The 126,189-nt window shown below is 42.8% G+C and overlaps 4 protein-coding genes across 7 annotated transcripts; 3 read left to right on the forward strand and 1 right to left on the reverse strand.

The window, feature by feature from the left end:
- Nucleotides 1-31,944: 31,944 nt before the first annotated feature.
- Nucleotides 31,945-34,148, reverse strand: foxq2 (forkhead box Q2). The gene is made up of 2 exons (XM_020499646.2): nucleotides 33,501-34,148; nucleotides 31,945-32,580 (listed from the first exon to the last, which is right to left on the reverse strand). Exons 1-2 carry the CDS (start codon nucleotides 33,933-33,935, stop codon nucleotides 32,206-32,208), a joined length of 810 nt encoding a protein of 269 aa, XP_020355235.1. The 5' UTR covers nucleotides 33,936-34,148; the 3' UTR covers nucleotides 31,945-32,205.
- A 13,223-nt stretch (nucleotides 34,149-47,371) lies between these two features.
- Nucleotides 47,372-78,440, forward strand: LOC109902504 (E3 SUMO-protein ligase PIAS4-A-like). The gene is made up of 11 exons (XM_020498904.2): nucleotides 47,372-47,541; nucleotides 54,175-54,553; nucleotides 57,521-57,605; nucleotides 57,715-57,756; nucleotides 59,749-59,839; nucleotides 59,953-60,081; nucleotides 60,295-60,400; nucleotides 60,490-60,563; nucleotides 60,759-60,919; nucleotides 73,110-73,255; nucleotides 74,568-78,440. Exons 1-11 carry the CDS (start codon nucleotides 47,515-47,517, stop codon nucleotides 74,819-74,821), a joined length of 1,494 nt encoding a protein of 497 aa, XP_020354493.1. The 5' UTR covers nucleotides 47,372-47,514; the 3' UTR covers nucleotides 74,822-78,440.
- A 251-nt stretch (nucleotides 78,441-78,691) lies between these two features.
- Nucleotides 78,692-89,376, forward strand: map2k2a (mitogen-activated protein kinase kinase 2a). 3 transcript variants are annotated; one of them, XM_020498903.2, is made up of 12 exons: nucleotides 78,692-78,989; nucleotides 79,201-79,364; nucleotides 79,634-79,844; nucleotides 83,344-83,490; nucleotides 83,837-83,914; nucleotides 84,579-84,630; nucleotides 86,327-86,451; nucleotides 86,657-86,876; nucleotides 87,054-87,118; nucleotides 87,235-87,296; nucleotides 87,630-87,675; nucleotides 88,063-89,376. In XM_020498903.2, exons 2-12 carry the CDS (start codon nucleotides 79,276-79,278, stop codon nucleotides 88,171-88,173), a joined length of 1,206 nt encoding a protein of 401 aa, XP_020354492.1. In that variant the 5' UTR covers nucleotides 78,692-78,989; nucleotides 79,201-79,275; the 3' UTR covers nucleotides 88,174-89,376. The 3 variants fall into 3 exon arrangements, with proteins under 3 accessions (XP_020354492.1, XP_031641990.1, XP_031641991.1); XM_031786130.1 differs by having other exon boundaries at nucleotides 78,692-79,364; nucleotides 88,063-89,371; XM_031786131.1 differs by having other exon boundaries at nucleotides 78,702-79,364; nucleotides 83,837-86,451.
- Nucleotides 89,377-90,671: 1,295 nt separating this feature from the next.
- Nucleotides 90,672-119,849, forward strand: LOC109902502 (zinc finger and BTB domain-containing protein 7A). Of its 2 annotated transcripts, none has more exons than XM_031786133.1 (4): nucleotides 90,672-91,090; nucleotides 104,351-104,887; nucleotides 105,571-106,493; nucleotides 112,482-119,849. In XM_031786133.1, exons 2-4 carry the CDS (start codon nucleotides 104,429-104,431, stop codon nucleotides 112,888-112,890), a joined length of 1,791 nt encoding a protein of 596 aa, XP_031641993.1. In that variant the 5' UTR covers nucleotides 90,672-91,090; nucleotides 104,351-104,428; the 3' UTR covers nucleotides 112,891-119,849. The 2 variants fall into 2 exon arrangements, with proteins under 2 accessions (XP_031641993.1, XP_031641994.1); XM_031786134.1 differs by lacking the exon at nucleotides 90,672-91,090 and adding an exon at nucleotides 91,213-92,239.
- Nucleotides 119,850-126,189: the final 6,340 nt, after the last annotated feature.

Here is a 126,189-nt window from a genome sequence, read left to right on the forward strand (position 1 = left end):
CATGCTTTCAGTTCATCTAATTTATTTTCCAGTGATTGAACGTTAGCTAGCAGGACGGAAGGCAAGGGCAGATTAGCCACTCGCCGCCTGATCCTCACAATGCAACCTGATCTCTTTCTGCAAAGTCTCAGTTTCCTTCTCCAGTGAATAACGGGGATCTGGGCCTGGTCGGGTGTCTGTATTATATCCCTCCCGTCCGACTCATTGAAAAATAACTCTTTGTTCGGTTTGAGGTGAGCAATCGCAGTTCTGATGTCCTGAAGCTCTTTTCGGTCGAACTGTAATCGATGGTAGCAGCGACATTATGTACAAAACAAGTTACGAACAATGGGAAAAAAATATCACAATATCATGGTTGGTTGAGTGCTGATAAGACGGCAGCCTTCCACTCCAGCGCCATCACCTCCCCAGTCAGCCTATTGTGTGTATTGACATTCATATTTCACTGTACATCTTTACCTAAGGATTGGGGATCAAATAAATGGGGTATCAATCTACTCAATACCCAATATATTTTTTCCCAATGTCCTCCTCATTTATCAGACTCCAAAACATCCACGCAGTATTGTTTTTCCTCTGGAATAGTGTTCAATACAAATAGGTTGACAGTAAATGTGGCTCAATTCACAGTTGTTTCAGAGTCCTGCAATAAGAGCTACGACGCTGATGTTCTCTGGGTGTCACTGAGTAGACTGACACCATGTCATTGATACACAATCCATAGGCAAGGCTGTACAGTGAAATAAGTATGCCCCCAATGCAATTCTAAAGTATAATACATCCAGTGTGATTTCAACAGATTTTTGCCAAATTAACAAATTGTTGCCTTTTGTTGATTTTATATAACTACATACCAACCTTGTTTAGCATGATATAGTCAATTATGGCATAATTCTACTATTTGTTTTCATTTGCATCACTGTCAATGACATACTTTTATTTTGAAGGCTAACCGCAGAGTCCACTATTGTGGCTAATTCTTACTGTGTCTAGCTACACATAGATGGGTCCGACCACCATTAATCAAATAAGAACTGTCTTATAAATTAGGGTTATTTTAGATGATGACACCTAGCTAAACTGAGCAAAAAAAGAAATGTCCTCTTAATGTCAACTGCGTTTATTTTCAGCACACTTAACATGTGTAAATATTTGTATGAACATAATAAGATTCAATAACGGAGACATAAACTGAACAAGTTCCACAGACATGTGACTAACAGAAATTGAATAATGTGTCCCTGACCAAAGGGGGGGGGGGGGGTCAAATCGAAAGTAACAGTCAGTATCTGGTGTGGCCACCAGCTGCATTAAGTACTGCTGTGCATCTCCTCCTCATGGACTGCACCAGATTTGCCAGTTATTGCTGTGAGATGTTACCCCACTCTTCCACCAAGGCACCTGCAAGTTCCTGGATATTTCTGGGAGGAATGGCCCTAGCCCTCACCCTCCGATCCAACAGGTCCCAGCCGTGCTCAATGGGATTGAGATCCGGGCTCTTCGCTGGCCATGGCAGAACACTGGCATTCCTATCTTGTAGGAAATCACGCACAGAACGAGCAGTATGGCTGGTGGCATTGTCATGCTGGAGGGTTATGTCAGGATGAGCCCGCAGGAAGGGTACCACATGAGGGAGGAGGATGTCTTCCCTGTAACGCATAGAGTTAAGATTGCCTGCAATGACAATAAGCTCAGTCCAATGATGCTGTGACACACCACCCCAGACCATGACGGACCCTCTACCTCCAAATCGATCCCGCTCCAGATTACATGTCTCGGTGTAAAGCTTATTCCTTTAACTATAAACGCAAATCCGAACATCACCCCTGGTGAGACAGAACCTCGACTCATCAGTGAAGAGCACTTTTTGCCAGTCCTGGCAAAAAGCGACGGTGGGTTTGTGCCCATAGGTGACGTTGTTGCCGGTGATGTCTGGTGAGGACCTGCCTTACAACAGGCCTACAAGTCAGTCTTTCTCAGCCTATTGTGGACAGTCTGAGCCCTGATGGAGGGATTGTGTGTTCCTGGTGTAACTCGGGCAGTTGTTGTCACCTTGTTGTGCTGTGCTCACTTGAACAGGAAGGTGACGCGGCGGTCCTTTGTTGGCAAATTTGATCATCAAACACTGTCATCAAAGTCTGGCATTCTCTGGATTTTTGTTGAGACAATGGTGGGGTCAAACTGTAGACCCTAGTTCCTACATTTGAATATAAAAAATGATTTTATCAAACAAAACTATGCTACATTTTATATATTTAAAAATATTTTTTATCTCTCTCATTTTATACCCTCAGGAAGACAATCAGAGCAAGATGAATGACGTACGTTATTATACCTTCAGAGGTGAATGTATCAAACCAGTTGCTGTGATAAAAATGTTCTGTTGTTGTGCCCTTTCCTCAAACAATAGCATGGTATTTTTTTCACTGTAATAGCTACTGTGAATTGGACAATGCAGTTAGAATAACAAGAATTGAAGCTTTCTGACAATATAAGACATGTCTATGTCCTGGAAAGTTGGCTTTTACTTACATCATTCTAGTCACATTAGCGCACGTTAGCAACAACCATCCCGGTTTAGGGACACTGATCCCATAGATGTTAATTCATCTTAGACTTGGGACCACCCAGCCACAGCCATTCCACTGAATAGCAGGCTAATGATTGCTTTGCAATGCTTGCAGTTGGCCACTAATTCCTTCCAAACCACTCATTGTTGACTTTGCAATTTCCAACTTGTTGTGTAATGTTTATGTCCAATGGCCGATGAGCACCGATACATTTTATCTATAATTTATTTTCATATGACAAGGATTAAAAAGGATTTGCCAGTATATTGTCGGACTTGACTCATGATGATGACTGCTAGTTTGATCATTTTGAAAGTATGATGTTGACATGATCAGTCCAATCAAAGCTACTGTAGATGTAATGTGATTTGACATAATTTTATCTGTGGCCAATGACCTTGAGCCTTCTTGGATGGGCACTTCTAATGTAACTCTATGGCAGCACCCAAGGGGCTAGAATTTTCGAGGTCTACCCTTAGACTTGGCGGTGACGTAGTGTCCCCATGAGTGACAGAACACTGAGCCAATAACGGCGCAATGCTCCACCACCACAGAAGGCGCTGAACTAGGTTGAAACACCTACATTTTGGAGCTGCCTTACTCAAGAAAACAAAAAAGAGACCATGTTTGTATGCGGCTTTATTAACTCAATGATATATATAATTCGGTACATTTGTAACGGCTCTCGTTTGTAGAAGGAGACCAAGGCGCAGCGTTGTAGGCGTACATCGTGTTTTTATTGATGACACCAAAAAATAACAAAGACAAAAAACAAAAGCAAACAGTTCTGTCAGGTACAGACACAAAAAAGAAAACAAGATCCCATAAAACCCAAAAGGAAAATGACAACTTATACATGATCCCCAATCATAGACACCGATAGACAGCTGCCTCTGATTGGGAACCACACACACACACACACACACACGGCCAAAAACAAAGAAATTGAAAACATAGACTTTCCCACCTGAGTCACACCCTGACCTAACCAAACATAGAGAATAAAAAGGATATCTAAGGTCAGGGCGTGACAACATTGTTCGCAAACTGATATGTGACACGTATTAATGTCAAAATAACATGCAAAATAGGCAAGCCCCCTTCCAAAAAGCTATTTTTAATTTGTATATATTTTTTGCTAAAAATGTGGGGCTCTGCCCCACCTGCCCTGAATGACGGGTCACCACTGACTGTATGCATCGTAAAGTAATGTAACAGAAACAGTATTGAGCACCAATCCAGCTACTCACTGTGTGAATAACAGCAGTGTAATAGATTTGTAATTTGAGTTTCCAATGGAAACTGAACAAAAATAGAAACGCAACATGTACAGTGTTTCATGAGTTGCTATTAAAAGATCCCAGAAATGTTCCATACGCACAAAAAGCTTATTTCTTTAAAATGTTGTGCACAAATTTGTTTAAATCCCTGTTAGTGAGAATTTCTTCTTTGCCAAGACAATCCATCCACCTGAGAGGTGTGGTACATCAAGAAGCTGAATAAACAGCATGATCATTACACAGGTGCACCTTGTGCTTGGGACAATAAACGGCCACTCTAAAATGAGCAGTTTTGTCACACAACACAATGCCAGAGCCGTCTCAAGTTTTGAGGGAGCGTGCAATTGCCATGCTGACTTTAGGAATGTCCACCAGAGTTGAATTGTTAATTTCTTGGCAGTTTGCTGATGTCACCGTTGTGAACAGAGTGCCCCATGGTGGAGGTGGGGTTATAGTATGGGCAGGCATAAGTTACAGACAACGAACACAACTGCATTTAATCTATGGCAATTTGAATGTACAGAGATAACGTGATGAGATCCTGAGGCTCATATTTTTAAAGGTATCTGTGACCAACAGATGCATATCTGTATTCCCAGTCATGTGAAATCCATAGATTAGGGCCTAATATATTTATTTCAATTGACTGATTTCCTTATATGATCTATAAGTCATAAGATATTTGAAATTGCTGCATGTTGCGTTTATATTGTTGGTCAGTATAATATAGTTACTATCTGTACTGTAAAGTAGTGCAACAGAAAATCTATAGTGAACCCAGATGCACACTGTGCAATACCGCAGAGTAATATAGCTGAAAAGTATGTTTCCAAGGAAAACTAGGATCCACTTGAAACCAGAATAGTTACTGTCCTTACTGTAAAGTAGTCCAACAGAACTATAGTAAACCCAGCGACACACTGAAACTCTCAGTGTAATAGAGCTGAGATGTGTTTCTAAAGGAAACTAATATAGTTACTGTCTGTACTGTAAAATAGTGTAACAGAATACTGTATAGTAGTCGAGTTACTACTGACCTACAGTATCAGCCTCAAATCAAATCGAATCAAATCAAATATATGCCTTTGTCTCATACACTGTCTGGAGGAGATGTAAATGGATTGTGTACTGCCTGGCCGCGAAGGGGAATTGCTCTCTAACTCTGTTAAATATACGATATATGTTAAAATAATTTGTCTTGCTTTGTACATGTAGGTCGCCTGTAACTCATGCCACGTTCATAGCTATTTTTTGCTTCATACGCGGGGGTTCAGGTAGGCAGGGAAAGCTTGTTCATAACTTTGCGCTTAGTCCTGCAATGGTCACCTCTCACTTTGCATAGTTCGTTCACTGTGGAACACACAAGAGTCTAGGCAAGATTGCTGTACCCTGTGAGAGATGAAAGCGTGGTGCGCCTTGCGTCACCTTGCTTGCTCTCAGGAAAGTCCGCCAGAGCGAAACATACACAGAACTACACAGTCTCCCGATCTTGTGGGGTAGGCGCGGAGCCCGAAGGCAAAATAATGGTTCTGGTGATACCAGATAGATCAGGACAACCCGAATGGGGGACAGCAGTGCACTCAGATGGGCAGGCTAGCTAGCTGCCAAGCTATTTAATAGTTGCGGGTATACTTATGGGTACACTCTTAACATAGAGCTCTTACCAACCGAAGACTCTCTGGAATGAGCTGACGTATATTTAAAGTGGTCAATCGCAGCCGCAGCACTACCAAGTACGGGACTAATCTGAAATCATTACTCGGAATGTATTCTGCTGCGCGGAAGGATACCATATTGGAGTAATCCAATATAGTGCTATATAACAGCAATGGTGTATGATGTGCAGGTATCCACAATTCACCTAGTAACAGAGTTCCATATGACTAAAACAGTAGCTCAAAACACGTTCACAAAACATTCCACATGAATACTTCTGCGAGTAATACAGGACACGTCTGTATAAAGCAGCAGCCATAGAATAATTAATGACTCGCGCAAATTCTGGTTGAAAACAGAGAAACCTTAAAGGGGCAGCGCACCATTTTACTATGGCGCTATACTGTTATTATCAACTCCACTATGATATTACACAAGTAACACAGGGTTACACATGCGTAAAATGTGTGCGAGTCCATTCTAGTTTGTAGGCCCTATATGTCTTTCCTGTATACATGGCTGCGTTCACACAGGCAAACCAATTCTGATCTTTTTTTCCAGTAAGTGGTCTTTTGACCAATTAGATCAGCTCTGAAAATATCTGATGTAAAAAGATCTGATGTGACTAGTGAAAATACCAATTAGTGGAACAAATATCAGAATTGGGCTGCCTGTGTAAACACAGCATGTGTAGGCCTATATTTATAATAGTAGTTTGGGCTGTCGAGGACAGCATCATGAGATGGCATCTCTACATATACACAACACATGGAAATGTGAAGTCGTGTGTAACAGGCTTTATATAATGAAAACCTATGGTCTACAGCACACAGAAAATCCCCACCAAATTTAAGATATTCGTTTATATGACCCGTAGTGTGTGTGTGTGTGTGTGTGTGTGTGTGTGTGTGTGTGTGTGTGTGTGTGTGTGTGTGTGTGTGTGTGTGTGTGTGTGTGTGTGTGTGTGTGTGTGTGTGTGTGTGTGTGTGTTATAATAAGTAGGTCTATTGGCCCGCCTAAACTATTTTGACTTGTTTTGCAGATATTACGCCTGCTGTATTGAGGATATTATGTATTTATTTTGCATACACTTCAGGACGGACAAAAAATTATAGTTCTACCCAAGTTAGGCATGTACTTTAATTAAAGTAAATTACGATTAGGTGCTAGCCCTAGCTAACACCACTTTATGAGTCCCCTGATTGTAAAATAGTGCCTTGCTGCTCGCCAGTCGATGATGCCACCGGTGGCATCAGGGAAACAACAGTGTTCGCGTGGGTTAATGTCCCTCTATTGATCCCCGCAACCACTTTCATCGAAAATGAATTACTCGACCCTGCAGCGAATCCGTCAGCTCCGCGCAGTGGACCTTATTGGTCGGCTCTGTGATATATGTTAACTTTCGTCCTCCTTCGCTGGTAATTCACACGGGTGTAATACACATCGAAACTCAAGATTAAACGTTTTTACAGTGTATAGTTGTATAATTTTTATATCACCAAAATGTGATGTTAGGCTAGTGGTCGAAATAACCCTATCCAGTTTCTTGTTCGTTATACCTTCTCGTTTCAAATCGATGTTAAACTTAGTTGTTACTGTAGTTTTATTTTCAAAAGCTGTTGACAACACTGTGTTCTGGGCCATCAATAGTAGCTTATTTAACATAATGTTCGAATGATCGAAAGATCTTTTGGACACACACGCACACTTGGTTTTAATTAGTACATGTCCATATATTTTTCTTTGGTTAAATAATGTTAAATAATGTTGGCCAAGTTATTTCATGCACCTGCAGCTTATGTGCACAGTTCATATTTGCATACAAACGATGCCTCACCCCCCTCATTCTTCAAAATCTATATGTATTAGCCTAGAGCTTGGTTTTAATTTGTATTTTAATCTACGGTTTTCGAATGTCCAAATAAGCATATCCTATGGCAAATACAATATGAAATATTAACGTTGTCGATATATGCGGTGTGAGAGGGGCGATGCGCGAGGCCCAGACATTTATTTCTCATTATTAACAGCGGGTAGGTCGGTAGGGCTTCAGCACCACACTGGCATCGACTTTACTCAGCCACGCTGGTGCTGCTACCGCCTACATACTCCGGTTAATAACAGACTTACAGACGCAGACTGGTAGGAAATAAACAACTTTTATCCCCCTCTGTGAGATATAGTGCCTTACACTATTATTTTTTGTAGCACCTGTTGTTAAGTAGAACAGCCTTACCAAACGAGTTTCATCATCAAAAAATGTAAGGACTTATTCTCTGGCTCTCTGTTAGACCTTCACAAATATGATATATTTTAGTCTATACAATTTCAAAAACGTTTTACGTGACCTTTGAATTTACTATAATGTGTCGAGATTTTTGTTGTTAACATCTCCACCAGTTTTATTTTTGGAATAGACTAATACATTAATGCTAATATGAACACTTTTTAACGGATTTGATCGTCTTATTATTATTATTATATTAAGGACTAGGGATGATTGATTTCTGTATTCTCAAACGACAACATTTAGAGCACCTGTTTTTGTAATACCATGTTAAAATAATTAGTTAACAAAGTCTGCATGTCGTTTGGAAAAAATATTGGCATATAGTGTTTTTATACACAAATAAATAGTACGAAAATTAATATTGAAATAGGTTTTTGTTTCCTCAAAGAGATTTGAACATTTGTTTTCTTGCTTGTACTGTATTAGGCCTACATACAATTATTGACCACATTAGCTGTTTGAAACCAATGAAAGAGAATTCGTACAAGTCCTCACACAAACTCTATTTTTTCGAGTCTTTAAAAAAATCACTCGATATAGAGACAGACTAATCTTTTCATGGCTTCTTGAAAGACTCCATCGCTGATGGATCACGCTAATGTATTCTAAAGTATATTTACTTGGATCTGGCTATTGGCAATAGTTAAGTACCGGTGTTTAGTAATGTTGCATTGATCAGGCCTCTGAGCAAGTCAGCGGGATGGAGCACTCTGCAATGCCACAGAGCCTCAGACGCTAGGTGGCCTTGGGTGTGAGAAACTCAGAAACTCGGTTGTTTGACTAGCTCTACTTTAAGTAAGTCTGTGTGTGTCTATGAATCTTGGTGTGTGTGTGTGTGTGTATGTCTACCATCAATATGTGTCAATGATCTCGTATACACTGAACATTAGGAACACCGTTTAGGAGCACCCCCCCCCCCCCCCTTTCAGAACAGTCTCAATCAGTCGGTACATGGACTCTACAAGGTGTCGAAAGTGTTCCACGGGGATTCTGGCCATTGTTGACTCCAATCCTTCCCACAGTTGTGTCAAGTTGGCTGGATATTCTTTGGGTGGTGAACCATTATTGATACAAACACAGCAGCTTTGCAGTTCTTGACACAAACCAGTGCACCTGGACAGGGCCGGATTAAGAAATCATAGGCCCCAGGGCTTTGTTTTTTTAATATAGGATTTCCACACATGTGGAACATTTGTTAGCAGGATCAGGAAAACAATTGCCTTTTAAAAAATGGATTTCATGCGTTTCAACGTCAATTACATGCTATATGACATTAGCTGAATCTTTTTTTTAATACCACACAAATTACATTACAGAAATGAGTGGCTACTCTGACACTGACAAACTGAGATCAATCTGGTCTTGAATTCAAACAAACAATAGCCAGGTCAATGAAGCGACACACAGATTGTACAATATTAGTACGCAATGTATACAGTACCAGTCAACTTTGGACACACCTACTCATTCCAGGGTTGTTGTTTTTTTAAACTATTTTCTCCATTGTAGAATAATAGTGAAGACATCAAAACTATGAAATAACACATATGGAATCATGTAGAAACCAAAAAAGTGTTAAACAATTTATTTATTTATTTGAGATTCTTCAAAGTAGCCACCCTTTGCCTTGTTGACAACTTTGCACACTCTTGGCATTCTCTCAACCAGCTTCATGAGGTAGTTGCCTGGAATGCATTTCAATTAACAGGTGTACCTTGTTAAAAGTTCATTTGTGGAATTTCTTTCCTTCTTAATGGGTTTGAGCTAATCAGTTGTGTTGTGACAATGTAGTGGTGGTATACAGAAGATGGCCTTACTGGGTAAAATACCAAGTCCATATTATGGCAAGAACAACTCAAATAAGCAAAGAGAAACAACAGTCCATCATTACTTTAAGACATGAAGGTCAGTCAATCCGGAACATTTCAAGAATTTGGAAAGTTTCTTCAAGTGCAGTCGTAAAAACCATCAAGTGGTATGATGAAACTGGCTCTCATTAGGACCACCACAGGAATGGAAGACCCAGAGTTACCTCTGCTGCAGAGGATAAGTTCATTAGAGTTACCAGCCTCCGAAATTGCAGCCCAAATAAATGCTTCACAGAGCTGTCTTCAAGTAACAGACATATCTCAACATCAACTGTTCAGAAGAGACTGCGTGAATCAGGCCTTCATGGTCAAATTGCTGCAAGGAAACCAGTACTAAAGGACACCAATAACAAGAAGAGACTTGCTTGGACCAAGAAACATGAGCAATATTATTGAACCTTTATTTAACTAGGTAAGTCAGTTAAGAACAAATTCTTATTTACAATGACTGCCTATCAGGGAACAGTGGATTAACTGCCTTGTTCAGGGGCAGAACAACTGATTTTTACATTGTCAGCTTGGGGATTCAATCCTGCAACCTTTCGGTTACTGGCCCAATGCTCTACACATTAGGCTACCTGCCACCTTGTGAAAATCTGTCCTTTGGTCTGATGAGTCCAAATTTGAGATTTTTGGTTCCAACTGCCTTGTCTTTGTGAGACACAGAGTAGGTGAACGGATGATCTTCAAAAGTATGGTTCCCACCGTGAAGCATGGAGGAGGAGGTGTGATGGTGTGGGGGTGCTTTGCTGGTGACACTGTCTGTGATTTATTTAGAATTCAAGGCACACTTAACCAGCATGGGTACCACAGCATTCTGCAGCGATACGTCATCCCATCTGGTTTGCTCTTAGTGGGACTATCATTTTGTTTTTCAACAGGACAATGACAAAACACACCTCCAGGCTGTGTAAGGGCTATGTGACCAAGAAGGAGAGTGATGGAGGGCTGCATCAGATGACCTGGCCTCCACTACATGATTCCATGTGTTATTTCATAGTTTATTATCTTCACTATTATTCTACAATGTAGAAAATAGTAAAATAAAGAAAAACCCTTGAATGAGTAGGTGTGTCCAAACTTTGACGGGTATTGTATATTTATATACTACAGTCAGCTATTAAATACAATTTCAAATGGCACAGTGACTCACCTAATGATGAAGATGAAGCCATAGGCTACTCATGGTGATGGCAGATGTCTTGGCAATAACCTGTCTCAAGATGAGGTACTTTGAAAAACAGTGTTTCTGTTAAAAAAAAAAAGGGAGTTGTTAAGAATAGTTTTTTTTTATATTGGTTTCTATAGACATATTAGTCTTCTCTTTTCAGCTGTCGGCATTTGTTTTGCAAACAGTATGTTTTTCCCGTGATTGTATTTTGAAATTTGCAAAAGACAAGCCCACAACTAACCACATAAATGTAAGCCTAATCCATAGATGGCAGTTTCCATTCAAATCAGGACTGACAGACATTGCTAGTTTTCCCATGAGTTTAATAGTGAAATTGCCAGGGCATAAGGTTCCAAAACCCTTCTATGGATTATATGTCTATGGCCACAATGCAACAAGCTGTATATTTGGCTCGCATGCTGGCCAAATTGTGGACTTCCCGACCGTACGCAACCGGTAACTGCCAAAATAAAGGAAACATTTGAGTAAATGAGGGATACAAGTAGTATGTTAGGGTCTGCATTTTCCTGGCATGGTTTAGGTCCACTTGTAGAATCTATGCCAAGGCGCATTGAAGCTGTTCTGGCAGCTCATGGTGCTCAAGCACACTTTAAGACACTATGTTGGTGTTTCCTTTATTTTGTCAGTTACCTGTATGCGCTTGTGATAAAATGTAATTCACAGTTATTTTGGGGGGAATCTATTGACACTCTGATGTATTTAGAACATTGAGAGCGGAATCCTGTGGCTTCTGTGGTTAGATAAAACATTTGATATATATTTGTTTTGCCTCTTGGTCCCCTAATGGGCTTGAGCCCAGCCCCTAACTCACACAATTGACCAGTCACATGTATTTATTAGGCAGTTTATTTAGATTTTTTTATTAATAGTTACCCAATCAAGGCAGTTACCCATGTGTGCCCCCTATCTCTTCTACTCTCCCCATCTGGCAGTTAGCAGAGCATCAGCAGGCAGCAGCAGGAGAGCTGCATCCTGAATCATCCTGTCATTGGTGGTTGCAGTAAAACAATATATATACTGTATATACAGTTGAAGCCAGAAGATTACATACACTTATGTTGGAGTCAATAAAACTCGTTTTTCAACCACTCCACAAATTTCTTGTTAACTTAACAAACTATAGTTTTGGGAAGTTGGTAAGGACATCGACTTCGTGCATGACACAAGTAATTTTTCCAACAATTGTTAACAGACAGATTATTTCACTTATAATTCACCGCATCACATTTCCAGTAGGTCAGAGGTTTACATACACTAAGTTGACTGTGCCTTTAAACAGCTTTGAAAATTCCAGAAAAGGATGTCATGGCTTTAGAAGCTTCTGATAGGCTAATTGACATCATTTGAGTCAATTGGATGTGTACCTGTGGATGTATGTCAAGGCCTACCTTCAAACTCATTGCCTCTTTGCTTGACATCATGGGAAAATCTAAAGAAATAAGCCAATTTCCAAATGCCTGATTGTACCACATTCATCTGTACAAACAATAGTAGGCAAGTATAAACACCATGGGACCACACAGCCATCATGCCTCTCAGGAAGGAGACGCATTCTGTCTCCTAGAGACGAACGTACTTTGGTGCGAAAAGTGCAAATCAATACCAGAACAACAGCAAAGGACCTTGTGAAGATGCTGGAGGAAACAGGTACAAAAGTATCTATATCCACAGTCAAACGAGTCCTATATCGACATAACCTGAAAGGCCGCTCAGCAAGGCAGAAGCCACTGCTCAAAAACCGCCATAAAAAGCCAGACTACGGTTTGCAACTGCACATGGGGACAAAGATCATACGTTTTGGAGAAATGTCCTCTGGTCTGATGAAACTAAAAATAGAACTGTTTGGCCATAATGACCGTCATTATGTATGGAGGAAAAAGGGTGATGCTTGCAAGCCGAAGAACACCATCCCAACCGTGAAGCACGGGGGTGGCAGCATCATGTTGTGTTGGTGCTTGCTGTAGGAGGGCCTGGTGCACTTCACAAAATAGCCGGCATCATGAGGAAAGAAAATTACCTGGATATATTGAAGCAACATCTCAAAACATCAGTCAGAAAGTTAAAGCTTGGTTGCAAATGGGTCTTCCAAATGGACAATGACCTCAAGCATACTTCCAAAGTTGAGTCAAAATGGCTTAAGGACAACAAAGTCAAGGTATTGGAGTGGCCATCACAAAGCCCTGACCTCAATCCTATAGAAAATGTGTGGGCAGAACTGAAAAAGTGTGTGTGAGGAAGGAGGCCTACAAACCTGACTCCTGTGGAAACCTGTGGAAGACTACCTGAAATGTTTGACCCAAGTTAAACAATCTAAAGGCAATGCTACCAAATACTAATTGAGTGTATGTAAACTTCTGGGAATGCAATGAAAGAAGTAAAAGCTGAAGTAAATTATTCTCTCTACTATTATTCTGACATTTCACATTCTTAAAATAAAGTGGTGATCCTAACTGACCTAAGATAGGGAATGTTTACGAGGATTAAGTGTCAGGAATTGTGAAAAACTGAGTTTAAATGTATTTGGCTCAGGTGTACATGTATGTAAACTTCTGACTTCAACTCTCCTATCTATATTGTGTGTGTGTGTGTGTGTGTGTGTGTGTGTGTGTGTGTGTGTGTGTGTGTGTGTGTGTGTGTGTGTGTGTGTGTGTGTGTGTGTGTGTGTGTGTGTGTGTGTGTGTGTGTAATATATACTGGATACAGTTCCTTTATTTATATATATTTTTGTTGCCTCCTGGGCCCAAGGGCTTCAGCCCCGGTAAACCCCTGCATTAAGCCAGTCCTGCCCCTGGCATCTACTACCATACCCCTTTCAAAGGCACTTAAATATTATCTTGCCCATTCACCCTCTGAATGGCCACATACACAATCCATGTCTCAAGGCTTAAAAATCCTTCTTTAACCTTTTACTGCAGTTGGCTAAATCAGCGTTCTTGGTAGTTGTAAACAAATCTACTTTGAAACTAAAGTGTACACCTCACACACATGGTTATGGCCATTAAAAAGGAAGACACCTGTACCATGTCAGATATATAGTTGAAATGTTATATACATCACAGAAGACTGAAATATAACACAACTGTTTGACATAGAAACACAGGATTTTCGGCTGTTTAACATATATATATTTTGTATTAATTATGAAATTATGAAAAATAAAAACATTCCACCCATGAGGCCACTAGGTAATTTGACTGCAGGAAATAGATTCCCTGTCTCCTCTCCTTCCTCTACACTGATTGAAGTGGTTTTAACAAGTGACAAGTGACAAGTGACAAGGGATCATAGTTTTCTCCTGGATTCACCATGTTAGTCTATGTCATGGAAAGAGAAGGTGTTCTTAATGTTTCTTATACTCAGTGTTTGTGTAGCATTATGTCATGTGTCCTGATTCATAATAATTTATAATAGGCCTAGTTTATTTTAGTTGGCTATTTTGTATTATTTCAAACTGGCTATCTGTTTTGCATTTCTGTATTGTGCTGGAATGTCCTCATATATCTCAACGTGCGACAAAATGAAACACATTGACAACTGCTTCCCCGGATAACCATTCTCTTTTCGTCTCTCTCACTCTCTCTTTCAATTTTTTTGTCAATATATTCTTTTCACACATCGGCACATAGGCCTGTACCGACGCTAATGTTTTACCTTCAAAACAACGGGCCTGTCTCTCTGCAGGGACACTCAAGTAATCAATATTATAGGCTTATGTTTAATAATCTATATTGTCCATGCTCAAGTTTTTTTTAAAGTAATGTTGTTTTTTGCTTGTAAAATAATGTGGCTTAAAGGATCATATCTTGAAAATATTTAGTTTTTCTACATTTCTACCATTGTATAATAGTTGAATTTGTACATGTGTGAAAGCTCCACTTGCTCTCATTGAATTTCAGTTTTTGTAAAGTGTTTGCGTTCAGTTTGTTAAGAAATATTAGTGTGTTGTCATAAATGATTATTTAGGTACATTTGCGTTTGAAAGGGTCCTGCAATAGAGGATTTGCGGTGAACAATAGCACTGGCGCCATATAGCTCTATCCCGAATTCTGATCAATTGGCAGGCAGTATAGGGCCTAGAATGCTTAGGGACACTATGGTTGGTTTTACTCGAATGATGTAATTTGGATTTTACATGTATGCATCATTTACTTATATGACGTAGCCTAAGATATACACTAAGTAATGTAAGGTGACACAGTAAAAGTTTTCGGTTGCCCCAAAAACAATAAGAAAAGTAATGATTCTTTGCAGCTCTGAATCTATCGATAATCTATATATTTAGCCATGCCAGGGATGTTTATTGGCATCCTATTAATCAGCCTGATCAGAGAGGAGTTTCATTTTTAAGATGAATTGCTTAGAGGGAAAACATAAACATCCACTTAACAAATAAAACACAACCTGAAATAAAATATTTTATTTTGAAAACATTGTTTTTTGTATTAATACCTTGATTCGTATTAAATGGTAAATGATATAATGGCACATTTTTTAATAATAATAATATAGTTAATTTTATAATAACAAAAATAAGGCGTTATAACAGCATAATAAAACATGTGTACTCATTTCCTTTTGCCTAACACTGAAATGTATAAGGGGGTCGCTTATTACATCATGTAGATACGACATAAGCATAAATAGTAATACGCATATAGAAATAGCCTACATATAATGGTTTCATTGGCCCGAACGGAATACTTTTTAAATCATCAAAGTGTGTTAATCTGATTGTTGACTATTTCGAATTTGTGAAGGGCGTGTACGAGAAGGCTAAGCCTATAATAAGATGAACATGGATGTTATTTTCCAAATACAGTTGTGATATCCAGAATGTGTCTTACTGTTGACGAGTCTACTCACTACTTGTAATGACTGATCATGTAACCAATATTTAGCCGCATGTCGACACTTCAGATATGTTCTTCTTCTGCTATGTGAGCTATGCCAGCCGAATTAAAAAATATATAGCATTTTTTATATTTTTTGGTACTTTTACTATGCATGTGAGTGTGAGTCTGCTTGAGCCACTGAACATCGAACATGCATTTTTTGATTGCACTCCCACCAGTCGGGACTGTGGCTATAAGGGATATCAATCACATTGATTTGTGACAATACTTTAAAAAAAAAACAGACATTGTATCTAAATGTGGTTTTGTGTTTGATCTAAATGAAAACTCTTTTAAAATGTTTTTTTTGTGTGTGTGTGTATTTGTATTACGAAACCACAGCCCTGTTTGGATAGGCCTATAGCATGTCATCATCGACATCCTTATCTAGAGCATCGATCTTATTGGGTGGATTGATTGAATCATCCCAGGTCTAACTTAATTTCGCCCCTTTTTCTGATGAATAAACAAATACATAAAGTTGATGCTATGTTCCAACTATGTTACACCCCATTTCCCTGCACATGATAGGCAACATTTATATGATATCGGATTTGTCTGGATTGTGCAATTAATGTTGCATATTCTTTACTAAGGAAGGCAATGGCTTCTATGACCCCGTGGAGGAACCCATCATCTGTAATCTTATATTCTAGGTTGAAACTAAAACTCAAAATTACTGCATAACTCACAAATTAAACCATTTTGTAACATCTCGCTTTTTTATAAATCATCACCAAACCTAGGTGGTTTCGTATGAAAATGATGCCATTATTAAGCTGATAAGGAAATGAACTGGAGACTGCATCCAGTTTCTAACAATTTCCCAATGCACACTTTTGTTGTGTATAATGACGGTTATTATCTCACAGGGGGATAGTGACGACTGAGACCTTTGTTTGTTACCAATTAGACTTGAAATGTAATTACAGTTGCCATGTCTATCTCAGTCATAGTCAGCTGATAAGGTGCACCTCCCTCCTGATATGAATGTCCCTAGAGTATTCTCTCCATCCTTAAGTCCCCCTCATACCACACAGCCTTTTCACACTCTTAAAGGGCTCTATTCAATCTGTACCGCCATAGAAATGATAGAAATGTAAAGGTCATTTCAGATTGAGCCGACATATGCAGTGTTTACCGTGAATGCAGTCACTGCTAAAGTGGGAACATTGCCTTTAAAGTTGTAAAGTTGAACTTCTGCAATGCGGATTGAATAGAGCCCTAATTACTCTCTTATTTACCAGATCCTAAATACTTGCTGAATTTTATTGAATGAAGAGATTCCAAACTTGCACTTTATTTCTAAATATTATCCATAGGTTTTCTTTCTTTCACCTAAACACTTTATGAAATAAACAATATCAATGTTTAATAAGAGCAGTGACATCACAGACTGGATAGGATTTTTGTTGTTGATTCACAGTCTCATAAAATGGACAGAATATCACACTGTCAAAGTTGTCACTCATTATGTGTTTACTGTTCCCCTGTAATGTACAGTATAGGCTACATTTGGTACTGTTATGGCAGTTGTGTAAAGTTACACCTCTCATAACAGTCAAGCAAAATACTATAGAAGTACGGCTATTCCATGAAATAAATAAATTGGAAAGGTTATCCTAATATTCATCAATATCAACAAGCTCACCCATGTACAATAAGCTGTTAACCCCCCCACCCCCCATTCTAAAACTACCAACCTCCACACCCGATAGAGCACTGGTTGCTAAGCGACAGAGGGAGAGATAGATTGAGAAGGCATAGTCGATCAATTCTACAGAGAGTGAGAGCAGAGAGAGAGAGAGAGAGCGAGAGAGAGAGAGAGTGACCCAGAGAAAGAGGAGAGGGGGAGAGGAGAGAAAGGCAAAATGCAGAGTGATTGCAGTCATATTCCTGCTTTGAGTTGCAGAGAGGGGTTTGATATGATCCTTTGAAAAATATGGCTTTCTTAACAGTATCTTGCCTTGGCAAATAAATCCATCTCTAAAACTGTCCGCCTCTCAATCTCTTATCAAATATTCCACTTTCATACGTTTATCACTACAAATTATAATCTGTTCACCCTCCATATGTTGAATATTCACCAATTCATGAGAGAGTTTATAATTTTAAATGTTATACTCTCTGACTTTCTATCACACACACACACACACACACACACATGTGTTCTATCACACACACACACACACACACACACACACACACACACACACACACACACACACATTGCGCGCGCAATTACTCATGGCCAGCAGTAGCACATCTCCCCCAGTGTATGTGTGTCTGGGCAGAGCTTGGTGTTGAGCGCATCGACTGAGTATTGATCTCTCCACTCACCTCCCTGCAGTCAGCTCTTGTCCTACATAGCATGCCCTGTCTGATTTCTCCCTTAATGGCTTTTATCCAGCTCCAATCTTTATTTAAACTGAAAAGTAGGAATTAGCGCTCACTCCCATCCCACTCCCCCTTCCCCATCCTTTTCACCCTCCTCTCCAGGTAGTCAACACATCACTGAACCCCATTCCTCCTTTTCTGTCTTTCTCTTTCTGCCCATCCACATTTAACTTACTCCCCCCATCAACCCTGTTTGTCTTTCAGTGTGCTGGTAATGATTGTGGTGTCGTTTGTGTGTCTGTGTGACAGAGAAAGAGAGAGTAATAGCAACAGAAAGATCATATGAGTTTCAGTCATATAGTATCTGATATAACCAAAAATTAGCACCTAACTCATCAAACATCTCCTGAGAATCATCCTTTGCGTATGTGATTTGCTGATTTCTGATTTGCGCATAATACCAAATAAATATTCAAGCTTGATATATATGTACATGTAATTTCCATCCTAGTGTCACTGTCATTTCAGCCTGGGAATGGAAAGCATTTGTTCTCTGTAGAAGTCTTTGTTATTGATGGGCTTTCTTTATTGTGACTAGCTAAGCATTGGGTGCCTTGGGGAGGACCTGCTGCATGCCGTCACCCCACCATTCCATTCGGTTTGATTTGTTGTTCATAGAAGGAAGTGATTGCAGACTCTTATCTTGGCTGAGCAGAAAACAAGTCATACCAAATAAGACACGGCCGACTATCTGTGCTGGCACACACAATGGGGATTAATTGATCTCCTAATACCACCAATAAATCAATTCCTGCCTTCCCCTGGAGCTCATCTGTCCAATTGGAGGACTTATCGTTTGATCAACAGAGGCTCCCTGGCCAATAAGGAGGCAGGTGGGAGGGAGACTGACAGACAGCAGCATAGAGGTTAACCCTACTACGGCCAGGGGAGAGTCAATCAGAAAGCCATTGGCAGGAGAGTTGTTACTGAGCTGGATGGAATAGAGTGAGCGCTAAATACACAGAGCTACAGAGTGCCCTGTGTCCTGTACAGAGTGCCCCGTGTCCTGTCCTGTACAGAGTGCCCTGTGTCCTGTACAGAGTGCCCTGTGTCCTGTACAGAGTGCCCTGTGTCCTGTACAGAGTGCCCTGTGTCCTGTACAGAGTGCCCTGTGTCCTGTACAGAGTGCCCTGTGTCCTGTACAGAGTGCCCTGTGTCCTGTACAGAGTGCCCTGTGTCCTGTACAGAGTGCCCTGTGTCCTGTACAGAGTTCCCTGTGTCCTGTACAGAGTGCCCTGTGTAGTACTGGCAAAGTTGGAGTGGGAAACGACTGCATACGAAGCCATCTATGGTCAGAGAACAATATCTAGTTGACAAAATATTCAGATACATCTAATAGGAATTAATGTGTTTGTTGAGTCCATTGATATCACAAGGCACACGAGTTACTGGAAACATTTGACAACATCATCAAGTATCATATGGTCACCGTTTCTGCTGGCCCCGCCTAGATAGCCCACCCTCTCCTCCTCCCATGCAGCCAAGTCTCTGCTCGGGGCATCGGCCATTTTCTCACAGTCGCATCCTGTTATCTCCACCTTCGTTTGATTCATCTCCATTAGACTATCGCTTCCATCCTCACCATCACTCTCACTCTTCTTCACCTTCTTTTGTCTCTCTCCTCGCTCTCCTCCTCTCCCTTATAAGCCGACATGCTGTTTCTGCCTTTCCCACAAACATGTTTTCGTCTTACAGCTCATATAATAAGGGGCTAAAAATATGCCTTTTTTCTGGAGAGTATTGATTTTGCCCGTAGCATTGTCTATAGAGAGGGAGAGGAGAAAGAGAGAAGGAGAGTGGGAGGGGGAGATAAATGAACTAGCAGGAAAAAAGGGGAAAGGATTAGTCTGTGTCTGGTGATGCTCCCACCTTGTGTACGGCTGTACTTTAGCCTGTTGAAACATCGTGGCACTGTACATCACAACACAACAGTAATCCCACTAAGTTGGTTAAGTTTTTCACCATTGTACCGTCCAACAGCACAGGGAGTGAACATGTGCAATATGTATGCATGTATAAATATGTACCATTATAGCCTACTGTCTACATACATTTTGTGATATGAAAGAACATTTGACAGGACTTACAATGGCAAATGCTCACCAAATATGTTTTAGTGCTGTGAATGGCTGGCTCTTTTGGCACTTGTGTGTAATGGAAATGGAGAGAGCTGATCAATAGGCTATTGATCGTAGCTGGCCATAGTCAGGGGAATTGAGAGTGAAAATAGGAGGGAGTCGGGGTGGGGGCTGGCTGCAGGTTGAATTTTTTCAAATGCTCTATTTCAGAGATGACAAATAGTCTGTTTGAAACGAGGGGAGAATGGCAGAGCTGAAGCCTCTCCTTCCAGTATGCACTCTGTCTGAACAGAGATCAGACAGACTGGGTATCCCAGAAGTTGTCTCTTGGATCTGAGCTGAATCTACTACAAAGCAATGCAGGCTTTTAAGGCCACAGCAGCTTGTGTGTGGGGATCTCTGTTTAAAGGCTTTCAGATCCATCCAGCAGTGTTTTAAAGCACTGCCAGCACATATAGTCTAGGGATTTGTACTGCTGTCCAGGGTGCAAGAGTGCCTGGAACCCCAGGGGAAACAGACACACAGAACACATTGACCAGGTCCTATAACCGTACACCTGACACTGGAGGAGTGGATAGCAGAGGCACACCAACATTTTATAAAGGGGGCACTGATGATCTATTAATTTTTGTGTGGAAAGAAAGAGTATATCTTTACTATACAAATGGATTACATTGAGAGGGCATGTAGGCTATCTCCTCAGTTTCAGTGGGTATACTGGCTGTGGTGGACAGGACCAGCTGTTAACCCAGGTCCACAGGAGCCATTGGTAAGGCATTGGTAAGTGGTTAGAGCCCTGGTCTATAAGTAAGTCTCCCTGAGAGAGGCCCCATACCTCAGTAAAAAAGCAGCTGTAAATAATGTATTGAATGGAACCTTAAGGTCCAGAGGGAACAATGGATGTGCTTATTATTATTTCTGGTTGCCTATTTATGCAGTGAAGGTTCAGACTGATCGGTTTCCAGCTTCATTCTCCATTATAATTTCAGCAGTCTATCCAAATCCATATCCAGAGGTAGGGCCTATAAATATATGTAGTCTTATTTTTCCATTTTGCCCTCAGGTTTGCATACAATAAACCTGTGCGCCCACATGTTTCTTGCCCTGGTTGGGGTTCATGTGTGTGTGTGTTATCTAGACCGGTATCCGAGGCGGATACATGGGCCTAGGTGTGTGTGCCCTGTTAATGCGCAGAGCCATGATCCATTGATCTCTGTGCTGTGCAGGATGTCAAACATTTTAGCGCGGATCTTGTCCTTGTTAATGCCCTACACAAGCAGGCTGTTAATGCATTAAAAATAATTTCTCCCTATCTTTCCAAGCCTATTTCTGAGCCCTGCCCGGAGCAACACAAGAATATGCCTCCATTGTATCATATACCACTCCTGACCCCCCTCCTTCCACAAACTGTTTCTCCCTGTCCTTCCATCCTCTTTGTCTTAATCAATCTTTACGACACCCGGTTGCATCTACCTAATGTTTCCGGACTTTATTTGCATCCCCTTTCAAAAATTCTTAATTAAGCCCGTTCTGTGTGTTTACAGTTGGGAAAATTACAATCTGACAGGGCTAATAAAATAACATTTGAGAGAGGAGGTCAAGAAAAGCATAGAGGGACCATTCTCTATGACGCTTACCTACTCCATCTACCACTCCATCTCTACCACTCTTTATCTCCCTCCATCCCACTCCTCACCAGCTGTTTAGGGTGACCTAGAAGGTGAATCAAATCAATGTATTTATGAAGCCTTTTTTACATCAGCAGATGTCACAAAGAGCTTATACAGAAACCCAGCCTAAAACCACTAAACAGAAAGCAATGCAGATGTAGAAGCATGGAGAGAGGCCTACCATCATCTTTTCAGAGCAGAGTCCAACCACACGTGTCAGAGGTCAGAGGTCATGGCAGGAACAAATAAGGAGTGGTTTCCTCAGCAACCTGAAAAGAAAGCAATAGACCCCAAACGACGCAAGAGATATTCAAAGGGAGCGTTTGGGAAATGCAAAGGGACATATAAGAGGGCCCAGTTTCACACAACTTAGGTACATTTATTGGCCAAATGATTGGAATGGTACAACTTATTGGTAAAGAGTCTTACTTACTTTCAAATATTCTAGTGACCAACAAAAACTAAAATAAGTTAAATGAGTTTGAAGCACTTTTAAAGTGCATTATTTTCTTTTGTATGTATGTGCGTGAGCAACAGAGGAAAAGAGTGTGTGTATGTGCGCGTTTGAGATGTTTTATGTTGCTCGACACAGTCTGACAGGAGCAAAGCCCTGTAGAATTGAGCGTATTGTATTTCGCACTCCACTGGACATATACCTCACATTGGATGTGAGAGAAATCCATTGTGGTCTGTAAGAACCTTTCAGAGGGCCTCTGTGAACACACCCTCACCTCCTATATGTCAGCCACACACACAGGCAACCTACTGCAGTGTGATGTGTTTGACTCTCACAAGAGGGTGTGTGTGAACAGAGAGAGAGAGAGAGAGAGAGAGATAGAGAGCGGCTCTGAGTATGTGTCATAGGATCAGTGTGCGTGTGTGTGTGGAGTGTGTGTCTGAATGGCTGTCTTTAGTGAGTTAATCAGAGGAGAGGCCTGGAGAGTGTCAGGCAGCTCAGTTGAAGTGTCCTCAAGCCCTCTCACTGTGCGTTGACACCTCTTAACCTCAGTCTATCATCTATCACACTGACACGGCCTCTCCATTGACACTTGCCACCACCGTACAACGTACAGCCCTCTCCAAAGGCTGAGAGTCCACTACAGGAGTTGTTAGCGTAAGACAGTGTTCAGTAAAGCATGTGCATGGACTGTACAGGGCCTTCAGAAAGTATTCAGACCCCTTGACTTTTTCCACATTTTGTTACGTTACAGCCTTATTCTAAAATTGATTAAATATAAAAAATCTAATCAATCTACACACAATACCCCATAATGACAAAGTGAAAACAGGTTTTTAGAAATGTTTGCAAATTTATATTTAGAAATACCTTAAGACCCTTTGCTTTGAGACTCGAAATTGAGCTCAGGTGCATCCTGTTACCATTGATTATCCTTGAGATGTTTCTACAACTTGATTGGAGTCCACCTGTGGTATATTCAATTGATTGGACATGATTTGGAAAGGCACACATCTGTCTATATAAGGTCCCACAGTTGACAGTGCATTTCAGAGCAAAAACTAAGCCATGAGGTCCAAGGAATTGTCCTTAGCACTCCGAGACAGGATTGTGTCGAGGCACAGATCTGGGGAAGGGTACCAACAAATGTCTGCAGCATTGAAGGTCCCCAAGAACACAGTGGCCTTCTTAAATGGAAGAAGTTTGGAACCACCAAGACTCTTCCTAGACCTGACTGCCTGGTCAAACTGAGCAATCGGGGGAGAAGGGCCTTGGTCAGGGAGGTGACCAAGAACCCAATGGTCACTATGAAGGAGCTCTTAGAGTTCTTCTGTGGAGATGGGAGAACCTTCCAGAAGGACAACCATCTCTGCAGCACTCCACCAATCAGGCCTTTATGGTAGACTAGCCAGAAGGAAGCCACTCCTCAGTAAAAGGCACATGACAGCCCAATTGGAGTTTGCCAAAAGTCATCTAAAGACTCCCAGACCATGAGAAACAAGATTCTCTGGTCTGATGAATCCAATATTGAATTCTTTGGCCTGAATGCCAAGTGTCACATCTGGAGGAAACCTGCCACCATGCTTCACCTTAGGGATGCAGCATCATGCTGTGGGGATGTTTTTCAGCAGCAGGGACTGGGAGACTAGTCAGGATCAAGGCAAGGATTAACAGAGTAAAGTACAGAGAGATGAAAACCTTCTCCAGAGTGCTCAGGACCTCAGATTGTGGCGAAGGTTCACCTTCCAACAGGACAATGACCCTAAGCACACAGCCAAGACAATGCAGGAGTGCCTTTGGGACAAGTATCTGAATGTCCTTGAGTGGCCCAGCCAGAGACCGTACTCGAACCCAAAAATCTCTGCAGAGACCTGAAAATAACTGTGCAGCAATGCTCCCCATCAAACCTGACAGAGCTTGAGAGGATGTGCAGAGAAGAATGGGATAAACTCCCCAATTACAGGTGTGCCAAGCTTGTAGCATCATACCAAAGAAAACTCAAGGCTGTAATTGCTGCCAAAGGTGCTTCAACAAAGTACTGAGTAAAGGGTCTGAATACTTATGTAAATGTGATATTTCAGTTATTATTATATTTTTTTTTTTGCTAACATTTCTAGAAACCTGTTTTTGCTTTGTCATTATGGGGTGTTGTGTGTAGACTGATGAGGAATACATTTTAATGCATTTTAGAATAAGGCTGTAACGTAACAAAATGTGGAAAAAGTCAAGGGGTCTAAATACTTTCCGAAGGCTCTGTATTGTATCAGAACCCCCCAGGATATTACATTGTAATGAATTCAAAAAGATCAAAGAAAATTAGGAGACGCTGATTCGTTCTGTAAAAATATGGATTCTAAAAGATGAAAATGAAGTATAATGACTTTCAGCTCCCATGACCATTCTCTGCATGCCTGTCACCTTCACGCTTATTATTCATTTATTGTGCAAATGGATGGATGGATGGATAGATGGACAGATAGATGGATAAAAAGATGGATGGAAGGGCCAGTGATGAAGTGAAAAACAGCATCCATCTGTATTACCCCAGAAACAATGCAAATGTGTTTATTCAAATGTGTCCTTCTCCTGTACAGCTGCCCAACGGAAGAGAGAGGGGTGTCAGTACTGTCACTGGCCAGTGTAAGTGGGGTCAGGGGGTGACGGTCAGTGGAGGAAGGTGAAAGGTCACCGAGCAGTGGGTCTTGTTAAAATACCTTTTAGCCTCCTTCAGGGATGTTATGTAATGGCTCGGGGACTAGTTTGGCTTGCAGGGTGGGGGGGTGCTAGCTAGGAGAATGTACATGCACTTTGCTTGATGCATATTTATTACTCTTTTTTTATTTGGAATCAAAGTGAGTGCACAGAGGTCAAGAGGGTCAGGGTCAATGTTTATATATTTTTGGGGAAGTATTATTATCATTCCGTTTTACCTAAAGAGGATGTGTCTTTAAGTATCATACTTGAACCTTCTTGAACATTTTAATGTCATTGAATGTCATGAAAGGATGGTCTTCTTTCATCTTTATCTTTAATCTCGTTATAATAACCATATTCATTTTCATATGCTTTGCTCAATAGCCTTGTATCATGAGCGATGATATCCCCCTTTTACATCACAAATCTCCATCACTCTCTCCATATCATCATTGATCACTGCACATCCCCAGTCTCTCTCTCCCTCGGCTATCTTGCTCTTCACACCTCTAACCTCCCTCCATCCTCTAGCCTCACTGTAAAATTTGTCCTTATTCCCTGCTTCAGCAGGCTAACCGTGTGCTGTACCTTTTATCAGTCTAGAGCTGTTAAATTAATAAATTGATATTGACGAGCTATCAGCCGGGGGATAAATTATTTGGGAGCAGAAGGCCTGGGTCATATGACTTTTAGTACCCAGGATTCTGTAATTATTCCCTGCGAGTATGCTAGTGCATAACCCATCCCCCCATCCATACATTCACACATTGGTCTATAAACATCCACACGTACAGTGGATTACAGGGGGCTGTGGGGAATACTGATGATCATTATTTCTGTCATATTCATCATGTCATCTTACATGGTTTAGAGCTGAATATTGTGCATTACTATTGGTATTAGCCTATCAATACACTCACAGAATACATACAGTATGTGCATCGTTGTTCATACAGTATGTGCAATATATGTATGAGGATGTATAGAACCAAATGCAAATTGTACATTATTGAGCCCGTATTCTGCCTTAAGGGCAGAATACCTACAGAAACAAACATGTTGAAGCATGGAATGTTATTCAGCAGACGTTCCCATTATAAATGCCAAATTGGAGTTGATATCTAGGAGAAAGGTGACGACTGCAGATGAGGGGGCAGTGAGCATGTCAGAGTGCCAATCATGGAAGCGCTCTCATTGCCCTCTGGCCACCACTAACCTCTTGACCCTGGCCATGGCCTAAAGGTTAAGGGTCACCAACAAGAGGATCACTGCTGGCCTGGCTGGAGAACCATCACCATAGCAACCCTTTCCCTGGGGAGGAAGAAAGGGAAAGGGCACTGGACTGCTCTAACATCTACCATCTCCCCCAACCAGGGGCTCCATCACATCTGTGCTGCTTTTAGAGATTTCCGCTGCCCCTATGGCACACATTGGACTAGCAGAGAGTTGTATCCTTAGGCTTACAGTAGAAAAAGTAGACACAAGGCATCTAGTAAGTGACCATTATCATGATCTATTTCCAATCAAATGAGGATTGGGAGTGACACTCTCAAGCAATCTGATACTCTCCCAGAGAGAAAGGGCTGATCTCTTGAGATTCTCATCTGACAACAAATGGACATTTGTATCTTGTTCTGTGAAGTATTGTTTTACTTGTCTTACTAAGATGTCTTGTTATGTCACTTATATTGTATACCCAGAAAATGACATGCAAGTCTAAATACTGCGCATGTAGGATTTCAATATAGCCTAAGTGCGATGAATATGAGGCCCACTGAAACATTTGTTCCAAATGATCGAAACAACGTTGAGGTTTACTGGCATCTTGCGTCATCTAGAGGCGAAATATCATATTGCTCTTTACGCAGCGCGGCACAATCGGTCCTTCACCGTCTCTGCTCTCCTCCCGCAGAAAAAAATAATTCGGTCTGCCTCAGTCTCCCGGGAGCACCGGTCGATGCCTCGTCCTACCATATGTCTGAGCCCAGCTGCCAATCAACAGGTCAACGCGACCTCGGGGAGAGAGGGAGGGTTGTTGGGAGAGATCAAACAGTGTACCTCAGGGATGACAGATGCAGATGAAAAGAAAGGCAATAAAACATTGCTTCAAAGATGGCAACGGTGCACTGGGAAGCAAATTATTGTTAACAATAATGTATAGAATAGCGCCTTGCATTCATGATGATCGATTGACTATTATGGGGCCTTTGATGCTCAGGCAGCCTGGGCTATTATTCCTACGCCATAGAGATAGGGGTTATGGTGCCAGCATAATGCTGATGTCTAATCTACCTGTTTCTATCTATTCAACGGCTTTACAAAACGTTGTTTCGACCTTTTCCAAAGTATTTGTTGGTCTATAACTATTCAAGAGTCCTCAAAATTGCGTAATTCTGTGTAGAATTCGTTCTATAGTTTGTGCATAATACAGGTACATTTAAACCTTGACTAAATCTGGGTAATGTAAATGTTGACTAATTCAAATAATCTAACGGTTTTGACATGTTTATTGAAAGCATATGTTTATATTTTTGGCGGTGAAGTTGTGCTTCCTGTCTTATCAGTCACATCCACAGTTTGAATGTCCTTTTTGAAGCTCTGTGGAGTCAGACATCAACCAATGTTTTGTCAACATTCATCAATAATGTCTCTTGTCAATCCACAATCAATCCTGGAGACACTACGACAGAGCAGTAAAAACAGCTTTGGAATGCTATAATGTGGCCATAACATGGCCATACGTTTTCATCATCATCATCACAGCAGGACTCATCTTCTTACCTCACTCTCAGATTTGTTAATCAGGGGCAAATCGTGGGCAGTAATCCCAGGCCCCCTGCACCCTTCCGCCTATCCTATTAGATTAAGAAGATACAGCACACAACCTAACACGCCTCCCTCTGCCGTGGCCCGACAAGCTGCGGCTACACTGACAGCCTTGGTCAACTTAAACACATAACTTGTGGCCATAATGTGTTGAATGGAGACATTCTTTGGTAAACGGAAAAATCTGATGTTGATGGACGTTCACATATTCCTAGCATGTCTGGCATCTAGTTGTGTGCCGCAATGAGTTACGAAACAGCTGAAAGAATGACAATGAGAGAAATGCTTGAATGGAACATTGCATTCACCCTCAATTTGGGTGTACATCATTACTAACACTATAACAACTTGTCAACATGTCTTTTGTGTTGAGATTTTTTTTTAAATTGTTTAAAAAAAGGTGGTTCATCATACTGTAGCCCAGTGTGTGTGTGTGTGTGTGTGTGTGTGTGTGTGTGTGTGTGTGTGCGTGCGTGCGCTGTAATGGAAAACTGTAATATATATAGTAATTTTAAGTATTATTAACAGTAAAAAAAAACACTGAAACATTTACTGCATCATACTGTAAATTATAATACATTGTGGGAAAACTGCTGTATTTTGAATGCTACTGTAATTCCACCCCACAGAATACAGTACCGTACCAGACTGCCCAAACTATTTTGACCACTAGTGGGTGCATGGGATTGTTGTTTCTGGCGTATTGACATATTTTGAGGTGTGCCTTGTAAGAGAATATATTTGTTGCAGTGAGAATGCTCTAGCAATTTAACTCCTATGTGGTACAGTGCCCCATCAATTTAAATTGTATAGGGGACAGATTGGAGTGGCAGCAAGTCTTAAACCTTAAATGGTTAAGCATTTTGCCATATCTTTCTGGTCTGTTTCTCCTTTAGTCGCTGCCTGTTTGGAAACCATTTGTTAAGGCCTCTAGAAGTGCAAGTGATTAAAACACCAAATATTCATTAATATGCTGTAATGCATAAGCACTTTACCTACATTCTAAAAAGAAAAGGTTCCTGGAGTATCCTTTAGGGCTTCTTCAAATTGAAACTGTGGGGGAACCCCTATGAGTTCTTCGAAGAACCTTTTAAAACGTTTCTTCAAAGAACCCTTTTTCCTGGATCCTCAAATAACCTTTTGAATAACCTTTTTGGGGGAATTTTCAGTGCCAAGAACCCTAAGGTTCTTCTAAGAACTTTGAGGATCATAGAAGAACGCTTGTTGAACCCCTCATTTTTTGAGTGTAACAGCCAACCTGCTTGCACCAATCCCATATTATTACAAAAAAATACTGTGAAACACAAGCCTCTCCCCTCAATAAATGTAATTCATCCATTCATTAATTCATTCTGATTACGGTTGCATTTACTTTTACAGTATAATACAGTCAATACAATACAGTCAATACAATACAGTCACAGTACTTGCTTTGATACCATATTTCTATTACAGTAGGTGTACTTTAATATTAAATACAGAATTGTACTTGCCACCAAGCTGCCAGTATATTACTGTCAAATGAATGGTTACCCCTTTACAGTGTGTGTGTGTTTGTGTGATGGATGCAACCTGTTCAAAGCCTTGTTTCCTGCCAGCATGCAGAAAACATATGCAACAGAATTAAAGCCCTAAAGCTTGTGAATTGAAGAGGATTTAATACAGAGTGCAATTCATGGGAATTAAACAAATTAGTGGTCCAATTAGCTTGTCCACAATGAACAGAGAGATTTGGTGAACAAAAATTAATTAGATGGATTTGTCATCGCTCTAATAAACAGAGAAGAAAATGGGGTTTTGACATGTTTGTCTACTATATTTTTGTCTTTTCCCATAAATAAAGACATTCTCTTTTCTTTTTAGAATGTACTCTAATCTACCTTTCAGATGTATTGCCTTTATCCAAATTTCCAATAATTGGTAGGCAAAAACCGCACATGAATTGACATAAACAAGCAGTATAAAAAGTCGATCTCTGACCTAATCCACTCAACAACAAAAAACATGCTCAAGAATTGTGAATTTAAATGCCAACCTTTGGAAATTACATCTCAGTTTCCTATCGATGGAATAACTGACAGCTGATGATTGACTTTTCTTTTTTTTATGATAATCTTGTTGCATTCTCCAGATATAATTATCTGACCATGCTACTGCATATTTTAACACTTTTTGCCCTTTGATAAAGAAATATGGAGCCAGTTCTCTATACATTCTCAGACCGGTATAAAGATCAGTATTATTGTATACTGTATAATATACCTTTCACATTTCCAGTTGAACTGTTGTTTCTGATTGGTCCCCTTATATCTTTTACTTGTTGTTGCAAGTGAAGACTTTGACAATGGTCCCCTTTACACGCTCATACCTGCACCTTCACTTCTCCACGCCACCCACTCCCCCGACCCTTCTGCCACCTCCTCCCCCTTCCATTCCCTACCCTCCCTTCCCCCTCACCTCACCTCCTGCAGTGTCTCCTCACCACAGGAACGGTAACAGATTACACTGTGTGATAAGCTTCCTATTTTTTGAAACTCCTTGGGATCTCTGGGATTATCCGGGTGCTTATCCCCTGAGTCGACTTTGGGAAGCCTGCTTTAGTCTCTTAGGGCACAAGATTTGGCATCCCAGCATCTCTGACTAATTAGCATCTAAACTAGGCCGGGCTTCAGGAGTGGGCTCACTTTTAACACCCTGAATCCACACACAACTACACATTGGAACACACAGGAACACACAACCACAAAAATGCACACAGACACACAAAGGTAGAAGCACGCATGCACGTATTCAAGCATACACATGCACAGTTAATGAACTGTACCACCTGGAGTACCAAATGTCTTCTCAGAACAGTCATCTGTACAGTACTATGTCAGTACAGTCATCTGTACGGTACAATATTCTGTACATACTGTATAAGTTACTGTAAAGCAGGGGTTGGAACCAAAAAGATTTTTCAATCGTTTCATTCTGAACAGAACTATTCTTTTTTGTTGTTTCATTCCACTGTTCCGACCAGCGAAATAAAGTTCTGAACCAGTGTTTATCGTTCCCTTCTGTTCGTTTTCTTTACATTTAGCTCTAAATTACATTTCTTCACCAATCAGTGCGGATAGAGTAGCTTGCTGTAGAGTGGGTAAGCGATTGAATCTGTACACGAAAGTCGTTTAGAGCAAATTGTATTTTGCCGTAACAGCATAGTTTAATCATAATGAAAGACAAACACACACACTGTGCTACCAGTCACAGTGTAGGGCACGAGATGCAACTGAAATGTTGAGGGTGAGGATGGAGGAAGCTTCCCTGGACATTTTGTTATCTGAATTAGGCCCACAGAATTATACCTACGGAGGAGCAACTTCTATAGAGGAACTTCAAATGTCTTTGAACTTCCGAGTTGGTTTAAAGTTGGACCAGAGCAAGCGTTAGCTAGCTAGCTTGTGTGTGCAGAGCGGCACTAGAAATAAAAACACATCTTACCTTTTTGTAGTTAATAAATCCAATGTGAAGCGTGATAACTATAGCATCCTTAACTAGCATTGAAAAAGTCAACCTATTCTTCTCTAATTTAACATCTATCCCTAATTTCTGAATTACGCTAGTACCATTGTCAGTAGGCTTCAGTACCCTATGTTTCAGAGGGGAGGGGCAGGTAGCCTACACACACGCACACCTACTAGCAAAGATTTCTAGTTGTCAGACAGACGCTGGAATACGTTTCAGAGTGAAGGCTTTACGTAGGGGCTTTGTTGGCACTTTGTTTGTTGGGTGGGACTGGACAAAATGCCCAGAATGTTAGTAACCGGTTCCCATGCTTTTAAAATAACGGTTCTGTTCCAGAACAGTATAGATCACTTTTTTTCAGTTAGCGTTCTGTTCTTCAAATCATTTTGTTAGTTTCCGGGTTTTGGTCAACCAGTTCCAACCCTTGCTTTAAAGTACTTTATTTATAGATTTAAAATATTCTCATTCTGTGTAAGCATTTCTCATGTTTGACAGAAATCATTGACACATTGTTGGTTAGGTTTTTTTGTTTATTTATTTGAAATTGTTGAAGATATATAAAATAATGCAATATGTTCATCAATATATTTACAATTCTATTTCTTCATATACAGTACTCATCAAATACAATATACATAATATTACAGTACAAATCTGGTATATCACATTTCAAACAATAAATAGTGCAATATAGTACTTTGGTGTTTTGGTACTCTTATTTGTGTCAGCTAGCCACAGATTTCACAATCATACTCAATACATCTCTCTCAGCCACATGTCATACAAAGAGTAGTTCAACATCAAACATGCATCCAATTCTATGTGGTGCTATTGAACCGGAGTGTGGAGGGATGGGTGTCGTCTGGCATACTGGCTAGCCCAGCTCCAATACATCCTGGCTGAGAGGCAGGACAGAGGGTGGGCCATGGAGAGAGGGTGGGCTGGGGGGCAGCACCAGCACGGCACCCTCCTGGGCCTGTTGAGGGGGTAATAGGATGCGTGCAGGGCATACGGGAGCTGTCCTGTCACCCTGCGGATCCTGCGGCGAGCTCGGCGGCGATGGTAGTCCCCATTGGAGAAGTCTTGGAAGTTAGCGGGGTGGATGGCCCAGAAATGGCCTTTACCATTGTCACTCCGACCAGCCTTCACAAAGCATTCGTTCAGAGACAGGTTGTGTCTGACGCTGTTCCTCCAGTTCTTATCCTATAGGACAACAATAATGTTCACATATGAGACATGAAGAATAAAGGTGATTCATGAACTAAGTGTTGTATGTGGCCCTGGAACAGAAATGATCCAACATCATCCTTGTACTCAATTATTAGAAACCAAAAATGGCATTCCCTCATGGCTGAATCCCCCTTGCATTTATTTCATTGGTGCCAGGCCATGTAAAAGGGCCATAGTGACGTTTGGTTATGGTTGTTTGAGTTGACTGACAGACGAAACCACCACGTTCACCTTGTTTAATTCCCCTAATCCCATGAGGTAAACCTGTTGTTACACCTGTTAAAGAGCTAGTTTTAGTTCTTAACCCGTTGCGGCTATCAACAGAATTACCTGCAGCCTTTAGGTTACTCAGTTAGACCTTCCATGCAACAACATAATCAGCTGAGCCAGGTTCATGCATACAGTAATGCTACCCATTACTGTGCCAGATCACCCTTTTTCAACAGTTCACAATGGGAATATAGTGAAAAGAGAAAACGCCAGATATACTTTTTTCACGCTCTTTATTTTAAGATGCTGTCTTTTGACTACAGTGGAGGATGTGCGTAATGAATAGTACTTTAGGTTTTTGGAAACTTTCCACACACTAGTCATTTCTTGATCAGGTTTTTCTCATGAGTATCTAATGTTATGCAGTTAAATTGATTAGAATTACAGAATATTGCCAATACAGAGAGCTGGCAATGTAAATTCCAATTCAATTCAGTCTGTGTTTGAAGTGAATTGAAATAGAATTTCAAGAATCAAAAACAATCTGCTTTAAAAATAAATGGCACTCTTTTCAATTCCTGAATTGGAATGTATCTCCTGAATTGAAATTAAACTGATCCCAACCCTAGTTCAGACAAATATTCCACTTGGAATGAACCCTGAATTGAATCACTTGGACATACCTTGCTCTTGAAGTAGGGGTAGCTATCCATGATCCAGTGATAGATGTCACACAACAACAGCTTCTTCTCCTCTGATGCAAGTATGGCCATAGAGATAAGGGCGATGTAGGACTGGGTGGGCTTGCCCCGTGGACTGTCTGTAGTGGTCGCCTCTTGATCTTCTTTCACTTTAACCTCCTCCTCCTCTTCATCCTCCTCCTCTGACCCCTCTTCTCCTTCGGGCCCCTTCTCAGGGCTCCCAAGTTCGATACTTTCCCTCTCTGAGAGGATGTCAGGACTCCGCTCCTCCACTGGACTATGAGAGGTCTGCTCTGCTGGGGGACTCTTTGCCTCCTCTCTCATGCTCTTACTGTCCTTGTTGTATAGCAGGTAGTCTATGGTGAAGCGTAGTCCCAAGCGCTCCCGGCCAGTGTTGCAGCTGCTTCTGTCCTCCATGGGCCTTCTTGGACTTTTAAGGCAGTTGCTAACACTTTAAATGTAGATTACCTATTTCCACCACAATACAATCCTCAGATTCTTCACAGATGTTTTTGTTGCTCAGTTTCCCAGTGCTGGTCTATGACACTGCTGTGCATCAAGTAAGATGCCTCTCTTCAATGTACTTTGGGCTAAGTAAGTTAATGACTGCAGTCTCTTTGGTCACAAGATCAAGTTAGGACAATTAAATGGGATAGTCCCAATTTACCCTGATTGTTTGGTAACTCAACTCAATGTGATGCCAAAGCCTGTATAGGTTAAGGACAATCAAACGTGTTATACCACATTGATCTGATAGAAGAAGAAGAAAATGAAGAAATTTTTTTATTTATGCAGTGTTATTTCCTTCCTCAAATGTATCTTGTGAAAACTAGATCAGAATGGATCAGAGTTGTGATGGTACCACTATTTAAACGTCCGTAAATGTATCCCTCACAGTGAGGGGCAATAGAGACAGGAGAAGCAGAGGGAGGGGGTCTAATCAAGGCCGATTAATTTTATTAAACCACAGCAAATCTTTGTAATTATGGGAGATTAAACACTGATTTAGTACGACATGGTGTTCAGAGGGTGCTTCAGCAGCACCAAAAGGCATTTAAACAGCATTATCCCTACTTAAATGGGTTTGGACGGAGGATGCTCCGTATAGTGCACATTATCAGAGTTACTGTAAGAGATTCTGTTATAAAACAGTAATACATTTATCATAAATTAGGTACTACAATCAAAAAAAACATCCCTCCAGCATGATGCTGCCACCTCCATGCTTTACCGTAGGGATGGGGCAAGGTTTCCTCCAGAAGTGAAGCTTGGCATTCAGGCCTTGTTTTCATCAGACCAAAGACATGGGCTGTCATGTGCCTTTTATCCGAGGAGTGGCTTCCGACCAGCCACTCTACCATAAAGGCCTGATTGGTGGAGTGCTTCTGAGATGGTTGTCCTTCTGGAAGGTTCTCCCATCTCCACAGAGGAAATCTGGAGCTCTGTCAGAGAGACATCGGGTTCTTGGTTACCTCCCTGACCAAGGCCATTCTCCCCTGATTGCTCTGAATACTTATGTAAATAATGTATTTCTGTATTTTATTTGTTATAAATTAGCAAACCTTTCTAAAAACCTGTTTTCACTTTGTCATTAATGGGATTGATGAGGGAAAAATAATTTAATCCATTTTAGAATAAGGCTGTAACATAACAAAATGTGGAATACTTTCTAAATGCACTGTACAGGCTGAGACTGAGGAGAAGTTGCATGTATGTAATTATAGACAAGTTGAGTGACGAACAGCCAACCAAAATGTTGGAATTTATAAGCAGAAACGTATCTAAATCAGACAAAAGAAATCCTGCACCCCCTGTCAAAATAGTTTTTGGCATTTTCTATAGCCTGTTAACGGGTTAGGGTTGGGTGCTGGCATATATTATTCATATTTTTTTCAGGGGGGTGCTGCAGCACCATCAGCACCCCTAATTTCCACGGCTATGTGAAAAGATGTGGATTCGTTCATGCTTAAGTATAAAGGCTTAGATATGTCAGCATGTTGACACATACCCTTTCCAGAGTTAGAATATTCTACAAATACAGTGTCTTCAGAAAGTATTCATACCCCTTGACTTATTCCACATTTTGTTGTCTTACAGCCTGAATTCAAAATGGATGAAAATGTATTCTCAACCATCTACACACAATTACCCATAATGACAAAGTGAAAACATGTTTTTAGAAAAATGAAATAAATAAATATGTTATTTACATATTCACGCCCCTGAGTTAATACTTTGTAGAAACTCCTTTGGTAGCAGTTACAGAGTCTTTCTGGGTAAGTCTCTAATAGCTTTCCAGGCGTGGATTGTGCAACATTTGCCCGTTATTCTTTTCAAGATTCTTCAAGATCTTTCAAATTGGTTGTTGGCCATTAATAGAAAACCATTTTCAGATTTTGGAATTGATTTTCAGGTAGATTTAAGTCAAAACAGTAACTCGGCCACTCAGGAACATTCACTGTCTTCTTGGTAAGCAACTCCAGTGTAGATTTTGGCTTTGTGTTTTAGCATACCCATAAGATGTTGCAGCCATCATTATACTTGAAAGTATGGAGAGTGGTACTCAGTAATATGTTGTATTGGATTTTTCCTAAACATAACACTTTGTATTCAGGATTTTGCTTTACCACATTTTTTGTAATGTTACTTTAGTGCCTTGTTGCAAACAGGATGCCTGCATGTTTTGTATTAATTTTATTCTATACAGGACTCCTTCTTTTCACTCCGTGTCAATTTAAAAAAACATTTTTATTTCACCTTTATTTAACCACGTAGGCCGGTTGAGAACAAGTTCTCACAACTGTGACCTGGCCAAGATAAAGAAAAGCAGTGTGACAAAAACAACAACACAGAGTTACACATGGGACGAACAAACGTACAGTCAAAAACACAATAGAAAAATATAAGTAAGATTAGGGAGGTAAGGCAATAAATTGTCCACAGTGGCAAAATAATTACAATTTAGCATTAACACTGGAGTGATAGATGTGCAGATGATGATGTGCAAGTAGAGATACTGGGGTGCAAAAGAGCAAAAATAAACAACAATTTGTGGAATGAGGTAGTTGGGTGGGCTATTTACAGATGGGCTGTGTACAGGTGCAGTGATTGGTAAGCTGCTCTGACAGGTGATGCTTAAAGTTAGTGAGGGAGATATAAGTCTCCAGCTTCAGTGATTTTTGCAATTCGTGCCAGTCATTGGCAGCAGAGAACTGGAAGGAAAGGCGGCCAAATGAGGAGTTGGCTTTGGGTGTGACCAGTGAAATATACCTGCTGGAGTGCGTGCTACGGGTGGGTGTTGCTATGGTGACCAGTGAGCTGAGATAAGGCGGGGCTTTACCTAGAAAATACTTATATATGACCTGGAGCCAGTGGGTTTGGCGACGAATATGAAGCGAGGCCCAGCCAACAAGAGCATACAGGTCGCAGTGGTGAGTAGTATATGGGGCTTTGGTGACAAAACGGATGGCACCGTGATAATCAAATCAAATCAAAGTTTATTTGTCAAGTGCGCTGAATACAACAGGTAGACCTTACAGTGAAATGCTTACTTAAAGGCTCTAACCAATAGTGCAAAAAAGGTATTAGGTGAACAATAGGTAGGTAAAGAAATAAAACAACAGTAAAAAGACAGGCTATATACAGTAGCAAGGCTATAAAAGTAGCGAGGCTACATACAGACACCGGTTAGTCAGGCTGGTTGAGGTAGTATGTACATGTAGAGATGTTTAAAGTGACTATGCATATATGATAAACAGAGAGTAGCAGTAGCATAAAAGAGGTGTTGGTGGGTGGTGGGACACAATGCAGATAGCCTGGTTAGCCAATGTGCGGGAGCACTGGTTGGTCGGCCCAATTGAGGTAGTATGTACATGAATGCATATTTAAAGTGACTATGCATATATGATAACGACAACAGACCGCAGATAGTGTCCCACAAATTGGCCACGTTTCTACAGGTGAATGGCAGACAGCACATCAGGTCTGCACCGTGTCATCTATCTACCAACAAGCTGGCACAGAGGCTTGTACAGACCATGAAACATGCCTTAAAAGCATCTCAGGGTCAAGGGACACATCACCAATGTCTGCACAGCTTCCTGCTATCCTACAGGAACACGCCACATTCACACACCAAGGCTTCGCTTGCATCGCTTCTCCCGAAGAGAGAGCTACACACAAGCTTTGACCTACTCAAACCGTGGGAATGCAAAGGAGACAGTACGACGTTAACAGGAGAGCCAAGTCAAACGTTGTGAACTGAGAGCAAAGGACATTGCTTTTAATTTTGGAGAAACTGTCTTAGCTAGGAACTACCCCAGAGGACCAAAGTGGGTTCCTGCTACAGTCATTGCTCAGACTGGTTCTGTGTCCTACTGTACACTATCCAGACTGAAGAGGACGTCATCTGGAAAAGGCACACATATCAGTTACTGTTGAGTAAAGCCACACTGACAGAACCACCAGAGTGGTCCAGAACTGTTACTGGGTGACACCCTGACCCAGCAGTCATCACCTAGGGCAGTGTTCCCGAACTCCAGTCCTCGAGTACCCCGAACAGTACACATTTTCGCTGTAACCCTGGACAAACTCATCAAGGGCTTGATAATGGCGCCGGAGGAGATGGCTGCCGTTTTACCGTCCCCTAACCAATTGTGCTATTGTGTGTGTTTCTTTCACATTATTTGTAACTTAATTTGTACATAATGTTTCTGCCACCGTCTCTTATGACTGAAAAGAGCTTCTAGATATCAGGACAGCAATTGCTCACCTTGTACTGGAAGATCATTTTTTCTTTAACGAGTCGAACGCAAAGGATTTACTTCAGACACCCGACAAGGCCCTCATCCCTGTCATTCTCAGGAGAAAGAGATAGAGATATTTGGACGTAGGTCAGGGTGCCTTGTAAGGATCCGAAGGTGAGTGGGTAATCTGCCTTTACCATCAGTCCTATTAGCCAACGTACAATCATTGGATAACAAAACAGACGATCTATGATCACGTATATCCTACCAACGGGCCATTAAAAACTGTATTATCTTATGTTTCACTGAGTCATGGCTGAACAACGACATGAATAACATAAAGCTTGCGGCTTTTAAGTTGCACCGGCAAGATAGAACAGCCACCTCTGGTAAGACAAGGGGTGGCGGTCTGAGTATATTTGTAAAAAAAACTGCTGGTGCACAAAATCTAATAGTGTGGAAGTCTCAAGGTTTTGCTCTCCTGAGGTGGATCACACTATTTACCAAGAGAGTTTCATCTATATTCTTCGTAGGTGTCTATTTTCCACCACTAACTGATGTTGGCACTAAGACTGCATTCAATGAGCTGTATACGGCCATAAGCAAACAGGAAAACACTCACCCAGAGGCGGCACTCCTAGTGGCCGGGGACTTTAATGCAGGGAAAGTTTAATCCATATTACCTCATTTCTATCAGCATGTTAAATGTGCAACCAAAGGGAAAAAACTATAGTCCATCTTTACTCCACACACAGAGACACATACAAAGCTTTCCCTAGCCCTCCATTTGGCAAATCTGACCATAATTATATCCTCCTGATTCCTGCTTACAAGCTAAAACTAAAGCAGGAAGCACCAGTGACTCGGTCAATGAAGAAGTGGTCAGATGAAGCAGATGTTACGCTACAGGACTGTTTTGCTAGCACAGACTGGAATATGTTCCAGGGATTATTCTGATGGCATTGAGGAGTACACCACATCAGTCACTGGCTTCATCACAGATGACGTTGTCCCCACAGTGACTGTATGTACCCCAACCAGAAGCCAAGGAATACAGGCAACATCCGCACTGAGCTAAAAGCTAGAGCTGTCGTTTTCAAGGAGCGGGACTCTAACCCGGAAGCTAAAAATAAATCCCGCTATGCCCTCAGACAAACTATCAAACAGGCAAAGCGTCAATACAGGACTAAGATCGAATCGTACTACACCAGCGCCGACGCTCGTCGGATGTGGCAGGGCTTGCAAACTATTACAGACTACAAAGGAAAGCACAGCCGCGAGCTGCCCAGTGACACGCGCCTACCAGATGATAGAAATGACTTCTACGCTCGCTTTGAGGCAAGCAACACTGATGAGAGCATCAAATGTACGGATGACAGTGTGATTATGCTCTCCGTAGCGGATGAGAGTAAAACCTTTAAACAGGTCGACATTCGCAAGACAGATTACCAGGATGTGAACTCCGAGCATGCGCTGACCAAGAGGCAAGTGTCTTCACTGACAACCTGTCCCTGACTAAGTCTGTAATACCAAAATTTTTCAAGCAGACCGTCATAGTCCCTGTGCCCAAGAACACTAAGGTAACCTGCCCTTAATGACTACCGACCCATAGCACTCACGTCTGTAGCCACGAAGTGCTTTGAAAGGCTGGTCATGGCTCACATCAACACCATAGTCCCAGAAACCCTAGACCCACTCCAATTTGCATACCTCCCCAACAGATCCACAGATGATGCCATCTCTATTGCACTCCACACTGCCCTTTCACACCTGTACAAAAGGAACACTTATGTGAGAATGCTGTTCATTGACTACAGCTCAGTGTTCAACACCAGGGTGCCCACAAAGCTTATCACTAAGCTAAGGACCCTGGGACTAAACACCTCCCTATGCAACTGGATCCTGGAATTCCTGACGGGCCGCCCCCAGGTGGTAAGGGCAGGCAACAGCACATCCACCACGCTGATCCTCAAAACTGTGGCCTCTCAGGGGTGCGTGCTCAATCCCCTCCTGTACTCCCTGTTCACTCATGACTGCATGGCCAGGCACAACTTCAACACCATCATTAAGTTTGCACAACAGTGGTAGGCCTGATCACCAACGATGAGACAGCCTATTGGGAGGAGGTCAGAGACCTGGCCGTGGGGTGCCAGGATAACAAACTCTCCCTCAATGTAATCAAGACAAAGGGGCTGTAGTGGAGCAGGTTGAGAGCTTCAAGTTCCTTGGTGTCCACATCACCAACAAACTATCATGGTCCAAACACACCAAGACAGTCGTGAAGAGGGCACGACAAAACCTATTCCCCCTCAGGAGACTAAAAAGATTTGGCACGGGTCCTCAGAAACTCAAAAAGTTCTACCTCTGTACCATCGAGAGCATCCTGATTGGTTGCATCATTGCCTGGTATGGCAATTGCTTGGCCTCCGACCGCAAGGCACTACAGAGGGTAGTGCGTACGGCCCAGTACATCACTGGGGCCAAGCTTCCTGCCATCCAGGCAATGTCAGAGGAAGGCCCTAAAAATTGTCAAAGACTCCAGTTGCCATAGTCATACTGTTCTCTCTGCTACCGCACGGCAAGCGGTACTGGAGCGTCAAGTCAAGGACCAAAAGGCTTTTTGACAGCTTCTTCCCCCAAGCCATAAGACTCTTGAACTGCTGATCAAATGGCGACCCAGACTTATTTGCATTGCCCCCCCTCCCCTTTTACGCTGCTGTTACTCTCTGTTTATCATCTATGCATAGTCACTTTAATTCTACCTACATGTACATATTACCTCTATGACCTCAACTAACCTGTGCCCTCGCACATTGACTCTGTACCAGTACTCCCTGTATATAGCCTCTATTACTATTATTTTACTGCTGCTCTTTAATTTTTATATATATATATATATTTTAAATTATATCTATTTTACTTAACACTTATTTTTCTTTAAACTACATTGTTGGTAAAAGGCTTGTAAGTAAGCATTTCAATGTAAGGTTGTATTTGGCGCATCTGATTAATACCATTTGATTTGATTTGATTTGATGAGTAGTTGACAAGTTGAATCAGGTGTGCTTGTCCAGGGTCACAATACAAACGTGTACTGTTAGGGGTACTCAAGGACCTGGATTGGGAAACACTGACCTACAGTTGAGGCTCACAGTCACTTTCTCAGGACACTGACTCAGCCGTACCCAAACAAGACTGTGACACAGGATACGCACATGCCTACAGCTGTGTCAACGCCACAGTCTAAAGACATTGTTGTTAAGAGTCAGGTTGACTGTCATTACCTTATGAAAGATAGGCAGGCACTAGAGGTTTTCACGGTTTCAACAGACACAAAATACTGAGATCCGAACCGGGACCCGAACAGGTCTGGGCCATGAATTCAGACTTTTGTCTCAGACCTGGTCGGATATAATTTCCACAGTCTCAGGTATGTGCAATTAAAATTGATTTACCGATTGGAACCGATTGGACCTGTCCTCTGTTAATTTAGTGTTTATGTGATGAGAATATGTGAGCTTGTTATCTGTGACAGCCAATTGCAACTTAATAAAACGTATAGCTTGTGTCCAGCTGAAACTGGTTCTGGCTGCTACCTCACGTGTGCCTGCTGCTGAGAAGAGAGAGAGCGAGTAAAATGAGCCTTGGCCTCGGCTACTTTCATTTAAGTGATGAAAGTTAGAGCAGAAACAGTATAGTAAAAAGTAGAGTGAAAAGAAGCCAACAAGGGAAATGTCCTCTGGGAAAAGTTTAAATATTTTAGTGGAGAAAGATGAAAAGAACGTTGTTGTGGCCAAATAGACTGTGTGTAAATCATTATTCAGATTTGATGCAATCTTCTAACTTTCATTTATTTATTTTTGTATTTATTAGAAATTGTGTAGTCATTATTATTATTGTAAATTGTTATTATTATTATTATTATTGTAGGCCTATGTAATAATCTGAACCAGTTCTTGAAATAGCCAATGCAATAAGTATTTTCTTTCATTTTGTTGAGACATTTTTGTTGGCTAAATTACAGTACCAGTAAAAAGTTTGGACACACCTACTCATTCAAGGGTTTTTCTTAATTGGTACAATTTTCTACATTGTAGAATAATAGTGAAGACATCAAAACTATGAAATAACACATATGGAATCATGTAGTAACCAAAAAAGTGTTAAACAAATCGAAATATATTTGTTATTTTTGATTATTCAAAGCCACCCTTTTGCCTTGATGACAGCTTTGCACACTCTTGGCTTTCTCTCAACCAGTTTAATGAAGAATGCTTTTCCAACAGTCTTGAAGGAGTTCCCACATATGCTGAGCACTTGTTGGCTGCTTTTTCTTCACTCTGCAGTCCACTCTGCATTTCCAAACCATCTCAATTGGGTTAAGGATCCACCCCTTTTTTTCAATTTTGACATACCCTTTTATTCAATTTTGAGATACCCAAATCTAACTGCCTGTAGCTCAGGCCCTGAAGCAAGGATATGCATTTTCTTGATAACATTTGAAAGGAAACACTTTGAAGTTTGTGGAAATGTGAAAGGAATGTAGGATAATATAACACATTAGATCTGGTAAAAGATAATACAAAGAAAAAACAACCTTTTTTGTATTGTTTTTTGCACAATCATCTTTGAAATGTAAGTAAAAGGGCATAATTAATTATTCTAGCCCAGTCTCAATTTAGACTTTGGCTACTAGATGGCAGCCCTGTATGTGCAACGTTTTAGAGTGATCCAGCGAGATCTTGCGTATCTATTCAAAATGTTGTATCAATTCTGCCCAAATGTGTTTATTCATACATTTCATAACTGTGCACTCTTCTCAAAAATAGCATGGTATTCTTTCACTCTAATAGCTACTGTAAATTGGACAGAGCAGTTAGATTAACAATAATTTAAGCTTTCTGCCCATATCAGATATGTCTATGTCATGGGAATTGTTTTGTTTCTTACAACCTCATGCTAATCACATTAGCCTACATTAGCTCAACCGTCCCGCAGACGGGACACCGATCCTGAAGAAGATTTATTAAGGTCAGGTGATTGTTGAGGCCAAGTCATCTGATGCAGCACTCCATCACTCTCCATGGTCAAATAGCCCTTACACAGCTTGGAGGTGTGTTGGGTCATTGTCCTGTTGAAAAACAAATGATAGTCCCACTAAGTGCAAACCAGTTGGGATGGCGTATCGCTGAAGAATGCTATGGTATCCATGCTGGTTAAGTGTGCCTTGAATTCTAAATAAATCACTGACAGTGTCATCAGCAAGCAATCCCACACCATCACACCTCCTCCATGCTTTATGGTGGGAACCTGATTAGGACTCATCAGACCAAAGGACAGATTTCCACCGTCTAATGTCCATTGCTCGTGTTTCTTGGCCTAGGAACGTCTCTTCTTGTTATTGATGTCTTTTAGTAGTGGTTTCTTTGCAGCAATTTGACCATGAAGGCCTAATTCACGCAGTCTCCTCTGAACAGTTAATGTTGAGATGTGTCTGTTACTTGAACTCTGTGAGGTGCAATCTGAGGTGTAGTTAATTGCCGATTTCTGAGGCTGGAAACTCTAATGAATTTATCCTCTGCAGCAGAGGTAACTCTGTGTCTTCCTTTCAAATCAAATCAAATCAAATTTTATTGGTCACATACACATGGTTAGCAGATGTTATTGCGAGTGTAGCGAAATGCTTATGTGGCGGTCCTCTGAGAGCCAGTTTCATCATAGTGCTTGATGGTTTTTGCAACTGCACTTGAAGAAACTTTCAAAGTTCTTGAAATGTTCCAGATTGACTGACCTTCATGTTTTAAAATAATGGTGGACTGTGGTTTCTCTTTGCTTATTTGAGTTGTTCTTGCCATAATGTGGACTTGGTCTTTTTCCAAATAGGGCTATCTTCTGTATACCACCCATACCTTGTCACAACACAACTGATTAGCTCAAACGCATTAAGAAGAAAGACATCCCACAAATAAACTTTTAACGAGGCACACCTGTTAATTTAAATGCCTTCCAGATGACTGCGTCATGAAGCTGGTTGAGAGAATGCCAAGGGTGTGCAAAGCTGTCAAGGCAAAGGGTGGCTACTTTGAAGCATCTCAAATATAAAATATATTTTGATTTGTTTAATAATTTTTTGATTACTAGATGATTCCATTTGCGTTATTTCATAGTTTTGATGTCTTCACTATTATTCTACAATGTAGAAAGTATAAAAAATATAGAAAAACCCTTGACTGAGTAGGGCAAAAGTCCAACCTTTTGACTGGTACTGTATGTTGAGTTGAGCACGTTCCAGATAAATGGTTGAACTGAATTCCTGTATCCTGTCTCCTGTCTCGTCATTGTTGAATTGATTAAAGATGTGGTTATGAAATCTTTGAGAAATAACAGTGAACAAACAACAGGCACAATTCCGATATAAAAAATGTTTTCTCAAAGATTCAGGAATGTCACATGCACAGATCAGTACACTTGTAACAACTTAAGCATTATGAAACTTCTATTTGATCAAATACTCTATTTCTAATCTATAAAAATAGCAATTCCCTTTTATCTTGACCAAATTTGACACTCTCATTGCCCCCCATACAAAAACCCTCCCTCGGTCTGCTTAGCGCTTTTTTTGAACTAGGACAGATTTGGAGCGGAGTCGACCCTCTCGCCTCTGTCTCTCTGGTTGTAGTTACTGTAATAGAACAAGGTGGGGCATGCAAACCGTTTTACACCAATGATGTGTATAATGTATACACTGAGTCGGCAAACATTAAGAACACCTGCTCTTTCCATTAAATAGACTGACCTGGTGAATCCAGGTGAAAGCTATGATGCCTTATTGATGTCACTTGTCAAATCCACTGCAATCAGTGTTTAAATAATTATTTTTAATCCTTGAGACATGGATTGTGAATGTGTGCCATTCAAAGTGGAAATGTGCAAGACAAAATATTTAAGTGCCTTTGAACTGGATATGGTAGTAGGTGCCTGTCTCACTGGTTTGTGTCAAGAACTGACCATCCTACCGATACTCAATTTCGGCGATATCATTTACAAAATAGCCCCCAACACTCTACTCAACAAATTGGATGCAGTCTATCACAGTGCCATCCGTTTTGTCACCAAAGCCCCATATAATACCCACCCCTGCAACCTGTACGCTCTCGTTGGCTGGCCCTCGCTTCACACTCATCGCCAAACCCACTGGCTTCAGGTCATCTACAAGTCTCTGATAGGTAAGGCCCCGCCTTATCTCAGCTTACTGGTCACCATAGCAGCACCCACCCGTAGCACGCGCTCCAGCAGGTATATCTCTCTAGTCACCCCCAAAGCCAATTCCTCCTTTGGCCGCCTTTCCTTCCAGTACTCTGCTGCCAATGACTGGAATGAATTGCAAAAATCACTGAAGCTGGAGACTCTTACCTCCCTCACTAGCTTTAAGGACCAGCTGTCTGAGCAGCTCACAGATCACTGCACCTGTACATAGCCCATCTGTAAATAGCCCATCCAACTACCTCATCCCCATACTGTATTTATTTATTAATCTTGCTCCTTTGCACCCCTGTATCTCTACTTGCACATACATCTTCTGCACATCAATCACTCCAGTGTCTAATTGCTATATTGTAATTACTTCACCACCATGGCCTATTTATTGCCTTACCTCCCTTTTCTTACCTCATTTGCACACACTGTATATAGAGTTTCTTCAACTGTATTATTGACTGTATGTTTTGTTTATTCCATGTGTAACTCTGTGTTGTTGTTTGTGTCGAACTGCTTTGCTTTATTCTTGGCCAGGTCGCAGTTGTAAATGAGAACTTGTTCTCAACTTGCCTACCTGGCTAAATAAAGGTGAAATAAAAGCTGCAGAGTTTTTCACACTCAACAGTTTCTCGTGAGTGCCAAAGGACATCCAGCCAACTTGACACAACAGTGGGAAGCATTGGAGTCAACATGGAACAGCTTCCCTGTGGAACACTTTCGACACCTTGTAGAGTCCATGTCCAGACGAATTGGGGCTGTTCAAGAATGAGAGGAATGAACCACCGGTGGACTATATTGCCCTCGTCTGTCCAAGTTGAAGAACTACTACTACAGCCTGCCTACACCATCCAAGTAGCCTGAATGAGACATGTGATAAAATGTATCATTAAATAGAGATTATTCCATAATAAAAAGATACTGAAGATATTTATGTCATTGTCAAGAGGACATACACCTCTATTTTAATTTACAATAACTTAAGCCAACACTGTTTGATTATAATATGGAGCTGATATTTCACACAACTGGAGGTTTTGTAAGACACTGACTGTCCTGTGAATATCATTTTTGCTCAAATTTGTATGTGTGCAAGCAAACAATTTATGATAAAGCACACAGGAATGGTATTAAAGTAGGCCTACATAGAGCAGAGCTGGGACAATATATATTGTTCCAATTATCTGTTACTTATCACAGTTAATATGCAAACTTGAGGTGAAAGTCAAATCATGCAAAGATTATATATTAAAGTTTATATTATTCTTTCATTTGATTTTAAACATGAATGGTTTTGGTTTACGATCTCTGTTCTTCAGCACAAATCAAGAAGTTTGAAAATCCAGAAATGGATTACCAGGGGAGGGTGTGAAATCAAGAGAAAATAATTAACACAGGACTGCTCTTATTCATTGGACTGCATTTTTAAATCGAGAAGCATGTATAACCTCTCTTCCAATGTGACTTCAGTGCACTACATCTGTGTACTGCATCTTGACTTGGCTCCCTGTGAATATTTAGATTATTGTTCAAAATAGATAAAGAGTTTATTCGATATCCAATGGTTCGTTGCATTTCCCGAAGCGGAATATTTCACTCGGACAGGAGTTGATTGGGCCATGCGCTCCTCCCCATTTAACAGGTCATGCGTTCCTCTTGTTTTGAATTTGAATTATTTTCACAATGCATATCCTCTTTGATTCGATAGTATAAAACTCAGCAAACTCCAGAGTTCAGCTACTTAGTGGATGGTTATGTTTTCTTATAAGTGAGGCCTTACATAGATGGGAGGCCTGTCTCTGAGTGTTTAAAAAAAAGTTTAACTGTCACTTTAAAACAATGATGACACGCCTACTTTCAACGTACTCCTTGAAGCTCGTAGTGTGGTTGCGCTGTGATTGGAAGCAGAGAAGCGTCGAGCAGCGAGCGTCCCGTCTGCTTCTCACTGGTGAAGGACTACCTTTCGGCTCTGCCTCTCGCGGGGCTGCTGTACAAAGATGGCGGGCGAACTGGTGGAAGCGATGGTAAGCAGAGATCCGCTCGACCGGGTTGATAGGAAAGGGCCTGCGTGGGAGATGGCCGGTTAGTATGGGAAACTGTAAAGGTTTCCCATGAATACTGTATAAAAGGGTTTAACTTAGTGAAGGTTGATAAATTGGTAGTTATATTGAAACTGGTTTCTCTTCGCCGCTAAGTGCGTCTAGCTAACGTTAGCTAGCAGGGACATGGAAAATGAATGATGAGGCCATAAAAACACTCGCCAGCAGGGAGTCAGTGCGAAATTGTATCATTGAATGTTTATGCGAGAGATTGCATTCAACATTCGGTCCATCCACTGGCACTTTGACTTGTCAATGGACGTATTTTCACTGTTGGGATAACAACAAAGCAAGTGGAGGTAACGTTAGCTTACCCACTAGCCTAGCTTCTTGTCAGACAAGGCAATTGTCAATGCCGCTGTCCACCTCTACACGCTGCAAGCCTGATACACGAGTTGTAGAAATGCACCTGAATTAATGAGATTGATGTAATTTAGTTTGCAAGACTTTTATAACTACACTGAACAAAAATATAAACGCAACAAATATTAGACTGAGTTACAGTTCATATAGGAAATCAGTCAATTGAAATCAATTAATAAAGCCTAATCTATGGATTTCACATGACTGGGAATACAGATTAATCTGTCAGTCACAGATACCTTAAAAAAAAGGTAGGGTCGTGGATCAGAACCTGTCTGTGTCTGGTGTGACAACCGTTTGCCTCATACAGAACGACACATCTTCACATATAGTTGTTCAGGCTGTGGAAAGTTGTCCCACTACTCTTCAATGGCTCTGCGAAGTTGCTGGATATTGGCGGGAACTGGAACACGCTGTCGATTCAGAGCATTCCAAACATGCACAATGGGTGAGATACCTGGTGAGTATGCAGGCCATCGAAAAACTGGGACATTTTTCAGCTTCAAGGAATTATGTACAGATCGTTGTGACATGGGGCTGTGCATTTCGTGCTGAAACGAGGTGATGGCGGCAGATGAATTTCACGACAATGGGCCTCAGGATCTCATCATGGTATCTCTGTGCATTCAAATAGACAACGAACAATTGCGTTCTATCAATGGCTATCTTATGCCAGCCCATACCATAACCCCACCGCCACCATGGACACTGTTCACAATGTTGACATCAGCAAACCGCTCACCCACAAGATGCCATACACTGTCTGCCATCTGTCTGGTACAGTTGAAACTTGGATTCATCCGTGAAGTGAATACTTCTCCAGCGTGCCAGTGGCCGTCGAAGGTGAGCGTTTGCCCACAACTCTGTTACAACACCAAAATGCAGTCATGTCAAGACCCAGGTGAGGACGACAAGCACGGAGATGAGCTTCCCTGAGACTGTTTCTGACACTTTGTGCCGAAATTCTTCAGTTGTGCAAACCCACCGTTTCATCAACTGTGTGGTGGCGTGTCTCAGATGATCCTGCAGGTGAAGAAGCCAGATGTGGAGATTCTGGGCTGGCGTTTCATGTGGTATGTGGTTGTGAGGCCGGTTATTTTTTTATTTAACTAGGCAAGTCACACAACACTACATAAAGAGAGAGTCCTAAGACAACAACCTAGCATGGCAGAAGCACATGAAAACACAGCATGTTAGCAACACATAACAACATGGCAGCAGCACAAAACATGGTACAAACATGATTGGGCACAGACAACAGCACAAAGGGCAAGAAGGTAGAGACAACAATGCATCACGCGAAGCAGCCACAACAGTCAGTAAGTGTCCACGATTGAGTCTTTGAATGAAGAGATGGAGATAAAAACAGTGGAGGGTTTTTTTGCAGCTCGTCCAAGCCTCTAGCTGCAGCGAACTGAAAAGAGGAGCAACCCAGGTTAGATGTACCACCATTGGATGCGATTTATGATAGAGAAATTAACATTCAAAATTCAAAGGGCACTCTCACATCTGAGCTGTCTTTTTTTTTTTAAGGTGCATGGTAACAGTTGAATAAGATGAGGGGGAAAAATAAGAAACCCACACTTCTCTTGATAGTATCACTTCTCTTTAATAGGCTTTACGTATCGGCCTCAAGGCCTTCGTCAGAGCTTTTGAGTAATAAAAAAAAATGTCGACATGGCTCCACCCACATCTGTTCCATGCATCAAATGGGGTTAGAGTCGAGGGAAAATAAGTAAGCGTTACAATGTGCATTTGATAAATATTAAAATAGTGTGACGTCAGAGTAATCTGAAATGTGGGCATTAATTGATCAAATTTACAATGTAACATACATTGGCATTTCATCATTAAAAACATTCTCTTTGGCTCAGAGTATTATTTATGTCACCTCCCCTGTCTGATATCTTGACCTTCTCAATGCCACAAAATCTGACGGTAGAAATGTCATATTTTTGGTCATTTAAAATCTACTGGGACTGTATAATCCCTGTCGTTTCTCCTGATTTTTTATTTATATTCACAAATTCTCTGTTAGAGAGAACGAGAGGTTTTACCTACATAACACAATCCACATGGACATTTAATCATGTAGATAACATGGGTGGTGGAGCACGTATTGTCATTTATTGGGAACCGTTTTGAACATGAATGAATGCTCCCATTTCAGATTACTCTGTATTGCGCTGTACCCAATGATTTATGAAAACTTGCTTGATGGGTTGACGTCCTCATTGTGGTTTTACAGATGTTTTTAATATGTTTTATGTACACCCTTTTATTAGAATATTTATGAAATTCACAATGTTATATTTGGTAACACTTATTTTCCCTCGACTCGAACCACATTCGATGGATGTGAGTAAAGCTGTCTACATAAGGGTGCAAAAAAAAAAAAAAAAAGACTGGAAAAAAAATCACAAGCTCTGGCGAAGGCCTTGGGGCTGATACATAAAGCTTATTAAAGAGCACTGATGCTATCAAGATTAGTGTGCGGGTTTATTTTTTTTCTCTCAAAGAAGTAAACAATAAATTCTCTGGCAACAGCTCTGGTGGACATTCCTGCAGTCAGCATGCCAATTACATGCTCCCTCAACATGAGACATCTGTGGTGTTGGACAAAACTGCAAATTTTTTGTGGCCTTTAATTGTCCCCAGCACAAGGTGCACCTGTGTAATCATGCTGTTTAATCAGCTTCTTGATATGCACACCTGTCAGGTGGATGGATTATCTTGGCAAAGGAGAAATGCTCACTAACAGAGATGTGCACAAAATTTGAGAAGTATTTTCTGTGTATGTAACATTTATGGGATCTTTCATTTCAGCTCATGAAACATGGGACCAACACTTTACATGTTGCATCTATTTTTGTTCAGTGTAGATAGTGACTAGCTAGCTACATGCATTGATGGGTCTTCAAATGCACCGACGGTGTTGTGTCCTACACTACTTAAAGGGGGGACCAGTCTAGGTTTTGTTTGTAGGAAAAATATTCTATGCATGGTGTTAGGAACAGAAGGGGCTCATGGGTCATGCTACTGAATTCTAGATGGGAGGGAGGAAAATATTACTTGAAGCAAGTGCACAGACACTATATTTACACAAGTATATGTGGACACCTTCAAATTAGTGGATTCAGCTATTATTTCAGCCACACCCATTGCTGCCTGGTGTATAAAGTCAAGCACACATCCATGCAATCTCTATAGACAAACATTTGCATTAGAATGACACCATCACACTTTCCAACAAGTCAGTAAGTAACTTTCTGCCCGGTCAACTGTGAGTGGTGTCATTGTGAGGCGACAACGGCTCAGCCGCGAAGTGGTAGGCCACACAAGCTCACAGAACGGGACCGCCAAGTGCTCTAGAGCGTAAAAATGGTTTGCCTCTGGAAGAAACGTCTGCACACAAACTGTTCGTCGGGAGCTTAATGAAATGGGTTTCCATGGCCAAACAGCTGCACACAAGCCTAAGATCAACATGTGCAATGCCAAGTGTCGGCTGGAGTGGTGTAAAGCTAGCCTCCATTGGACTCTGGAGCAGTGAAAACATGTTCTCTGGAGTGATCAGGCTAGGCCCCAGTGAAGGGAAATCTTAACGCTACGGCATACAATGACTTTCTAGATGGTTCTGTGCTTCCAACCTTGTGGCAACAGTTTTGGGGAAGGCCCTTTCCTATTTCAGCATGACAATGCCCCCATGCACAAAGTGAGGTCCATACAGAAATGGATTGTCGATCGGTGTGGAAGAATTTGACTGGCCTGCACAGAACCCTGACCTCAACCCCATCGAACACCTTTGGTATGAATTGGAATGCCGACTGAGCCAGGCCTAATCGCACAACCTCACTAATGCTCTTGTGGCTTAATGGAATCAAGTGCCGGCAGCAGCAATGTTCCAACGTCTAGTGGAAAGCCTTCCCAGAAGAGTGGAGGCTGTTTATAGCAGCAAAGGGGGGGACCAACTCCATATTAATGCCCATGATTTTGGAATGAGATGTTTGACGAGCAGGTGTCTACATACTTCTGGTCATGTGTATTTCAATTTAGCATTAATCATTTGAATTGACATGCTGAGTGTTAATTTCTTTATACCAGGTAATTATATAGATAGGTCTGTGCACAGCTCTTCAAATCAAATGTTATTGGTCAAATACACATATTTAGCAGATGTTATTGCGGGTATAGCAAAATGCTTGTGTTTACAGACCGATTATTTTACTTATAATTCACTATATCACAATTCCAGTGGGTCACAAGTTTACATACACTTAAGTTGACTGTGCCTTTAAACAGCTTGGAAATTCCAGAAAATGATGTCATGGCTTTAGAAGCTTCTGATAGGCGAATTGACATCATTTGAGTCAATTGGAGATGTACCTGTGGATGTATTTCAAGGCCTACCTTCAAACTCAGTGCCTCTTTGCTTGACATCATGGGAAAATTAAAAGAAATCAGCCAAGACCTCAGGAAAAAAAAATTGTAGACCTCCACAAGTCTGGTTCATCCTTGGGAGCAATTTCCAAATGCCTGAAGGTACCACGTTCATCTGTACAAACAATAGTACGCAAGTAACAACACCATGGGACCACTCAACTGTCATATTGCTCAGGAAGGAGATGCGTTGTGTCTCCTAGAGATGAACGTACTTTGGTGCGAAAAATGCAAATCAATCCCAGAACAGCAAAGGACCTTGTGAAGATGCTGGAGAAAAACGGTACAAAAGTATCTATATCCACAGTAAAACGAGTCCAATAGACAACCTGAAAGGCCGCTCAGCAAGGAAGAAGCCACTGTTCCAAAACCGCCATTAAAAGAAGTCAGCCTACGGTTTGCAACTGCACATGGGGACAAAGATCGTACTTTTTGGAGAAATGTCCCCTGGTCTGATGAAACAAAAATACAACTGTTTGGCCATAAGGGCCATCATTATGTTTGGAGGAGAAAGGGGAATGCTTGCAAGCTGAAGAACACCATCCCAACCTTGAAGCATGGGGGTGGCAGCATCATGTTGTGGGGGTGCTTTGCTGAAGGAGGGACTGGTGCACTTCACAAAATAAATGGCATCATGAGGAAAGAAAATTGTGGATATATTGAAGCAACATCTCAAGACATCAATCAGGAAGTTAAAGCTTGATTGCCAATGGGTCTTCCAAATGGACAATGACCCCAAGCATACTTCCAAAGTTGTGGCAAAATGGCTTAAGGACAACAAAGTCAAGGTATTGGAGTGGGCATCACAAAGCTCTGACCTCAAACCTATAGAATATTTGTGGGCAGAACTAAAAAAGCTTGTTTGACCCAACTTAATGTGGGAAGCCTGTGGAAGGCTACCCAAAATGTTTGACCCAATTTAAACAATTTTAAAGGCAATGCTACCTAATTGAGTGTTTGTAAACTTCTGACCCACTGGGAATGTGATGAAAGAAATAAAAGCTGAAATAAATCATTCTCACTACTATTATTGTGTGAAATGTCATTCTTAAAATAAAGTTGTGATCCTAACTGACCTAAGACAGGACATTTTTACTAGGATTAAATGTCAGGAATTGTGAAACACCTGAGCCAAATACATTTAAACTCAGTTTATGTAAACTTCTGACTTCAACTCTCCTATCTATATTGTGTGTGTGTGTGTGTGTGTGTGTGTGTGTGTGTGTGTGTGTGTGTGTAATATATACTGGATACAGTTCCTTTTATTTATATATATTTTTGTTGCCTCCTGGGCCCAAGGGCTTCAGCCCCGGTAAACCCCTGCATTAAGCCAGTCCTGCCCCTGGCATCTACTACCATACCCCTTTCAAAGGCACTTAAATATTATCTTGCCCATTCACCCTCTGAATGGCCACATACACAATCCATGTCTCAAGGCTTAAAAATCCTTCTTTAACCTTTTACTGCAGTTGGCTAAATCAGGACATTTTTACTATGATTAAATGTCAGGAATTGTGAAACTGAGTTTCATTGTATTTGGCTATGTAAAACTTCAACTGTACATATGACATGAGTAAAACATTATTAAAGTGTCTGATTTCATGTACATAGGGCAGCAGCCTCTTAACGTGCAGGGTTGAGTAACTAGTTTAGGCTACCTTTTTTAAGTTATTGGCACTTGCCTAGCTCAAGGAATCAAGATGGTAATCCAAAACTTCCCCTCTTCCTATCACTCTCTCCTTTGTGTCTTCCCTTCAGAACATGGTGAAGAGTTTCCGGGTGTCTGACCTGCAGACGCTGCTGGCCTCCATGGGCCGCAGTAAGAGTGGTCTAAAGCATGATCTGGTGGGACGGGCGCTGAGGCTGGTGCAAACAGAGTACAGCCCAGAGCTGCTGAAGAACGTGCGGCAGCTGTACGAGTCACGCTTCCCCAAGGCGTCGGGTTGGCTGGCTGCTCGGCGCCCGGAGGGGGTTCCGGTGGCCTACTCCTCCCTCAGCTCGTCCCCCACAGGCACTCAGGGCGCAGACTACCTCAACGGCATCCCCAAGCTGTCCTCCACACCTGCGGCTGAGGTCAAGCTGGTGTCGCTGCCCTTCTACCAAACTCTGGAGACGCTGTTGCCGCCAACAGAGCTAAGTGAGTGATTTTTGTCAGTGAAATGTGGAGAGCTTTCGGTCTAGTCAAGTCCTTGTAGAGAGGCCAAAAAGTTCCTGGTCAGCTCTTATGGTCAGTAAAAAAAACTGTCCCGCCTTTGGAAAGTATTCAGACCCCATGACTTTTTCCACATTTTATATTACAGCCTTATTCTAAAATGTGTTAAATACATACAAAATCCTCATCAATCTACACACAATACCCCATAATGACAAGTGAAAAAAGGTCTAGAAATTTTTGCAAATACCTTTTTGGATTTACATACAGTGGGGAGAACAAGTATTTGATACACTGCTGATTTTGCAGGTATTCCTACTTACAAAACATGTAGAGGTCTGTAATTTTTTATCATAGGTACACTTCAACCGTGAGAGACGGAATCTAAAACAAAAATCCAGAAAATCACATTGTATGATTTTTAAGTAATTAATTTGCATTTTATTGCATGACATAAGTATTTGATCACCTACCAACCAGTAAGAATTCTGGCTCTCACAGACCTGTTTTTCTTTAAGAAGCCCTCCTGTTCTCCACTCATTACCTGTATAAAAGACACCTGTCCAGACACTCAATCAAACAGACACCAACCTCTCCACAATGGCCAAGACCAGAGAGCTGTGTAAGGACATCAGGGATAAAATTGTAGACCTGCACAAGGCTGGGATGGGCTACAGGACAATAGGCAAGCAGCTTGGTGAGAAGGCAACAACTGTTGGCGCAATTATTAGAAAATGGAAGAAGTTCAAGATGACGGTCAATCACCCTCGGTCACCCTCGATCACCCTCGGGCTTCCATCCTTCTCTCTGCTACCTGGGCTCGAACCAGGAACACATCGACAGCAGCCACCCTCGAAGCAGCGTTACCCATGCGGAGCAAGGGGAACAACTACTCCAAGTCTCAGAGCAAGTGACTTTTGAAACGCTATTAGAGCGCACCCCGCTAACTAGCTAGCCATTTCACATTGGTTACACCAGCCTAATCTCGGGAGTTGATAGGCTTGAAGTCATAAACAGCTCAATGCTTGAAGCACAACGAAGAGCTGCTGGCAAAACGCACAAAAGTGTTTGAATGAATGCTTACGAGCCTGCTGGTGCCTACCATCGCTCAGTCAGACTGCTCTATCAAATCATAGACTTAATTATAACATAATAATACACAGAAATACGGTCGAATCAGGAAACTATCATTTCGAAAACAAAACGTTTATTCTTTCATTGAAATATGGAACTGTTCTGTATTTTATCTATTGGATTGCATCCCCAAGTCTAAATATTGCTCTTACATTGCACTACCTTCAATGTAATGTCATAATTACGTAAAATTCTGGCAAATTAGTTCGCAATGAGCCAGTCTGCCCAAACTGTTGCATTATGATTATGATTGATTGTTTTTTTATATGATAAGTTTGATGCTAGCTAGCAACTTACCTTGGCTTCTTACTGCATTCGTGTAACAGGCAGGCTTCTCGTGAGGCAGGTGGTTAGAGCGTTGGACTAGTTAGCCGTAAGGAGGGCTAACTGAACAAGGCAGTTAACCCACCGTTCCTAGGCCATAATTGAAAATAAGAATGTGTTCTTAACTGACTTGCCTAGTTAAATAAAGGTGTAAAAAAATAAAAAAGAATCGGCAAAATCGGCGTCCAAAAATACAATGTTCGATTATGAAAACTTCAAATCGGCCCTAATTAATCGGCCATTCCGTTTAATCGGTCGACCTCTAGTACCAAAACAATTCTGAGGTATTGAAGGTCCCTGAGAACACAGTGGCCATCATTCTTAAATGGAAGAAGTTTGGAAACACCAAGACTCTTCCTAGAGCTAGCCACCCAGCCAAACGGAGCAATCGGGGGAGAAGGGCCTTAGTCAGGGAGGTGACCAAGAACCCGATGGTCACTCTGACAGAGAGCTAGAGTTCCTCTGTGGAGATGGGAGAAACTTTCATAAGGACAACCATCTCTGCAGCACTCAAACCATCAGGCCTTTATGGTAGTGGCCAGACAGAAGACACTCCCCAGTAAAAGACATATGACAGCCCACTTGTAGTTTGCCAAAAAGCACCTGAAGACTCTGACCATGAGAAACAAGATTCTCTGGTCTGATGAAACCAAGATTGAACTCTTTGGCCTGAATGTGAAGCGTCACTTCTAGATGAAACCTGCCACCATCTCTACGGTGAAGCATGGTGGTGGCAGCATCATACTGTGGGGATGTTTTTCAGCGGCAGGGACTGGGAGACTAGTCAGGATCGAGGGAAAGATGAACAGAGCAAAGTACAGAGATCCTCAATGAACCAGCTCCAGAGCACTCAGGACCTCAGACTGGGGCAAAGGATCACCTTGCAAACAGGACAATGACCCTAAGCACACAGCCAAGTCAACACAGGAGTGGCTTTGTGACAAGTCTCTGAATGTCCTTGAGTGGCCCAGCCAGAGCCTGTACTTGAACCCGATCAAACATCTTTGGAGAGACCTGAAAATAGCTGTGCAGCAACACTCTCCATCCAACCTGACAGAGTTTGAGAGCATTTGCAGAGAATGTGAGGAACTCCCCAAATACAGGTGTGCCAAGATTGTAGCATCATAACCAGAAGACTCCAGGCTGTAATCACTGCCAAAGGTGCTTCAACAAAATACTAAGTAAAGGGTCTGAATCCCTATGAAAATGTGATATTTCCATTTAATTTTTGTTAAAATAAATTAGCAAACATTTCTTATACTGTATTTGCTTTGTCCTTATCAGTATTGTGTGTAGATAGGTTACAGACATTTGTCTCATCAAACAAAATGTTGAAAAAGTTAAGGGGTCTGAATACATTCTGATGACACTGTATATTAATGACAGAAACATGACATTACAATTAAGCTCTAAGGACATTTTGGACATTGCAAAGCACAGGGAACTTGTGGTATGTGTACGTATCTTTTTTTCCTTCTGCATCTGTCCTTGTAGTTGCCCAGAACAGTGAGAAACTGCAGGACAGTCAATGCATATTTGAATTAACACAGAGCCAAGCGGACCAAGTCAGAAACTCAACGTGAGCATAACACTTTTATTCAAAGTTAACTGTGTTTTTTTTTTCTACTGCTTGTGACTTTGAGTGGGCACTGAGGGGTACCATAACATTCCCTCCCTTGTTGTTTTAGTGAGCTTCGACCAGGAATGAAGGCAATCCAGGTGGTTCTTAGGTGAGTTTACAAGAGTTCAACTGTCCTACACATAACAGCACACCAATCTCACAATTGCATAGGTAATTTCCGGTACATACAGTTGAAGCCTATTCTAGATCAGTAGCTAGGCTTCCATCAATTTGTCCAATGATATTCAAGTGAATATTATAACATTCAAACTAAAAATATGCACATTTTACCTGCAGTAGTGGTTTTCCATCAAATTGTCTTTTTGGTAACCTTGAGATTAGAGCGTTGGACCAGTCACTGAAAGGTCCCTGGTTTGAATCCCAGAGCCCACAAAGTGATTTTTGTTGTTGTTGCTGTGCCCTTGAGCAACGCGCTTAACCCCAATTGCTCCAGGGGCGGTGGACAATGGTGAATGTGACATGATCCCATTCCCTACGGGTGTCTCAGGGGGAGTTGGAAAATGCAAGAACACATTTTCATTACACATTTATAAAAATTTGTAGCAGGACAAATATAACCCCCCCCCCCAAAAAAAAAAAACATTGTTAAAAGCTGTACATTAATTACGCTGTAACTTCTTTTACAGAATAAAAAACAGAAGTATGTGTTTCCATCCCATTTTTAACACTTTAGATGTTTTTGGCACAAAAGTCTGCAATACACAGCAAGTGTGCCCACTTTGGTATTGGCACATGCGCTCTAGCCAACAGCTTGCAGATGCAGCACAGAGGGTAGGCTTCATTATGAGATTATGGATCAGTCAGTTTAAAAAAAATTATTTGTCAATTGACAGTCAAGCATCAATCATCATTCCAACAGCATAACATTTAAGGCCCTCTATTGGAAAGAGGCATTAAAAAAAAATAGAATTGTACCTTTTTTATTTAACTAGGCAAGTTGAGAACAAATTCTTATTTACAATGACTGCCAAACCCGGATGATGCTGGGCCAATTGTGCGCTGCCCTATGGGACTCCCAATCATGGCCGGTTGTGATACAGCCTGGATTCGAACCAGGGTGTCTGTAGTGACGCCTGGGAAGGCTTTCCACTAGATGTTGGAAAATTGCTCCGGGGACTTGTTCCATTCAGCCATGAGCATTAGTGAGGTTGGGCAATTAGGCCTGACTCGCAATCGGCGTTCCAATTCATCCCAAAGGTGTTCAATGGGGTTACGGTCAGGGCTCTGTGCAGGCCAGTCAAGTTCTTCCACACTGATCTTGACAAGCCATTTCTGTATGGACCGCTTTGTGCATGAGGGCATTGCCACAAAGTTGGAAGCACCGAATCGTCTAGAATGTAATTGTATGCTGTAGCATTAAGATTTCCCTTCACTGGAACTGAGGTCTAGCCCTACCCATGAAAAACAGCCCCAGACCATTATTCCTCCTCCACCAAACCTTACAGTTGGCACTATGCATTGTGGCAGGTAGCGTTCTCCTGGCATCCGCCAAACCCAGATTCATCCATCGGACTACCAGATAGTGAAGTGTGATTCATCACTCCAGAGGACGTGTTTCCACTGCTCTGGAAACCAATGGTGGTTGAGTTTTAGACCACTCCAGCCAATGCTTGGCATTGCGCATAGTGATCTTAGGCTTGTGTGGCTGCTCTGCCATATTCACTTGTCAGCAACAATTTTGGCTGAAATTGACATATCCACTAATTTGAAGGGGTGTCCACATACCTTTGTGTGTATATAGGGTAGCATTTCTTGACTGCAACATGGTTATATTCTATAAAAAATGTGCATCAAAGCATTTCTACTGCATTTGTCACATGGTCTATTTCACAGATAAGGAAAATTATTCGCCCGTCTATTGTAGTTGTCGACATTTGGAAAGTTTACAGACAATTATAGTTTCCTCTACTGTGTCCTTTATCAACTTTATCAAGTCCCAACAAAAGTGTACATTTTGTGTGTATTGAATGACAAATCTGAGAATTCATTGAGAATGGCTGTGTTTAAGAGGATTACATATGTTGCCATCTATCACTGATAACCACTGAACCTCCTGTGCTTTTGCTATGATCCTTTACAGAATCTGTTATACAGACTCAATCGGTGTCCAGGAAGATCAGTACCCTCCCAATATTGCTGTCAAAGTCAACCAGTCCTACTGTCATGTACCAGTAAGTAGTCAAGCTGGGGAATCTCATGCCCTCAGGCAAACAAACCAACCAACAAATCAGAAGAAAATGCCTATATCTTGGTTGCTAAACATTTCTATATTTGTTCTGTACAGGGTTACTACCCATCTAATAAGCCAGGTGTGGAACCGCGTCGTCCCTGTCGCCCAGTCAACATCACACCCTGGTTACACCTCTCCACTGCCACCAACCGGGCCACTGTCACATGGGGCAACTTCGGCAAGGTCAGTCTCTGGTTGAAACTTTACACTGTTATTTTAGAACCTTGCCGAGAGGCGACGCCTTTTGCACATCTAAAGTAAACTATGTGATGTACGCAAGCTGTTTTGATTCGACAAGTATTTGAAATGGTGTGGTTGTTTTTCAGATATCTGCTGCTATTTCCAGTGTGTTCATTCTGTTCAGTGCTCACTCATGTCTTCTTGTCCTGTGTGCAGCGCTACTCGGTGGCAGTGTATTTAGTGCGGGTCTTCACCTCAGCAGAGCTCTTCAGCCAACTTAAACACTGCTCAGTGGAGAGTGCAGAACGCTGTCGTGAACGCAGTAAGTGGCCTTTCATGCTTTATTGCATTTTAGTAATGTTTACACCTGTGCTGTGTGACGTTGAACTAGTTTCTTTCTGCTGTGTCCAGTCCAGGACAAGCTACGCTTTGATCCAGAGAATGAGATCGCCACCACAGGGCTACGGGTGTCCCTCATCTGTCCTGTGAGGATTTGCACTCTCACCACAAGCCATATCCACCCAGTCATGCTTTAATTTCTTATTAAAGAGCAAGTCTTAAACCTTTCAGTTGTTACTGACCGAAACAAAGAACCACAACACGAGGAACAGGATACCACCCACCATTTGTCTACAGCCTAATGCTAATAACATACCTCCCTTTCCTCTTCCTCCTCTCAGCTAGTGAAGATGCGGATAGGAGTGCCGTGTCGGGTGCTCACCTGTGCCCACTTGCAGTGTTTCGATGCCATCTACTTCCTGCAAATGAATGAGAAGAAGCCCACGTGGACCTGCCCTGTGTGTGACAAACAGGCTCCCTTTGAGCTGCTCACCATCGATGGGTAAGTAGGCATGCTGAGGCTTGTCACTTACCAACAGCACCACTACTACTCACTCTCCAGGAATTTGAGAACCACTCTTCCTTTTAAGGGTCTTTGCATGGGTTAGAATGTTTGGAGCAATAAAAAAAATTAAACTCTTAACTTGCAATGGCCTACCTACACTGGGCTACATTTTCAATAGGGCTATTGTCCCAATAAGGCTATGGCAGTTTCAATAAGTCGGTCTCAATTCATTTTCATTAAGGATATTATGGGGCTAAAAATGTATGATTTAGAGACACGTATCAATGTACGCTAAGTTATCCAACCTTGAAGGGCCTTATTGAGGACCTGGATAATTTCTCTGGACTAAAACCCAACTACTACATTACGGATGGAGTCTCTAAAAGATAAAAACTGTGCGAATTAAAAAAGAATCTACACACAATAGCCCATAATGACAAAGCGTAAACAGGTTTTCAGCAATGCTTGCAAATGTATTAAAAATATACATTATTTACATACAATACCAGTCAAAAGTTTGGACACTTATACATTCAAGGGTTTTTCTTTAGTTTTACTATTTTCTACGTTGTAGAATAATAGTGAAAAAATCAACTATAAATTAACACATGGGGTCGTGTAGTAACCAAAAAAGTGTTAAACAAATCAAAATATATTTGAGATAGTAGCCACCCTTTGCCTTGACAGCTTTGCATTTTATCAACCAACTTCATAAGGTAGAATGTATTTCAATTAACAGGTGTGCCTTGTTGAATTTATTTCCTTCTTAACGCGTTAGAGCCATTCAGTTGTGTTTTGACAAGGTAGGGGGGTATACAAAAGATAGCCCTATTTGGTAAAATAGCAAGTCAATATTATGGTAAGAACAGAGAAATGACAGTCCATCATTACTTTAACCTCTTACAGTTCCCCCCCCCCCTACTTTGTGCAATTTCCACCTGAAGACATACCCAAATCTAACAGCCTGTAGCTCAGGCACAGAACCAAGGATATGCATATTCTTGGTACCATTTGAAAGAAAACACTCTGAAGTTTGTGTACATGTGAATTGAATGTTGAAGAATATAACACAATAGATCTGGTATAGATAAAACAATGAAAAAAACCATACGTTTTTTTTTTTAATCTTTAAAATGAACAAGATAAAAAAAAACATTCAGATAGGATGATGGGGACAATTTCAGTGAAGAAATATGAGGGCAACAGTACTTGTGCAAAGTTTTTCAGAATGATAACTTCCAAAATGAGTGTGCTACATGACATTTATCATGAAGTCACCCAGGTTTCCCCAACAAGTAGCCCAAATGTAATCAAGTGGCCAAATTGGTGACGGTATACATTTTGAAACAAATAACTATATGCAAAATACCAACACATAAACACATAAATGAAGAAGAAAAAAAAATATTGATAAAAAAATATATGGGGAAAAAAAAAAAAAAAGACAAAATAACACGGGTAACTATTTACACACTTTCAATATTTGGAAGACCCTCAGTCCTCTATCAAATCAATTTATATAGCCCCAGCCTAAAACCCCAAACCCCAGGTGTAGAAGCATGGTGGCTAGGAAAAACTCCCTAGAAAGGCAAAAACCTAGGAAGAAACCTAGAGAGGAACCAGGCTATGAGGGGTGGCCAGTCCTCTTCTGGCTGTGCCGGGTGGAGATCACAGTGGTTGTAGAGGGTGCAACAGGACAGCACCTCGAGTAAAAATGAACAGTTTAGGGTTCCATAGCCGCAGGCAGAACAGTTGAAACTGGAACAGCGGCAAGGCCAGGTGGACTGGGGACAGCAAGGAGTCATCATGCCAGGTAGTCCTGATGCATGGTTCTAGGGCTCAGGTCCTCCTCCGAGAGAGAGAATTAGAGAGAGCATACTTAAATTCACACAGGACACCGGATAAGACTCCCATTCGGAGTCAGTGTCACTGTGAAAGAAAATGTTCAGTTAGAATAGTTTCACATATGAGCCCTGTATCAACAGGTATAATAAACAGATATATATAGAGAGTTGAAGGTTGAATATATTATTATATTATTATTGCCTGCTAGATCGGTCTCTTATATTATGACATTTCAGCTAGATCTACTGTCTCTATTATATTATGACATTTCAGCTAGATCTACTGTCTCTATTATATTATGACAGACCAGCTGTATCTACTGTCTCCATTTCACTTTGGCCATTGATGTGATCCTGCCCTCTCCTCAACAGCCTCAAATAGGCTATTTCATGTGGGTTGTGGTGGGGAGGCAGACACATCTCACATTTCATGACATTACATGTTTATATATTGCTTCTAAATTTAAAAAAAACCCACAAATAATATTTTATATTATTAATTTCAAACAAGGGCATTAGAACTTACCAGTCCAAAACGATGTCCTCTCCCGTTCAAAAAATATTCCTCCACAATCGCTAAATGAAGATTTAGCTTTCCTTGACTTAGTCGCCATAATGATTGATATATAAACAGCTGAATCTGCGCGTTCACCAAACAATGCAGTGCGTAATATGCGTAGCTCCTTCCGGTATGAAACTTCGATAGCGAATTACTCACTTTACGCTGAAGCTTACTACATGGGTTGGTCTTGCAACACATAAACATGGCGTATTGCCCTTTAGCTCAGCTCATTGGCTATCTACCCAGCTAGATTTCAAGACGATCAGTGGTCATTGGGTTAAGACAGTCAATCAATGAAACAGCGGGCAAATCATTGGTGCACAATGATGTCATGACTTGTTGTCTTCAAATCGGTTTCTTTCAGTCAATACGTCCCGCAAAATGGCCCATCACGTTGGTTTGTGTTACAAACAAACCAGTTGATTGCAGTGAAACCAAACATTCACATTCTGTGTGGGTTATTTACCTGGAATGTGTCATCGAAAATGGAATGAGACGGAATTCACGACACAAGCGGTTCACAAAATGTTTTGTGTTAAGCTATAAAAACGGATTTTATCAAACAAAAGATCATTCATTGTGTAACAATGAGCATTGTAGAATTGCAAACAGACGAAGATCGTCAAAGGTAAACAATTTATTTTAATGCAGTTTGATTATGTTACGCCTGTGCTGGTTATTTTTTATTTTTTATTATGGGGCTCTATGCTCAGATAATCGCATTGTATTCTTTCGCAGTAAATCCTTTTTTTAAATCTGACAACGCAGTTGGAGTAGCAAGATTCTAGGCTTTCGATACATGTCAGACATTTGTATTTTCATGAATGTTTAATGTGACTATTTGTATCGATCACCGTATGTTGTGGAATTTCAGCCCGCTAGCGGGTTCCGTGCGCAGAGAGGCTAAGACATGAATGTCAGTTGATCCGGAACATTTCAAGAACTTTGAACGTTTCTTCAAGTGCCATCGCAAAAATCATCAAGCGCTATGATGAGGACCGGCACAAGAAAGGAAGACCCAGAGTTACCTCTGCTGCAGAGGAAAAGTTCCTTAGTTACCGGCCTCCAGAAATTGCAGCAAAAATAAATGTTCTAGTAACAGACACATCTCAACATCAACTGTTCAGAGGAGACTGCGTGAATCAGGTCTTCATGGTCGAAAAGGACACCAATAGACTTGCTTGGGCTAAGAAACACGAGCAATGGACATTAGATGGTGGAATACTGACATTTTTAGTTCAACCGCCGTGTCTTTGAGACGTAGAGTAGGTGAACGGATGATCTCCGCATGCGTGGTTCCCACCGTGAAGCATGGAGTTGTGGAGGTGCGTTGCTGGTGACACTGTCCGATTTAGAATTCAAGGAACACTTAACCAGCATGGCTACCACAGCATTCTGCAGCAATACGCCATCCCATCTGGTGGGACTATCATTTGTTTTTCAACAGGACAATGACCCAACACACCTACAGGCTGTGTAAGGGCTATTTGACCAAGAAGGAGAGTGATGGAGTGCTGCATCAGATGCCCTGTCCTCCACAATCACCTGACCTCAACCCAATTGAGATGGTTTGGGATGAGTTGGACTGCAGAGTGAAGGAAAAGCAGCCATCAAGTACTCTGCATATGTGGGAACTCCTTCAAGACTGTTGGAAAAGTATTCCAGGTGAAGCTGGTTGAGAGAGGGCCAAGGGTGTACAAAGCTTTCAAGGCAAAGGGTGGCTAGTTTGAAGAATCTCCAAATATATACAAATATATTTTGTTTTGTTAAACAAAACGGAGTGACCGGTTGCATCACTCCACGGTATGGCAACTGCTTGGCATCTGACCCTAAGGCGCTACAGGGGGTAATGCAAACAGACCAGTACATCACTGGGGCCAAGCTTCCTGCAATCCAGGACCTATATACTAGGCGGTGTCAGAGGAAGGCTCAAAAATTGTCAGACTCGAGTCACCCAAGTCATAGACTGTTCACTCTGCTGCTGCACGGCAAGCGATCCTTAACAGTTTCTACCCCCAAGCCATAAGCCACAATTAATCAAATGGCCACCGAACTATTTACATTGTTTTTACACTGCTGCTACTCGCTGTTTATCACTTTACCCCAACCTACATGTACAAAAACTGCATTGTTGGTTAAGGGCTTGTAAGTAAGCATTTCACGGTAAGGTCTACACCCTTTGTATTTGGAGCATGTGACATACGTTTTGATCAGACCATGAGAAACAAGATTCTCGGGTCTGATGAAACCAAGATTGAACTCTTTGGCCTGAATGCCAAGCGTCACGTCTGGAGGAAGCCTGGCACCATTCCTACAGTGAAGCATGGTGGTGGCAGCATCATGCTGTGGGGATGTGTCAGTGGCAGGGACTGAGACCAGGATTGAGGGAAAGATGAACGGCACAAAGTACAGCAAGATCCTCAATGAACCTACTCCAAAGTGCTCAGAATCTCAGACCGGGGGGGAAGGTTCACCTTCCAACAGGACAACGACCCTAAGCACACAGCTGAGACAGTGCAGAAGTGGCTTTGAGACAAGTCTCGGAATGTCCTTGAGTGGCCCAGCCAGAACCCGGACTTGAACCCTATCCAACATCTATTGAGAGACCTGAAAATAGCTGTGCAGCAACGCTCACCATCCAACCTGACAGCTCTTGAGAGGATCTGCAAAGAAGTGGGAGAAATTCCCCAAATACAGGTGTGCCAAGCTTGTAGTGTCATACCCAAAGAAGACTCAAGGCTGTAATCGCTTCCAAAGGTGCTTCAACAAAGTACTGAATAAAGGGTCTGAATATTTATTGAAACATTTCTAAAAACAGTTTTTTTGCTTTGTCATTATGGGGTATTGTGTGTCGATTGATAAGGGGGGAAAAAAACTATTTAATCCATTTTAGAATGAGGCTGTAACAAAATGTGGAAGTCAAGGGGTCAAGTACTTTTTGAGTGCAATGCATTCTGTTCATGTATTATGATAAACTTGGGCAAATGTAATTTAATACTTTTAGTTGAATCCCTGCTAAGGGGCGGCAGGGTAGCCTAGTGGTTAGAGCGTTGGACTAGTAACCGGAAGGTTGCAAGTTCAAATCCCTGTGCTGATAAGGTACAAATCTGTCGTTCTGCCCCTGAACAGGCAGTTAACCCACTGTTCCTAGGACGTCATTGAAAATAAGAATTTGTTCTTAACTGACTTGCCTAGTTAAATACATAAAAAAAAACGTCAAGCTAAAAATAATATACACTGCTCAAAACAAAAAAATAAAGGGAACACTAAAATAACACATCCTAGATCTGAATGAAATATTCTTATTAAATACTTTTTTCTTTAGATAGCTGAATATGCTGACAACATCACACAAAAATTATCAATGGAAATCAAATTTATCAACCCATGGAGGTCTGGATTTGGAGTCACTCAAAATTTAAGTGGAAAACCACACTACAGGCTGATCCAACTTTGATGTAATGTCCTTAAAACAAGTCAAAATGAGGCTCAGTAGTGCGTGTGGCCTCCACGTGCCTGTATGACCTCCCTACGACGCCTGGGCATGCTCCTGATGAGGTGGCGGATGGTCTCCTGAGGGATCTCCTCCCAGACCTGGACTAAAGCATCCGCCAACTCCTGGACAGTCTGTGGTGGATGGAGCGAGACATGATGTCCCAGATGTGCTCAATTGGATTCAGGTCTGGGGAACGGGCGGGCCAGTCCATAGCATCATTGCCTTCCTCTTGCAGGAACTGCTGACACACTCCAGCCACATGAGGTCTAGCATTGTCTTGCATTAGGAGGAACCCAGGGCCAACTGCACCAGCATATGGTCTCACAAGGGGTCTGAGGATCTCATCTCGGTACCTAATGGCAGTCAGGCTACCTCTGGCGAGCACATGGAGGGCTGTGCGGCCCCCCAAAGAAATGCCACACCACACCATGACTGACCCACCACCAAACCGGTCATGCTGGAGGATGTTGCAGGCAGCAGAACGTTCTCCACGGCGTCTCCAGACTCTGTCACGTCTGTCACATGTGCTCAGTGTGAACCTGCTTTCATCTGTGAAGAGCACAGGGCGCCTGTGGCGAATTTGCCAATCTTGGTGTTCTCTGGCAAATGCCAAATGTCCTGCACGGTGTTGGGCTGTAAGCACAACCCCCAACTGTGGACTTCGGGCCCTCATACCACCCTCATGGAGTCTGTTTCTGACCGTTTGAGCAGACGCATGCACATTTGTGGCCTGCTGGAGGTCATTTTGCAGGGCTCTGGCAGTGCTCCTCCTGCTCCTCCTTGCACAAAGGCTGAGGTAGCGGTCCTGCTGCTGGGTTGTTGCCCTCCTACGGCCTCCTCCACGTCTCCTGATGTACTTGCTTGTCTCCTGGTAGCCCCTCCATGCTCTGGAGACTATGCGGACAGACAAGCAAACCTTCTTGCCACAGCTCACATTGATGTACCATCCTGGATGAGCTGCACTACCTGAGCCACTTGTGTGGGTTGTAGACTCCGTCTCATGCTACCACTAGAGTGAAAGCACGGCCAGCATTCAAAAGTGACCAAAACATCAGCCAGGAAGCATAGGAACTGAGAAGTGGTCTGTAGTCACCACCTGCAGAACCACTCCTTTATTGGGGGTGTCTTGCTAATTGCCTATAATTTCCACCTGTTGTCTATTCCATTTGCACAACAGCATGTGAAATTTATTGTCAATCAGTGTTGCTTCCTAAGTGGACAGTTTGATTTCACAGAAGTGTGATTGACTTGGAGTTACATTGTGTTTGTTCCCTTTATTTTTTTGAGCAGTGTGTGTATATGTGTATATATATCTATATCTCTTTCTTTCTTTTCTTGAATTCAGTTTTAATGCCTGGATTCTGTGAGTGTGCTATTTATCATATTTGAACCAGAGTGAGGCTCTGTTGTTCCTGTATCTTCGTCAAATGTTTTCATAATTTATCGGCAGCTAATCACCACTAAAGCCTAGGCCTACCAGTAGCCTATGCAAATTAGAGAGCCAAATGAACGACACTCACCGATGCAATTTGGTAGGCTACACTGACTGACAAAACGAGTCACTCACTTATAATGACGAGATGCTCATTGGGGCGGCAGGGTAGCCTAGTGGTTAGAGCGTTGGACTAGTAACCGAAAGGTTGCAAGTTCATATCCCGAGCTGACAAGGTACAAATCTGTCGTTCTGCCCCTGAACAGGCAGTTAACCCACAGTTCCTAAGCCGTCATTGAAAATAAGAATTTGTTCTTAACCTGCTTGCCTAGTTAAATAAAGGTTTAAAAAAAAATGAAATGCAAATTAAATTCTCCCCCCAAGCAATGGGAGTCGTTGTCCCAAAGACAGGAAGGCAGGCGACCAAGTTTAGGTCCAAAATAAAGCTAATAGAAACACATTGGGCTTATTTTGGAAAGACTTTGGGGAGAGTGAAACCTCTCGCTTCGCCTCTTCCTCTCTGTTGCGTTTCTGTCATCGTTAGGATAGGCGCCTGTCAGTCACGTCTATCAATAGCTGGCTAGAAGATGCATATCATTCATTCCAGCGAATTATACTTTTAAATGAAAAGTAGCCTAATTAATATGAAGTGGATAATGTAACCTGCTGATTAGCTAATGGAAAACACTTAAGTCAATGTATTTAAATTGAAGTTTTATCCTAATTTCAATGTTTACAACGCTGGTTAAAATGATAAAATAAAAAGAATAATAATATCACCAATGCGCATTGGTCCCCGATTGAAATATTTAGCTGATTAAATGTAATCTACGTAATCCCTAAAGGTAATTATTTAGGCCATAAACTATAACTAGTAATGCTGCATACTCCAAGAAAGGTTCAAATCTCACCTTTCTGGTGAAAATTGCTGAGGTGTAGTCATTTGAGGACAAGCTCAAGTACACAGTACAAATGTGATAAAAATGAAATATTTATGTATTTCCTATTCCACAACAATTCCACAACCAGGCTTGAAATGACGTGTGCTTTCTAAATATAATCAAATTTATAACACGACCTAACTATAAGAGTTCACCTTCCTTATAACTGTAACATATAAATACAGTGGGGCAAAAAAGTATTTAGTCAGCCACCAATTGTGCAAGTTCTCCCACTTAAAAAGATGAGAGAGGCCTGTAATTTTCATCATAGGTACACTTCAACTATGACAGACAAAATTAGGGGAAAAAATCCAGAAAATCACATTGTAGGATTTTAAATGAAATTATTTGCAAATTATGGTGGAAAATAAGTATTTGGTCAATAACAAAAGTTTCTCAATACTTTGTTATATACCCTTTGTTGGCAATGACAGAGGTCAAACGTTTTCTGTAAGTCTTCACAAGGTTTTCACACACTGTTGCTGGTATTTTGGCCCATTCCTCCATGCAGATCTCCTCTAGAGCAGTGATGTTTTGGGGCTGTTGCTGGGCAACACGAACTTTCAACTCCCTCCAAAGATTTTCTATGGGGTTGAGATCTGGAGACTGGCTAGGCCACTCCAGGACCTTGAAATGCTTCTTACGAAGCCACTCCTTCGTTGCCCGGGCGGTGTGTTTGGGATCATTGTCATGCTGAAAGACCCAGCCACGTTTAAACTTCAATGCCCTTGCTGATGGAAGGAGGTTTTCACTCAAAATCTCACGATACATGGCCCAATTCATTATTTTCTTTACACGGATCAGTCGTCCTACTGCTTCACAGTAGGTATGGTGTTCTTTGGATGCAACTCAGTATTCTTTGTCCTCCAAACACGACGAGTTGAGTTTTTACCAAAAAGTAATATTTTGGTTTCATCTGACCATATGACATTCTCCCAATCTTCTTCTGGATCATCCAAATGCTCTCTAGCATACTTCAGACGGGCCTGGACATGTACTGGCTTAAGCAGGGGGACACGTCTGGCACTGCAGGATTTGAGTCCCTGGCGGCGTAGTGTGTTACTGATGGTAGGCTTTGTTACTTTGGTCCCAGCTCTCTGCAGGTCATTCACTAGGTCCCCCCCCCGTGTGGTTCTGGGATTTTTGCTCACCGTTATTGTGATCATTTTGACCCCACGGGATGAGATCTTGCATGGAGCCCCAGATCGAGGGAGATTATCAGTGGTCTTGTATGTCTTCCATTTCCTAATAATTGCTCCCACAGTTGATTTCTTCAAACCAAGCTGCTTACCTATTGCAGATTCAGTCTTCCCAGCCTGGTGCAGGTCTACAATTTTGTTTCTGGTGTCCTTTGACAGCTCTTTGGTTTTGGCCATAGTGGAGTTTGGAGTGTGACTGTTTGAGGTTGTGGACAGGTGTCTCTTATACTGATAACAAGTTCAAACAGGTGCCATTAATACAGGTAACGAGTGGAGAACAGATGAGCCTCTTAAAGAAGAAGTTACAGGTCTGTGAGAGCCAGAAATCTTGCTTGTTTGTAGGTGACCAAATACTTATTTTCCACCATAATTTGCAAATAAATAAATGTAAAATCCTACAATGTGATTTTCTGGATTTTTTTTCTTCTCATTTTGCCTGTCATAGTTGAAGTGTATCTAGGCCTGTAATTTTCATCATCTCTTATATTTTTAAGTGGGAGAACTTGCACAATTGGTGGCTGACTAAATACTTTTTTGCCCCACTGTATGTATGTTTAGTGTTAGAAGGTGCTAATTTTCTAAAAGTCTCCCTTGATCAAAATATCTGTCCCTAACGCTGTGAACGTCACACACAGCTCTAGCTTGAGTTCCTGAACTCATTAGGCACTCTCCTTTCATCTCATATTGATCTTGTCTGTCAGTGTTTTTGTTTAAAATCAATCTAATTTTACATTTGATAAAGTTGGCTATAAATCAAATGTGCTAGAGGGATGAAATCACTCTCCTGCTGTGCTACGATGTGACGTAGGGTTCAGCAAGGAGTTGGACAGTCAGAAGAGCAAATTAAATGGTGAGAGGGTCATCCCGGCTTCAAGTGGTGTTAGATTTGACATCCTACTTCACATAGGCGGATGAGATATACTCCTGTGTCCGTGAGAATTTAGAGCTCCCGCTCAATGAAAGCCATTTCGATCTACGGTGTCACAACGAAACTGGTACCAGAACCATGCAGGTCACCTAAACGGGATAATTTATATTTAGAGAGAGTTAAGATACAAGTGCATCGATCCGTGGACCCAAACCAATAAAACTTTTTAAAACATTTTTTTAATCAGATAAATCTATTCAAACGTTATGAATCGCCGGTTCACAAAAAATGATTTGCTCATGTCACATTATTTCTACTTTCTGAAAATACTTATTGTGACAGATGCGTCCTCTCTCATTCAGTGTCAAACTCCATTCAACTGTGTAGACAGTCATTTTGCATGCCGAACAACCCCAGGCCTAGTCAAACTGTGCACTGTGCTCAGCTTTGCGCACTGACCAACTTACGGTAGGCAGCCTGTTCCTGATCGAGTACATCTGCGCGGTACTTTCAGCATTCAAATGCTAAAATGTCTTGCGTGATGTTAAGCTTTATTAGTTGAGTAACAACCTGTAATTTTGCTAGGTTAATGTTATCTATCCGCTGTTGAAAATGTGTTTTGCTATTATTCCGGTAAGATACTGGAAACACAACTCATCTGGCTATAGCTGCTAAACAGGGCTTACAATAGATTTTTATTTTGATGGTTCAGGTTCAGCAATAGGTTTGAAAGTTTAAAGTCATTTTTGCTAGGTCATTTTTATATATACAGAGTCAAGTTGATGATTTCATATTGAAGACCGCCATCACTTTTGCAAGCGGCATTGCAAATGCCTGAAGCAAGAGAAGAGAAGTTTTCTGTAAAAACCATTTGAAATTGGGGGGTGAAATCCAAAGTTGTGCTATGTCTTCATTGGCTAGGTCATAGCTCATTTTTGGAAATTATAAATATTGATACATTAGTAGCTAAAACACAAACTGCAAAAATTCTAGAACCAAAGTGGGAGGACAAAAACATATGCTACATTGCCACCCCACTCCCTCCCTAATCTGGTAGTAGGGTGGTAAATGCCTAGGCTCCCTTATGGCTCAGTTCACTTTCCTACATAATACATACACCATAGACATGCATCATTTACACACAATCCTCCCCGTCCCCCATGCCGTGGACCCTGCCGACTTCCCCTTCTGGCTGGTGCTGCTGTGGGTCGGGGAGTTGCTGTACGCCTCCGGTATGGAGATGTATACTCAATACAAAAGTATAAGCAACTCATCACAGCTCTGCCACAAACATGGAAGAGGCATTTACTCAAAAGAGAAAATAATGAATGTTTGTCTGCCGCCAATCAAAAATTTGCATGGCTAAAAATGACTAGTATAAATCGCAAAATGTATCAGTACCACTTAAAGTTGAGAGGTTTGACAACTATACTGCATCAAATTCAAGATGGTTAGGAACCGATTTGATGTCCCATACCATGGCATCGGGTTTATCAGATGTAAAAAATATATTTGACTCATCAATCCGTTCTTTTCAATTTAAACTATTATATACATTTCTCGCCACAAAAATAGTGCTCAATATATGGGGCATGAACAGTCAGCCCCGTGCAGACTCTGCCACGAGGAAACAATCAATAGAGCGTCTCTTTTCATACTGTCGCTTTTGATTTGTTGAGCCAATGTCCAGTACAAATAGAAACTATATATAGATTATTTCCACAAACTTCCTTAAAATGTATATCTAATATTTAAGAGGTGTGTGTTGTGGGACACATCCAATCCCTGCTTGCGTGTCCTGATATATGTACTTATTTGACTGACTCTTTGACTCCGTGTGTCCAGGCTGGCATCTGAGATCTTAAAGGAGACCCATGAGGATATTGAGGAGATTGAATATCTGACTGACGGTTCATGGAGACCTATTCGAGATGAGAAGGAGAGGGAGAGGGAACGGAGCAACACTCCTGACTATCCTGTAGTGGATATATGTAAGTGCATGTCAAATGGGGCTGGGTGGTATGGGCAAAATATCATCACGATATTTGTAGAAAAAAAAGAAGTTATGTCTGCATTTTGTTTTTGAATTATGTTATTTGAGTAGTCCATGACCCTAGGGGGGCAACACATACATATCAATGGGTCTTTCTCCATTCTGATTTGTTTTATACTGTTCAATTTAACTTCAACCGCCAACAATGTCTGCCGGTGTGTGTATATAGTAAAATATGGTATTCCGCCCAGCCCTAATGTCAAATATTTTCATTTTAGCTCTTGCAGACTGATTTGGATACTTAGTGCTTTCGGAAAGTATTCAGACCCCTTGACTTTTTCCACATTTTGTTACAGCCTTATTCTAAAATGGATTAAATAAACATAATCTTCAGCAAACTACACACAATACCCTATAATGACAAAGTGCAAATGTATAAGAAATAAAGAATACCCTATTTACATAAGCATTCAGACCCTTTGCTATGAGACTCAAACTTGAGCTCATGTCCATCCTGTTTCCATTGATCATCCTTGATGTTTCTACAACTTGATTGGAGTCCACCTGTAGTAAATTCAATTGATTGGACATGGTTTGGAAAGGCACACACCTGTCTATATAAGGTCCCACAGTTGACAGTACATGTCAGAGCAAAAACCAAGCGATGAGGTTGAAGGAATTGTCTGTAGAGCGCCGAGACAGGATTGTGTTGAGGCACAGATCTGGGGAAGGCTACCAAAACAATTCTGCAGTATTCAAGGTCCCCAAGAACTCCATCATTCTTAGATGGAAGAAGTTTACAACCACCAAGACTGTTACTAGAGCTGGCCGCCCGGCCAAACTGCGCAATCGAGAAGGGCCTTGGTCAGGGAGGTGACCAAGAACCCAATGGTCGCCTAGAGTTCCTCTGGAGCTGGTTGTCCTTATGGAAGGTTCTCCCATCTCTGCAGCACTCTACCAATCGGGCCTTTTATGGTAGTGGCCAGACGGCAGTCACTCCTCAGAGGCACATGACAGCCTGCTTGGACTTTGCCAAAATGCACCTAAAGGATATTTCCGTTTTTATTTTTGATATTTCAATTTCTAAACCTCTTTTTGCTTCGTCATTATGGGATATTGTGTGTAGATTGATGGGGGGGGGGGACAATTTTAGAATAAGAGTGTAACCTTTAAGTGGAAAAAGTCAAGGGTTTCTGAATACTTTCATAGTGCTCTGTAATTTAGACGCTTTGCTTTGTAGGTCATTTATTTTATATATATATATTTTTTTATAGCATTGGTTTATAATAGTTTTCACTTGTCCCCCCCAGGTGTTCCTGAGGCGAACGGCCACTCCCCAGCCCACAGCAGCACCAGCCAGACAGGGAAGTCAGGAGCAGGGTCCACGGCGGGGGGAACGGGTGGAGGTGTGGTGGTAGATCTGACTCTGGACTCTGAGGAGGAGGAGGAGGAGGAGGGGGGAGGGGCTAGAGGAGACAGCGATGACACTGAGGACAGCCAGGACAGCCCCGCCCCCAAGAGGGGCCGATACGACTATGACAAGGACCTGGTCACTGCCTACTGACTGGCGGACTGACCCCACAAACTGAGAGAGAGGGTTGGGCTTGATTGGAGGACAGGAAATCATTAGTCCCTACTGCATCCCCTGCCCGCCCGCCTGCCCCCACTTCTCTGGAGTTTATCCACACACAGACACACTCTCATACATGCACTGTCAACCTCTGGAGTGGTTAGGCTTCATCTATACACCACTGGAAACAACAGCTCCCTAACACTTGTGACTCACCCCTCCCAGCATTCTGTATCCTCCCTCCTTAGAGACAATTTAAGATGGTAACCTCCTCTCAAACTATTCCCCCTCCTTGTACTTTGTATTTGACTTGAATTTAAGGCTCTCAAAGCCACAAGCATTTGGTGTTTCTCCACTTTTTGTGATCACAGGCAATGGGAGATATGGAGCATCGTCGTTGTTCAGTAGTAAGAGGTCAAGATAACCTATATGAAGAATTTGTGACTCGAGCCACAGACTAGATTTTCTGGAATATGATGAAATTGAACACCCCAACTTTCTGTTTAATTCATTCAGACAATGAAGACAAAGAAAATGGGCTCTAACAGTATTTCAAATTGTTTAAGTCAGAAAATCCCTAAAAATGATTTGTTTGATACTTCCCCCATTTAATTTTGTCCTTAGATGATGACAACCTACCTCAGTCGTACATAGCAAACTTGCTTGACCAGAGAGAGTAGCACCTGAACTATGGTTGCTATAGTATTTTGACAAGAGGGTCTACTATTTTTTTTTCTTCACTCTCATCACTTAAAAAAATAAAGAAACCCATTAAACATTTTATACAACTTGTACGGCCCAAATAGGGAATAGGTTATGGGAAGCAGGGTCATGTTCATTAGGGCACAATAGTAACATGTTTTTTTTAATGGTTTGTAATGGAAAGAGTACTTCCCTGTTTCACTCCGTTTGAGTGTTTTTGTTTTGTGCTGAATATGACCCAGGGGTGCTGTATCTTTGAGAAGTTCTTGTAAGTACTCCCCACTGCATTGAAGTATACGATTTCAGTTGGTGTCTGAATAGCTACACAGTATGACAAGCAATTGTCATAGTGGCGGGTAAGCAGAGACCAGCAGTTATCATTTGAGGTTTTGGAACATAATCTTTTCAGATTCTGCCCAATGTTCTGTGTTGCCAGTGTTGTTCATATTGATCAAGGAAACTAATACAGCATGGATTATTTTCACCTGCCCATTTGTCAGTTTAACAGTTGGATAGTCTGAGACTAAACACTGCTGCATTCAACCTTCTTCCCCCTAAATCATGAGAGCTTCAGTGTTTTGAACCAGATTTGTTTTTCTTTCAGTTTCTTCAATTTGTTGATATTTTTTTTTTATTGAACAAGGCACTTGACTAAAGAGTGTCACATTTTAGTATCCACACAAAACTGGTCAAACCCATGTTGAGGCAATTGTGCCAAAGCAGATTTGTGTCAATTATCTCTTGTTGCAAGGTCAGATTTGGGTGCCTTTTTTTTGTTTTGAGTTTAGATTGGTGGAGGCTGGAGCCTACAGTTGTTTGGCTATTTGACCTGGTCTACACAGGAAGTCCCAGTAAGAAAATACATTATTTAAGACTATTTGTCATTATTTACTGTTTTTTGTTGTTGTTTTTTACAGTGTGGGGGACTTAAGGAGGGATGTATCTCCAGATGTGGAATGGTATCAATTTGTGAGTGTCGACATCCTTTTGACTTAAATTGTCTTTGTCTAAAGTATAGTATTTATTGATAATTGATTGCGTCACAACTTTGTTTTATTTGAAAGGCAGTTTGTATTAAATTGTACATATGTGGCAATCAAGAGTGCTGTACCAGAGCCATTTATATATGGCTTTGTACTGTACACAAGTTCCCAGTAAGGGGTAGCAGAACACTTACGAAGCTGGAACTTTTTTTGTGAATGAATACGTGGCAAACTGAATGATCCAGGCTCAAGGCACTGCCATCGTTAGACATGTCCCTTTCCATCTGAGTAAACTGAGTTCTAACCAATAACACATTCTGCCTCTTCCCAGTTCAACGATATTACACTCAAATTAGCCTTTATTATTGCATAGGCCCTAGATGAATGTCCTCTCTACAGGTAGTTTAAACGATACATCAGTAATTACTGCTTCAGATTAGCTTTTTCCACAGGCACAGTTCAAATTGTAGTAAACATTGTTCATCTTTTGGGTTACAACGGTTGCTGAGACTTACAAACTTTTAATATTTTCCTGGTCATTAGATTCCTCACCCCAGCGATAGTCCCCGTTTTAATTTGTGCTGTTTATGGCGTTTGTCTACTTTCAGGATTTTATAGAACAGAGTCTGTTGTAAATTCCTAGAATCTATCAAATGGTATTGGTAATACATGCATTTGACTATAGCATAAGCATATTGACATTTTGTGATCATCCTGAATTCAGACTTGCATAGACACTCAGTACTGTATGAGTAAGCCATTTTGTGGAAGATGTAGTAGTATACCTAATCTAATAATGAGATGGTATTGACTGAGGAAACGTATGGGATCTTGTCTTCCACTTTTCTGCAGTACTCATTTCCATATATTTCTAGCTTGCGGATGTTATACCGATAGGTGAGTTCTGAAACAATTATAGGTAACCCGCATTGTTTGATGGCACTTTCTGTCAAAGAACCCCAAACCGCAGCGGTGTCCCTGAATATGACCATAGTTGTATGATTCATGCATTTTAAGCAACATCTTATTATGTCTAGCAGAATTTCATCTTCAACTAAGCCAATCTATCCAACAAATTACTCTACAGATTTGAATCAAGTTGTTTTAATTTATAAGTGTAGAACATCACTGCGCAGATAATAGTTTTCCTCAAGCTTTTTCATATTGCGAGACAGAGGTGAAGTACAGGTTGTTTCTGAGGAACTGAGCCAGATGGTGAAACCTGGGTTAGGGTCCAGACTGGGTTTTAAGCAAATGGTGGATCAGGTCTTGATGGTGGCGTTCCTTATTATAACAATGCTTAAGGTAGCATGGGCAGGGCTTGCAACCCATTATGTAAATGTTTTGTTTGTCTTTTATATCTTCGTATTAAAAGACAATACAATTAAAATATTTTATTAAGCTTCGAATCGCCTTCTGTTGTTACAAAAGTCAGACACAATAAAATCACAAATACCAGTATCGGAACTGATGCCACTTTAGGGGTAAGAGTTGGTTGGGTCGTCACTAGTTACCACAGCCACAAAGTCATTTATGGCTAATTATCGACTATTTCTACAATTTAACTTATTAAAATCTGACTTTAACCTTATGCCTAACCTTAAGACCAAAAAGCAAATGTTTGTTTTCATGAGTTTTTACGGTATAGCCATTTGACTTTGGCTGTGGTAACTAGTGACAACCAGGTGGTTGAGGTGTAGATTGGTGTGACATCCTTTACCTGTTGCTGGGGCCTCAGGGACACATTTGTCTCCTTTTCAAAAAGAACTGTACAATTCAAAATCATATTCTAACACCTGTTATTGACTTGTGGAACTAATTAAACCTTTTTTTCCCTTTTTTTATCGAATTGTCTGCTAAGTCATGTTAGCTTGAAAAGTAACAAGTTCCTTCTGGAAAAATAAAGTTATTCAAAACAGAAATCATGATCAAATTACTTTCGCCAGTTTTTCCCCATGGGTAGATTTCCCTCAAGTTTAAATACTAAAATGAAACAATCAAGTCAAACCTCTTTTTAAGGTGAAGTTTGTAAATTTAGGAGAGTAATTTACGTAGTAGTTGAGTAGCTAGACCTAGTTCTAGAAATCTGCTTGATGGTAATTTCTACAATGTGCCATTGGATGTCGCTACCATTAAACATGGCTGTTATAAAATCCCGCGATAGTTCAATTGCCTTGGCATGATGGCTCAGACTCGCGATTTTTTGGAAGACTCCCCATGTTGCTGCTTCCTGTACTGAAACACCGAATTCCGTCTCCGCAGTCTGCAACCAAGCTTCACACCCCGGCTCCATACAGGGGAAGGTCTACAAGTGTACCCCTTTAACCTTCGAACGCTAACAATCCTCGGTCAGTGACCAGACAGTCCTGTCAACCACAGCCGTTGTCCTTGTGGCGAGGGCCGCTCTGATTTGAGGAACGCAGCACACGATTTCCGTAGGGGAGGTGGTGCTAGCTGGACAAGAAGCGAAAGGAACAGTAATGTGTACAAATCTAGTGTACTATTATAGCTAGTTGGTTTTTAAAATATACCTTACTCGTTAGATATCTAAAATAGTCAAATGCACCTGACCTGATGGTGAAGTGCATGTGTGATTGTCCTTACAAACATCTGTCTGTCATGCTCGCAAAGTAACTAGCTGGCTAAGCCACTAACAGCCAGCAACATTTACCCCTGTTGCTGTTTTAGAACAACTTTGAATTATCAGTTCCTTGTACTGATTTGCTTCGGAAAGTCGTCCAGGGCACTGTAAAATATTTCGATATGGCTCCGAAGAGAAGACCCGTTCCCCTAAATATCACGCCCATTGGAGAGGGGCAGTCCATCTCCACAACCATCGATGCTGCGTCTGAGTGAGTAACTCGGGAGGGCCGAGAGCACGTCTATTGTGTACTGTACTGATATCGGGTAAATTATGGTTCTGGGGACTAGATGAACAATTTTGTTCCAGTCGAACACTTACCTATATAACACTAGATTAACTCACCTGATTCAAACCAATCATGGGCTCAGTGATTAGTCGTATCCATGTGCACCCATATGTCCCCAGGAACAGGGTTGAAAGTATGTTTGTTTAATATTGATCTATGCCACACTCCCTCAATGCATCTCCACTTCTCAGAGCCAATCTGGAGGCCTTACAAAAGAAGCTAGGAGAGCTAGATTTGGACGAACAGCAGAGGAAACGTCTGGAGGCTTTCCTCACCCAGAAAGCCCAAGTGGGCGAGCTGAAAGATGATGATTTCCACCCCATATGTGAGCTGGGCGCTGGCAACGGTGGAGTGGTCAACAAGGTCCGCCACAAACCCTCCAGACTGGTCATGGCCCGAAAGGTGAGTCTACCCTTGTATCAATTTTTGATATTTCTCCCTTTTACATTTTTTTTATTCACCTTTATTTAACCAGGTAGGCTAGTTGAGAACAAGTTCACATTTGCAACTGCGACCTGGCCAAGATAAAGCAAAGCAGTGTGACAGACAACAACACAGAGTTACACATGTAGTAAACAATAAACAAGCCAATAACACAAACAAGTCAATGACACTTTTTAAAGAAAGTCTTTATACAGTGTGTGCAAAAGGCCATAGGAGCAAATAATTACAATTTAGCAGATTAACACTGGAGTGATAAATGAGCAGATGATGTGCAAGTAGAGATACTGGTGTGCAAATGAGCAGAAAAGTAAATAAATAAAAACAGTATGGGGATGAGGTAGGTAGATTGGGTGGGCTATTTACAGATGGACTATGTACAGCTGCAGTGATTGGTTTGCTGCTCAGATTGTTGATGTTTAAAGTTGGTGAGGGAAATAAATGTCTCCAACTTCAGCGATTTTTGCAAATCGTTCCAGTCACTGGCAGCAGAGAACTGGAAGGAAAGGCGGCCAAATGAGGTGTTGGCTTTGGGGATGATCAGTGAGATATTCCTGCTGGAACGTGTGCTACGGGTGGGTGTTGCTATCGTGACCAGTGAACTAAGGCAGAGCTTTACCTAGCATAGACTTATAGATGACCTGGAGCCAAATATGTAGCGAGGGCCCGCCGACTAGAGCATACAGGTCGCAGTGGTGTAAGGTGATTTGGTAACAAAATGTATGGCACTGTGATAGACTGCATCCAGTTTGCTGACTAGAGTGTTGGAAGCTATTTTGTAGAGGACATCGTCGAGGATTGGTAGGATAGTCAGTTTTACTAGGGTTTGGCGGTGGGAGTGAAGGAGGCTTTGTTTGCGAAATAGAAAGACAATTCTAGATTTGATTTTGGATTGGAGATGTTTAATATAAGTCTGGAAGGAGAGTTTACAGTCTAGCCAAACACCTAGGTATTTATAGTTGTCCACATATTCTAGGTCAGAACCGTCCAGGGTGGTGATGCTAGTTGCGCGGGTGGGTGCGGGCAGCGAATGGTTGAAAAGCATGCATTTGGTTTTACTAGCATTTAAGAGCAGTTGGAGGCCACGGAAGGAGTGTTGAATGGCATTGAAGCTCGTTTGGAGGTTAGTTAGCACAGTGTCCAAGGAAGGGCCAGAAGTATACAGAATGGTGTCGTCTGTGTAGAGGTGGATCAGGGAATCGCCCGCAGCAAGAGCGACATCATTGATATATACAGAGAAAAGAGTCGGCCCGAGAATTGAACCCTGTGGTACCCCCATAGAGACTGCCAGAGGTCCGGACAACATGCCCTCCAATTTGACACACTGAACTCTGTCTGCAAAGTAGTTGGTGAACCAGGCGAGGCAGTCGTCAGAGAAACCAAGCCTATTGAGTCTGCCGATAAGAATACGGTGATTGACACAGTCGAAAGCCTTGGCCAGGTCGATGAATACGGCTGCACAGTACTGTCTTTTATCGATGGCGGTTATGATAGCGTTTAGTATCTTGAGCGTAGCTGAGGTGCACCTGTGACCGGCTCGGAGGCCGGATTGCACAGCGGAGAAGGTACTGTGGGATTCGACATGGTCAGTGACCTGTTTATTAACTTGGCTTTCGAAGACTTTAGATAGGCAGGGCAGGATGGATATAGGTCTGTAACAGTTTGGGTCTAGGGTGTCACCCCCTTTGAAGAGGGGGATGACCGCGGCAGCTTTCCAATCTTTAGGGATCTCGGACGATACGAAAGAGGTTGAACAGGCTGGTAATAGGAGTTGCAACAATGGCGGCGGATAGTTTTAGAAAGAGAGGGTCCAGATTGTCTAGCCCAGCTGATTTGTACTGGTCCAGGTTTTGCAGCTCTTTCAGAACATCTGCTGTCTGGATATGGGTGAAGGAGAAGCTGGGGAGGCTTGGGCGAGTAGCTGCGTGGTGGGCGGAGCTGTTGGCCGGGGTTGGAGTAGCCAGGAGGAAGGCATGGCCAGCCGTTGAGAAATGCTTCTTGAAATTTTCGATTATCATGGATTTATCAGGGGTGACTGTGTTATCTAGTCTCAGTGCAGTGGGCAGCTGGGAGGAGGTGCTCTTGTTCTCCATGGACTTTACAGTGTCCCAAAACTTTTTGGAGTTAGAGCTACAGGATATGAATTTCTGCTTGAAAAGGCTAGCCTTTGCTTTTCTGACTGACTGCGTGTATTGGTTCCTGACTTCCCTGAACAGTTGCATATCATGGGGACTATTCGATGCTATGGCAGTCCGCCACAGGATGTTTTTTTGCTGGTCAAGGGCAGTCAGGTCTGGAGTGAACCAAGGGCTACTTCTGTTCTTAGTTCTGCATTTTTTGAACGGGGCATGCTTATCTAAGATGGTGAGGAAATTACTTTTAAAGAATGACCAGGCATCCTCGACTGATGGGATGAGGTCAATATCCTTCCAGGATACCCGGGCCAGGTAGATTAGAAAGGCCTGCTCGCAGAAGTGTTTTAGGGAGCGTTTGACAGTGATGACCCATAGCGGATACAGGCAATGAGGCAGTGATCGCTGAGATCCTGATTGAAAACAGCGAGGTGTATTTGGAGGGCAAGTTGGTCAGGATAATGTCTATGCGGGTGCCCATGTTTACGGATTTAGGATTGTACCTGGTGGGTTCCTTGATGATTTGTGTGAGATTGAGGGCATCTAGCTTAGATTGTAGGACTGCTGGGCTGTTAAGCATATCCCAGTTTAGGTCACCTAACAGAACGAACTCTGAAGCTAGATGAGGGACGATCAATTCACAAATGGTGTCCAGGGCACAGCTAGGAGCGGAGGGGTTCGATAGTAGGCGGCAACAGTGAGAGACTTATTTCTGGAGAGGTACATTTTTTAAATTACAAATTCAAACTGTTTGGGTATAGACCTGGAAAGTATGACTGAACTTTGTAGGCTCTCTCTGCAGTAGATTGCAACTCCTCCCCCTTTGGCAGTTCTATCTTGACGGAAAATGTTGTAGCTGGGTATGGAAATCTCCGAATTGTTGGTGGCCTTCCTAAGTCAGGATTCAGAAACGGCAAGGACATCAGGGTTGGCGGAGTGTGCTAAAGCAGTGAGTAAAACAAACTTAGGGAGGAGGCTTCTGATGTTGACATGCATGAAACCAAGGTTTTTTTCGATCACAGAAGTCAACAAATGAGGGTGCCTGGGGACACGTGGGGCCTGGGTTTACCTCCACATCACCCAAGGAACAGAGGAGGAGTAGGATGAGGGTATGGCTAAAGGCTATCAAAACTGGTCGCCTAAACTCAGTTGTAGATCCACGCTACACTACTAGCCTTGGGTACCAGGCTTCTAGGCTGAGACATACAGCCGTTACAGGAAACCAGATCCACACAAACAAGTCTGTTTTAATTCTGGTTCTAAACTGTTATTCTAGATGAGCACTTGATTATTCTTATGTTGTTCTCATCTGATTCCCTCCCCCACAGCTCATCCACCTGGAGATTAAGCCTGCCATCAGGAACCAGATCATCAGAGAGCTGCAGGTGCTGCATGAGTGCAACTCTCCCTACATCGTGGGCTTCTACGGGGCCTTCTACAGCGACGGAGAGATCAGTATCTGCATGGAACACATGGTGAGCTTCTGATAGAGACCGGTTTGAGTTGAGGGGGTGGATCAGTTATAGGACTAGCATTGTGCTGGAATGTCAGAAGACATTGTGGGTCAGTAGCAAAAGGTTGATGTGTGAATTAGAGTTTTGGCCGGGAGTAGGAATATTTGTTTGTGGTTTTGAGACTGCAATGGTGCTTATTACAGGACCTGTGGCGTAACACTAACAAACCAGTTGTAACTTTGTTTTAACAAGTTAAAATGTTGCCGTGGTTGTTATGATATATTAATCATGTCATGCACCTGGAGCAATTGTGCATTACAGAATGTGGACAATGTACAGACAATAAACTGTTGCCTGTTGGGTACAGGATGGAGGCTCTCTGGATCAGGTGCTGAAGGAAGCCAGGAGAATCCCTGAGGAGATCTTGGGCAAAGTCAGCATAGCAGTAAGTATTACTGAACTTAATTAAGATTTCAATTGTTGGTGCTTAATTGGTGGTGTTTGCATTCATTTGGTATTTCTTTCATAAATACCCAAGGTAAGTTTATTAAAAAGTGTGTGTGTATATATATATATATACATATGTGTATAATAATAATATATATATTATATAATATGCTCTAATTATTTGTTACTTTTATCATTGTTTTAGGCATTTTATTAGCTGTATTGTTGGTTAAGGGCTTGTAAGTAAGCATTTCACTGTAAGGTTGTATTTGGTGCATGTGACAAATAAAATTTGATTTGATATTGTTGATCTAAACGCAACCTGGCAGTTTGTCACAACTGTGATCAAGTGCACTCTGTTCCTTTCCCTTGTGGTTAAGGAGTTTATTTTTGTTTCTCAATGGATTGTTTTTTCTCCTGTCATTGTGATAATCATGAGACACTGGAAACTCAACATGCCTTCTCGCTGTTCTCACCATTAACACTGTAGGCGTCAGTGCGTGTTTTGGTGTGATATCTTGTATGGATGTAACTATGGACCCAGGCAGGGTAAAACGTCTCCGAGCTGGTCTTTGTGTAGGATTTCAGGTCCAGGAAGTGTGGATGGTACGCTGTCAAGAGTATGTTGTGTTAAGTCAAATGTTTGCATATCACTCTAAAAGGTACTCCGAGGACTTGCCTATCTGCGGGAGAAGCACCAGATCATGCACAGAGGTAAGACAGCTCTCCATTTGGACTATTGTTTTACATATAGATTGTACTATGTTTTTGTGCACATAAACGATATGATTTGAGACCCTGGGTGTAGTGTTTTATTTGGACATAGAGAAATAGTGTGAGGTGTGTTTTGGGTGTATCTTGAGTTGAGGGGTTGTAACGTTTAACGTTTGGTGTATAATAATGTTCTGGGGCTGAGGGTGATGGTGGTGTGTTTTGAGCTGAGGGTTGTGGTTTACAGTGTTTATAATTGAGAGCCCCGGTGTGTGGTGGTGTATGTGGAGCTGATGGGTGGGCTCTGGTGTGTCGTGGTATAGTGTTGTTCTGGAGCTGAGGTCCATGGTACAGTGTTTTGGGCTGTGTTGTGGCAGGGCTGAGGCAGAGCTGTCCGGGAGCCCAGGCGGTAATTACAGGCTCTCAGATGTGATTACATGGCAGCCACGCCCTGCAGCCCCCTCCCTCCGTCTCTCCCTCTCATTCTCGCCCCTGTCTCCCTCTCTCATACTCGCCCCTGTGTCTCCTCTGAAGTGGGAGGGGGTCACCACAGAGGATGGATGTCAGGTCTACAACCCCATTATTTAGTTTCAATTTTCCAGACTGTTTGTGATTAGGGGGATTGAGGAGGGTTTGGCTTGTTTGTATGGTCTCAACTGTAACTGTAGTGTTCAGCTCTAGCTACCACAGAGTAGCTTTGTGAAATGTGTCAGTGTTGAGGTGTCTGGCATGGTAGTGGGGCTTGGACAGGGATGTGGGGAAGGGGCAGCTGGTGCTTCTGGGACCTCGGCCTTCTCTCTCTCTGGGACCTCGGCCCTCTCTCTCTCTCTGGGACCTCGGCCCTCTCTCTCTCTCTGGGACCTCGGCCCTCTCTCTCTCTCTGGGACCTCGGCCCTCTCTCTCTCTCTGGGACCTCGGCTCTCTCTCTCTGGGACCTCGGCCCTCTCTCTCTCTCTGGGACCTCGGCTCTCTCTCTCTGGGACCTCGGCCCTCTCTCTCTCTCTGGGACCTCGGCTCTCTCTCTCTGGGACCTCGGCTCTCTCTCTCTGGGACCTCGGCTCTCTCTCTCTCTCTGGGACCTCGGCTCTCTCTCTCTGGGACCTCGGCCCTCTCTCTCTCTCTGGGACCTCGGCTCTCTCTCTCTGGGACCTCGGCTCTCTCTCTCTGGGACCTCGGCCCTCTCTCTCTCTCTCTCTGGGACCTCGGCTCTCTCTCTCTGGGACCTCGGCCCTCTCTCTCTCTCTCTCTGGGACCTCCCCCCTCGGCCCTCCCTCTCTCTGGGACCTCGGCCCTCCCTCTCTCTGGGACCTCGGCCCTCCCTCTCTCTGGGACCTCGGCCCTCCCTCTCTCTGGGACCTCGGCCCTCCCTCTCTCTGGGACCTCGGCCCTCCCTCTCTCTGGGACCTCGGCCCTCCCTCTCTCTGGGACCTCGGCCCTCCCTCTCTCTGGGACCTCGGCCCTCCCTCTCTCTGGGACCTCGGCCCTCCCTCTCTCTGGGACCTCGGCCCTCCCTCTCTCTGGGACCTCGGCCCTCCCTCTCTCTGGGACCTCGGCCCTCCCTCTCTCTGGGACCTCGGCCCTCCCTCTCTCTGGGACCTCGGCCCTCCCCCTCTCTCGTACCTCGGCCCTCCCCCCCTCTCGTACCTCAGCCCTCCCCCCTCTCTGGAACCTCACCTGTCCTCCCTGCTCTGCCACGCAGACGTCAAGCCCTCCAACATACTGGTGAACTCGCGCGGGGAGATCAAGCTGTGTGACTTCGGCGTGAGTGGCCAACTCATCGACTCCATGGCCAACTCCTTCGTGGGAACGCGCTCCTACATGTCGGTGAGTCAGCTCTCCTTCTCCCTCCCTGCCCAGGATGCCCTGCCAAGAGCTGAGGCCGTGCCCAGTAGAGGGCCGTGTGGCACGGAGGCAGGCTCTGCCAGCCCTGCCCCCTCCCCTCAGACACCTGGAGGGCGCAGTGCACAGCGACGCCCGCCCACTTGGCCAGCTCTGCCTGGGTGTGACGTACGTGTGTGTTCCTCAACAGCCGGAGAGACTGCAGGGCACACACTACTCTGTGCAGTCGGACGTGTGGAGCATGGGCCTGTCCCTGGTGGAGCTGGCCATCGGCCGTTACCCCATCCCCCCGCCTGATGCCAAGGAGCTGGAGGCCATCTTTGGCCGGCCCGTACAGGACGGAGCCGAGGGGGAACCACACACCATCTCCAACCGCCTCCCCAGACCACCAGGAGGTCGACCAGTCAGCGGTGAGAACTGACCTGAATCCTCTCCTCACACATAATACAATATAGATGATATTAGTGCTTTTCAAACAGATTTCCTTTTGTTTCTCAATAAAAAGTAACTGGAATCAAAAATAATAAAACATTTAAGTATCTTATTTATGATATCTAAATATATCTCCATATTCTCCTGTTCCTCAGGACATGGGATGGACAGTCGACCAGCCATGGCGATATTTGAGCTGCTGGACTACATTGTCAATGAGGTCAGATGAGCTGCTGACTCCACATATTATTCTCCATATTACCAATTCTTCTTGTCTGTGTGCTCTGGGGATTTTGAAATAACATTTGTCTTACACACCTTTTTACTCATTTCCAGCCTCCTCCCAGGCTGCCACTTGGTGTCTTCACCAACGATTTCAATGAGTTTGTGACAAAATGGTGAGCCCAAGCATTCATCATATAAGAATAGTGCCCATTACCTCAGCACCTTTTGTTGTTTCACCATGACTTTTCTAATGTTTTTGGCTGTGTGTGGACTCAACACACGTCTTGTGAATTATTGTAGGCAATAGGCACAGCGTAGAGCAATGTGGAGCAAACATACATTTTTAAAGATAACTTTCTCATCCCTTGAGAATGATGGCTATGTCAGCAGAATGAGATTTCTTGTGCAGCTTAATCATGGCTTTCTTTTCTATTATTCTTGGGGGGGGGTCTAATGATTTCTCTGGAGTCATGGAGATGATCAAATGTTTCTGTTTGTGTTAATAGTCTGATCAAGAATCCAGCAGAGCGAGCTGACCTGAAGATGCTGATGGTGAGTAGCTATTAACTGTTATCGCTGTCGACTGTTATTTGAAGTGCATCTATGTAGTTGGACAGTTCAGCTCTGATTGTTCATTGGTCCTCTGTAGCTCATGTTTCTCTATCTCAGTTGGTAGAGCATAGCGCTTGCAACGTCAGGATTATTCGGTTATATTCCCGGGACCACCCGTATGTATCCATAAATGACTAAGTCGCTTTGAATAAAAGCATCTCCTAACTGACGTATTATACTATATTTATTATTATTGAGGTTTGTAAACACATTTGTAGTTTGCAAATTGGCTATGTTCCCTACTGTACATGCCCTTTCGATATCGGCCATGGACTAATATTGATGCGTTAATGAACTAACTTGCATTTACTGTTTGTTATTGTTTAGAACCACACGTTTATCAAGCGTGCTGAGGTGGAGGAGGTGGACTTTGCTGGCTGGATGTGTAAAACCATGGGCCTCAACCAACCCAGCACCCCCACCCGTGGCACTGAATGAGAAACCCAACGCCAGCTGCTTCCCACATGAGGATCCCCAGTGCCTCACTGTGTCTCTCGCTCACACACACACACACACACTTTGGCACCCCTTTCGTCTTGCTCTTAAGAGGTTTCAGCTCTTAAGTATACTTATCATCAACAGGGCCCATTTACTCATTGTATGACCACAGGTTTCCCATACCAGTGTCGTGGTAGTCACACACATGCTATTTTCTCCTATCATATTAAAGATGAGGTACAAAGCATGGAAGGACTGCCAGTTTATCATTTCATGAATTGCCATTGATATCATCTTACCACTTGTATTGGTAAATTATGTTCATGGTTTGTGCAACAGCATATTGGTGTAGGCTGTAGAGGAGCTATCTTTGACAATGAAAGTGTCCATGACAGAAATCAAGTTAAGTGCTTTGAAGGTACAGGAGGACTGCAAACCAAAAAAGGTTCTCATCATGACTACTAATGTTTTGGATATCATGCCTGATCAAAGTACTTAGTTTTGTACATTCATGAACAGTACATTTTTGAGGATACTTTCAATGTTGACATTTTTATTTGATTTTAATGGTCATTAAACACTGTAAAATGAACATCAAATGTGCTCATTTTACAAAATGGAATGATTTACCATCTTATATTTTCCAGACACCCGAGGTCATTATTTTGTTTTTACTTGTATTTGTATCAACTGCCTGAAACTCATTTGTCAAGTTAGAATCTCTCAAACCGTGACTACAGATGCTCTGAAAGGTTCCGATTTTTGCCAGTCTACTCAATTTATTCCCCAGAGTGTTTTTCGGTTCTGCTCCACTGTTTTGCTTTGCGTGAGTAAGTGTAACCTCCACTCCAAGCGTTCTCTTTGTGAAGCCCCAGCGTGGTGACTGGCTTTGTGCAGGCGGGTGGGTGGTGGTTGTAACATGTATTAGCCTGTCGTCTATAAGAGCCCATGTACTGTATGTATTCTCTGCTTCTGGCTGATTTTATCATTCTCAACAGACTTGCATTTGTTGGTAACAAAGTGGATGCATTGTCGCCTGTATGTGTATAAAGCTATAAAAACAGTACGCAAGTACTATTTAGCAGTCTTAATTAAGAAACAATGTTTTTGACTCGTATAGGGGGAAGTGGAAGAGATGTCATTTTATTTTAAAATGTGTTGGATACGGTTGTAATGTAAAAATAAAACTTTGAATGTATATGGCAATTTGTTTTTATGTGGGAGGGTTTTGTGGTTAGTTATTGGGAGAACTGAATGGCGTTGTCCTCGTGCAGGAGCGTTCCTTTAGATGAGACGTGCATCAAGCACTCCGAGGACCCTACCTGAGGCTTACTGAGGAAAGACTGGAGCTAACAAGTGCCAGAGGATGTTCTTTACTCAGGTTAAAACATGCTACACATCCTCTAAGGCAGCTCTATGCGGCATGTCTACATATTTCCCAAGTCGATCTACGTACTATTACAAAAGCTTTCACCCAGATAACTGCTTTGGATACGTCTACTAAAACCAACCTCTTCTAGGATATTTATCTCCGCATTGTTCTTTAGTATAGTTTGACTGAAGTTTCTCTCGCCTTGGGCCTGAATTAAATCAAAACCATGGCTCAGCCACAAATGACAAAAGCAGAGTAGTTGGTGGGTCTGTGGTGGAGGGAGAACTAGTTTATATTGGACTGAGACTATTGTAATAAACATGGCTGACATCATCTGGAAAGCTACCAGAAGGGAAAATTAACCAGTTTGACGGTTTGTTAGTTTTCATACAAATCTGAAATAATTATGTATTGTAGCTGTGTCTTTTTAAGCAAAGTAGAATTGTATTTATTTGTTTAAAGTTTTTTTAGCCGTGAAAATTGTTTCTATTAAGTGTGGAACATGTATAGCATAGATCCTGATCAACAAACGATCGTGCAGTTAAAATGTTTTTTACAGTATAAGTTTTTCTCTGATTGTGAACTACCTCTGGTACCTACTGAAGTGCTGACACTGCCCTCTAGGCTGGGTGTGTGTTACTGCCTCTCCCCATGCTGTCAGAACATGCCTAGCCTAGTTCTCCCCACAGTGCCAAGCCATGCCACACAGTGGGGTGCATCAGCTTCCAGTCAGACCGAAGAGACACCTTTCATGGCTAGCGGTTTCATCACATTACACAAGGTAAGCCGTTTCACTTCATATATGATATAGTCAAAATGAGTTCTTCTAAGCGATATAAACTTGATTGATTTTGACTGGTGTCTTCCACGCCACCGAAGAAACATTGGTAAAAGTGGGCTTGGTATGAATGAAGAGGTGAGGCATGTGGTTAAGATGTTACTGTACAACGTGAGAAGGGGGAGAGATGAAGGTATGGGTGTCGAGGGGTTTGCTGGCAGCCCCTGTGTCCTGGAATGTGCCAAGGCTTGTTTTTGGGGTGGGACACTAGGACCTCAGGCTATGGGATGGGTGGGTGCGACTCATCTCAAGGCGCGAGAGAGCGATACAGTAGGAGAGAAGAGAAAAGACGAGTAACAACTATAATCCGATCATAACAAATTAATCTGGATGCTGTTTACAACTCTATCAACATGTACTTTCAAAAGCAAGAGGATGAAGTCGAGTACTCATTTGTCATTTTTTATGTGATCGATATGATGAATGTCCACTCTTGATCGCAGGTGAATATCTCTTTTACTTTGCTCCCACAGAGAGGAGAGGAAGAGAAACATTGAGGGGAATGCTGTTTCTTTAAGAGAGAGGGAGGGAGAGGGAGAGAAAGGGAGGGACCTCTTTGCCCTCCAGAAACCAGGAAGGGAATTGAGTTGATCTGCTGCTGCTTGGTTAGCGCATATGGGGCTTTGAGCAGCACGACAGTTAGAGAGAGCTCCAGAGAGGAGGAGGGCTGAGCTAACCCACAACAAGCACCATCACGGCCATCGCAGGTGAGCTAAAGGCACCCCCGCAAACCCCCCACTGTCCACCCAGGGCCTGTCGACAGGAGGGAGCAAGCACAGGAGGAGAGGAGAATGAGGGAGGGGGACAGAGATACTTGGGGGGGAGGGTGAAATGGGTTGCAGTCAGTAGTTATGGTTCTGTTTTTATTCCTGCTAAATTACTTCTCTGATTCCTGCTTTTACCTTATGTGCTTGCTATGATAGTTTTATTTGCCGTGTTTGAGGCATTAACTTTACGGGCAGGTGGGAGAACTTAGGGGAGGAGGAGGATGGTGGCGTTCGGGGGGGTGCGTTCTGAAGAAGAGGAAGGAGGAACCAAAACTAATTTTATAGGACATGGTACGATGACAAGCGAATTACTTTTCGGGATGGTGTCATTCACTAAGAAATCATGCTTGGAGGGAAAAGTTCCTGACCCACTTGCATTGTTCATTCTTTCCTGCTGGTTTGGAATTTATCAGAATAAGAATGTCTTAATTTAGGTCAGGAGTCTTGAAGTGCGTTTAAAACATAGACAGAGGGGTTGTCACAGAATGCTACCCCAGTGTTTGGCTGTGGCTTAGACAGTTCTGGTCGAGACCCATTTTTTCGTGTGCAGCACAATCCTGTTTGATGGCTGGTCTGTACTTTTAATACCTGGCATTCTGCTAGCAACATACTGAAGTGTATAATTCTGCCCTGAGTGCTTACGTTGGAACAGGCTTGGAGAAGTGGGGGTGGTGAGGGACGGAAAGCTGGGACTCGTAGTTCGCAGCAGGGGCTGTGAAGCAGGTCAAATAGCATTTAAGGACTCCACATCCCAGAGTGCCTTGCCCTTGGCCATACAGGAAAGGGAACACCTATCAGCCTATCCCAGCAAGGAGGTGTGGTGAGTGAGCAGCTGTCAAGCCAATCACAGAAGGGGAAGAGATGCCAGAGCGGAGCAGTGGGCTGAAAATAGAGGGGGGTGGTAGGTGTCTGCTTGTTTGGGATCAGGCAAGGGCTTGCCTGTATGACTAGGGCCACTCGGAAGTTTCCTGTCTGCAAAAGCTCCAGTACTGAGGCACCAGGCAGGGCCCTACCCAGACACGGAGACAGGAGAGCAGGCAGGCGAGCCGGATAGGGCTTGGGGAAGGGACACACGCTTCTGCCCAGCTGGTAAGAGCTCAAACTGCACTCTCTCCTGACACTGAGGAGAGTGAAAGAGGGGAGAGCTTGGAAATAAATACCAGGACCTGCGTTTGTAAGAGAGCGAGGGAGATGGGGCTTGGTAGAGTTCAGAGTTCCTGACCCACTTGCATATAAAAAATAGATGGCAAATAGGGCACTGCTCAGAGCAGGTTGAGCACATCATGTTTAGAGAGACTGTTGTGTTAAAGTTTTGGCTATACACACGGTGCCCTTTTAACCCTATACTTACTGGTTTGATTTAAAATTAATACAGTTCATCTGATCATCTGAATTGGTGTTATTGTGTGTAATGTTATTGTTGTTAATGTATGAGACTAGGAATAAATGAGCCAACTGCAGATCCTTTATATATCCTTACCCCCAATGCTTGACTGTTACTGGATAGAAGATGTGACACTTCTTGTGGACAATTTCATCTAGTTAGTGAGGTGTAGTAAATGAGCTGCCATAACACAATCATAGCACATGGAATCTTGAGCAACTGGAAACTTTACCCTCTGCCCTCGGGAACTCCTTTATTCGTTTATTAACTTTCAGTTCTTCTCCATGGCTGCCCACACCCTTTTTGTTGTTCTCTACCTCCCTCTTGCCTCAAGTAGCCCCTATGGCACTGTGTGATTTGCGTCACAACATAATTTAGTCTACGGTAGCTGTCCGTACATTGGTGGTTTGTCAAAAGACGTTAAAGGAGCGTAACTTATTTTCTGATTCACAGGTGCCTATTCCTGGCAACACATACTTGTTGGACTTGTTTTGAAGCGTGCGGGTACAGCTGGAGAGGGAGGGGAGTATTTTATTGTCAGACGCCCAGACTCAGGGAAGTGTTTGGTTAGATTTCAGATGCAGAGTTTGAAACATTATTCATTCTGTCAAATGTCACAGTGTTGATGTCATAATGTTACTCGTGCCACTCCTGAGTGCCAATTGCAGAAGGCTGTAGTTTCAGCCTGAGTAAATTCCACTAAGAGGTTAAGTTGGGACACTCCATGCTACCCACAATAGACTCCAGGGGAATTGTAGGGGACTTCAGTGGCTGTGGGTAGGCCCTAGACACCACCCATCAATTTGGCGGTGAGCATGTTGAATACAGTTTGATATTCCTGTATGTTATGCACCATAATGCCCCAAACTAGCAGGTCCACAGCGACAGGAGGAGACAGGTTGCGTGCTATTACACTGCCATGCCTTGGAAGGACTAGTTTTGGGGTTGTGTTGCTTTTGGGTGGTGCGCTAAACTATAAGCTACCCCCTTATTAAGGGTGAACTCCCCTTGTCAGCAGTTAAATGTCCCACTGCTCCTGGCCCAAGCTGACAAACAGACAGACAGGGCTCTGTGTGTTGCGTTGTTGTCTTGGGGGAGTCATAGGGGCTGTTCTGGGCCTGCTGGTTCATGAAGCAAGCAGTTCACACAACCTGATCAAATTAGAGGCTGAGATGCAGCCCTGGGTTAGACTAGGCCGTTGTGTTGTGAGTCTGACTTCACTTACATGGTTTACTTTCATGGTGGTGGGTTGTCTCCATGATGTCACACCTATTTCTGGCTCTGCTGGATGCTGTTGTTTTCATACATTAGACACTAGACAGCCTTAGACAATAGTTGTCAGAAAAAAACAGATGTTTGAGTGAGTAATCCCACGTTGACCTAAGGCACTATGTAGGGATCAAAGAGTTAGCCAAATTCTCCTGTGATCATAGGAGGGTACCATATGACAATCTCATGGTTGGTGAGTTCCCATCCTATCTCTCGACGTGGGCCGGTGGGTGAGTGTTTCAGCTTCCTTAGCAAGCTGAAGGGGGAAGTGGGCAATGTGGTGGGCTGATGTCTGAGAGAGCCAGCGAGAGGGAGAAGAAGGGATGGTCATCTGATAACAGAGCAAGTTCTGTTACACGCCTGTCACAGACACACAGGAAGTCCTCTGCCCACAATGAACGGTAGCACTCACAGATTGGCACAGGGCTCAGGGGAGGAGCTGTTGCTGGACTTGGCACTATGGGTGTAGCTTACGGCCTACTAGGGGTTCTGTTTCTGGTGCCACGTGGGAGTTTGGATCCGCTATTTCCTGACTGACAGCATGGCAGCGTTAGGAAAGTCTAGCTCCAGCAGCAGAAGTTGTGTCTCTGTAACACTGCTGCCAGATGTGCACGGCTGTTTCTGGACCAGCTAAGTCAGGCTGGAGGAGGGAGGCAGGGAGTCAGGCTGGAGGAGGGAGGCAGGGAGTCAGGCTGGAGGAGGGAGGCAGGGAGTCAGGCTGGAGGAGGGAGGCAGGGAGTCAGGCTGGAGGAGGGAGGCAGGGAGTCAGGCTGGAGGAGGGAGGCAGGGAAAGCCAAGTGGAGCCTTCACTTTGGTTTACTTTACTTTGTAAGGAGGAGGGGGATGGTACAGTAAACCCATACAGTAGCCAGTGATTCCCGACAGTGGCTCTCCACCAGCTATCTCGCAATCTCTGGGGTAATGGTACCCTTAAAGGAACTTAGACCTTTGAAATTAAATCATAAAAATCTCCCACTTCCCCTTGCACTAAACTTTTATTGACAAACATGATATAAAGATTTAAGATAATGATGTCAAACCCTTCCTGCAGTGAGGGGTTAGTTTCTTACAGTGGCTAAGGTTTCTCAAGTCTGAGACACTTTTGAAACACATTCAATTTACAGTATTCTGTGGGCTGATGTCAAGGTTGTGAGTTTTTAAGGCTGCCTCACCCAGTACCTTTCAGTCAGGGGCATTGTCTGATTTTTGGCAGACGTCGGACATGTTTCAAGTCGAGTAGCCCAGCCCCACAACTCCAGTTTTATCAGTTGCTCGCCCTCTTCCTGCTTGCTCCCAATACGACCAATCAAGCTTCCTATCCTAGCAAGCCTGGCAGTAATGACTCACACAGCCACACTAGCACTAGACCAGGCAGGCTCAACCTCAGTCAGAATTTAGTTCTTCTTGGAACTGTCCACCCCCCCCCCCCCCCCCCCCCACACACACCTCTCCACATAGCTTTTCCGATTATCCTGTAATATCCTCTGTGACTTGACCTTGAACCCTTGTGACCCAATCCAGTGATTCCCTTTCCCTGTGCTGCATGCACTCCTGTCACTAATCATCAGGGGGCTCTGCTTATCCCGTGACAGTCAGCCAGGGAGAGACAGCCTACGTGAACTCTGTTGTCCATCTATATTACTCAATCTATGCTTCTAGGAGTTAGACCCTGGCTTCTGCTCTCGTTGTTTCACTCTGGTTTGGTTATTCACAGATATGCTACTTGTCCCCCACACACAGCAGAGCAACATAGTTTTGTGGTGTTGACTACTCTTAAAAAGCATCATAGTAAAGAACTTGGTTGAAGTGACATACATTTTTGTCATGTAAGGAACACCTGAGGTTGATCTGGGTAAGGTTGATAGTCTATGTACTCCAGGATGAATGGTATGTGTAGGACAGACTGTAGATCCTTTGACACGGGTTTCAGTTGACCTGAGATGATATTTCCAGAAAAACGCACCACCCAGTTTATAACCACGTTTATAACTACCGGTTTAACCACAACATATCGCTGTAATGGTCATTAAATAAGAAGGGAACTACTGTAACTAGGGGAGAAGACCATCTATCTCTCAAGGGTTTTAAGAAAAGCCCAATTGAACTGAAACAAAGTTGACGTTCAGGTCCAGGGTTCCCCAGCTGGCGGCCCGGTGGATTTATTTGACCCCCCAAGTTTTCTGAGCAAAAGCAAAAATATAGAATTATTGTTTTTGAGAATTTTCATTGTTGGACATAAGACTGTAAAAACACCAAGAAATTGGCTCAAAGTGATTTTACATTTTGGAAATGTGTTCCGAAGTATTCCCACGCATAATAGAGAGATGTGATCATATACATATGTCAGCAAGGTTGGAAATGATTGTTTTAGTCAAATATATCGATTTGGGCTTCTTGCGGTCAGTTTGCAGCCTGCAAATGATTTGTAATTATGTTCCGTCCCCCGACCAACCGTTCAAGAGGAAATGGTCCCGCAGCTGAATCTAGTTGATGATCCCTGTCCTAGTCTTGCGTTGGATCATCCCCGAAATCTGATCTTGATAGCGGCTCTCAACGTTTGCTTGGCGCAAGCGCAGGGGTTATTGTTGAGTGATGGTGGGGGAGGAGTGGGATCTGCAGCAGTAAGTAGTGGTTTGACTTGCAAAGCAGCGTGCGGAGTGGGACCCAGTGAACTAGGCAGGCAGCTCTTGGTCGGTGGCGGCCCTGGGAACTGAGACGGTGTGGTGCTGCAGCCTCTCACCCACAGCCATGAATAAGTGATAAGGAATGTTTCAAGCCATGAGAAGGTGTCAGGATCAGGTTTGTTTGTACAGTTTTTCCTCTTTCTTTCTTGGGTCATCTTTGTGGGTTATTCCTGGCCTGGGCCTTTACTCTCCCTATAGCTCCTGTGTAAAGGACATGACAGAGCAGCTGGATGCCTCAGTGGACTGTATGCTGGGCTGTTTTAACTCCTTTCAGCCTCTTCTCCCCTCCACAGAGCTGTGTGTGACCCAGGGTCAGGCATGTATGTCCTGGGGATAATTTGTAAGCAGGTTTGCACCAGGGACCAGCCCAGCAGCCTGGTGCAGTAAACAGCAGCATCAGTGAGAGCAGGTTGACTCTGCTTGAGTCTCTGTAGGCTCACCCAGGATCTATTTCCACACTGTGAAGGACGTGACCGTTATCCCTGTGGTTGCCCTCTCTCTCTGACTCTCCCTATCCCTCTCTCTCTGCCCTCACTCCCCTCCCACAGCATATTCAGATGAGAGTTGGAGGATAATAACATTTGCCCATGTCAGACAGGGCAATTTTATCAGGAAGACAATGGGAGAGGTTGTAGTGGCGGTGTGGTCAGTTGCGTATCAAAATGGTAGAGGGTTAAAGGAGAAAGAGTAGGCTAACTGGGTTTGAGCCTAAATGAAAGGCCGTTGTGTCATGAATAAAAGACACACACTACTCTGAATGGGACCAAGTGGGACAGTATTATTTGCATGTTGTTTTAAGATTACCACGAGACAGATGGACCGGTTTTCCATACTTAGAAAAGTGTTTATACACAGTTTATTAGGTACACCCATCTAGTGCCGGGTCGGACCCCCTTTGCCTCCAGAACAACCTGAATTCTTCGGGGAGCTGAACCTTTGCTCAATTGGTATCAAGGAACCGAACATGTGCCAGGAAAACATTCCCCACACCATTACACCACCGGCACCAGCCTGTACCATTGACACCAGGCAGGATGGGGCCATGGACTTATGCTGTTACGCCAAATCCTGACTACTATCAGCATGACGGAACAGGAACCGGGATTCGTCGGACCAGGCAATGTTTTTCCACTCCTCAATTGTCCAGTGTTGGTGATCGTGTGCCCACTGGAGCCGCTTCTTCTTGTTTTTAGCTTAAAGGAGTGGAACCCGGTGTGGTCGTCTGCTGCAACAGCCCATCCATAACAAGGGCGTTCCAACATGCTGTTCTGCACACCACTGTTGTACTGCTCCGTTATTTGCCTGTTTGTGGCCCACCCTTTAGCTTCCGCTATTCTTGACGTTCTCCTTTGACCTCTCATAAAGGAGCTGTTTTCGCCCACAGGCGGCTGCTGACTGATGTTCACATCATTCTCTGTAAACCTTAGATGTGTCGTGTGTGAAAGTCCCAGGAGGCCGGACATTTCTGAGACACTGGATCCGACGCGCCTGGCACTGATGATCATACCACGCTCAGTCGTTTAGGTTGCGCGTTTTGCCCATTCTAACGTTCAAATTATTATTTTTTTTCACCTTTATTTAACCAGGTAGGCTAGTTGAGAACAAGTTCTCATTTGCAACTGCGACCTGGCCAAGATAAAGCATAGCAGTGTGAACAGACAACACAGAGTTACACATGGAGTAAACAATTAACAAGTCAATAACACAGTAGAAAAAAAAGAGTCTATATACATTGTGTGCAAAAGGCATGAGGAGGTAGGTGAATAATTACAATTTTGCAGATTAACACTGGAGTGATAAATGATCAGATGGTCATGTACAGGTAGAGATATTGGTGTGCAAAAGAGCAGAAAAGTAAATAAATAAAAACAGTATGGGGATGAGGTAGGTAAAAATGGGTGGGCTATTTACCGATAGACTATGTACAGCTGCAGCGATCGGTTAGCTGCTTAGATAGCAGATGTTTGAAGTTGGTGAGGGAGATAAAAGTCTCCAACTTCAGCGATTTTTGCAATTCGTTCCAGTCACAGGCAGCAGAGAACTGGAACGAAAGGCGGCCAAATGAGGTGTTGGCTTTAGGGATGGTCAGTGAGATACACCTGCTTGAGCGCGTGCTACGGGTGGGTGTTGCCATCGTGACCAGTGAACTGAGATAAGGCGGAGCTTTACCTAGCATGGACTTGTAGATGACCTGGAGCCAGTGGGTCTGGCGACGAATATGTAGCGAGGGCCAGCCGACTAGAGCATACAGGTCGCAGTGGTGGGTGGTATAAGGTGCTTTAGTGACAAAACGGATGGCACTGTGATAAACTGCATCCAGTTTGCTGAGTAGAGGGTTGGAAGCAATTTTGTAGATGACATCGCCGAAGTCGAGGATCGGTAGGATAGTCAGTTTTACTAGGGTAAGTTTGGCGGCGTGAGTGAAGGAGGCTTTGTTGCGGAATAGAAAGCCGACTCTAGATTTGATTTTCGATTGGAGATGTTTGATATGAGTCTGGAAGGAGAGTTTACAGTCTAGCCAGACACCTAGGTACTTATAGATGTCCACATATTCAAGGTCGGAACCATCCAGGGTGGTGATGCTAGTCAGGCGTGCGGGTGCAGGCAGCGAACGGTTGAAAAGCATGCATTTGGTTTTACTAGCGTTTAAGAGCAGTTGGAGGCCACGGAAGGCGTGTTGTATGGCATTGAAGCTCGTTTGGAGGTTAGATAGCACCGTGTCCAAGGACGGGCCGGAAGTATATAGAACAGTAACTGAATTCCTCCATACATTTCTGCCTGCTTTATATAGCAAACCATTGCCACTTGACTCACTGTAGGAGAAAACCATTTTCTTAAACAGGGTGGTGTACCTAATAAACTGGCCAATGAGTGTATGTCACACTTGAGTTGACTGACAGGTCTGTTTTAAGGATTTGAATCTTTGTCAACAGTGTTGGAGTGGAGTTAATAGCAGAGTAAGGGCAGTTATGTTCGTAGTACCCAGAGTTGACTTCTCAGAGAGCGTTACCTAAGTATGACCTGTGGTTAGTGCTGACACAGTGCCAGAGTTCTAGGTGTGGAGAGAGGTGGAGCTTTGTGAGGAGGTGTGGGAAAGAGCCGAGCAGGGGAGAGGAGAGGCAGCCAGGTTGAGCAGGTCTAGTGTACATACCAAGAGGCTTGATCTGAAGGAATGTCATTTGAATGCATTGCTCTTCTAGAGAATAAACCCCCTGGCCTCACCCCCTGCTGGGTCTCCCTGGCAGATGGAGAATGGAGGGGCTGGCTTTTGTGTGTGTGTGTGTAAATAGACAAATCAGGGAGGGCTTGCGTTGCTGAGTTTCCCCCCCCCCCCCTCCCTCCGCACAGGCAAGCTGCAGTCTATAATTTTAATCCCCCCTGCACACGTGAGCGAGGGGACAGCCTTTCCTGAAACTTGGCACACAGTACAGGGTGGGGTAACCGGCTCAGACTGGATTGACAACCTCCCTTTTTAATAGCGAACCCTTGCAGCTTGTGCGTGTCATCCTCCAGTGGGGTTTTTCCACGGGGTCTGTAACCGGCAGCCTCCCCCTACCCTAACTGACAGAGCGATGCACACGCTGCTGCACAGCCCCGCCTCTTGCTCCTCCTCCCAGCATGCACTCTGATCCTCCCTGCTCTCCCTTAAACTGCCCTTCATTCTCTCTCATGGTAATAGGTTCAGCAGTGGGCCAATATATCCAGCGTTCCAGCTAATTCAACACTGAAGGATGTAGTTTCTATTAGATTGGTCTGTAAATACAATGTCTGCCAATAGCTGATCGTCAGTGAAATCATGGTAACTGTAGTGTTGTACGTTGATGATGTTTCATCATCATCATTTGGGGCCTGGTGTTTAAGGTATAAAGTGACAGACATGACAAGAGGTAAACTGATTATGCATGTCCCAATTTCGAAATGGCATTCTACTATTACAACTTTCAAGAGTAAGTTGAAAGCCGGACTGAGTTCATAAAAAACAGTGTGTCATACTGTGGAGAACTTTGGGTTCTTCACAGTAACCAGCCCATAGTAACTCTGACGTGATTTAATAGTTATTTGATCTTTAGTATCAGAGTGAGCAGAGTCAAAACCGGTCCATTACTTGCAATGACAAGCCACGTTATTGTCATATTAGTGAGCAATGTTTCAACACATGAGTATTTCCATCTATAAGGACCAAGGACCAATGAGCACGGACGGGAAGTTCATTAGAGCATATCTAATTGGGTGTCAAATGAAAGCTGAGTCTATATTTTTGAGAAATGAAGGCATAGTTGAAGTTGGAAGTCTACAAAACACCTTAGAATCAGTTTTTCACAATTCCTGACATTTAATCCTAGTAAAAATTGTCTTAGGTCAATTAGGATCACCACTTTATTTTAATAATGTGAAATGTCAGAATAATAGTAGAGAGTGATTTATTTCAGCTTTTATTTATTTCATCACATTCCCAGTTGGTCAGAAGTACACTTAAGTTTGTATTACATTATTACTAATTAATTTGTAGGACTCCTTGCTCGCACACGCTTTTTCAGTTCTGCCCACACATTTTCTATGGGATTGAGGTCAGGGCTTTGTGATGGCCACTCCAATACCTTGACTTTGTTTTCCTTAAGCCATTTTGCCACAACTTTGGAAGTATGCTTGGGGTCATTGTCCATTTGGAAGACCCATTTGCAACCAAGCTTTAACTTCCTGACTGATGTCTTGAGATGTTGCTTCAATATATCCACATTTTCTTTCCTCATGATGACATCTATTTTGTGAAGTGCACCAGTCCCTCCTGCAGCAAAGCACCGCCACAACATGAGGCTGCCACCCCCGTGCTTCACGGTTGGGATGGTGTTCTTCGGCTTGCAAGCCTCCCCCTTTTTCCTCCAGACATATCAATGTTCAATATGTCCAAACAGTTATATTTTGTTTCATCAGACCAGAGGACATTTCTCCAAAAAGTACAGACTTTGTCCACATGTGCAGTTGCAAACTGTAGTCTGGCTTTTTTAATGGCGGTTTTGGAGCATTGGCGTCTTCCTTGCTGAGCGGCATTTCAGGTTACGTCGACATCGTTTTTCTGTGGAATTTCAGTAAGGTAAATTGTTAATATTCATCTATGCATGTGATGTCATCTAGTAACATCCCTATGATATTGATGTGTACAAGTCCATACCATACTCCTTTCCTACCTCTATCCTTCCTTCATTCCCTCTTTTACTTTTGTACCTGTTTCCTTGTGAAGACATGGTCCTTTGCTGTTGTTCTGGGATTGATCTGCACTTTTCGCATCAAAGTGCGTTCATCTTTAGAAGTCAGAAGGTTTCTCCTTCCTGAGCGGTATGACGGCTGTGTGGTCCCATGGTGTGTATACTTGCGTACTATTGTTTGTACAGATGAAGGTGGTCACTTCAGGCGTTTGGAAATGAACCAGACTTTTGGAGGTCTACAATTTTTGTCTGACTTATTTTGATTTTCCCATGATGTCAAGCAAAGAGGCACTGCATTTTGAGGTAGGCCTTGAAATACATCCATAGGTACACTTCCAATTGACTCAAATTATGTAAATTAGCCTATCAGAAGCTTCTGAAGCCATGACATAATTTTCTGGAATTTTCCAAGCTGTTTAAGGGCACAGGAAACGTCTGACCCACTAGAATTGTGAAACAGTGAAATATAAGTGAAATAATCTGTCTGTAAACAATTGTTGGAGAAATTACTTGTCACGCACAAAGTAGATGTCCTAACCAACTTGCCAAAACTATAGTTTGTTAACAAGAAATTTGTGGAGTGTTTGAAAAACTAAAGTGTATGTAATCTTCCGACTTCAACTGTACATTAAAACACAATGTTGACGAAAAGACCCCTGCCAACGAATATCAACACTTACTGTATATTTCTTTTTGGAGAAATCATTTACCTTAAAAAACATTGCCTTGTCTTGTAATTCCGTTTCCGCAAACCTACATATCTTTAAGATATTTTGTAATATCTCTCCCTCATGAGGGAGGACAATGAAAGTTCACAGAAGTAACAAGGAAAGGTAGACCTACCAATTGTTTTTTACTAATAATAAATCAGCAATGGAATTACTATAATTGAATTGGCTACAATGGGAAATCATAGTTGCCAAAAACCACAGTTGGTTCACCTGCTACTGTCCTCCCTTCCACTGGCATACTGTTATGTTCAAGCTCATAATTGTTTTCTTTCTGTCATCTGATGGTCAAAGCAGGACTGTGAAAACAGTCTGGACAACCTCCCTCTGCCTCTTCTCTCTCCAGTTAATGTCACCTCTCCCAGCTCTTACTGACAGGTACCATTACAGCTACCACCTACCCTCTTTCCATTTACCGTAACAAGCATCCTCAACCACTGAGCACCGACTGATCCCGGACGTCCATGGACGTTGAAAAGTAGTTGAAATTTGGTCGGTCCGCTCTGGCCGGACCAAATCTGAACCAACAAATACAGAGAACAGTACAGAAAAGTAGAGTACACAAGCAAAATGAAATGGTCAGAGGAAAGTCAACTGTGTGTGAGGGTGATCATGGGTGTATTCATTCCACTGATTCTGTTGCAAAATATTTCTTAAATGGAAGCAAACGAAACGGGGAGGAACCTAGAAGAATTTATCCAATAGAAACGGAACGTTTTGTAACGGTTTGGGCTAATGATTACACCCTAGATCAGCTAGATGCAGGTGAGAGTGTGCAAGGTGGTATTGAATGGGTCACTGTCTTTCACCTTGATTACTCTAATTTGTCTCTTGACCTGTGCACATACATTGTAAACCTTAATTCATACCCATGAGGTTGCTACAACCTAGGCTATTGGGCAAATTAGAGTATCATGTAGTAGCCTAAACCTGTCAATGTTACACTGAACTGGTGAATGGAATATGAATGACAGTCATCCAATATGCTTTAATAAAAATCATCCTACCTAATCCTGGATGGCACTAACCAACACTGTACAGTACTATACAGTTGAGTAGAACACATGAGTACAGTATTATGTAGTGTACTGAACATATTTACTGTACTTTACTGTGAAACAGAGATATCTATGACTGGTTCAGATTTAGTGTGGTCCGGACCAACCAAATGTGGTCTTATTTCGGGGAGGAGCTCGTTAGAATAACAACCAAATAGGCAAAAGAAGGATATTGCATATTCCCTACCTTTTGTGTACCTATTCTGGATACATCACAACGAAGAGAATTATATTCATATCCAGAATGATGCATTTCTGTATAGTACAGATCAGGGACCATGATCTAATTCTGTTACTGTAATTCCATTAACGCTTGTAAATCCACTGCACTTACTGTAGTTTAATAACCAAAATATACTTTTTTTTGACTCAATATGTCATAGCTGACACCCCATTCTTTCTGCAGGCATTTTTTTATCTTAATTCGGAGCAGATATTTAAAGAGTTTTTGGAAAACGTAGTCTCATAAAAAGGAGGATTTTACCATAATTCAATTCTGCTAATAAATATGTTTTTGTGAAATGTTCTGTGTACATTGTTCAAAGTAGTCCTTGCGCATAGAGTTTTACGGTTTGTTTAACTTTTTAAAGTATAAAATTGGAGTCAGACTAATTCCGTTACTGTGAAATTGCCCACATGCAACTCTTGCCAATGTTATTTTCATGTGTTGTCTCCGGTGTGATGGCTGAAGCCTGTCGGAGCACATTGAAATTACTGTAATTTCAAAATAACCCCCAGCCCTTACCCTGAGGCACCTAGCCTACCGTGCATTGCTACTGTAATACTCCCAAGGAGTATTGCCTAGGAATTGAACTGGGCATATGTGTGTCTTAAAGACTGAGAACTGATCCTCTCCATCTCTTCCTCCCTCAGACAGGCAGACGGACAGACGGCAGGACGGACACGCGGGCGGCGGCTGTGATTGGCGGCTCGGCGGCAGGCTGGTGGAAGATGTCGTCGGGAGCCGGTGGGAGGGGTGGGCGGCGGCTCAGGGGTGGAGGGGGAGGGGAAGCGGCGGAGGAAGGCCCAGTGGGCATCCCCTTCCCCGAGCACAGCGCAGACATCCTGGGCAGTCTGAACAAGCAGCGCCTCAGCGGCCTTCTGTGCGACGTGCTCCTAATCACCCAGGAGAGGGAATTCACTGCCCACCGTTCGGTCCTGGCCTCCTGCAGCTCCTACTTCCACAAGTTGTTCACCTCGGGCCCGACCGCCAGCCAGCAGAACGTCTACACCATAGACTTTGTGGCGGCCGAGGCCCTAGGCGCCCTGCTGGACTTTGCCTATACAGCCACGCTAACGATCAGTCACAGCTCCGTGGGAGACATCCTGGCTGCCGCCCGCCTGCTGGAGATCCCGCCCGTCCAGGAAGTCTGCACTCACCTACTGGACACCAAAGTGCTCTCCCCGCCGGTAGGCTGGTCATCATGACAACACTATCTTAACATTCCGTCAACAGTCTCTGTCCTATCATTACATCCCATCACATGGCCTTTACTAGTATGTCCTGCGGGTAGATCTGCACCGAAATATAGTCACTTAACAAACTATTTTATCTAAAGAGACTTACCGTACAGTTAAAATACATGTATTCAGTACGACCTATGTGGAAATCAGTCAAACCTCTCTTGTTTTGAGTTATAACTATTGTGTTGTAAATGCCATGCTTGATTTCCATCCAACTGCGCCGCCACAGACCACTTACCACACAACCTCTGTCATCGCGTCACTCTACCAAACAAACACTCCATCATCAGTCTTTGGCCATCACATAGTCAGCACGCTTACATCATGCTCTTCATTAATCTCTCTCTCTCTCTCACACTGCCAAACACACATCGACACCCTGGGGTCACAATAACACTAAACTTTTAACACTTACCCGTGCTGGGCCAACACCAGTCTCTGAGTCTCAGGACAGTGTGCTCTTTCACAAGCTGCATTATATAGACAAAGCATATTGCAGTTACATACTACGCTTCAAAATGTAGAATAGAAGTGGCGTGGTCATATTCATGGTAATGTGTCTTTCTGTTTTGTGTGTGCTTGTGTATGAGTGTGTGAGAGTTATGAAATCCTGTTTTGTTTTTTCATAGGCGGGCAGTGAGCGAGGAGAGGAGGATGATGATGATTATGATGAGGGGGATGGTGGGAAGGGTGGAGGAGGATGGGGGCAGCAGGGGAATCGACTGCGGGCCCGGGAGTATCTAGAATACTTCCAGAGAGGGGCCCACTGGAGCAGCAGCTGCAGCACGCCAGAGCTCAGGGACATGCCCACACACCTGCACTTTAACCATGGCAATGGGTCCCACAGCAACGGGGTCCCCGGGGGCCCCAGTGAGTTCTGCTCTCCCCTGGACCTTGCCCAGGCCCCCACACAGGACCCAGATGATGATGATGATGAGGAGGACGAGGATGACGAAGTAAAGGTGGAGCACTCTGAGAACCGCAGGGACATGCTGACCTGGGCCAGGGGGAATGGAGGGGGGCCAGGGGCCTCTTTCTACGCCCCTGCCCAGAACGGCCATTTCTTCCTCCCCACGAAGCCCAAACTGGAGCCGGAGGAGGAAGAGGAGGAAGATGGCATGCGGGATGGGGAGAGAGGCTCGGCCAGTGCACTCCTGCAGCAGATGATGGACTCCATCGAGAGGCAGAAGGAGCGGGCCGCGGCCGGGGAGGAGCTGGGGGAGGGGGAGGACCCGGACGTGGAGTTTTACTTGAATTACTTTAACAGCACACAGCATGAGGACGCCGCCGTCTCACAGGGACTGCTGCCCCTCTGGGCGACACGGGGAGGCTCCAGCCAAGATAGAGGGGGAGGAGAGAGGGGAGGAAGAGGAGGAGGAGGAGAAGAGAGAGGAGGGGGTGGAGGGGAGAGGAAGATGCGCTCCAAGGCCTTCCAGAAGTGCCCAATCTGCTCCAAAGTCATCCAGGGTGCAGGCAAGCTACCCCGCCACATCCGCACGCACACGGGAGAGAAGCCCTACGAGTGCGCCATCTGCAAAGTGCGCTTCACCAGGTACGCCCCAATTAATGCACTGACCACCCATGTCATACCTACTCATGGTCAGGAAGAGGGCTGGAGGAAAAACAAGACCACTGTTGTCCCACAGCCAAGGACACTCCTGCTTAGCAATAGCTACTTTAGCCAAATGTTTGCTAGATGTCAATTAATTACTTCACTCTCCTGAAAACAAAGTGAGAAACATTGTTGATAGCATAGGAAACAAATGATCTCCTAGATGTCCCTCCCCCGCCCCATGTAATAATATGGATCATTTTGCCAAGACCTTTCTGGAAAACTTTAGTCAGAGATGAACATATTTCTTCTAGTGAATAGGGACAGAGTGTCATAAAGATGTGTTTTATAGAGACGGGGCTCATGGCAAAGTCCTGGAATGTTAACGGGGGGGGTGGTATAACAGGCTATCGAGGAGGAGGCTGCTATAAAATGTTTGTTCTGATACAGGCAGTGAGGTTAAAAGCAGAGTGGTGCCCTATCTGTGCCAATGCCGTAATTTGTTTTGAACTTACTGATCCCTGAGTTTGTTGATTATTGCCCACGGCAGAAGCGACCGGCCTTCTCTCTCTCTCCCAGTCCCTAGCCAGTTAATGAAATCTGCCCCTGCTCAGACAGCCCAGCTAGCTACAGGCCAGTGTGTACTACAATTACTGGTTTCCCTGTATGATAATTTTGTATGATAATTATTTTTAGGGGGTAGATCATTATTATAATTTTTTTAGGGGGTAGATCAGCTTTAATATTGCAAATGGATTGTAGCTTCCATCAATGTAACTGTCTGCATCATTTCCAGTCCCCCATATATTATTTTGTAAATATATACAGTACCAGTCAAAAACTGACACACCTACTCATTTATTTGTACTGTTTTCTGCATTGTAGAATAAGAGTGAACATATGAAATAACACATATGGAATCATGTAGTAACCAAAAAAGGTGTTAAACAAATCAAAATATATTTTCTAGGAGATTCTTAAAAGTAACCACCCTTTGCCTTGATGACAGCTTTGCACACGCTTGGCATTCTCTCAACCAGATTCATGAGGCAGTCACCTGGAATACATTTCAATTAAAGGGTGTGCCTTGTTAATTTGTGGAATTTCTTTCCTTGTTAATGCGTTTTAGCCAATCAGTTGTGTTGTAACAAGGTAGGGATGGTATACAGAAGATAGCCCTATTTGGTAAAAGACAAAGTCAATATTATGGCAAGAACAGCTCAAATAATCAGACAGATGACAGTCCATAATTACTTTAAGACACAGTCAGTCAATACGGAACATTTCAAGAACGTGGAAAGTTTCTTCTAGTGCAGTCGCAAAAACCCTCAAGTACTGTGATGAAACTGCCTCTCATGAGGACTGCCACAGGAAAGGAAGTCCCAGAGTTACCTCTGCTGCAGAGGATAAGTTCATTAGAGTTACCAGCCTCAGAAATTGCAGCCCAAATAAATGCTTCACAGAGTTCAAGTAACAGACACATCTCAACATCAACTGTTCAGAGGAGACTGTGAATCAGGCCTTCATGGTCGAATTGCTGCAAAGAAACCACTACTAAAGGACACCAATAATAAGAAGAGACTTGTTGGGCCAAGAAACAGGAGAAATAGACTTTAGACCTGTGGAAATGTATCCTTTGGTCAGATTTCCAAATGTGATATTTTTGATACCAACCGCCATGTCTTTGTGAGACGTAGAGTAGGTGAATGGATAAGAACCGCATGTGTGGTTCCCACCATGAAGCATGGAGGAGGAGGTGTGATGGTGTGGGGGTGCTTTGCTGTTAACACCGTCTGTGATTAATTTTGAATTCAATGCACACTTAACCAGCAAGGCTACCACACCATTCAGCAGCAATACACCACCATCCCATCTGGTTTGTGCTTAGTGGGACTATCATTTGTTTTTCAACAGGACAATGACCCAAAACACACCTCCAGGCTATCTAAGGGCTATTTGACCAAGAAGGAGAGTGATGGAGTGCTGCATCAATGACTTTGCCTCAACAATCACCCGACCTCAACCCAATTGAGATGGTTTGGGATGAGTTGGACCGCAGAGTGAAGGAAAAGCAGCCAACAAGTGCTCAGCATATGTGGGAACTCCTTCAAGACTGTTGGAAAAGCATTCCAGGTGAAGCTGGTTGAAAGAATGCCAAGAGTGTGCAAAGCTGTCATCAAGGCAAAGGGTGGCTACTTTGAAGAATATCAAATATATTTTGATTTAACGCTTTTTTGGTTACTACATGATTCCATATGTGTTATTTCATAGTTTTGATGTCTTCACTATTATTGTACAATATAGAAAATAGTACAAATATATTAAACCCTGGAATGAGTAGGTGTGTCCAAACTTTTGACTGGTACTGTATGTACAGTTGAAGTCGAAAGGTTACATACACCTTAGCCAAATACATTTAAACTCGGTTTTTCACAATTCCTGACATTCAACCCTAGTAAATATTGCCTGTCTTAGGTCAGTTAGGATTACCACTTTATTTTAAGAATGTGAAATGTCAGAATAATAGTAGAGAGAATGATTTATTTCAGATTTTATTTCTTTCATCGCATTCCCAGTGAGTCAGAAGTTTACATAGACTCAATTAGTATTTGGTAACCTTGCCTTTCAATTGTTTAACTTGGGTCAAATGTTTTGGGTAGCCTTCCACAAGCTTCCCACAATAAGTTGGGTGAATTTTGGCCCATTCCTCCTGACAGAGCTGGTGTAACTGAGTCAGATTTGTAGGCCTCCTTGCTTGCACACGCCTTTTCAGTTCTGCCCACACATTTTCTATGGGATTCAGGTCAGGGCCTTGTGATGGCCACTCCAATACCTTGACTTTGTTTTCCTTAAGCCATTTTGCCACAACTTTGGAAGTATGCTTGGTGTCATTGTCCATTTGGAAGACCCATTTACGACCAAGCTTTACCTTCCTGACTGATGTCTTGAGATGTTGCTTCAATATGTCCACATAATCTTCTTTCCTCATGATGCCATCTTTTGTGAAGTGCACCAGTCTCTTCTGCAGCAAAGCACCCCCACAATATGCTGCCACCCCCGTGCTTCACGGTTGGGATGGTGTTCTTGGCATCCCCCTTTTTCCCTCCAAACATAACAATGGTCATCGTGGTCCAACAGTTCAAAAAAAAAATAATCAGACCTGAGGACATTTCTCCAAAAAGTACAGACTTTGTCCTCATGTGCAGTTGCAAACCATAGTCTGACTTTTTTTATGGCGGTTTTGGAGCAGTGGCTTCTTCCTTGCTGAGCGGCCTTTCAGGTTATGTCGATATACGACTCTTTTTACTGTGGATATAGATACTTTTGTACCTGTTTCCTCCAGTATCTTCACAAGGTCCTTTGCTCCTCTGGGATTGATTTTGCACTTTTCGCACCAAAGTACGTTCATCTCTAGGATACAGAATGCGTCTCCTTCCTGAGAGGTAGGATGGCTGCGTGGTCCCATGGTGTTTATACTTGCGTACTATTGTTTGTACAGATGAACGTGGTACATTCAGGCGCTTGGAAATTGCTCCCAAGGATGAACTACACTTGTGGAGGACTTCAATGTTTTTTTCAGAGGTGTGATTTCTTTTGATTTCCCCATGATGTCAAGCAAAGAGGCACTGAGTTTGAAGATAGGCCTCGAAATACACCCACAGGTACACCTCCAATTGACTCAAATTAATCAGAAGCTTCTACAGCCATGACATTTTCTGAAATTTTCCAAGCTGTTTAGAGGCACAGTCAACTCAGTGTATGTAAACTTCTGACCCACTGGAATTGTGATACAGTGAATTATATGTGAAATAATCTGTCTGTTAACAATTGTTGGAGAAATTACTTGTGTCTTGCACAAAGTAGATGTCCTAACTGACTTGCCAAAACTATAGTTTGTTTACAAGACATTTGTGGAGTGTTTGAAAAACGAGTTTTAATGACTCCAACCTAAGTGTATGTTAACTTCAACTGTATATAAATTTTTTTGTAAATATATGTTCCTCTATTTTCCCCTAACCCTTTCACCCCTCCCCTAATTTGAGTTAACTAATTGACAACACTTAGGCTTCTACTTTCAGTTTATACATACTGTATAATCTTTTTTTCATTAGTTATTTTTTGTTTGTTTTTATTCCCATCCTTTTGTGAAACAGCACAGTTAAAAAATATATGGCAAATAGAAATCAAACTGGATGGTCTTCAGAGATAGAGGGGAGGGGTTGAGGGTAGTTTTCCCATATTTAAGAGCACCATCTTTTCCTTGAAACCATCCCCTTAATTAATTAATCAAGGGACTTGCATTGGAAATAGATGCACACTGGATATACCCAGGACCCTTTGCGCAGGCGGGCGGGTGGGTGTGCCTGATCTAAATGTGGCGTCTAAATTCAAGCCGGTCGGCAGTGCACTGAGAAGGGAAGGTGGTATTGTAATCTTAATCCTGTTTGATCAGGGTTAAGAGTGTGCTGCTCTCGCACTAATAAATCACTCCTCCTGCCCTTTAAATAATTCACCTCTGTCATTGTGCTACTTTGTGTCACTGTGTATAGAGGTGGGGTGGGTGGTGTGTAGTTTAAGGTCAGTGAGTGTATCTGCCTATACGTGCTTCGTTCACCAGCATTTTTTATTTATTGGATTTCCACTTTCCAGGTATTAGTGTGTGAAGGTATCTGCCCCAGAAATAGATTTCCCGTGAACCCAGCCACACTGAACGTTGAGCTCTGGGCCGGGTCTCTACGTGTGCTTTGAGAAATGTTGTAGATAAAGATGTGAAGTTTATGGTCTATCCTCAGATGACCTGGCTGCCATGGCAGAGTAAACAACCTGGAATGAATGAATGACTGAATGAATAAATACAAAAATCTGTGCCAATCTCGCCATTTGGCAACCCACCCTTTAGGGGATTAATTGACACAGACAAACATTACATTAATCCAGTCATATTTCACAATGATAATTCTTCCGGTGTTCTGTGCAGTGCAATCTGCATAAAGAATGAAAAAGAAACAATAATTACCATTTTAATTTAACCTTTATTTAACTAGGAAATTCGGTTAAGAACAAATTCTTATTTTACAATGACGGCCTACCCCGGCCAAACCCGTCCCTATGGGATTGTGATACAGCCCAGGATCGAACCAGGGTCTGTAGTGGCACCTCTGGCACTGAAATGGAGTGCCTTAGACCGCTGTGCCACAAGGTTATCCAAGCGATAATATCCTTAGTGCAGTAAAAAGTAAAAAATAAATACCTGGGAGTGGTCCATCAGCTGTTATAGTGAAGGAGATAGACACAGGGAGACAAACTGCCTCCATAGGCACGTTCACCCAAGGCCAGGGATCATCAACTAGATTTAGCAGCGGGCAAATTTGTTATTGAGGGAAGGGTCAGGGGGCCGGAACATAATAGCAAGTCATTTGTAGACTGCAAATTGACCGCAAGAAGCCCAAACAGATATAATATTTGACTAAAACATAATCATTTCAAACCTTGCTTACATTTGTATGCGATCGCATAGATTCTCTTTGGAATACTTTGGAAAGATTTCCAAAAAATGAAAATCACTTGGAGCTGATTTGCTGTTGTTTTTACAGTCTTATGTCCAACAATAAACAAAGTTTAAAAAATGGACTCCGAAATAAATAAATCACCCGTGGGCCGCCACGCCAAACACCTTACTTTAAGAGCACACGTTCCTCAATATAACCAGGTGTACTGTGTCATATATTGCGAAGATAAATAGCTACGTTTTGGAACATTTTATACTTTTTATCAATGTCAACACAGACATGGTTCAAATGGTTGTTTTTCTGAAATATAATAGACAGAAATGGCTATGAAAATGTGTATAAGATTGTGTTTCTTATTGTTTGGTTAATAGTAGTAGTTTACTTAGTACTTTAACTACCCTTGTTGCTATCAGAGTTCCTACTGTACTAATCAATTCTCTGTTGTCTTGGACTGAGCCTCTGTGTTCTTCCTCCGCAGGCAGGACAAGCTCAAGGTTCACATGCGTAAGCATACGGGAGAGAAGCCTTACCTGTGTACGCAGTGTGGTGCTGCGTTCGCCCACAACTACGACCTGAAGAACCACATGCGCGTGCACACAGGCCTGCGGCCCTACCAGTGCTCCAGCTGCTTTAAGACTTTTGTGCGTTCAGACCACCTGCACCGCCACCTCAAGAAGGACGGCTGCAACGGTATCCCCTCCCGCCGGGGCCGCAAGCCTCGGGTACGGGACCCCGGGCTCCTGGAGGCCTCCATGGGGCTGGTGGGCCCCGGCCCTCGCAGTGGCAGGGAGAGACGGCGCATGGAGGCAGCCTCGACAGAGGGGGCCTCCAGGGTCCATGCACACAGTCCCCAGCCCCAGGAGAGGCCAGAGGAGCCGGGGCACTGAGGCAGGGAGACAGGGAGGGACGCTGGACGCCATAGTCATACTCGGCCCCTGGAGGGGCCGCTGCCGAAACAAGAGAGAGAAAAAAACACGCTAAGGCAAAAAAACAAAAAACACAACTAACTATTTCTCTATAAACCAAATCAGGGTGTCACAAATCTAATATCTTCAGTTTATTTTATTTCTTTGCTTTAGGAAACAGTAGACACAACAGACAAACATGAGTCAGTGTTCTGTTAAATAGCAAGGAACGCTTAAAATCACACACCCATGATGTCTCCTTTCTGGGTCATTTCTGTCTGATCTAGGTTTTTATACATTTGGCAAAAATGCTTTATATGCATAACAAAACAACAGAAAACCCTGAGCAAACTATGCAGTTAAAATAGGTTTTGAATTCAGAGCCAAACGATGAGGTGTCCCACACCTACTAACTGCTGCAGGGGTGAACTGAGTGTAATCTCTCATATTCAGATGGAAAGCAACCAATCTTTTTCTATTCTTTTGCAGTTCTAAAATGTACAGTTACCATAGAAACAGTATTGTCAGAATATGGCAATATATGCAAGATTAACTTACCCACACCTCTGATGCAGCTTCCTTTTTTCTAAAGGCTTCAGAAAGAATCAGACAAGGGTTTGATTTAAGTGTTACTTACTCGATAAAATATATTTTAAAAATCTATGGTTCATCTTTTTTAAATGTTGAGTCGAATCCACGTTTGGGGGGCTCTTCCATTGCAGGGGTAGGGAACGCGAGGGGAGGAGGGGGTGTGTTTCTGAAGCACTACCATGGCCATGGTGCCGTTCAGCTTGACCACGTCGTTGACTCTTAGCCCTCACAACCCTGACATTTCATTTCTATTTTCTTTTTGATTTGTCTTTGTTATTGTTGTTTGTCCCTTTTTGAGTGACTGCTTTGGGTACTTGACACTTTACATTTGTATACATGCGTGTGTGTATATATATATAGATATACACATTAGGTGGTGATGATTTAATGCTGAGGTATATTAGCTTACCAATCGGGGTTTCCTTCGGCCTGACGTCAGATTTCTCACAGAGTGAAGCTTGTGGGTAAAAGAGAAAGGAGACTATATGAATGTTAGAATATATTGAATTTAGATACCCATTGGTCCTAAACTTAACACTTGATTGAGATGTATATAGAGTTCCTGCCTGAAGGTAGAAGCGATACTATGTGGTTAACTTTGTGCAGTTCTGACAGGATCTGTCCTCTAACCAACAGCAGGTTGAAAGAGGAAAAGCAGGGATAGACCGAGATATATACGTTTGCACAGCTTCACTAAAGAGATCCCACAGAGCGAGGTATATTTAAAGGAGGTTGTTGAGAAAAGGTGTGTATTAGTGCTTATTCCAGTCTTTTTTGCCCTAGGGACCACGGAACCATGAGGCAACCTGTGTGATGAAGAGAGCAATAAATACCTGTCCAAGTTGGGAGGCCAAATAAGCACACAGCTGCAGGGTGAGGCAGGTTGAGGGGAGGGGGATTTCACAATGTCTGTTGCATTCCAAAATATAATCTCCCCGGCACAGCCACTTTTCCAGGCAGAACGGGTTCAAATCAGACGTTTTCTCTCTCTCACTTTAGTTCTCCATCGCCCCAAAACCAGCCTGTGGAGTACATGGTATTATAGAGCCCTGGGTAGAGGAGGTCTGGTCGGTGGCTGACCGGACTGCTGCTAGGTGTTGGTGTGTGTGGCAGCCAGGGTCTTTTCTCTGACTCACTCACTAGACTTGGGCTGGGAGTGTCAGCAGCTCCTCCAGTTGTGGACACGTTGAAACATGCTCCCCAAACTGCCAGTGCACTAAAAGCCAGGCAGCCATTATAGTGGGTAAAAAACATGAGGGCAGCCACCAGAGATCTTGGGGTGTTGCTCCACAGCCTTATGACGTGTGTTTGGAAACGGCCACTGGTTCACATAGATCTGAACACGTTTGTCTTTGTGTTTTGAGTCGCTTGGCTTGTCAACTCTGTGTTTTTAACCATACTTGTACACTGGTTTTGGGGCAAAGGAGAGTGTGCCGTGCCGGTGACTGTAGATTGAATTCCCCTGCCATTGCTGCAATGCTGTGTCCTGAGTATCAGTCCTTTGCACCTTAATGGGAAAGAAGCAGGTTCTGAATGCACTTTGTTACTGAGAAAGGCACTTTTGTCAAAGAAACGGGTACTTTGAAACAAACTAAGGTGAATTAGCTTAATGTCCCCATCGCAAGTGGTTCCGTTAAGCTTGTTCTCTGGTTTTGTTCAGTTTTTGACGACAAGCTGCCAAAAAAGAAAGATGTATGCGTGTTTCGGGTCTCTTAAGAGAAGTCAGGCAGGTTAAAAAAATGAACAATGTTTTGTGACCTTAAAAACATTTTTTTTTAAAGACAAAATAACCCCATGTAACTGATTGCACTTGAAGTTAGGTTTGGTAAAACAAGCTCTAGTGAGTTGTCTATGTTCATGTCTTAATGCAGAGGGGGGGGGGGGGGGGGGGGGGGGGGTGTGTGTGTGCATGGCTGGAGGGTCTCAGGGCAAGCCTGGATAAACAAACTCTATCTCCACCCATCTGTTCACCAGCTCCCTTCATAGCTCCACATATTATCACAGAGAAGAGAACGCAGTCAGACACTTTCAGACCAACTGCACGGCAGTTCAATCATACACAGATAGACCCTTTTCCAAGTAGTGGCTAACTAACGGTGTGTGTGTGTGTGTGTGTGTGTGTGAGTACACTTGAAACTTCCACACACCCTCAACCATCTTTTCCATCACTTTTCACTGCTTTGTATTCTGTTGAAATCCTTATTTCCCTGGGATGTTGACTCCTCTTAGAAGAATGCAAATCAATAGTCTGTCAGTATTTGATATACACAGATCAAGTAGAAGACAAGGAGGTAGATGAGAGGGGTTGATATGTATAGCCTGACAGCCAGGAGCTCAGGGTATAGTCATGTATATGAATAGGTCTGATGGAAGAAGCCGTAGTCAGGTGATCTGTTAGGGGTTCTAAGTTATCACTCAAGTATATGTAGCCATCAAAACGTATAATGTTCTTGGGCCTTAATATTGTGATTTCAAGTTGTATTCCTATTTTATTTCTTTAATCTTGGTTAAGCCAAAGTTACCCTGATTGTACATAGTACACTCTTATAGAGTTCTCCCTAAATTGCTATTCATGTCTTGTATATGATATAAAGGTATGAAAGTAATTCTAAACATATCCAGAATGAGACCACCTCTGACCAAGCCACACACCAACAAAACCCACCCCCTCGATATGTATGCAGGAAATTGTGTAGAATCAGTTCACATTCTCTTTATTTCCGTGGACTAAAATCAATGGTGTAGATGGAATAGCTTCTCTTTTATGTCTTTATGTTGAATTCTTCTTAAAAAGGTGTCCCTACAGCTTCACTTTTTTCTAATCAACTTTATGGCTGTTTTGTGTGTGGGTCGGGGTATAGGAATTGGTTTAGGGAGAGTAGGGTATTTTCTGAGTTTGATTAAAGGGGTGTTTTGGTCGGGGATATTAAGCCTGATAGCACTGGAAATAGTGCTTTAGCTGAGACAGCGAGAGTTTGCACTAAAGTCCTTGTCCTACTAAAGGAAGGAGGGCTTGAGACCTCAGCAAGGCCCTTGAGTTTCTGTGAGCACAGGGTGTTATACACTCAACGGTCCAACACAGACAGTCCATCCATTCCCCTAACCAACAGACTTAATCATGTAGAGGTTCTTCTGAGAAGTGTACCAACATTACTTAACCAAACCAAAAGAGAAAAAGACTTTGATAAGTCGTCACAACATGTTGGATGTATGGGATTTGAATACATCAAAACCTGAAGGTGCTCTGAAAGTTTTAGGATGGTACACACAGAGGAGACAAAACGAGCGAATCTGAAACTACATGTTTGAAATGTTGTACACATTCAGGCCCTATATATATATATATATGCATATATATATGCATGCTGCCTCTGGGAGGTAGTATGACAACCCTCTGAGCAGTGTGTTTAGGGTCTAGATGTATTCAGGTGTCCTTCAGTTAGAGTGAGTGTCCCTGGGACACTCTGGCCTTGTCTGAGGACTAAGCTTTGTTTAATGGGTCCAGTAGAAGTCTGAGGCTGGGCCTCCGTCTAGCTCCCAGGTGGACATGGGTCATGGGCAAGAACGTGACTTAAAACGGAACGAATGGAAGAACCTTTCTCTCCCTCATTCTAATTTCAGAGCGCCTTACACTGACTTCCACATAGTTAGAGTTTAAAATGTGGATTTTGAGTGTGGCTGTAAACCTTTCCATACTGAACATTGGGACGATTGGCAGGTGGGGGACAGAAACAAAAGACAATATATATTAAACTGTCTGGAAGCTGATCTCTAGTGAGCCACACTCTCAATCCAACTCTCACCGTAGTGTTTGACCAAACTACTATGACTTACTTGAATGAATTGGTTATTGTGAGAAGTGTCCCTGTGAGATAAACATACTACTGGGTGATGTAGTGGTGTAGCTCTCTCCTCCTTCGTGGTCCCATTCCTGCTGAGACCTCCCAGCCTCCGCCCTAGACCACTGTTACTCCAACACGTTACGCTGAGATGTCTCACAACTCCTTAAAGAGAAGACGTATCATTGGGGTTAATCCAAAATCCACCAGATGTTTTGTTCCTAATTCACTATGACATAAAATGTCCGAAAGCATTAAAAACGACACAAAACATTTGATAACAATGATAATTGTAATAATCATGGGACAGGAGTGGGTGGTGGTTGGAGGAGTGTGTTTTGTTAGTGGTGCTTCACACCTGAATATCCAGGCTGGTGAAGCACAGCAAGTTGAGGATGACATATGTAGTATGGCATAATGCACAGCATGGCACTGGCACTTACACAGCCATCCCTGGGGCCAGAGAGGCTGTTGGCTGGTTGGTTGGCCAGTTTAGGAGTTTCTCTACGTCAGTGGGCTACAATGGTTTGCACAACGTGGGAGGGTCAGGATTGGGGTGGGAAGGGACCAAATTGGTCAGCAGCGACGACATGGGAGAGACTAGATCAGGATTGCGGTGCAATGGTTCAGGTTGCCCCATCTTGTTGTGTTTCACTGGGAATGATATGATGTAGCAAAATTGTGGAACTGGTGATGGGGAATGTTGATCTATTTTTCTGTGCTTCTAAGTTGAAAAACAACACTGAAATACATGGTGTTCCTGTTTCTGTTCAGTTTGTGGTTTGATTCAGAATTAACATCTCTTTCTTTGCCTTCCATGTACAATTGGCAAATTGTACCAATGTTTAAAGAAAATGGTTTTCAAAACAAGGAGTGCGGAAACGGTTGGTTCCCCATTGCCATGTGACTGACCCCCCCCCCCCCCCCCCCCCCCCCGTTACTATTGTTAATGTTGATTCAAAAGCTTGTCTGTGGGAGGGAGAGGGCTGAGAAGTGTGTGTTAATCAGGTTGAAATGTATAAAAGTAGCTGGGTATAAGAAGCACAGGGGGGGGTTTCTCTCTCCAGACCTTGGTGTCCACTTCTCTACTGACTGGCCTTTGATTACAGATCACAGGCCCTCAGCAGGGGAAGCTAGGAGGCAGAGGGGGAGAGAGAGAGAGACTTGTGGTTTGAAGTCACCAACCAATAGAGGATACATTCCATAACTTCATACTGTAATTTCCACTTTTGAGTCTTGGCGTGGGGAGACGGAGGGGGTGGAAGGAGATGAACAGTCAGCGTTTTACAGCCGAGTGTTTCAATCTGTCGGTCCCCCCTTCTACCACCCCCAGTCTGACAGACAGGCAGTGAGTTGGGCCTCCAGACCTGGCCATCCAACTGCCTGTCTGTCTCAGCTTCTGCTATTGTAACAAAGCACTTTGCAAAAGGCCATCCAGAATATTGTGTGCTGTTGTTTTTTTGGTTATTACTATTGTTATTATTCTTGTTTATATTTTTGTTCTCATTATGGATGATTATTTAAATGCAAAAACTTCATGAAAAAATGAAAACTTGAATATTTGGGTTTAGGTCCATTCGAGCTGCCGCCCCACAAAGCCATACATACACTTCTGGCACACACACCGTCTCAGCTGATAGATAGATTCTCCGAGTGGAAGGGTAAAGGCAAGGTCTCCCTATCTCCACATACAATCTCAAATATATTTGGAAAACAAGTCATATAAAATCATTGGGAGAGTTGCATTGCACAGAAACTTCCATAACATAAGCTTTCTGAGAAGGCGAACTGTGCTGTACTACTTAATGTCAAACATGCAGATTTAAAGCTGTTTTATTTTGTACCCCTCACATCATTTACACGTAGTAGCCACATTAATGTGTGTGGTGTCTATGCCCTACACTAGTGACCCTTGTGTAGCTAAAGTAAATTGCTGGATCTGGTATAAAATAGACACAACCAAATGATTATGCCATTTTTTGTCACCTTTGGAGTTAAGGTTTTTTACAGAATCGATTAATTGATTGGCCTCGATAGATTTTTTTTCTTCTGTCAAATCAAAATTAGTTTCAGCAAAATATAGTATGCAGACATAGCAGGTGTGAGGGAGAAGAGTTATTATCATTGTAGAACGATTTCTGACTGTAAAAATGACTAATCATCCATACTAGTTTGGAACTCTGCTGCACATTTGGGGGAGGCAGAATATTTCCTGTCTGTCAGGCTTGGATGCTAAAAACCCTATCCTCTTCTTTAAAGTCATTTTCCTTAAACATTGGCTGTTATTGTATGTTGGAAGTTATGCGGGATAGGTGGTTTTGGAGATTTGCACTTTTGGCTACAAAAATAAATTGTGTTGTATATGAGACCACTAAATCCATACCATCTAAACCATATAATTTCATTTGTTTCGGTTTTGTTCTGTTTTTGTTTTTTAATATATCCAAAAATGTCTGTTGTCCTGGTTTAAAGAAAATAAGATCTTTCTATTAAAAAAAACAATGGTTGCGACTCTTTGTGTGCATGCTTGTGTTTGTTTATTACTAAGAAAAGACAGAGAATGCATTCAGGTGCAAGTCTCTGGCTATTGTCACATCAAATGTCAGGCAAATTGTTTCTCTTTTGTTATGCCCACACACTAAAACCACATCAACTTCATAATTATTCATTTCTCATCAAATATGATCTAAAAACAGTTCAAAGTACTGTAGTAGTTTACATACATGTGTACATTTACAATGTCTTACATGTCAATATTTAGTCAATCTGCTTCACTTTAAAACGGTCCTACTGACAAATACACAGTCATCCAACCTGTTTGTGAATTTCAAATAATTAAGAATATTATAAACTACACATGTACTTAATCTATCAATGTAGTATCAAATAAATTATTACAATATTTTATTTTGGTATGAAGAGCTCCCACAACTTTTTTCCATATGCAGTGCTTAGGACATCAGTCCCCCCCCCCCCCCACAAGATGGCAGTATACTTTCTAAAATGACACACGAGTACTAAAACTAGATACCTTTAGTAACTTGCTGTATTTACCGTATTTAGCTACTTAAGCAAAGAAAGAAATACACCATTATGTTTTTTGATACTTTCTAATATATTCTGAAGTGAAATGTGTACTTTGACTCTTAACATGAATTCCTCCCTGTTTGCTATGGTCTTGGACCCTGCAGTGTCCACTAACACTCCTCTTGTCTTTCCGTGCCTGATTCCTTCAGGCTTTACTGTGGTGAGTGAGCGGGATCACGTGACAGGTCGTTATCCCGACCCAAACGGCCCCGCTAGGATACACTTGGGGAAATTCTCGCTAAGAAAAAGACGGTCCTCTTTTCTCTGTGACCCGGAAACCGCTAAGTGGTCGAAGAGTGTGTCTATTCGTTAGTATCCAAACGGCGGGGAACCACCTCGATAGCCACCTTTCATCGAGCATACTCCTGTGTATCCTACCGCGGAAGTGTTTTGAAATCGACCACACCCCCTTTGAATCAGCTTTTTTTTTGCCAGAGGAAAAACATGCACACGTTAAAAACAATATGCAACTTATTGTTTTATCTATAAAATGTATTGCACAACTAACTTTGTTTTTAGCACTTTACACATCTATTTGGGATCCACCCATGTAAACGTAATTTGCCTAATGACGCTTTAGTGGAGAAGGACCTTCTCATTTCAAGCAAGCCATTTCCATCCACGTTCACTCTCCTCGCCGACTGAGAGGACGAGGAGAGATGACGGAGGAGGTGAGCAATGTACTTGATAAAAGGCCCATGTGGCTATATACACACCATACATACAAAAGTATGTTAACATCCCTTCAATTAGTGGTCTTGGCTATTTCAGCCACACCCGTTGCTGACACGTGTATAAAAATTGAACACACATCCATGCAATCTCCATAGACAAGCATTTGCAGTAGAATGGCCTTACTGAAGAGTTCAGTGACTTTCAATGTGTCGCCATCATAGGACGCCACCTTTCCAGCAAGTCAGTTCATCAAATTTCTGCCCCGCTAGAGCTGCTCAGGTCAACTGTAAGTGCTGTTATTGTGAAGTGGAAACTTCTAGGAGCAACAACAGCTCAGCTGAGAAGTGGTTGGCCACACAAGCTCACAGAACGGGACAGCCGAGTGCTGAAGCGTGTAGAATGTAAAAAAAACGTCTGTCCTTGGTTGCAACACTCACTACTGAGTATCAAAATGCCTTTGAAAGCACGGCCGAGGAGCTGCACACAAGCCTAAGATCACCATGCTCAATGCCAAGCGTCAGCTGAAGTGGTGTAAAGCTCGCCTCCATTGGACTCTGGAGCAGTGGAAACGCGTTCTCTGGAGTGATGAATCACACTTCACCATCTGGCATTCCGACAGACAATTCTGGGTTTGGGGGATGTCATGAGAACGCTACCTGCCCCAATGCTGTAGGGATTTTCCCAGGATTCCCCCAGATGTGACGCTTGACATTCAGGCCAAAGAGTTCAATCTTGGTTTCATCAGACCAGAGAATCTTTTAGGTTCCTTTTGGAAAACTCCAAACGGGCTGTTGTTCCTTTTACTGAGGATCTGGCCACTACCATAAAGGCCTGATTGGTGGAGTGCTGCAGAGATGGTTGTCTTTCTGGAAAATTCTCATATCTCCACAGAGGAACTCTAGAGCGCTGTCAGAGCGACCATTGGGTTCTTGGTCACCTCCCTGAACAAGACCCTCCCCTTGTTTTTATTGAATCCATTTTAGAATAAGGCTGTAATGTAACAACATTTGGAAAAGGTCAAGTGGTCTGAATACTTTGCGAATGCATTATATTCATCCTATCCTCAGCTCGTGATTTAATACTGTAGGAACATGTCCAAATTTCCACTTATTCTTCATCTTCATTGAGATCTATTTGGGATTTTTGAGTATAATGATGATAGTGTTATTCAGGAATGCTTGAAGCTAACATAATCTATACTAAAACAAAACATGATGAATGGAGAAAACTCATAGTAAATTACACTAAAACCCATGCATGAATACAATGAAGTGCAGAATGTCTTTAGGCTTGACAAGATTCTAATTCTCACTTTTGAGTCTTGGCGTGGGGAGATGTGGAGGGAGAGGGACAGTCAACATTTTACATCCAAGTATTTCTGTCTGTCAAGCTTGGACGCTAAAAACTCTGTCCTACTCCGAAAACTTGTTTTCCTTAACAATGGCCATCAGTGTCTGTTGGAAGAAGCTATATGGGGATAGGTGGTTTTGGAGATTTGCACTTTTGGCAACAAAAAAATATTGTATTGTACATGAGACCACTACAAATCCATATAATTTAAAGTCTAAACCATATAATTCAATTTGTTTCAGTTTTTGTTCTGTTTTCTTTTTTTAATATATATATCCCAAAATGTCTGGATTCTATTATCTAAATTTAGTCTAAATCTGCTTCACTTTAAAATCGTCCCACTGAAAAATACAGAATCATCTAACATGTTTGTGAATTTAAAATAATTATAAATTACACATGTACCTAATCTATCAATGTGGTATCAGAGAAATTATTACTATATTTTATTCTGGTGTGAAGAGCTCTCACCTCAACTAGTTTCCAAATGCAGTACTTGGGGAATCAGTCCCGCCACAAGATGGCAGTATACTTTCTATAATGACACACATGAGTACCAAAACTATCTCTAGATCCCAGTACTTGCTACTGCATACACGAACGTGCTGCTTTTCATTCTGCTGGATCCACCACAACGGAAGGAGGTCCAGCCATGCTGAACATTCAAATACAGTACTGTATTTTTACCCACTTAAGCAAATACATAAACACACCACCATTATGTTTTTGGATGCTTTTTATTCTTACATTCTGAAGTGTGTGCACTTTGACTCTTGTTTAACATTCATTCCTCCCTGTTTGCTAATGTCTTGGACTCCGCCATGTCCTCTTACACAGGCCTGCTGTCTGTCCTCTGTCTTCGTGTGTCTGTCTGTCTGTGTCTGATTCCCTCAGGCTGTCCTGTGGTGTGAGCGGGTTACGTGACAGCTCATTAACCCCACCCTAACAGCCCCAATCCAGTCCCCAGGCCCAACTAAGCCCGGCCCCACCCACCACACACACACACTAACACACATCTAATATTCCATTAATGACAGTTAAGCAGACTTAAACCTTGTTCACAGTGCAGGCCTTACTGCTCAAATCAATTTTGGAATACTGACTGTCCAAACGGCAAGTTACAAGTGACCAAATCGGATTTGTGTGTGTTCAGACAGCAGTCATTTGCTGGCATGGCTTCACAAGTTGTCATAGCTACGAAGGGTGGACGGTGGTGTAGGCTGATTGGTGGTGATGCTCATGGTTCCTATCACTCAGAAGTTAAGCAGCAAGCTAAGGTGACAACAATACCTGCCATGGATGTTCCCAGTTGCTTTGAATGTTCAAAATCAAAGTGTCAGAATGCCTTTTAAAGCCTTAAAGGATAAGGTGAATTTCAAATTGAGTCATTTTTGGCTAGCCTCAGCAGTCAACTGGGTAGGTAGCTGTTCAGCTTTCTAGCACATTCACTCATTTGTTTGTAAACAATTATCAAGCTAGTTAGCTACCACATGTTCTTGTCAAACTGTCAACAGAGTAGCAAGCAACAAGATATGCCAAGTAACAGTCTAAAAACCACTTCAGGGCAAATAAATCAGATTTGACCGTTCAGACACAAGTCGCATAGCCAGAAATCAGACTTCGAAGGTGGTTTGAAATGTGGCTTCAAATATCCGATTCCATGTGCTTTTTGGCTGTTCAGACTGCAGGAAAAAGAACATACTCCCCAAAAATTGGATTGGAGTCATTCAAAACCAATGTGAACAAGGTTTAAGAGCCCACTGAGCGAATGTGTGTGAGTGTGTTTGCATTCTCTTGTGTTATTCATGTGGTTATACAGTATATGCTTCCTAGCTTTAACCCATGATGTCATACATTTTTATTTGATTTCCTACATACTGTATTGGTCATGTACATAGAATTGTAGACGTTAGCAGGTAGCCTAGTGGTTAGAGCATTGGGCCAGTAACTGAAAGGTTGATGGATTGAATCCCCGAGCTGACAAAGTAGAAATCTGTCGTCCTGCCCCTGAGCAAGGCAGTTAACCCACCCACCGGGCACTAAAGATGTGGATTTTGATTATGGCAGCCCCCGCACCTCTCTGATTCCCTTTTCCCTATCACACGTGCAGCAAAATGCTTGTGTTTTCTAGCTCCAACAGTGCAGTAATATCTAGCATTACAAAACAATACACACATAATCCAAAAAGTAACAAAAAATAAATGAAGAAATATCAGAAAGAACAATATCAGAACGAGCAATGTCATAGTATGTTATATAAATGTATATATGGGGTGTATGGACAGTATATGAGTAGAAAAGGTATGTGCAGCAGTAGTTATATTGGATGAGCCGAGACTAGAATACAGTATAAACATATGAAGTTGGCAAACAGTATGTAAACATTTATTAAAGTGACCAGTGTTCAATGACTATGTACTTAGAGCAGTAGTCCTCTAAAGTGCTGGCTAGTGACAGTGTCTAAGTTTCAGGGCACGGTACTGGGCGGAGGCCGCTAGTGATGACTGTTTACCAGTCTGATGGCCTGGAGATTGAAGCTGTTTAATAGTCGATAAGTGCATCTACGACGTCGTCCCCTCAGTGACCGTACGTACATATCCAACCAGAAGCCATACAGGCAACATCCGCACCGAGCAAAAGGCTAGAGCTGCCGCTTAGTGGGACACTAATCCGGACCGCTTATAAAAAATCCTGCTATGCCCTCAGACAAACCATCAAACAGGCAAAGCGTCAATACAGAACTACACCGGCACTGACGCTCGTTGGATGTAGCAGGGCTTGCAAACTATTACGCAGTACAAGGGAAACTCAGCCGTGAGCTTCCCAGTGAGGCAAGCCTACCAGACGGGCTAAATGCGTTTTATGCTCACTTCGAGGGAAGCAACACTGAAGCATGCATGAGAGCTCTAGCTGTTCCGGACGACTGTGTGGACCGTGCTCTCTGTAGCCGATGTAAGCAAGACCTTTAAACAGGTCAACATTCACAAGGCCGCAGGGCCAGACGGATTACCATGACGTGTACTCAGAGCATGCGAGGACCAACTGGCAAGTGTCTTCACTGACATTTTCAACCTCTCCCTAAGAGTCTGTAATACCTACATGCTTCAAGCAGACCGCCATAGTCCCTGTGCCCAAGAAAGCAAAGGTAACCTGCCTAAATGACTACTGATCCGTAGCACTCGTGTCAGTAGCCATGAAGTGCTTATGAAAGGCTGGTCATGGCTCACATCAACACCTTCATCCTGGAAACCCTAGACCCACTCCAATTCGCATACCGCCCCAACAGATCCACAGATGACGCCCATCTCAATCGCACTCCACACTGCCCTTTCCCACCTGGACAAAAGGAACACCTATGTGAGAATGATGTTCATTGACTACAGCTCAGTGTTCAACACCAGGGTGCCCACAAAGCTTATCACTAAGCTAAAGACCCTGGGACTAAACACCTCCCTCTGCAACTGGATCCTGGACTTCCTGACGGGCCGCCCCCAGGTGGTAAGGGTAGGCAACAACACATCTACCACGCTGATCCTCAACATGGGGGCCCCTCATGGGTATGTGCTTAGTTCCCTTCTGTACTCCCTGTTCACCCACGACTGCATGGCCAACACCATCATTAAGTTTGCTAATGACACAACGGTGGTAGGCCTGATCACCGACAACGGTGAGATAGCCTATAGGGAGGAGGTCAGAGACCTGGCAGTGTGGTGCCAGGACAACAATCTCTCCCTCAACG

Source organism: Oncorhynchus kisutch, linkage group LG13, assembly GCF_002021735.2.
Source record: "Oncorhynchus kisutch isolate 150728-3 linkage group LG13, Okis_V2, whole genome shotgun sequence".
In the NCBI taxonomy this organism is placed as follows: Eukaryota; Metazoa; Chordata; class Actinopteri; order Salmoniformes; family Salmonidae; genus Oncorhynchus; species Oncorhynchus kisutch.

Bases quoted from the DNA above. Each gene is read 5' to 3' on its own strand.
- foxq2 (XM_020499646.2), bottom strand. From the start codon at position 33,935: ATGGAGGACAGAAGCAGCTGCAACACTGGCCGGGAGCGCTTGGGACTA. The intron at 32,581-33,500 runs GTATGTCCAAGT...GTTGTCCTATAG, and splicing joins ACCCCTACTTCAAGAGCAAG to GATAAGAACTGGAGGAACAG.
- LOC109902504 (XM_020498904.2), top strand. From the start codon at position 47,515: ATGGCGGGCGAACTGGTGGAAGCGATG. The intron at 60,564-60,758 runs GTGAGGATTTGC...TCCTCCTCTCAG, and splicing joins GGGTGTCCCTCATCTGTCCT to CTAGTGAAGATGCGGATAGG. The intron at 60,920-73,109 runs GTAAGTAGGCAT...CCGTGTGTCCAG, and splicing joins GAGCTGCTCACCATCGATGG to GCTGGCATCTGAGATCTTAA.
- map2k2a (XM_031786131.1), top strand. From the start codon at position 85,357: ATGGTAGTGGGGCTTGGACAGGGATGTGGGGAAGGGGCAGCTGGTGCT. The intron at 86,877-87,053 runs GTGAGAACTGAC...CCTGTTCCTCAG, and splicing joins AGGAGGTCGACCAGTCAGCG to GACATGGGATGGACAGTCGA. The intron at 87,297-87,629 runs GTGAGCCCAAGC...TTGTGTTAATAG, and splicing joins AATGAGTTTGTGACAAAATG to TCTGATCAAGAATCCAGCAG.
- LOC109902502 (XM_031786133.1), top strand. From the start codon at position 104,429: ATGTCGTCGGGAGCCGGTGGGAGGGGTGGGCGGCGGCTCAGGGGTGGA. The intron at 104,888-105,570 runs GTAGGCTGGTCA...GTTTTTTCATAG, and splicing joins CCAAAGTGCTCTCCCCGCCG to GCGGGCAGTGAGCGAGGAGA. The intron at 106,494-112,481 runs GTACGCCCCAAT...CTTCCTCCGCAG, and splicing joins TGCAAAGTGCGCTTCACCAG to GCAGGACAAGCTCAAGGTTC.